Source organism: Podarcis liolepis, assembly GCF_965112155.1.
Source record: "Podarcis liolepis genome assembly, chromosome: 5".
Lineage (NCBI taxonomy): Eukaryota > Metazoa > Chordata > Lepidosauria > Squamata > Lacertidae > Podarcis > Podarcis liolepis.
The window spans coordinates 38,484,869-38,628,732 of NC_139556.1; the positions used below are offsets into that span (position 1 = coordinate 38,484,869).

Consider the following 143,864-nt stretch of genomic DNA (forward strand, 5'->3'; position numbering starts at 1 on the left):
TGCAATTCTGTTTTGAGAACAAGTCATCTGTGCTGCCTCCTGTGGGATCCTTTGGAGGAACACCAATTTACACATATTTTAAATAAATAAATGCAAAAGCCCATACTCAGATCTGAGTATATTACAGGGACACAAGCATAGTGACTATACCAGTAGGTCCTATTTGCATTTCCTCCAATGTGTCTTTCATTCGCAGGGCCTTTAAAAGGATTTCTGTACCCACTAGAATCATTCTTCTCAGTACTAACTAATACAGAGCACCACTATTCATGAATCTATGCTCTTATTGTTACCTAGGAGCAGGATGTGGCCATTTATCGTTTTTATATGCCTGTCCCAAGGACTTGCACATTCAAAAGAACAAGTTAGAAAAAAGAAAGCTGTGGATCCTGAAGCATTCATGAATACTGTAAGTTGCCTAGTGATAATTGTTCACAATTAATAGGATACATCATCATTGTCACTCGCATACTTCTTCAAGTAAAAAAACACAAAAACCATCCTTTTAAAGTCCCCTTCTACATTCATTCTATCTCCTAGAACAGGGATCAGCAAACTTTTTCAGCAGGGGGCCGGTGTTGAGATCTCCGCTCGGCCAAGCTGATAAAGCTCATTTTCCTCCGGAATCGTCCCTGACGGTAATTAACGACCTGAGCCTTTGATGAGGCCTCAGGCACATTCCCATCCAGCAGAGAATCAAAGCAGCATGCGGAAGTGATGAGATTTATGGCTACATGGCTAAAGAGTTTTATTTCTTGCTACGCAGACAGCAAAGAAAATTACATCCTTTCTCTATGAAAGCAGAGAGCAACTGAACAACAAAGGAACAAAGGAACAGGAAACCACTAACGTCACATCCGTCTCCCATCTCCTGTGAGACTTCCAGCAGCCTGGACTGTCTCTGGAATGTAAACAGAGCCTTGTGACTCTAAGCAGCTGCTCAGTGGCAAAACAGAAACTACATCCAGTCCACTGTCCCTCAGACCTTGTGGGGGGCCAGACTATATTTTGAAGGTGGGGGAATGAACAATTTTTGCCTGCCTGCAAAGAGGCCTGAAGATGCTTCACTTTACCTGTCCCAGTTGTCTTCCCAATAGCCACAGTTGGGCTTCTCCAGCCAGCCAGGCACTGTGGTGGGGTAGGAGGCTGCGTTGGCCAGTGAAGACAGAAGCAGCAGCCCCGGCAGAGGAGCCGTGGACAGAGATAGGGGAACTAGGGCATTGCTGGAGTTTTTACCCACCACCTGCTGCTGGTGCTGCTTCCCGAGAGGCACTGCGGAGAAGACAGAGCCGCCCGCCAACCCGCAAGCAGTGGCCGTGGCCACCGCAACAACCTGCCTGAATGCTATGGGAAGAATGAAGAAGGGACGGAGGCAGGCAGGCAGATGGCAGTGAAGAAAGCACACGAGAAAGCGGCTCGGAAAAGGGGTGCCGAGAAGGAAGGAAGGGCAGACTAAGGCAGAGGGGGGAGGAGCAGAAGAAAAATGCAGCAGCAGCCAGTGTCATACGCCCCCTTCACAGCACCACCTTGCTGAAGTGGGCAGGCAGGCGAGCCGACTCCCGCCATCGATCGGAGAGGGAAAGAACAAATGCGCTGGCGATCCATGCGGAGATTCCCGGACCATCTGCGGGCCGGATCTAGAAGGTAATTAGGCCTGATTCAGCTCACAGGCCTTAGTTTGATTACCCATGTCCTAGGACATCCAAACTAACTACCAACTATCCATCTCATGAGCAAGTTGAAAACCTGGCCAGAGTGTACAAGGATCTGCCTTTAAAAATCAAAGGATATTAAATAAATTCCTGACAGATGTACCCTGCTTTCCCCTGTCTTCTTTAACTCATGCTTCTCCCCATCCCTGGCTCTAGTTTAGTTTATTTATCTACCCAGTCCAACTTGAAAAGGAAGATATCACTTCAGAAATCCAGATAAGATGCGTTACAATATAAATCCTTCAAGGAGGGGCTAAAATCCCACTCCCTTGAAGAATGAACTTATCATCCACAAAGGCTACAGAAGGTGACAGAAGATGGCTATTTTCTGGGCATAAACAGAATACCATCTGGCATTGAGAGTCAGCGGAATTCAGGTATGATTAATTTGTATGCTGTGGAATATGGGAAGCGTCAGTTGTAATGTAAAAAGTGAATTCAATGCACCTTCTTCAGCCACATTGCAAGTCTGCAGCCACAACTGAATTGATAAACAAGCATGCCAGCAAATCTAATGCTGGTTGAAACCAAACACCTTTGGCACTTTCTAGGGCAATGCCAACACTTGACACTCTTGGGCAATTACTAGGCAAGGCCTTTCAATGCTTACACCTGACCTGATCAATATTGATTTGATCCACCCTTAAAATTTCCCACAGTAATCTAAATATATTTTTACCGCCAAGGATGCAAATCTCTTTAGCAAGCTTCCTACTAAATTCCTGACTCCCTCCTTAATCTTGATGAGAAGCAAGAGTTATACTAGCAACTTTGATATAAGTGGGTGCTTGATGCGAGCAAGGTTTGATCAGGTTGGAAACACCAGCCTATTTAAAATTGATTCTTCCTCTATTCTGCTGCAAGGCATTCCCAGGAAATGTAAATAGCCACCCACTGCTGCTCACCCCACCAATCTAGTAGGGTGTGTAACAAAGGACACTCCATTTTCTTTCCACCCACTCCATTTTCTTTCCACCCACTCCCTTCTCTCTCCTACTCTTATTTCCGCCTTCTCACCTCCTCTCTCAATCACTAAGAAAAGCTAGCGTGACATTTGCTTGAGACATCCAGCTGCGTGGTGCATTGTTAAGCTTTCCCAAGGAGAAAAGAGAGAAGGGAGTTTATGGGAAAGTGCAAGACTTGATGGCCTTCAACCAGGATTTTATTGGTTGGCATCCTTATCTGTCAGCTAAATTGTGAAGATGAGCTCCAGGTGTTGTGAACATGCCGTGAACTGCCAAATTGGGGCATATTTAAATACCCAGATGAAGTTCACATAGGCGCCGACTCCATGGGGCCTGAGGGGGCCTGAGGGGGCCCGAGCCCCCTCAAAAATTCGTTTGGGGGGCTCTGCCCCCCAATAATTTAAGAAAATTATTAGGCACCTTGCCAAAAACCGCACAGGGGACTCCGGCGCGCGCCTCCCAAAGTGACCGGGAGCTCCTGAGAAGGGGCGGGCAGGTTGGTCAGTCAGAGGAAGACCCCCAGCGGCGGGACTTTAGAAAGGAATGGAGCCGTGGGGTCGAGGAACGGCGTATTCGTCGACGGCGAGGGACCGGGGTGAGGGGAGAATGGAGGGGACGGGAGTTCCCGCCACCGGAGCGGGGCTTTTTTTCTGGGTTCGGCTAAGGTGACGTTGGTAGGAGGGGGTGGCCGCCTCCCGGCGCGAAGCCTGGGGAGGGCAGGCCGGTTCTTGCATGCAAAAGCACCACTGCCATCCTGCCGCCAGTATGGACCCCGGTATGGGCCCCCCCCAATATTTTTTATAAGTCGGCGCCCCTGGAAGTTCACCATGGTGGGTTGCATAACAGAGATGAAATGAAACCCTAAATGCAATTCTAACTTCACCATATTCTTGAGGGTGCTGGAATGATCACTTTTCTCTGAAGGGAGGTCAGCTGGCCAGTTCAATACATGATCCTGGGTGGGAGGACTTGTCACATAAATCCAAAATGCACTGCACTTTCAAACTGCAAAACATTTTATATCAATAAGTACTCTTTCCATATGCAAAATCAAAAGGCACACTCCTGTCAAATTGAAGTGTTTCAGGCTGCATCCTAATCCCACTTATCTGGGAGTAAATCACGCCGAGCTGAGTGGGACTTTCTTCTGAGGAGACATGGTTCGAATCGCACCATAAAGCTTCATTTCTTTAAGTGCAAGAGTCTAGATAGCCCAGAATTTTTAGTTTTACTTCAGTTCCGAATGAAATACTGATTTTCTGCCTGCTTCAAAATGAAGAATGTATTTCAATGCCTCATCAAGGAGGAAGACTCGAAATATGAGGCAGATTTCATAATGACATTTGATGCTTGTTTTAAGGATGTGTTAGTGATGAAACCCACATTTTATTACATTAATTTGAATAATGTTACACAACCATGTTGTGGTAGGAGGGAGTGGAGTTATTACATATATTTTGAAATAAAATTCTCAAAATCTGAAGGATTTTGGTTGAGATCCCCCTGTCTGTAGAGTACACCAGCAGTGGTGTAGAAACGGGGTAGATTAAAACCAACCTCCCAGGAATGGTGTTGCTGTAATTGCTGAGTTAAACCAGGACAAAGCAGTGGTGAAATCCACTTGGCTTGGTGATGGCAGTATCCCAGCAACTGCATGTGCACCTACAGGCTGCCACTAACCCACATTTCCCCAAGCTTGCTGCCTCCTTAGCTCGCTCCATTTCCACTGCAGTGCTACTGCTTCAAAGGGACGGGTGCTACTTCACCCCTTCATTATGCTTCTCCTAGACTACAAATAATTCTAGCTGTAGCATATTATTACAACATGTTATGCTTAATGCTTAATGCTTAATGACTAAGAAAAGCATTCTGTCCCTTCTCTAGTTTTGAAACCTGTGGTGTTTCGCCAGCATGTTTTGTTGGGAGATGGAAGCAACTGGGTCATTCATTTTGCCCACAACAGTCTGGGCTTCATCGTTGTGGATGCTAGCTATGATGCTTGGATTGGAAACAGCAGAGGAAGCACAGGGTCCACAAGGCACCAAAATCTGACTGTCTAAAAATTTTTAGGGGCTTTCAGGTGTGTGTGTGTGTGTGTGTGTGTGTGTGTTTAAAGCCTATTTACCCAACTTTTCAGATAGAAAGGTTCTCAGAGTAGCTTATAGGTCAATTAAAAAAATGATCCAGCCAGTCTATGACATCTGTCAAAATATCACCAGCACCACAATTTGTGGGGGGCAGAGGTATACCCTTTATCTGTATAGGCTGAAGGTGACTATTATTTATTAGTTTTATATACCACCCTTCATCATAATCTTACGGAGGTTCGCTATGTTTTCCCAGGAAGAAAGACCCGTTGAACTTCTTCCAAGTTGATAGTTAAAAGATTTCGCATCTGATGGAAAGCTACCAAATCTTGGTAATTACGTAATTCAGAATGTGAATTTGGTACTTCTGAATGTGAGACCTGATAGTTCTCACCTGGCTTGGATTGTAATCTGAGCCAGAGGAGAACTCCTTTCTGCCACTCACCTCCATATACGACAACTGCTGTTGCACCTGGTATATGCCTATGTATGTGGAGGAGGAAGGGGCAAACAGGAGGGATCTCTCTGTGAGGGGACCACCATATTCCCATCTGTGACAACACACCTGTCTCTCTAAAGATGGCTTTCTGGGAGAACATTGCACCCCATCTGGCCACTGACTCAAGCTCTCAGCTGCTTAATTTGTGGGTGATAGATAGATAGATGATAGATAGATCAAAAACAGATGCTGCCACTGTGCCTCAAAAATTTCACTTGCTTACATAACCCCCATAAATTTCTAAATCTACTTTTGCACCCACCATCAAGAAAGCCCTCTCTCGGGTCATTTATGAGGCAAATACAAGAATGATCTTTAACTACATCTCTAAAAGTATGTGTTTACCCAAGCTTTCCTGGACCCCGACTCTTAGTTTTTGCTAATTTTTTTTGTTTGTTTAAGACACTAAACAACTATAAATTCAATAATAAAAAAGACACTACTCAGTTTTATTTGGGATATAAAGCAGTGGCATGGCCCTGGGTGCAGACTCTTGGGGGGCATGAACCAGGAATGCCCCACCCCCAGTAGAGATCCCCACACCCTGCCTGGCTCTGGCAGCGTGGGCTTGGTGAGAGCGGACAGTGAAGAGCACCCTCCGCACCCTGCCCTGTGGCAGCAATGGTTGAGCAAGCATGCTCCATCTATGCCTGGCATGCGCACATGCACACACACATGCCCTGGGTGGCAATGAACAGCTCTATGCCCGATGTACAGTTTTGTATGTTGCCACTTTGTATGTTGTGATCATTCTGTGTGCTTGATTTTTTCCCCATTTTAGTTTTGATGAGATGGCCAAATATGATCCTCCAGCTGTGCTCAACTTCATTCTGAATAAAACTGGACAACAGCAGTTGTATTATGTTGGCTATTCGCAGGGTGCTGCAGCTGGTATGTTACTTGGGTTAAGGACTCATATATAACAAAGCCATTTTTGTGACCCATATCAATATGCACTTTGCAGGGCTTTGAATAAGTTTTACATGTAAAAAAATAATAAATGACCTGTGTGTTGAACTAATAAACACAGATTAGTGTGCTGGACAACCCTCCCCCCCCCCCCAAAAAAGAGAGTAAGTTTTGAGGATTATGTTGGACAGTCAACAAAAGCGCTTTAGATATTTGGGTGGGGGTAATAAACAAGGCTATTAATTTGAAAAACCTTAAGCTAATAGTGGGAGCAAAGAGGACTTTTATAAGATATGTTTTTTGGTGTGTTTTTTTTTAGAAATAAAAAGTTTCCAGAATGATAAGATTCTATGCAGTGCTCATTTATTCATGAAACTATTGGAGAGCCAAATCTGGTGTTGACAGGATGCAGAATGAGAAAAGAAAGCTGATAGTGAGTATCAAGGAGGAAGATGGCATTTCAGAGAAAGTGTGCTGTGTTGCAAATGTGCCTACCAGCAAGCTGAACTAGTTATAAGGAATGTGGCCAATATTTAGGCTGCAATCTTATACATTCTTACCTAAGAGCAGGTCATGCTGAACTCAAAAGACCAACAGCAGGAAAAAAAATCATTGGAAGCTGAATCTGCTGCCTTTGTGGGTTCTGCCACCTGAGGCAGCAGGTCTTCTTACCTCATCTTACCACCTGAGGCAGCACCTCATCTTACCTCATGGCTTTGCCAAACCTGGCCAGACTGCCTCACTTTTGCCAGTCTGGGTTCACTCGAGGTGAACCCATCTCAACTGTGAGCATCTGCAGCTGACTCCACCCAATCCAGCCAAATCCCAGGTCAATCTGAATCGGTTCAGGCATAGGCAAACTCGGCCCTCCAGATGTTTTGGGACTACAACTCCCATCATCCCTGACCACTGGTCCTGTTAGCTAAGGATGATGGGAGTTGTAGTCCCAAAACATCTGGAGGGCCGAGTTTGCCTATGCCTGGTTCAGGATTTAGGATTCACCCTAGTTTATAGGCAGATGAGACTTCTGTTCTATACCACTGACTTTCTTTAACCTCTATTTGTCATTGACTTTGTTTCTTTGATTTCTCTCAGCCTTTGTAGCATTTTTGACAATGCCAGAGTTGGCTCAAAAGATCAAAAGGTTTTTGCCTTAGCTCCTGTGACTAGAATTAAGTATTCCAAAAACCCTGCAATAAAATTGCTTCACCTTCCAGAAAGACTCCTCACAGTATGTCTTGTCTCTTCTTTCCAGTACCTGCTCATTCCCTGGATCATAAATAAAGCTTGCTAATTACTGTGAGCTGTACAGAGTACAGATGTAGACATCTGACTGGCTGTGACACAGGGCACTTAAAGGTTACTGAGGTAATGTAGGGGAAAGTACTCTATGTAAAGGACTGTGATCTGTTTCATCAGTATGGCTACAGAACTTGGAGAAGACATAATAAGCCAAAAGTCAAATATTTCAACAGACCATTCTTGGTGTATTTTACAGGGTATACTTGACAAAAGGCAATTTCTTGCCTGGAATGGGTAGTTAGTACCAGTGGCGTAGCGTGGGTTGTCAGCACCCGGGGCAAGGCAAGTAATTTGCGCCCCCTAACCCGTGGATTTTAGCACTCGAGTGCGAGCGAGCGCCCCCCAGATGTTGCGCCCGGGCCCCCTGCACCCCCACGCTACGCCACTGGGGCTGGGGGCGAGCGAAGGAGCCAAGGACCCCCCCAAAGGCTCAGCAGGAATTTATTAAATTTATTATTTGCGGAGCACCTGCGGGCCGAGGCAGCCGAAGCCCCCTCCCCTCAGGCGCCTCCCCGCCCCCTCCTCTCCTTGGGCTGTAGATGGAGCTCCAGATCCAAGCTTGGCGAGCGCCTCTCCTCCTCCCGGCCGGGTCTGGGGGCTTCCTGCCATGCTCTGTCCTTGCCCCCCCCCCCCCCGCGGCTGAGACTTGCGCTGACAGCCGGAGCCAGCGGCACCCCCTTCTGCCGGGAGACCCTCGCCCGCACGCCGGCTTCCTCTCGGAGGGTTTTGGGGAGCGCAGGGCGCGGCGAGGCCCCTCGGAGCTCTCCTCCCTCCCAGTCGGCAGAAGCAGCCGCCGCCTGTGGCTGGGCCGAGGGGATGGCGTCGCGTCGGCATCGGGGTGCGGAGGCTGCCCGTGCCCGGCCAGGCGTCGGTGGTGGCGTCGGCACTGCTGCAGCGGCTGCTCCTCCTGCGAGCAGTGAGTGGAGCGCAGCTGCAGCGGCGGCGGGGGGCGCACGCGCGCTAGGGCGCAAGGCTGGCGGTGGCGGCGGGGAGCCCGGCGGAGGAAGGAACTTGTCCCTTCCCTCTGGACTCGCCCCCCCCCAGATGTTGCGCCCGGTGCGGCCGGCACCCCTGGCACCCCCCACGCTACGCCACTGGTTAGTACCTTCTGTAGCTGGAGACTCTTTAATCGCGTTTGTGGAAATGTCTTCTTCTTTTTCAGTGGATATAGTACAGAAAATATAAATATGGCAAGTGCCATCCAAAAAGTTGATAATGAGATTTAAGACTGTAGTTCTGGCATGTCTTTTTATTAATTATTCTTTCTCATATGAAAAGGGGGGAAATAGCCATTTTTTCATATACATTTTTCATGCATATGAAGAAGTTTAAGAAATTAAGAAAGATCATGTGCATGGGCAAAACTCAGTCATTCCACTTGCTTCCTTGTTCACCTGCAAAACTGTTTTTTGTGAATTCTAATAGATTATAACCAAATCTGTGCCTTCAAGACTCATCTACAGCCCAGAACTTATGTTTTTCACTATTCCAGGATGTTTCAACACAGTTTGTGGCTGAAAGGTATATGCAATTAAATTGCATTCTGAGACAAAATGCAATTAGAAATATGTATTTTTGAGAGGAAAGTTCAGATTTAAATGCAAATTATGATGAGGGTTTTGGAAAAAGTGACAGATTAATGCAGAAACAGGAAGGAGGGGATCTACAGTATGCCTGAAAATGCAGGAAAGTCTCTGAAAGTCCAACTACTGTTTCATTCAGTTCTTCATCAGCCAATTTGTTCAACAAACACTCGTAAGTAGAAAGATGTGTAATTTCTTCATTAACCAATCTTTTTTTGAATTGATATAATATACATGAGAATGAAAAATGCTCTGGAATAGTGCTCATGAGATTATGCAGTCACTGCTAATTGACTGATGAAGAACTGAATAAAACAGTAGTTGCTATCCGGAAACACTGTTCAGCAGAGTTCAGAGTTGGACATCAGAATTGAACACTTGCCGATTATACAAATCTTTACAAGCTTGATCTCCGCTGGGTAAAGTCTGGCCCCCTGCCCCCAGCTCACCTGGCTGGCGCTCACGCCCCCCCCCCCCGGTGGCCACCCAACCAGGTGCCGCGGAGGGGGCGTGTTCAGCAGCCTTCTGCCTGATTCATTTGGGGGAGAATGACCTCGTCAACAGGAGGAGTGTGGACTTGTTGTGGAGCATAAAAGAGACTTGAACGCATTCGCAGCCTTGTGTCCCAGAACGACGGTGTTCTGGTCCTCCTTCCTGAAAAGAACTGTTTGGCGCGGTGCGCAAAGCTGTATGGCCATTGAAAGAACCAGGAAACTCGTAAATCGGGCGGTAGCCCGTTGGGTGCGCTTTATGTATGGCCGTGTCATTTATCATGACCGTATTCGGATCGGCGACCAAGCCTTATACCGGAATGACGGTGTCCACCTATCGGATCTGGGGAACGACATTTGGTTAGCTAGTGTCATCAAAAGCATCTGGGATTGGTTGCAACTTTGAGGGTATTGGCGGTGAGCCTTTGGCTCGGGTGGCGGTTAGGCATTGGAATAATGTGTTGTGGTGTGTCAAAGTGCCAGGTGTGGCCATCGCCTATGCCTTCAATTTTTAGGGGTATTCTGTTAAAGGAATCTGGGGGTCGTGTATTCCGTCCGATGCCTGCTTGGCGGGAGGCCTTGGCACGACCTTCGGTGACAGCAGGGGTGAGCCTATAGTTGGATTAGCATCAACAGGCTCCACCTACTGGTGAATAAACCCACTTGTTTCGATCCAATGCCTAAGCCAATACCTTTTCATTGCTGTAATCAATAAAGTTGTGGCCTTTTCTAGCCCATCAACCTTATATCACGTGTCCTTGTGTCTTCATTTCATTTCGCGGGGGTCGGGTCCTCGAACCACAACACTGGGGTTTGTTTGTTTGTCCATTAAAAGTATGCAGGAAATAACTACTAAATGTGTTTTCTGAACTACTTCACCAATTTTGGCAACAACAAAATTTTGACACACAACAGAACTATGAAAGGCATAGTTCTTTTAGGGTCTCTTGTTAGACAAGACACCACTTTCTGTCACTGAAATGGGATGACAGAGGGGAGCCAGTTCATTCACCTTCCTCCACCTTCTAGTTTACCCCTCCTTTATATAAAGTGGAAGATATGTCTGTGCCAATTGCAGTTTGGTCTGGAGGAAAAAAACTGCTCTCAGACCTGACAGCCAAACCAAGAACCTTGTTTCTCCCCAACTCATTCCCGGGTGGTCTCATCTGGATTTCGTCTGGGGCTTGGATCCACGTCAATGGATGTATAATGAAATCTTCAAACTGATGAAGCAACATGCTTAACCCAGTGCCCAAATGTGTCAGCACTGACTCAATTTATTTTTGAGTCATCGCAAACAAATCTGCTACCAGGTGCCCTCAATTCCTCCGCAGAATTAATTATTATTGAATAATGAGCATGAATCTAAAGCCACATCCTTTACAGAATAGCTCCCTCAGCATTCTGAAAAGGCCGCACTGATTTGCGTCACTTCTGTGAAGGTTCTTGTCGAGCCTGGCGGATTTCAAGCCTGCTAGTGGGGGGTGGGGATGGGAGAACGGGTCAATTCTAGGAAGTACAGAAAGGGATCTCCGAAGCCTCTCGACTGCTGTATGTGCTGTAGAGAGAAAAGAGGGGCAGATGGGGCCCCCATCCAGGAGAAGGAAAACTCTGGTCCTAAAGCTCTGCTGCCTTGCAAGATTTCTTTGGGAGAAGAAAAGGCTAAGAAGCAAACCCTACACAAGAGTGGAGTCCCTAAGACAATTGGATGGCACCTTCTATGCTTCCATCTGGCAACACCTGCAGGCTGCAGCCAAGTTGCTGTCTAATGGGTTGCTCTGCTTTCCTTTGGACCACATCCGTGAGAGACTGAGAGTTGGGTCTTGTGGTCTGGGCAGCCCAGGACCTCCACACACTCTCTCCAGGCTTGCGCCTTACTTCGGTGCTGCTAACGCAGTGGCTTGACTTCAGCCCCCGAGGCGCACTTCAGCCTCCGAGGCAGATGGATGCCAACACAAAGCGGAAGAGATAGTTTACGTCATTATTCAACAGTTTCATGTGATATTAGCATCGTGAGGTGCAAAGGGGAGAGGCAGCCTTTCCATTTGCTTCGCTTTGTCCTGCTTGCCGGCTGCGATCAAACGCATGTTGTATTTTTAGACGGACATCATGAAATCCACTTAAGGCTCTCTCAGCCATGTATCGACATTCGCATGCAGTCTCTGTGGGCTGTACCGAACTCTTTACAAACAGTAATGAAGGAGGTAATAATGAGTCGCTAGCTGGGATTTGAAGAACTGCTTTTGGTCTCTTCAAAAGGCTGCGATGATAGCGGGGGTGGCGTGGCCCCGGCAGCAATTTTGTGGTGGCGTCACGGCAGGCTCCTTCAACTGAGCCGGGCTCCGCGCCAGAAGGAGCGTGCCTACTTGCAGCTCCGCTCCCGAGTCACGCCCAATCTGGGAAACAGGAGAGTGGGCGGCGACGCTGCCCGGCGTGAGAGAGCAACCCTCCGATGTACCTTCTGGAGGACTGCTATTCATCCAGAACTTTTAGCACACTCCCGTTTTATAAACGCTTCTGCGAAGCTCAGTCGGGTCTCTGCACTTCTTTTGAGAGAGGACGACAAACTCGCCTAATAACTTAAGCTGTCCAAATAACGTTAGCAATTGCACTTTAGGACCTCTAGCCCAAAATAAAAAATTGCAACTGTAACAAAGAAGGGTGAGAATCCTGCTTTAGGTGAGTAGTCTGTTTGTATATATAGGCTTCCTTCCATTTTTTTTTGGGGGGGGGATGTTAACTCCGGGAAATATAGTTCTAGGCTTGGAGAAAGGAAGCTACTCTGATCAACAAAAATAATAGTTCAGGCTTTTGAAATATTTTAGATGATGAGGCAGTGCTCTGGGAAACAGAAGACTTCTCCCCCAATGGGGAGTGTATTTTACAGAACCACTGTATGCATACAATGCATGAAGTTTTGTTAGTGGAACCACACAGGTCTTGAAAACAGAGACTTGTAGTGCTACATCCCTGAAATTCCAGGGGACTTAGGAATCACTGGATCTCCCTCCCCAGGAGCAGAGAGAGATAGAGATAGTTGATCTAGAAGAGCGAGATCAGATGCTGTAGCTCCCCTACACACCACCACAGAAACTTCCATGGCCCTTGGACTACAAATTTTGGAGCTGTAGTATCAGAAGGACCTTAAAAGAAGAGGGAGCTGGTGCCTGGTGAGAGATTTGCAACATGCTGAGGGCAAACCAGAGGAAGACTTGGATCTGAAGGATCCAAAACTTTACCAGTCCCTCAACACATCCCCCTAACCACAGATAAAGCTACCAGGAACTGGTGTGGTTTTCCCCATTGTTCCCAAATTTGAGCAAGGAAAGAAAATGCTGGGAAACAACATAAGAGTCCAACTGATATTTATTTTTTAATTATTTCAGCATGAATCTCAGAGAAAGAAAAATGCTTTAAATGATGCTCTGATCACATGTTATCCAAGGTCATAGTTTTCCTATCTGTTTTACATCCCCACTCCCATTCCCAACACATTCTTACATCTCCTCCTTTATGTCAAAAAGGATCCACCAGGGAATTACATTGGTTTCAGAATTTTCTTTCATGTTAACCAAAAGTTTTGGGCACATCATTCCTGCTTTAAATCTGCAGGAACCACATATGATACTACTACTACTACTACAACTACTACTACTACTGTTGTTGTTATTGTTATGCAACAGCATTGTTCCATACAGGTTGAAGATGTGGGGCTTTATTATAGCAGCATGTTTGTGCCAAGGAATTTACAGTTCAGAAGAATTCAAAGCTTCAGAAAAACCTGTGACTGCAGATACAGTGGATCCTGAGTGTTTTATGAATGTTGTAAGTAAGACATACTTTTGACTGCTATTTCTTTGTCATTAAACTAAGAGAGATAAAAAGGAATCACCAGTGCTTGTGCCAAAGTACTAGGGGCTATTTCAGATGCTACTAGTAAGTATCTATGGGTAGTAATAAACAGGGAAGGGTGATGCCATCAGGCACATTTCCACAGGCTTGTTTACAGACTGACCTACAAAGGTAGTGCATAGAAATTAGGGGATTAACCTAGGTAGGTTCTGAGGAAAGGCTTAGTAACAGAGGAGACACCATCCAGGGCTTTGGGGACACAGGTCCAGGGGTATTGGGCATCAAATAAGGGATGGCTCAGTCAGTAGATCATGAGACTCTCCAAGAGTGGTGTGAGAAATACAACTGCATCTGTAAAGGAACTCTGACCAAAAAGCAGGAAGGCAATACCTGCTTTTACCCTGAAGCAACAGAAACCCCCTTTAGGTCTGTGCTCCAAATCCAGACTTGAATCATCAGGAGCATAGGTACCTGGTTGGAACACCATCTTTCTGTCTAAAACTCAGCTCTTAAATACACTTTGTTCTCACCAAATCCATGTCAAAGGAGAGGTTTTTGGATAGGAGATGATTCTGTGCTGGGAGAATACACATACTGAGATTTTGGGGGAAATGACTAGTTCTGTCTTAAGCAGTAGGATTTTCTGCCAAGCAACAAGGAAATTTGTCAAGGATTTAAGATAATGCCTCTGTTGGGTACATAATGTCCCTTAGGGAGCTGCCAAAATTATGCAATCAGTGCCTGGATTGCTGCAGTATAGACTTATGTCCAGGTTTTTAAAATGGGGGTGGGGAGAGTAGCCCAGGTTGCCTTTTTGGTTGCCAAATCCTCAGCTGGTCTGCCACACATGCACACAATCTACTACAGTAATCTCAAAATCCTTTTTCCTCCTGCTTCTGTACAGTAACTCCCCACAGTCCCATCACAGCTTCCAGAATCTCTAGCAGCACAGCAATGGATCATTAGAAGTTACAGTTGAACTTCTGGCACAAAACTGCTATTCTCATATTTTTCCAATGAAAAGGAAACCTTGGTTTTTTGTTTTTGTAAATTTGTCAACCACCCTTTGGTAAATTACTCAGCTCCCAGCCACTTAGTTATATTTGCTTGGTTGCTTATTTGCTTTTCAGTTAAACCCATAAAAAAAATGTTTAACATGCATACTCAGAAATCTTCAGCTCAGATGACCTGCTGTCAGAGAGTGAGTGGAACCTGAAATGTTCCTGGATGCTGTGGGATACTTTCCAGGGGAAAAGCTGGGGATCTAGCTTTGAAGCCCTGATCTTCCTATGGAACCAGGAGATAAAACAGGCAGTTGGCAGGTTAGGCTCCCGAGTGCCCTCTCCAGCAGTTTAGAATCTGAGCAGCTCCTTAGTACTCCGAGGAGCTCCAAGCTATGAAACTAGCCAGACAGAGACTAAAGTAGCACAGTTCTTGCTCTGCTGCCAAAAAGAACACATAATCCTGCCTAAAATGTGGCAATACAGGCAGCGAAAATGCTCATTTTGCACCCTCGTATTGGAGTTATTTTGTATGATCTGGGGCTTACTGAGACCCAGTGTGAGGGAGGGACCTCTGGAGCCCTCAAAGGCCCACTGTGATCAACTGGCTTATGCACTTTGAGCATCAGGTTTCTCAACTCCAGAGTAATGTTGACTTGGCATTTGTTGCAACTCCTGTTTTGTGGGATCAGTTTCACCTGATGCAGGTGAAATTTTTCTTAGATCTCAGGGCAGTTACATCCAACCACGTGCCCCTTGCCCCCTGTCCCTCCTAAATCTAGCAGAGGGGGACTGATTGGTTGGTTGGGTCGAGAGTGTGGTTAATGCTTCACAGCATGAGAGGGAGGTACTTGCTGCATTGAAAGAGGTAGTAGTGTGACTTCTCCTAAGGAGAAATGGTCTAGATACTTTGGATTAGAACAGCTACCAGTCAGTGGTCAATATCCCCTTTTGGGGAAAAGTGGTGGAGCAACTGAAGACATTCTTGGAGGACACAGGTGAGTTCAGGACTGGCTTTGGTCACCCTGATGGATGACCTTTGCAGAGAGTGGGATGGAGGAAAGTGACCTTGCTCCTTTTTGATCTCTTGTTGGCACTTGATACCATTGATTATGGTATCCTCGTGGACCAGCTCCAAGGAATAATAATAATAATAAATAATAATAATAATAATAATAATAATAATAATAATAATAATAATAATAATAATAATTTATTTATATCCCACCCTCCCCAGCCGAAGCCGGGCTCAGGGCGGCTAACAACAATCAAATAATCAAACAATCAAATAATCCAACATTCTAAAAACATTTCATTATAAAAATTAATTAAAATCAAATTGATGGCAACCGTTAAGCAAAATTCTGTGCAGGTTGCCAGAGGAGGGAGTCAGGCTGTGCCCTGACCAAAGGCCTGGTGGAACAACTCTGTCTTGCAGGCCCTGCGGAAAGATGTCAGGTCCTGCAGGGCCCTAGTCTCTTGTGACAGAGTGTTCCACCAGATTGGAGCCGCAGCCAAGAAAGCCCTGGCTCTAGTTGAGGCCAGCCTAACCTCTCTGTGGCCTGGAACCTTCAGGATGTTTTTATTTGCAGACCGTAGGTTCCTCTGTGGGGCATACCAGGAGAGGCGGTCCCATAGGTACGAGGGTCCTAGGCCGTATAGGGCTTTAATGGTTAAAACCAGCACCTTAAACCTGATCCTGTACTCCACCAGGAGCCAGTGCAGCTGGTATAGTACCGGATGAATGTGATCTCGCAGCGAAGACCCCATAAGGAGTCTCGCCGCGGCATTCTGCACCCGCTGGAGTTTCTGGGTCAGTCTCAAGGGCACTCAAATTTGGTGCACTGCATTACAGTGGTTCCAATCCTAGCTTCATGACCAAGTCCAGACAGTAGCATTGGGAGAGGGCCTTTCAGCCCGCTGGTGGCTATCTACATGAAGCCATTGGTAGAGGTGAAATGAATGAGAAAAAAACAAGCTGAACTTGAATCCTGGCAAGAAGAAGGCACCATGGGTAAGAAGCTCCCATGTCTGAAAATTTAACCAGTTGCCTACTGTGAATGAGGCTGCACTCACCCTGAAGGAGTGGGTTCACTGTTTGGGGATGCTTCTGGATCCAGCTCTGTCACTGGAGGCTCAGGTAGCCTCAGTGGCTAGAACTGCTTTTCACCAGCTGCAACTGGTTTGACAGCTGTGGACATTCCTGGGTTGGGAAAGCCTTGCCACAGTGGTTCATGCAATGGTTACTTCAATACTGGATTACTGCAATGCACGCTAAGTGGGGCTTGCCTTGTGCTTGACCTAGAAGCTGCAACACGATTGCTGGCAGGAGTGAGGCTATATCAGCATATAACACCTGTGCTCAGAAATCTGCACTGGTCACCTATTTGCTACTGGGCCAAGTTCAAGGTGTTACAATTAGTATATAAAGCCCAACAGAACTTGGGAACAGTTTACCTACTAGATGTGCCCACTCAATCACTTTGATTGGTGGAATCGGCAGTACTACAGTTGCCACATGATTTTCAGAGTGAATCACCCTATGCTAAAAGTAAGAAATCACCAGCTGTTTAGTGGTATTCAATTCCAGAAGCTTCAAAAATAATGTACTGCAGGCGCACTTTCAGAAAGGACTGGTAATTGAGGAACAAAGAATTATCAACTTGAATGAAATCCCGATAAGATTCTTTTTAAAAAAGGAGTGAACACAAATTCTTGACAGAAGCTCTTTTATTCCGGTGGGAACATCCAGAGGGAATTCTCTTTACAAGGGAAAGAAACAACAATGTGTGGAAGTAATGAAAGCCGCATCATTCGTGAGAAAATATAAAAAAGACTTTGGAGAACTAGTAGAATGTCAACTTTTAAACCTCCCCCCCAATCTTCTCTTTTCCTTTCCTTCCTTTCTTCCCTCCTCCTCCTTTCCTTCTTGCTCCTCTCCATCTCTAACTATCTACTTCTTCACCTTCCTCTCTTTCTTCTACTTCAAAGAGGGTCTGGGACACAAGTCAGGCAGTCCTAAGCCGCTACCTAATAAAGCAAAATGCATATTTGAAAAATTCAAATGAAATTAAAAAACTGGAAAAAGTAAATGAGTTAGTAAGGAAAGAAAAAGATTTATTACAAAAACCTAGAAATAAAGAAATATTGTGTTGTTGTTGTTGTCGTTTAGTCATTTAGTCGTGTCCAACTCTTTGTGACCCCATGGACCAGAGCATGCCAGGCACTCCTGTCTTCCACTGCCTCCCGCAGTTTGGTCAACTCATGCTGGTAGCTTCGAGAACACTGTCCAACCATCTCGTCCTCTGTCGTCCCCTTCTCCTTGTGCCCTCCATCTTTCCCAACATCAGGGTCTTTTCCAGGGAGTCTTCTCTTCTTATGAGGTGGCCAAAGTATTGGAGTCTCGGCTTCACGATCTGCCCTTCCAGTGAGCACTCAGGGCTGATTTCCTTCAGAATGGATAGGTTTGATCTTCTTGCAGTCCATGGGACTCTCAAGAGTCTCCTCTAGCACCATAATTCAAAAAAAGAAATATTACAAGAAATTAAATTACTACAAACACAATATTCTATATTCTATTGTGTTTGTCATAATTTAATCACTTGTAACATTATATTACAAGAAATTAAATAGAGAGGAAAATAAAAGGATTGAGGCAAAAGAATTTTGAATTTGAAAATTAATCACTTCCAGCTCTAAGATTCTATGAGGATGAGCAACAGGATCTTTAGTTCTTCATTGGCAAAGCACTTGGTTACCTCAGCTACTAACATTCAAATAAATACAAAAACACTCCCTGCTACACAGCTGTCATGACACCTACTACTGCATGCTTCCTTCCCGCCTTTCCTGCTATAGCTTGCTCAATAGCAGCTCTTGCTGTTTCCAGTCCTTCAGCACCTTCCTTGAGGATGGAGACAGCAGAGGAGAGAACCTACAGAAGGCTTCCTCAACCTCAGCCCTCCAGATGTTTTTGGCGTACAACTCCCATGATCCCTAGCTAGCAGGACCAGTGGTCAGGGATGCTGGGAACTGTAGTCTCAAAACATCTGGAGGGCCGAGGTTGAGGAAGCCTGACCTAGAGGTTTCCAAAGCCATGACTCTCAGTATCTACAGGATCTGAGGCCTCCTGCAGCGCTTTCTCCTCCTTCTCCTTGTCTCCCCTGTCTCTGGCTGCCAGGTCTCTTCCTTCTGACTCCCCTCTTCCTCCACCACAAGGGGCACAGCACCTCACAAGTCACTGGCCCCTTCTTTTGGATCCTCCTTCTCCTCCCCACTTGCTTCCTCTGCCCACATGTCCCCCAACACCTTGGCCTCCTGCCTGTTCCTGTTCCTGCTGGTGAGTTAAGTGGGGATGGCAGTGGATCCCTGGAGGATGAATTTGACTATTAATTTGATGAACTATTAATGTTTTATTACGTTTTTATATAGGTTGGAAGCTGTCCAGAGTGACTGGGGCAACCCAGTCAGATGGGTGTGATATAAATATAAATATAAATATAAATATAAATATAAATATAAATATAAATATAAATATAAATATAAATATAAATATAAATATAAATATAAATAGGATATCTATTTTAATTGGAGAAATGTGGGAGCGTATGTCATGGTTGAGGCTAAAACTTCCCTTGATGCTTTGCTGGCCAGGGCTCCCTCTAGCTCATGGCAGAGCTCCTTGTAGCTGCTTTCTATCTGCTTGGGTGAAGCTGGAAACTCAGCTGTGGTGAATTTCCCTACTGATGGTGCACCTACTTGCTAACAGAGACAGGTGGGCAGAAGGAAGGATGGACGGATGGATGGACAGCACTTAATTACAAAGGAGATGCCTTCAAGCAAACCCATTCTGTTTTCTCCCCAGAGTGAGATTATCCATTATCATGGATACCCAAGTGAGGAACACCATGTTGAGACAGAAGACGGATATATACTTACAATCAACAGAATACCTTGTGGAAGATACTGTGATGCAGACAAAGGTAATGCCATGGGAAAGGGTAACACCATAACACTGACAAACCCTACCCCATCCCACCCTCAGTTTTGCAAATTTTGGCCATAATCCTAATCCCAACTGTGGGTAATTAAGCACTGTTTAATTAAATAGGAATTAAGTGTTGAGTCCATTAATTAGTCCCTTCATTGATTATCTGGTAAGTGAAGGTTTGCAGCTCAATGCTAGAGTAATGTTGACATTTGCAAGGGCAACACAGGAAAAACGCATTGTCGTGCCATATGTGAAGCAAAGCCTCTTGAACATTGTGATCTACACATTTCAAATAAAGTGTCTTGGGCAGAACAAGTAAAGATGTGAATTGGACTAACTTCCATTGACAGTTAATTGGATGATCCAGATCCATTTCAATCTGGTTTCAGGCCTGGTTATGGGACAAAAACAGCTTTGGTCATCTTAGAGGATGACTTACACCAGGAACTGGACAAAAGTAGTGTGTCCCTGTTGGTTCTGCTGGACCTCTCAGTGCCTTTCAGTCCCATTGACCATGATATCCTTCTGGGTTGCTTTGCAAGGATGAGATTGGGAGGCAATGTTTTACAATGGCTCTGTTCCTTCCTGAAGGGGCAAACCCAAGAGATGGTGCTGGGGACTCCTGTTTGACACGATGGCCATTGGCCTTCAGTGTCCCTCAGGGTTTTCTTCTGTCCCCCATGCTATTGAAACATTTACATGAAACTGCCAGGAGAGGGTGTCCGGCATTTGGGTGCTCAGTGTTACCAGTATGCTGATGACACCCAGCTCTATTTTGACTTTCCACCTAAATCCAAGGAAGCAATCTTGGTTCTAAACCAGTGTCTGTCATCAGTAATAGATGAGGGTGAACAAATTGAAACTTAATCCAGACAAAACAGGGGTACTTTTAGTCAGTCAGAAGGCAGAACAGGGAATAGGGATTCAACCTGTGAAGACACAGATTCGCAATTCGGGAATGCTCCTGGAAGCATGGATGCTCAGGTCTCTGTGGTGGCCAGGAGTGCATTTGCACAGTTAAAGCTAGTGCGCCAAGTGTGCCCATTCCTTGAGACGTCTGATTTGGCCTCAGTGACACACGCTAGCAGAAGGACAGCAATGCAATGTACTGTATATGACCTATAAAGCCCTACACAGCTTAGATCCAAGCTATCTGAAAAAAAATGGTATTCCCTCATATTAACGTGCCCAAGTTTTGAAATTTTTTGGAGGGGACTTTCTCTCCATCCCACCACCCTGACAGGCATGTTTGGTGGTGACCTGGGAGAGGGCCTTCTTGGTGACTGCTCCCAGACTTGGAACTCCCTAGGGAAGCTAGACTGGCTCTATCCTTGCTGTCCTTCTGCCAGCCGGTGAAGTTAATCTTGTTCCAACAGGCAATTGGGAATTGGCTGCTTTTGATGAAAGGGCTGGTGCCGTGCCGTTTTTCTTGTAATGGCTGATATGTTTTAAACAGATTTTATATATTTATATAGTTTATAATTCTATCAATATTTAATTGTATAGTAATGGTTGATTTTTCTATGTTTTAAGCAGTTCTTGGTTTTATCTGTAAGTTGCCTTGAGACCCATCATGGGAAAAGGTGGGGTATAAATAAATAAGTTAATAAGAAGAATACATCAAATTGTTTCCTTCCCACACTGAAAATTGGAGTCCCTTATATAGAATATAACGGGCCGTTAACAAAGCATCTCTTACTATTTTACAGGTCCACGGCCCAGTGTGCTTTTGCAACATGCTTTGCTTGGAGATGCTACCCACTGGATTTCGAACTTGCCCAGCAACAGTTTGGGTTTCATATTGGCAGACACTGGGTATGATGTTTGGCTTGGAAACAGCAGAGGAAATCGGTGGTCTTCAAATCATAAAAAAATGAGAAGAAATGAAAAGAAATTCTGGGAGTTTAGGTAAGAAAACAAAGATGGTGGATTATGTCATCACATTATCCATGTAGATATTTTTCTTTGGTTTGTGCTAATCCTTGCCTCTTGTTTATCCATTACTAATGCTAATACATCACCAATTCTTGCTCATGCATTATTGTGTGCATTTCTCTCTCTAGTTTTCATGAGATGGGATACTATGACCTACCAGCTGTTATACACTTCATTCTGAATAAAACCAGGCAGGAACAACTATATTACATAGGCCATTCTCAAGGCTCCACAAGCGGTATGTTACAGAATGCAGGCTGTTTTCACATGAGCATCACAATGGGATGTGGAGATATTGTTCCAATGACACACTGAGAAAAACCAGGTCTAGAAAGAAACATGGCTCTCAGGGGGAAGCACAGCATACAGCCAGCTTCTGCTATGATTTGGGTGTTTGTTTGTTTTTTGAATTGGGTGCCTTTTTCTGAGACCAAAAAGGTGCCAGATTCCAAAAGCGCAGTCCTGGGATGGAAGAACCACTGCGCTTGGAAGGAACTCCCAGTTTGTTCTTTGAAGCCAGAGCCACAACTTGATTTCAAATTGTGGCTGCAAAGAGAGAATCTTCCCCTACAGCCATGGCTTGGTTTAAATGCAGGGCTGTAGAGGAAGAAAGGGAAAATCTGTGCTCCTGATTCTTCCTTTGCAGCTGCAGGTTTCAACTCGGTATCACTGGCATTCAAATGTGCCGTATCGGGGAGTGAGAATGTTGAGTCTCTAACTTTTCAGCAGAATCCACTTTCCCACCCCTGGTTCAGTAGGAAATTGCCTGATACAAACCGTAGATGCACATAGCTCAGTACTGTTCACACCAGGGATGGAGAACTTGTGGCCCTCATAATGTTTGTTGTTACACTGTCACTCCCATTATACTTGACCATTAGTCATCCAGGCTGGGGGTCCAACATGTTCTGGAAGGCAACAGGTTCCCTATCCCCAATCTACACTGGATAGGAGCTTCTCTCCACATTCTTGGACAGGTATCTCAGACAGCCCTCACATGGACCAATGTACATCATCCTAGTTAAAAAGGGCAGAGCAGCAAGTGGAACTGAGCTATCCACCCCCTTGCATTCAGCAAGGCTCCCCTTCTTTATTTAAAAGATTTATATTTTGCTTTTCAATCAAAATGCTTCCCAAAGTGACTTACAAAAATGAACACAAATAAATCATAATACATTATAAAAACCAGATTAAAAACAGGCATTGAATTCCATTTTAGACAGTACAAAATATTATGAAAACCAGCATAAACTAACATGACCATTCCAACCCCCCAAGACACCAACTAGCCATTAAAAGGCCCAACAGGAATGGAATATAAAGCTAAAGGCACTCAACACGAAGGAAGACAATTACCGTATTTTTTGCACCATAACACTCACTTTTTCCTCCTAGAAAGTAAGGGGAAATGTCTGTGCGTGTTATGGAGGAAATGCCTACGGGTGGCATGCCTATGGATTTTCCTCCTCTAAAAACTATGTGCGTGTTATAGATCAAAAAATACGGTACATTTTTATCAACTGCAAGGGCTGTGAGTATTCTAGAAAGGTGAAGAAATTGACAGCTTGCTGATTTAGGATAAATTTTATTTTCTCAGGTTTCATAGGATTCTCTACTCGGCCAAAACTGGCTGAAAGAATCAAAGTATTTTTTGCTTTGGCACCTATAGCCACAGTGACATTTTCCACAACCCCACTCATAAAACTAGCGCGTATTCCTGAGACGTTCATGCACGTAAGTCTTTCTAGGCACTATTTATATGAGCACAGATTAGGCACAGAGTTGAGTAAAGATCTATATTCATAGTCCGTGTGTGTGTGTGTGTGTGTGTGCGCGCACACACACACACACACACACGTATATGCTAGTGTCATCACCCTGCTCTCATTTGTTTGCCAAACTCAGCATGCCCTGCTATTCTTCCCTAAGGCCCTAAGAGTGCTGTAACAGTTTCTTATAATTTACTAAGGAGTGTCTCATTAGATCTATGGTGGGGGGAGGCAAAGCAGGAAGTGGCACTGTCAGGTACGGGGGCTCTCTTGGGCCCCTTCAGCACTCTGGCCACTATCCCCAGTCACAGCAGTTATTCTCCTGTCCAACCCAACCTGCCATATTTGCTGGTCCTACTGCAGTCTCATTGACATTTGCAATGAAGAAAAAGGCATGCAGCCCAGTTTGTGTTGCATGTCGGGAGCTCTCCCCTATCCAGTGTGGGCAGGAGAGTTTGCATAGCAAATGCTCTTCCTCCCAAGCACAGTACCACTGAGCGAATTGTGAAGCAGCTCCAGCTGAGGCGTCATCTGGAAGCAGCGGAAATGCCCTGAGAGGAACCTGAGCTGGAGAGCAGGAGGTGCTTGAAGCACATCTGGGCTCTCCTTCGAGGGCTTTGGAGCTGCCTCCCTGCCTCCCTCCCTCTGCTCATTGGCAGCAGGACTGGACTTGTGGCATCAGGACTTTAAGCAGCCTTCTGTCTATTTGAAAATGATGCTAATAGAAAATAGGAAATGAGCTATGCTACATAATGACATAGGAAGCAGGAAAGGCACTTAAGTGCTATGGAATGATGCAGCTTGGCTGGCTCCTCTTCCACATCCTGGCAGTGCTAGTTGCAAAATGGGCATCTACTGGCCACCCAGACTGCTGCTGCTAGCTTAGAGGCAAAGGTAGATCTGCTGAGATTTTGGGGGGCGCAGCAGCCTGAGAAACCACTATAGACTTCCTTCCCTCCTGCCTCCATACATATTCCACAACAGTGGGACTCTGTGGGAATAGGGTGTTGATCTTTATTTGGTTTAGTGGTAGCTAATTTCAAATATATTATTTTTCAGGCAATATTTGGCCAGAAAAATGTTTTTGATTACGCTATACATTGGAAAAAGCCAGTCTCTTGGTTTTGCACTTATCAGCCTAAATATTGTGCCAAAGTTATTTCCTTTGTGGCTGGATATAACACCCCCAATTTCAACCTGGTAAGTTATATTCTTGTCTTTGTAACACTTAATGAAAATTTTAGGGGAGCTTGTGTTTAAGTAGGTTAGGTATAAGGGAAAGAGACTGATGACCCTGGAAGTCAAGCTGGAACCATGACACATACCAAAAACAACAACAAAAGAGTTGCGGGCAGGGACAGCACCAGATTGCTCTTGGCTCAGTGTTATTGATGGTCCCCAGAACACACACAAAGCAATTTCATAGATTTATGGGAATTAAATTTTAGGTAAATCAAAATGGCAGGTGGCCACTGGGGGTGGGGCAAAGCTTGGCTCCCATTCAAACGTGGCGCTACCACCCACTAACCACTAAAATGGGTTCGCAGTGAGCTGGGTAGATACCAGACAGACAACATGGACCTGGTTCTGGAGCTTTATGCACAGTCACTATACTGTTGTCATTGCTGATATGTTACACACCCAATCCCCTGAAGTGAGTTGTAGTCCAAATGGCAAGGGCAGGGCAAGACCTTCTGCCCCTGAAGGGTGATTCTTTCTCTTGAAAACTAGCCCTGCAATCCTAGGTGAGTTTATGATGAGCAAACATGCATAGGCTTAAGCTTGGGCACATGTGACTTTGAGGTACTTCCTGTTGTTGGATTAGAAACAACAACAACAACGAATAAATAGATAAAAATTTCTACCTCATCCTTCCTCCCTAGAGGGAGCACATCAATGGTAGAACAATAGAATTTAAAATAAATTAAAAGCATATTGTAAATAATTAAAAACATCTATAACATATAGATTGTTCGGGGTTGCTGGAGTTGAGGATATATTATATCTAAGCTTAATGAGTGCTTAAGCTTTGTTATGTAAAAGCTTCCAGGTTGAAATTATTGAAATGTGGAAATGGATTACCAGTTCTCTCCTCTGTCTAGGGGTAGCAAAGAATTCCCATTCCACCTTTATGATGAACATTTGTTTCATCACACAAGTTCTCAGGAAAGAACACAGATCTGCATCACTTCCCCTCTAATTCTGTGCACGAAGTATTGTTACGTATTGCTGTGCATTCATGGAGAAGTCATGCAAATGCATCTAATCCAGGATGGCAATTTTGTTGACCCCTGTCAATCCAAGAGGCTTCCTGTAGGTACACATGAACTCTAGCGCTATGGATGAGAAGCTGAAATGGATAGGCAGGAAGTCCTAATGGACTGTGAGCTTCCTGCAGCATGTCTGAACCACTAGATTCCAACAAGTCCCCTTTGAATTCTAGTCCTACAGTCAGACTGGGCTGGCAAACCTGTGGTCCTCTAGTTGTTGTTGGACTCTATCTGTACCTCATCTTCAGACATCATGACTGTTGTATATTCATTTCTCTGGGAAAAAGAAAGGTCTTTGCATGCTGTTGAAAAGTGTAAATATCAGGTGAGGCTTCCAGAACAGAGCATCATAGCAGCATAAGCCATGTAGACTGTTCTATTTCAGAGCCGAATGGACGTGTATGCAAGCCATTCTCCTGCTGGAACATCTGTGCAAAATGTGTTTCATTGGAAACAGGTATATTGAATTTTCAAATATTATGTTTCTTTGATATTTATTAAAATGCCATTGAAGAAATTCATCATAGTGCTATGTCAATTGATCTGGCAAGACAAGCATTTTGGTTTACCTGGCAAAATGATCCCCACTCTCCTCCTCCCCCCAAGCGGTTCCATGGGTCCTCTTGACACACACACACACACACCCTGAGCCAACTTGAGAGGAAGGGGGAGGCATGCAGGGGGGAAATACCCCTGTTTGGAGGGTTTCCTCCCCATGTGTAATTGAAATTTCAGAAAGGTAGCTCCATGCAAGGACTTTCGTGCTAGCCAGCATTACAATTCCCTTCCCCCCCAAAAAAAGATTATATTTTTTTTAATGACTGAAGTGCGCACACACACACACACAAAACTATGGGGTTGCAGCACTCATCTTGCTTTCAGGCCAAGGGAGCCGGCATTTATCCACAGACAGTGTTCCGAGTCATGTGGTCAGCATGACTAAACTGCTTCTGGCACAACGGGACACCGTGATGGAAGCCAGAGGGCACGGAAAGGCCGTTTAGCTTCCCGCTGCAGCAGTACACATTTATCTACTTGCACTTTGATGTGCTTTCGAACTGCTAGGTTGGCAGGAGCTGGGACAGAGCAACAGGAGCTCACTCCATTGCAGAGATTTGAACCACCAACCTTCTGATTGGCAAGCCCAAGGAGGCACAGTGGTTTAGATCACAGGGCCACCTGCACCCCTGTTCTGTATATGTATTGGACTGTGTGCAGTTTGCTCACAAGACTTACTCACACATGCACAGTGGTGGAGGAAGGGGGTGCAGGGTGTGTGCGCACCACCCCGGGTGTCATTACTGAGGGTGTGTGTGACAAAATGAGGGCTTTTTTGTTTTTAAAAATGGCCTCATGAAACTTTTTAGGAGTGACATGGTGGCTTAGGTGCCTGCAGGTTCCACGCTGCCTGAAATGGCAGCGTGGGACTTGCTTCTGCCTACCGCCTCTCCCTCAGCTGCCCTACAGCTGAGGGGGAGGCGGTGGAGAGGCTCCATGCGGTGGAGAGGCTCGCCCCGCCCTTATGGGTGGATCGCCCCACCCCCGGCTGCAGGACACACACCCCTCACCAGGCACCCGAGCGGCTAGCTACACCACTGCACATGCATGCATACAAGATAGAAGTACTAATAATGAAGCAGAATGCAGCTATAAATAAACCTTACCTTAAAAAGTAGGACCAAAATGAGGGATAGTCGTAAGGGAAGTGTGACACCACCTATGTAACCATAAGGCTAAGACACACACATCAAACTTCACATACACACAGACACAGGAATCTGGGATTAATTGGGAATGGGGGAGGAGAGAGAGAAATCAAAGGTTGGACAAAACAGAGGCTGGACCAACTTTTTCTAAGAAACAGTGTGAGCCCTGCAACTGGAGAGTGTTGCTGAGATTCTAGCCCTGCAGCTCTGAATCAGCCAAGTTCAGATCCCTTCCTCCCACCATGGCATTTTCTTTATCTGATTGTCTTTTGCAACATTTTGGAGAAGGCTGTGTAGGGTCTTATGCACCAAACCAGCACCTTGAACTTAGCCTGGTAGCTAATTTGGCAGGTCAGTTCTTTGAAGTCTGGTTTTCTTATCTAACTTTTCTATTCTATGTTTCGAAACAGTTAACCCAACTCTTCCCCATTCACTTTCTGTATTTCTCCCATCTCACTTTCCCTTGGGCTCTGACTTTCCCACACACAACTAGAGTCTCTTATCTGTCATTTTTCAACCCGTGCTTTCTACTTGCTTTAAACTGTGCCGAACATCCTATTCCACTGCCCTGCTGCCAATCATTCTAGCTCTTCTGTCACAGCATGATGTTTATTATTTGTGTCTGCAGATTTTGTAGCTATCTACAGAAGCAGCTTCCTGCGATGTTTGGAATCAGGGAAAGGATCATGTGGCACATGAAATCTGACTCTATCTAGTACTTCCCAGAAAAGAATGCAATGGGATTCCATCCATGTACTCATGTGGAAATAAAGCAACATTTTAAAGAAGCAGTGTATTAATCCATACAGTGGTACCTCGGGTTAAGAACTTAATTCGTTCTGGAGGTTTGTTCTTAACCTGAAACTGTTCTTAACCTGATGCACCACTTTAGCTAATGGGGCCTCCTGCTGCCGCTGCACCGCTGCTGCACGATTTCTGTACTCATCCTGAAGCAAAGTTCTTAACCCAAGGTAATATTTCTGGGTTAGCGGAGTCTGTAATCTGAAGCGTACGTAACCCGAGGTACCACTGTAGTTGATTTAAAAAATGTTTTCTGGAACTATGAAATGATTATAGACGGATATTCATAATGAGACCATTATAGCAATCTATCCAAAGAACAGGGATAAATAACAGCAGCCTAGCTTACAGGGCTGTTGTCAAGATTGCTGAAATCCTACATATGACACTTTTTGCATCTTTGGAAATTATACATTTTACAAAAATGCACAATTTATTTCTAGTTGCGTCTGAGAAAACAATTTGAAGGATATGACCATGGTTCAGAGGAAAAGAATATGGAGAAGTACAATCAGGTAGGGCAGTGTTTGAAATCAGAATAACATCTCTGATAGGTATATTGCACATGGAAACTTTTTTGATACTATTTCCCACTTGATACAGGTTAGAGGGGGACCACATTAGATTTATGTTCAAAGGCATGCCTATGTCAGGGAGCTGAGCTCAGACCCCATCCTCACATATTTTTTGCTGTTATCTAAAGTCCATTTTATTATCTTGGATGTGTTCAAATTTACACACTATTTTAGCAAACATTCTGTTGTGTGCCATTTGGAGGTATTTTACAGGGTTTTTTGTAGTTTGCTTGCTAGTTGACTGAATGTTTTTAAATGTAGTTTAAAATAGGTTTCATTTTCCTAGTTTTTACATTACTATACATAATGTGGAATAACGTCTGGCTGGAATTGTAATTTACAAGTGTAATAATTGAGAGGTAGATTATGAAAAACTATATATGTTTTCAGAAATACAGTGTGCTGAGACACAGTTTATACGCCACCGACAAATGGATTTTGGTTGTAAAAATGGTTCAGTTATATATATAATACCCCAATAATCTTGCCTTTGGATATATTATACTATATTGCACCGGTAGGCAAACTAAGGCCTGGGGGCCAGATCCGGCCCAATCACCTTATCAATCTGGCCCGCGGACAGTCCGGGAATCAGCGTGTTTTTACATGAGTAGAATATGTCCTTTTATTTAAAATGCATCTCTTGGTTATTTGTGGGGCATAGGAATTCGCTCATTATTTTTTTCCCAAAATATAGTCCGCCCCCCCCCCAAAAGGTCTGAGAGACAGTAGACCGGCCCCCTGCTGCAAAAGTTTGCTGACCTCTGCTATATTGCTTCAAGATTCCTGGCCAGAGGGAAGTTACGAGCAACCTGTGTATAGTCCTATTTTGTTTTATAGGTTGCCTTGTTTTTTACATCATCTGCTTGGAAGGAAGTTTTTAGTGGTCATTACTGTTGTTGTTTTATCCCCAGACAACCCCTCCTGTATACAGGATAGAAGATATTCAAATACCGATCGCAATATGGACTGGAGGGCAAGACTTGTTTGCACACCCAAATGATGTAAAACTATTACGCCCACGGATTACTAACCTCATTTATGAAAAGTATATTCCCGAATGGAACCACCTAGATTTTATCTGGGGAATTGATGCAACTGAGCGCATGTATATGGAGATCATAGAGATAATGAAGAATTATCCATAGTGCTTGTCACTGATGTTCGGAAGTCTTAGGGAAGGAGGACATGTACACAGAAATCATGGATAAAGCAATTAGAACTGCTGTAATTGAGTTGACCACTGAGAATATTCATATTCTTGTTCAGGGGATATCCATAATCTTTGATGCAACTGTACATAGAAATAACTGAGATGATGATGATGATGAAGAAAAATCTATATACTACACTCAATGCTGCTTTGGAGATGAAGAAATTAATCCCTCTTTCACAACCTCTTTTCTTTGCAATACCTTTGTAATTTGGCAAGCGTTTAATAAAGGTGTGAGCTGAGAGATATTTAGTTAGTTTGCCCTTGATGCAACTATGTTGTTGTAACAAATTACATATATGGCAAAACAGCACAGTGCTTCCCAAACTTGGATTGCTTGCTGTTTTTTGGACTACAGTTCCCCTCATCCCTGACCACTGGGTTCTGCTAGCTAGGGATGATGGGAGTTGTAGTCCAAAACAGCTGGAGACCCACGTTTGGGAAACACTGACATAAATAATCTTGGGATTTCTTTATATTAGTGCTTTTCTTCTAGAAAAAAGGTTCTGGTACTACATACCCTTGAGTACCCCCAAGAGGGGAACCCACTGCTTTCTACTTTACTATTGTGTTGTTGGTCAGAGAAGAAAACAAACTTAATTAGCTGTTTCCTGGGTTTCTTCCCAAACTTGGGTTGCCTGCTGTTTTTTGGACTACAGTTCCCCTCATCCCTGACTACTGGTTCTGCTAGCTAGGGATAATGGGAGTTGTAGTACAGCTCTAGATGGGAAGATGTATCTGTTTGACATTTGAAATGCACAGGGAGAGAGAGAAAAATCCAAACAGCACAATCTAAATAATATCTGGGCATCTAAAATTGCTCGCTTCTTGGCTCCTTCAGTCTTCCGGAGAAAGGAATGGCCTGTCAACACAGCTAGCAGCAAATACTCCCCAGGTTATTTTTTAATAAATATTGAAAAGAAAATGATATCTCCTATTATCATTTTGTAGATCTCTGCTGTTCAGTCTTCTGTCTACTTTCAACCTGTCAACCACCCTGTCTGAATTCCCTCTTCCTTTATCACCCTACTTCCCAGGTCCTTAGTGTGGTTTTTTTTTTTCTACTGGGAGTGGGAACAGTACAATGTAGAAGAGACAGAGATATTCAGCTTCCCAAGCTTTCTGCTCCTGCCGAGGCATGCCCACACAGCCCTTTGCTCTGCCATTTATGATGCCCATGTCATAAATTGGCAGCTCTTTCTAATTCTATGTAGTTGAGAAATCACACCTAGTGTAAAAAAAAAAAATACAAAATAGATCTTTACTGATTAATCTGTTTCCAGTTGCAACTGCTACAGATAATATACATCAAATAAATAGTATTGTTCATACTCTTTATAAACATACTTTGGTACAGGGGGAATGAAAATAATGAATAGCTCTTAATGTTCATAATGTTAACCATGTGCTTCTGGTCAAGTCACATCAGCTATTCATACGGAGCGGCAGATTTTAACACAGTCCATCTATGCTGTATAAACTTGTTAGCTGCTGTAAACATGAGGTTACTATAACATGTCAGTGCTGTGGGACTTATTATTGCCCTCATAGATTCCTCCCCTGACTCGGGCTTGACAACATCACATTATGGCCTAAGTATCCTTCCTTAACATGTTTTCTATGTTGGTGAACTTTAATCTTCTTGCTATGTCAAGTGGAGTCTCTCCTTCCTGAAAAAAAAGAGATAAAATAAGCAACGATAAAAATAATTCAAGACCGTAGTACCTCTGTGTCTGTCTGTGTGTGTATTCCTACTTCAGATTGTGCCAGCTGTCGCCAGCTGTGGGTTCTAGAGTGAGGGAGAATTTCTCCACTGAAATTAGTGGGATTTCTCTTAATAATTCCCAATTGTTTATCCATTAATAGATATTGCTGAGCAACAGGGCTAATCTTTGAATATGGCTTCTTGTGTGAAATGCAATTCCTTCAGATTAGGGATGGAAAGATTTCCCCGTTTCAGTTCCCTCAAGTTTTTGAGTCTTGTATTCAGTTCTCCACATTGCTTGGCAATTTGTACATTTATTTGGAAAATCTTCATGAAAATCCACCAGCATTTCAGTACGAATCTCTCCTAATAAGCACTTGTTTGTATGCAGCTTTGACTTAATATGCATATTTTTGCCAGCAATTTCTCCTAATATAATTCATTTTTGTATGTTATTTTCACTTGTATTAACTTTTAGGTACACTTTTAGATACATTTCCCCCTAATATATGCATCTCTGTAAATAATGGAGAATGAAATACTGAAAGATGGATTAGTGAGAATTTTGAAGGGTGGCTGTATTTCAGCTCTCACATTTTTTCAGAAAGTGCAGATTGGATAGATTAACCTTTAATAATAAACAGAATCAATCTTCTCCCCTATTCCTACTTCAGATTGTGCCAGCTGTCGCCAGCTGTGGGTTCTAGAGTGAGGGAGAATTTCTCCACTGAAATTAGTGGGATTTCTCTTAATAATTCCCAATTGTTTATCCATTTTGAGATCAGTACAAAAGAATTGCCACTGGAGGAAGCAATTTTGACCAAAATATTCCCAGTCTTGCTAATATGAACACTTAATTCTTTGTGCAAAGGAATAAAATACTTCTGCTTTTACAAAAGCTAATGACAGAAACAACACACACAAAAAGGAAACAAGTCAAATGCTTTTCCTCAACAAAGGCACAGCTTAGTATTGTGGGTCTCTGAACATGGAAAAAGAATATTTGGTGTCTTCATTCTGCAATGCAATATTGCTCACCTTGCAGAGGATTTGAGATTATTCATGGCCAAGAGGGAATGGTCATTTTTATGTGAATTTACAAAAGGATTTCTGAGGGCTCCAATTCAGCTGGTGCAGGTGCTCTTGAGAGCAGATACAGTGTGTGGGGGGAAAATCCATTCAAAATGAATAGTATAATCCTGCATGGTCCAGCTGTTACATCTCTCCCATAATCAGCTGCACGTTTCAGTTTACAGTGGAATGTTTTTAGATAGTAAAAATTAAATTAGAATGCCCAAGGGTTGAGATTGTTTACAAGATGTAAATCAGGGATGAGAAACATAAAGCTCTCCAGATATTGTTGGACTTCAAGCTGCATAGCCAATAGATAGGACTCAGGGGTGTTGGGAGTCCAACAACTAGTGACAGGCCGTAGTTCCCCGTACCTGATATATGGGGAACTGTACAAACATCAAGGCTTTCCTCAATCAATTACATGAGAAACAAATGATGAACAGCCTGGGTCTTACAGAGGGACAAAGCAGTGCTGGCCATTCTAGAAATGGACAACTACTTGGGACAGCAGGTTCTCCCTCAACGATAGTTGGTACCATCCAGAAGAGAGGATGAACCAGAAGCCTAGTCAAAGTCAGTCAAAACTATAGCTGTCTTAAGCTCTGACTTTCTTACCTTGTCCTTTATAGAGAGATCAGAACCTGCTCCTACAAGTAGAGGAACGATGGATGGGTTCTTCATTTCACAGGCATAGTGGAGAGCTGTCCTTCCTGACTGAAAAAACCCAAACAATTACCCTTGGAAAGATATGCATTATTATAGAAGCAGACGTTTCAGTCATGTCCTAATGCTTCTCTGTTAATGCATCCTTTATTTCTAGAGGAAAGGAGAGCTGTGAGCCTTGTAACTTTGTAGCTGTGTTATGCTTCTAATGATTTGGTCTCTCCCCCCCCCCCCCAACAATAAACCCCTAATGGTTTACTCCAACCTCTGCAGTTTTCCCTGTGTCAAAGTTTAACCTTCAGCTTTCTTAGGACGTGGACCTGTCCTCTTACACTTTGTAAAACAACTTGCACCCTGATGGAATGGTGGTGATGATTAGGAATGCACGTTACTGTCCTACAACTAGTAAGTGAGGGCTGCTGAAACAGAGTAGGGTGCCACAAGTGCTATAGAAAACAAATGATTTAAATTAACGGCCTCTGTGAGTCCAAACTACACATTTGCAGAGGATGCCCCACATTGTTTTTTCCTGCTCTGGATATTTCCACACACACCCCTCTCTTCTTTGGGTATGGTTATACTTTTGGCCTCCACAGTTGCTTACAGACACACCGTTAAGACCATATCCATGGAAGACAATCTTACTCAGCTACAAGTGATTGCCAAAAAAGAAGATGACTTTTTGATCATTCCCAATGCAAAGAGCTGGGGATCCCACTATATCATTGTCCTAGAACCCTCCAAGGATATATATGTCCACTTACATCATCTGTAACATTAACATCGACACCAGCTCTAAGTAGCATCTTGATAAGATTTTCATTCTGCTTACTTCTGGATACCTGTTCCACAGATGGGCAATGGGGCATTGTTAGAATGGCAGTTTATATTCACAATGAGAAAACTCTCATACTCAGTTGTGCAACAAAGAAAACTTACCGGTACTTCTATTCATGACGTGGAACTTTTTATACATTTTATCAGCAAGATTGTATCAAAATGTTTGTTTCCCCCTAGCCTTCACCACTGAAATAAGCAGTTACTTAGTGAATGCAGTCTGTAGCGATCAAAGTTTAATATGCAATGTAAATTAGTCTAAATTCACTAAATTCACATGTCACCATCAGGTGACTACAACTCAGCATCAATGCAGGTATACTGTGAAGTGGGCTCCATTCATTTCTGTGCATTGTACTTGCAGTTACAAGAATTCACTACATCATGTTACATAAATTCTGTGTGAGAAGCATGTACATTTCTTTTTTTAAAAAAAAAAGTCATGTGCATGCCTATTTGCTAGGAAGCTGTAATTGGCTTTGTGGCTTTCTAGAATGCATAGCCAACCATAGAAAACAAGTTCTATTGTCACATGTAACAATCACTCAAGGCCTATGGGTGCACACTGGCTTTTGGAAATAATTGAAGGGGCCCTGGTATGCCAAGGATGAGGGTCACTTAGGTCAAGGTTGATATATTTGGCACACAAGCCAAGGTTGATATCTAATGGCTACAAACCAATATATGTATACTTTCTTTCTGTTCTGAGAGTGAGACAATGGGATTACCCAGTTGAGTTGATTTACCTTTTAGAGCAAGGGAGCACAAGTAATAGTTGGGCCCATAAAGTATGTTGTGAGAGAAAATATGTCCAGAAAATGGGGTGTGGGGCCAGTGAGGAACCTTGGCACCTCAAATTTCAGTGGCACCATGTGCAATGCCAAAATCCAGCATCCTGCTTCTCTCCTTCTATTGGATGTCATAACTGTGGCAGCCCAGACGTTCTGTGCCTGGTGCTACCAAACCAGATATGCTCCCCTAGATCTGCTGATATCTTACAGCTTTCACCAACCTGGTGTCCTCTAGATATTTTGGACTACAACTCTCATCAATCCCAGACAAGGTGGCCATGCTGTTTGAATGCCACCAGGCTGGTGAAGCTTTGTGCAGGCTGGTATATATAGATGCTATTTTCATTCTTTTGCTGAACTTACCATGAGCAGATACCCAAGAAGCATAACAGGCATTAAGATGATAATGAGCAGGTAGTCAAGGAAGGTGAACCGTTTTTTGACAGCGTAATGTAAACATGTTCTTTCTTTCTAGAGAGAAGCAGAAGAACTCGCATTATATTAGGCAAATAGCTCCAATTCCCTTCCATTTTATACACAGAGTATGTTAGACATATTTGGGGCACATTTCGCTTCTTTTTCTCTATTAGAAATTGCCTATGAGAAATATGCCTTGGTAATGGACTGAATGAGAGCCAACAAACTGAAACTCAATCCAGATAAGTGGTCCCCTAGACAAGCTGAGTGGGAGGTAACATACTCTTGAAGGGATTACACTTCCTCTGAAGGCGCAGGTTCATAGCTTGGGGGTACTCCTGGATCTTTTGCTGTCGCTCGAGGCTCAGGTGGCCTCAGTGGCCTGGAGTGCCTTCCATCAGCTTCAGCTGGTGGCTCAGCTATGCCCCTATCTGGCCTGGGATAGCCTAACTACTGTTGTCTATGCTCTGGTAACCTCAAGGTTAGATTACTGCAATGCATTATACGTGGGACTGCCTCTGAAGACAGTTCAGAAGCTTCAGCTAGTGCAGAATTCAGAGGCCAGGTTGCTCACCAGAGCAAGATGGTTTGAACATATTGCACGGATCCTGGTCTGACTGCACTGGCTACCAATTACTTTCCAGGCCCAATTCAATGTGCTGGTTTCGACCTATAAAGCCTTAAAGGGTTCAGGACTGCAATACTTCAAGGACTGCCTCTTTCCATATGAACCTAACTGGACTCTGAGACCGTCTTCTGAGACCCTTCTTCATGTGCCTCCTACTTGAGAGGTCCAGAGGGTGGCAACACAAGAATGGGCCTTCTCTGCAGCGGCTCCCCATCTGTGGAATGCTTTCCCTAGGGAAGTTCACCTGGTGCCTTCATTATACACCTTTAGGTGCCAGGCCTTTGGTTGATTTGATTGACATCCTATGCCCTTTTAAAATGTGGCTCTTTGAGGGGGGGGTTGTTATTGGGTGGTTGTTGTTATTTTGATTATATATTTTGTGGTTTTAATGTTTGATTTTATTCTGTGAATAAGAACTGTGCATGTGGGAAAGATTTTGCTGAGACATACCTTCTTTAAACCAAATGTCTAAGCTGTGTCTGAGCATAAAATTTTTATTTATGGGAAAAGTGAATAACAGCATCTATCTTTTTCTGGATATTTGAGGATGTTAAGCTAATCAAATAATGAGCGAGAAACTTACCCCCTCCACTTCAAGGTATAGATCATATTATGACTTTAGTAACATAAAGGAATACCTCATCGGGTATACATTTGCTGAGACTTGCCTTATTTTTTATGTTTACATCAGCATTCATTTTCAGAAGATAACTGACAATTCTGTTGTGCCCCTTTTTGCAGGCACAAATCAATGGTGTGTCTCCTCCAAAGCTGTCCTGGACGTTCAAATAACTGCTGTCTTCTTCCAGAAGGAGCTGCAGTTCATTGAAGTCATTATTATAAGCTGCCTGACAAATGGGCTGCAGAAGAAGAAGAAGAAGAAGAGGTGGGAAATGAAGACAGTTCAACAAAGTGTCTTAGGTTAACAAACGTAGACTTAGACTTGTGGTGTTTTGCTGACCAGACATGAGCATGCAGAGAGCTTTCCATCTACCCTAACCAGATTACTACAAAACCACACATCTAGATCCTTCATAGAATTGTAGTGTTGGAAGGAACCCTGAGGGTCAACTAGTCCAACCCCTGCAATGCAGGAATCTCAACTAGATCACACATGACAAATGATCATCTAGCCTCTTCTTAAAAACATCCAAGGAAGGAAAGTCCATCACCATGAATGTAGCTGTGTAAGATTTCCAACATGGCCAAGCTTGAGGAGTCTCGGTGTGCAGCAGAGTAGACAAATGAACACTTTACTGGCAGCTGAAACTCACCTTCACTACAGTGTGATAAAAAAGGTAAAGGTAAAGGACCCCTGGGTCAAAGGCGACTGTGGGGTGCAGCGCTCATCTCGCTTTCAGGCCGAGGGATCCAGCGTTTGTCCAGAGACAGTTTTCTGGGTCATGTGGCCAGCATGGCTTAACCACTTCTGGTGCAATGGAACACCTTGACGGAAGCCAGAGTGCACGGAAATGCCATTTACGTTCCCACTGCAGCGATACCTATTTATCTACTTGCACTGGCATACTTTAGAACTGCTAGGTTGGCAGGAGCTGGGACCGAGCTACGGGAGGGCACCTTGTCACGGGGATTCCAACTGCCAACCTTCTGATTGGCAAGCCCTAGGCTCAGTGGTTTAGACCACAGCGCCACAGTGTGAACTGCCCCACATGAAAGAAAATTGTTACAGAACATACACCCATACTACTAAACACCCTTACCACCACACAAGTTTTTGGAATGCATGCAGACTTAAATATAGCAGAATAGAGAGCAAAACCAGATGAGAAGCTGCTACTTTGGATTGCATAATCAACACAAGTAAAGCAAAAACACAAATGCAACTCCACTACCACCACTTCTTGATAGAAATGTTTGGAGTAGATCTGCCCACACAGTTTAACTTGCAGTTGCAATTTAAATCCACAGAGTGGGGCTAGCAGATTACTCTTTATAGCCGCCATTCAAAGAGAAACTGCCATAGTCGTGGCTCATTTGGGGATTTGGGGGATATGTGTCAGACTTGCTTCCTTCTGAATTCCTGTTTCAACACCAATGCCTAACCCAAAAACAAATCGAGTTTTGTTTTTTGTGTCTGCCAAGGCTGTACATTGTACATTTAAAGCACATTTGCTAGTGAATGTGCATATATCAGCAGATTTTGTACATTCTCTGGTCTTTAGACATAATCCTCAACAGTTAATAGTAATAAACAAAACAACAACAACAACAACTATTTTGTTATTTATATCCCATCTATCTGGCTGGGTTTTCCCCAGCCACTCTGGGCAGCTTCCCTCATATATAAAAACATAATAAAACGCCAAGTGTCAAAAACTTCCCAATACAGGAGTGCCTTCAGATGTCTTCTAAAAGTCATGTAGTTCTTTATCTCCTTGACATCTGGTGGGAGGGCGTTCCACATGAGGTAAAAAGGTAAAGGTAAAGGTACCCCTGCCCATACGGGCCAGTCTTGACAGACTCTAGGGTTGTGCGTCCATCTCACTCTATAGGCCGGGGGCCAGCGCTGTCCGCAGACACTTCCGGGTCACGTGGCCAGCGTGACGAAGCTACTCTGGTGAGCCAGAGCCGCACATGGAAACGCCGTTTACCTTCCCGCTAGTAAGCGGTCCCTATTTATCTACTTGCACTTTGATGTGCTTTCGAACTGCTAGGTTGGCAGGCACTGGGACCGAGCAACGGGAGCGCACCCCGCCGCGGGGATTCGAACCGCCGACCATGCGATCGGCAAGTCCTAGGCGCTGAGGTGTAACCCACAGCGCCACCCGCATCCCATCACCCATGATGGGGTGTCCCATGAGGTACACAGTAATATTTATCTGGAGCCCCAACTCTTTGTTCTTGTTGCTTAGCATGGAGGAGTCTGTGGTGTCTTTGTGAAATATGGCTTACTTCATAAAGACTCCGTAAAGACACATTTACATGTATTTACACCTGAGTTTTGATGGAGGGAGTGCAGAATAATCTGAGTGCCATAAAATCAGATGATACTGTATACTCAACTCATATAAAGCAAAAGCCTCCCACCCCGCCTAATGTTTCTAAGTGAGGAGAAGCTAAAGAGAGAGTCACGTGGCATTCAAAACTGCAGTCACAGTTTAAATCCACAGAATGGTGCTAGCAGATTAGTCACTATTGGCTCAATCAAAAGGAAACCTGCAAGAGTCACAGCTTAAACACCTGACACATCCCGCATGCTTCCTTGTTCATCTCGCATACAAGAATTCTGGCACCCATGTGGCACCTGAAACAGACCTTTGTATGTAGCAGCAGGAAGAGGAGGAGTGCTGTGGCATCTTACAGACAAACTAGTTTATCATTAACTTTCACAAGCAGTAAGAAGACTGAGAAAGTAGTGAGAGAATGCATACTACGTATTCAGATGGACTGGATTCAAAAGCCATGTGAGCTCACCGTGCAAGCACAAAAACCATACATATGGAAGTCTGGAGAAAGAAGAATTGAGAGTAGCTCAGGGAGCGGGGGCTGAAGTAGCATCAGTCTATTTTTTGTCTCTCTCGCCTTCACATCTATCCTCTGCCCTGCCCTGTATTAAGCTGTGACATATTTTTAAAAATACATTAAAGTGTTTATTTAAATCATTGTCCATTTGCAAATGTATTTTATAATAATAATAATAATAATAATTTATACCCCGCCCATCTGGCTGAGTTTCCCCAGCCACTCTGGGCGGCTCCCAATCAAATGTTAAAAACAGTACAGCATTAAATATTAAAAACGTCCCTAAACAAGGCTGCCGGCCGATGCCTTTCAAAGATAGGTTAGCTTTAGGATAGTTTTGAAACATGCATTTCAAAAGAAATTTTGAGATGAAAACTCTTTGGGAGACATTTGGGAATTGCAGAACCTCATGGGGGCGGGGAGCCATTCCTGGCACATTAGTCTGGGACAAGGGAAGCCAATGTAGTGCCCCTCCAAATGTAGTGAACTACAACTCCCATCATGCCTTATCATTGGGGCTTGCGGCTGGGGTTGATGGGAGCCGAAGTCCCAAGACAAAAGCAGAGCACTACACTGGAATCAACTGGAAGTCATTTATTCACTCAGGCTTCCTTTCAGAATTTGCAAAGATCAGATTCCCAGATCATCCTTAATCTCCCAAGGTAATGTTCAGTAACAGCAGCAGCAGCAGCAGCAGCAGCAGCAGGACACCCTCTTTCCTCACATGTGTAATACATATTACACTCAGGTCCAAATCTGGAAGGGCAGCAGGGTTGCATCAGAGAAGCAGTAAGGCCCGTGAACCAAAAGGAAGTACAAGACCTTCAGCAACTCAACAGGCTTCACTGCTGGTCACTGACAAACTATGGAGTCATCTGTCTGCAATCTTAGTTGAAGAGAATTTACTAAAAGAGCATTTTTAAAGGATATTTATTACACTAGTCAGAGCTCAGACCCTATTTTCCAGGGACAGTCCCAGATTTACAGAAACCGTCCCTGTTTCTTACTGATCCTGGAATGTCCCACTTTTTCTTGGGACATCCCTATTTTCATAGGGAAAATTGCTGGAGAGAATTGCTGGAGGGTATATGGCTATGCGAACCCTCAGCCAAGGAGATAGGTAACTGTACAACCTTTAGAAGATATCTGAAGGCAGTCCTGTTTGGGAGAAGTGTATATATATATAATTTTTTTATGCTTTTATATATGTTGGAAGCCACCCAGAATGGCTGGGACTACCTAGTCAGATAGGTGGGGTATATATAATAAAATTATTATTATTACAATTATTATTACTATGGAATGGGATGTACCTATTTTCATTGAAAAAATGTTGGATGATATGAGAGCTGATTTGTAGCTCACTTGGAATCATTTAGCTGCCAGCAAGCTTCAATATTCAGCTCTTGCATAGGTTTAAGATTAAAATACAAAAAAGGGCATTCTTATGAACTTTTGTCATGGTCACTACTTTATATGCTATAGTAATAGCATGTGATTTAAACACTTTATGTGGGAATGCCCCTACAGAGGCTTCCCTAAATGGCAGTGAGGCACTGGCAGTCCATTTGAATGTGACTTTGTGGGGCACTGGGAATGCACCACTACTCAGCCTGATAAAGGATAAAGGTGGGGTGGATTATGCAGGGATGGCAAGAATGACTGGGAAACTCAGAAACTAGGAGGACCAAAACTTCAGCAAAGAATGGGAGAAATTTATATTATATTTGACAGACCACTGTAAACACTTGAACTCTTTGGCAGGTCTTAAATAACTCTTGTAATGTTACATAGACTTTGGACATAATGGAGGACTGGAAAATTAGGAGGGCTTATAGTATGCAGTTGAAAAAGTTAACTAAAGAACCCACAAAGGGGCAGAGGGAAGTCTAGAGATTTAAAAGAATCTTGTGTAATTTTTATTATTTTTGATTTTGAGTGTGAATGAATTTGTAACATCAAATAAAAATTATTTATTTAAAAAAAGTGGGGTGAAAAACACAACGGGTGTAGGTCCCAACTACCAAGGAAGAAAAGGGGAAACTGGTGAACAAAAATACAGGCAAGGATGAGTCAGCAAAAGAGTCGGCAGCAGAAAGAATGAGGATGAATGGAAGCTCATGAGAGAGAAGAAAAGCAAAAGGCAGCATGTGAATGAAGTAGGGAAGTCAGACCATTCTGGTGAAAATGGAAAAGGGAGCTGAAATTGCTGCAGTTCGCATGTTCATCTGTGGTCATGAATGGAAATCACACCGTTTTGACATTTCCTTTACATTGAAATCAAGGTAAGTTACGTAAGAGGTTATGTAACTTACATTGAATAGTGGATGGCGAGATGTTGTTGCTGGCATCCGTCTGTCTTGAGAGACAATGGAGTGTACCTCCAGGGGTGAAGTCAAACCGCTGTGTTATATAGCAGCACCAAAGTGGCCTCCCTGTGACACAAGCCTGGGCAGTATGTGTAGAGATCCTGGGCTTCCCAAACAACAAGACCCTCCCCCCTCTCTGAGGCTTGCTGATGTGGTCCAAAGTAAAGCAGAGCAATACATTAGGCACCAGTTTGGCTGCAGGAGGTGCCAGATGGAACTGTAGAAGGTGCCATCCAACTCTGTTAGGACTCCACTCCAGATTTGTTAAAATATACTCGGAGTCGAGTGTAGATTTCATGCTCTTTATTCAGCTCATAGTAGTGAGGAATGGGATTTCCTCCAAACTGTCTGCTTTATATACATTATTTACACAATGAGCCCCACATGATTGGCTAATTCCGGGATTCTCCTGTAGGCCAATCAGGTTGCGGATTCACTTCCACCTGGAGTTGGATTGGGTGGCTCCTGCAGACCAATCAGACTCCTGCATTCTGGATCCTATTGTTCTAGGACCAATCAGACTGCTGCAATTTGGATCCTATTCAACTCAGCACATAACATTTGTATAGGCTTTACTCCTCAGCTTTTTCTTCTCCTGAAGATATCCGGCAAGGCAGCAGAAATTTAGAATCAGAACTTTCCTTCTCCTAGATAGGCCACCTTCCCAGGTTCAGGAGCCCCATCTGCCCCTCACTTCCCTCTCCAGCACATGCAGAAACTGCCTTCTTGGTTGTTAGTCTTGTCCACTCAATCTGCCAGAGCCTGTCTTCGCATGCAAGGAAAGTCCCTAACTCATTGAGTGTTTGAGACCCATTGGCTACCCTCACCTGGTTTAGCTGGCCAGTCAAAGCAGTTTCCTAGGGAGCAGATGCTGTCGCATGCTGACAGCTTCTATAACAACAATAATAATAATTTTATTATTTATACCCTGCCCATCTGACTGGGTTTCCCCAGCCACTCTGGGCAGCGTACAGAATATATAAAACATACTAATGCACCAACCATTAAAAACTTCCTGATACCAGGGTTGCCTTCAGATGTCTAGGAGTCACAGGTGAGAGCTGAGTTCAGAGTGGGAACCAAAGGTGGACAAACTACCTAAGAAGGAGCAGGACATGCCCCCCACCAGAGGTACTACCCCTCCCCTAACACTCCATGCACACTGTGAGATGAATAATGTGGTATTTTGTGGAAGCTGAACTGCAGTAGAAAAGAGACGGTGCTGATTGTGACAAATACAGGTCAGAATGGAAACTGCGGCCTTCTCACATCCCTAGTGTGAAGGTAGGGTCAGAGGCATACATAGGGTCCCTTGCACCCTTGGCAAGCAACTGTATTGGCACAGTCCCCCAGGGGCAAAAAATCACTTCACCACAATAGTCACATTAGAAATTCCTACGTTTTACATGGCCCAAGTACTCAAGGCATCCAGAGTGAGAGACAGGCAAGGAGGAAGAGTGAAAACATTCACATGCCTTTGGGCCATGGTGCAAGAAGGATGGGAAACATCTTTCATGTTTGATCTCACCGCAACAGTGGCAGCACATCACCAAACTCCTATATGCCAAACACTCCATAGTCTCCAGTGGTCTACCTTGCCATTTCACTTACTACTTAGCTCCCAGCTCTTGTCAAAACTCACAACCTTGCACAGACAACTGGAAACAGATTTCTGGGGTGATTTTTGCACCCTTGCTGGGCCTGTGCCCCCAGCAGGGACCAATTTCACCAATCCTCTACTCTCTGGGTAGAGTGGGAGTCTGACATACGAGAGTGCAACAGTGGGGGAATGGAGGACAGAAAGGGAATGTGTATGTGTGAATGAGTGTGAAATGGAGAAGGTGGGGTGACAAGCAGAGTCAAATAACAAACAACAACAACAACAACAACAACAACCCTAGAAAATTAACAAGAGACAGGCCCAAGGCATTGACTAAAAGCATGAATAAGGAGAAATACTATCAGCTGCAATGTTAAGAGGGGCAAGATTGTAGCTGAATAAAAGTGAAGGGCAAGCATTATCAAAGCAGGAGGAAACAGATATGGGAAGAAGGAGGGTTGTAAAGTTGGGAGCAGGAGTCTAAACAAACAATAAGAGTGGATCTACTGATCAGAAGAGCTCTAACCTCACCAGTTGGTCCTGAACATAAGAGACACATGCTGGGGTTCTGAAGGCAGTTGTGACCCACAAGGAAGTAAGGCAGTAATGCCTTATACAGGAATGCATGTATTATGCACCTCCAGTAAAAACAAACAAACCTGGCCGTCTGCCTTTTGTATTGCAATAAAATGTGTGAGTAAAACAAAGAACACAGAGGCTAGATTTAAAAAACCCAGATCATTCCCTGAAATGGAATGCTATCCAACCAGACATGACAACTGGCTCATCTGTGTGTACATCAGAAATGTCTTCTTCCCATTCCCATTTAACAAGCATTCACATTTTCTTCACATGCTGTACATTTAGATAATGATCCTTTAAAATGTAGAAACAGGTTTTTCTTGAGGAGTGCAGTAGTGCTACACCCCAAAATCGCAAACACCAGTAAGTTTTTCTCTAAATCTGGGATTAAATGTATACGGTATTCTCACGGCCTCTAACAGGAATGCTTTGGTTCAGGGTCCCAGGCAGACAGGCGTGCTCTCCCCCAGGATATTACAAGCTGAAAGAGGTTCAGGCAAGCCCATTCATTGCTGCTGGTCCACAGTTTTCTGGTTTTCTTTTCCAAATGATACTCAACATACCAGGGCTCCTGGACGTCACTGAGGTTACGGTTTCCCTCCTTTGAGTTTTGTTTTAAACATTTAATGTCTCTGCATATTTTGGGCTTCTCCAAAGAAAGCTGATACACCACCTGCTGTTTCTTAATGACTCCCTGTCTATCAGCACTCAACTGTCTAAGTTCATTAATAGGGGGCAATATTTTTACAAATGTATACAGATAGCTGACGCAAAATTACACAATTGTTTAAATATATAGTTTGTTTTTTTAAAAAAAAACCACACTGGATTCCCCCCCCATCAAGCATTATATACATTTTATAAAATAAAATAACTATAATTTATTACAGTTTTTTCTTCTTTTTTAAATGAGGGCAATTTGTGTGTGTGTGGCTTGTTTCATTAAGGTTCACAGGCCAGGACTTGAACTAAGCTACAGGATGGGTCTAATGTGAGGTGCGCATGAGGAAAAAGCATTGCTTTTCACCATTCCCCCCCTCCTCTCATTAACAAACATCTACAGAAATATCCATGTTGAGGACTCTAGGAAAGAATGCCCAGTTCATGCTGTTTAGCTGCCATAAACCACAACATTCCTTCAAATACCTGCCCTTGATATCTGTAATCTAATTCACTGTATGAAAAACTGGTTATTACACCTACGTACTATGATTATGCCCTAGACCCTCAGATCACTTTTAAAGTTACACTTTTCAAAATCCTTTGAAACAGACCTGCTAGACTTCTGTTGTATTCTAGCAGACTAGGAAACGCCTTACATACCTGTGAGTATAATATCCCCATGGCTTTTTTGTATATTGGGATTCTGGCTGGAATCCTCTGCTCCTTCGTGGATTAGCAGGCTCTTGACTTTGTATTGTCCTTCAATTTGATGAAAATGTAACCTGCAAAGTCCTTCAACCGAGCACTCTGGGCAGCAAACAGGCTCAAGTATTGTACAGTACTCAGCTCCCAAGTGCTTCCTACTGTTGGCTGCAAGTTGGCTTTCTTAATCAGCCACGCCAAGAGCCAATGGTGTGCTTAGAGGCCCTGCCCAGTGAGGCAGAGGTGAGTGTTGCTCTGCAGAAAGACTCCCACATCTCAGTAGTACAAGTTACAACAGAAAGAGAGTTGGCTCACTCTTGTCAGTTTGGCAACATAAATTAGAGGTTTCCTTAAAGGAAGCTGTTGAAATAAAAGCAACAGAAACATTAAAAGCTCTTTCAGTTCATACAATGTGTCTTTAAAGAGGACCAAACTAGCAAAAGAGAATGAAACTGTAAAACCAGAAATGGCAGAATGATTACATTGTTATTTGAGGAGATACAAGCAGCTGCAGACAAAACGTAATGCACATGAATGCCAAACACAAATACACACACACACACACACACACACACACACACCTGCCCAGGCACTCATTCAAAAATTGTGACTTCTGCACGAGAATTACCATATTTCCCCATGTATAAGACTAGGGTTTTTTCCTAAAAAATGATGTCAAAAATTAGGGGGCATCTTATACACGGATACATCTCTCCCCATTTTCTTAAATCTGAGTACCTCAACATAGGGGGCATCTTATCCATGGGGGCATCTTTGTACTGTGCTAACAGGCATTTTACTTTTAGCCACCTGCATCCTCTAAATACTGTAGGAATAGCAATATAGTTCCCTCCAGGTGTTGCTGGAATACAAATCCATCAGCCCCATCCAACATTGATGATGGTTGGGAATTATGGGAGTTGTAGTCTACATCTAGAGGGTACTATCCTGACTATACTTTCTGAAAGTAACTTCAGCTTGACATTTCTGCATTGCAGGGAGTTGGGCTAGATGACAGTTGGGGTCGCTTCCAACTCTACAATTCAATGATGTGATGATTTCTTGTTGAGTTTGGCAAAGGTTCTGGTTGCTCATTTTCACTGTGGAGTGAGCACGGATTTATTAATGCTACAACAAAACACTCTTAGGTCTTGCAAAACAAGTTCAGCAGTCCCACCCTGGTACTCTTGCATATTTATATTTACAAGATCATCTCTTGAGTGTGAGCCCAGTGAGGAGGAGCTGATCTGCTCGAAGGCTGCACTGATCAAAGGCCTTTCCACCTTCTCCTAGGGAACTACTATATGGAACTAAAAAGGTTTCAGTCATCACTCAGATGGGGTGGGGGAAACTTGGTGGGTTTTTTCGGCTTAGCAAAAAGGAATTGGTTGCTACTGCTTATATGGAAGGTGAGAACTGACACATCCAGTCTAACCAAGCCAGTCTATAATTATGTCCTTTGTTTAGTGCACAAGATTGGCAGATAGCTAGTAGTTCTGGCTTCAATTCCATTTACTGCTTTGGAACTTTGAAAGCACGTTTCAAACTTAAGCTGTATAGCCTTATGTAAGTTTTCTTAGTAGTTCATCCTATTGATTTCAGACACATTAACATGCATTAAATATTCTTAGGCTTGCAGCATATTCCTAACCAGGTTTATTCTGTAATAAATTTCACTGATGCTAAGGTGACTTGCTATCCCAAAAATGATGGACTTTCTTTCCATCGGCCATCTGCCATGAATGTGTGAGTCGATATTCCTGCATTGCAGGGGGTTGGACTAGATGACCCCTGGGGTACCTTCCAACTGTACAGTTCTGTGATTCTAAATAACACCCCGATCTAATACAGACTTATATGCATGTAAGCTCAATTCTTTCAGCTCCACCTACCAGCAAAATGTAGATCTATTCATGCAGCTTTAATGTTTAAAAGGTAACTAGGATCAGCTCTTCAGCTGGTCTCAGTCCAGATGTGTGCAAATATAAAAATAACAACTGCTCACACACTGTCCTTTAATGGAAGCTGCCTGCAGTCTAGGAAAACCAGAGCCAGCCTCCCTCTCTAATATTACTGACTCCAAGAATTCCAGCTTTATTTTTTGGCTATTCATTTTGGTTGGCGATTTACATGTGCCGCACTCTTTTAATGCCATCCAGAAAGCTACATACCTAAGCAAAGATCCTTCTTTATATGCTTGGAACTTAGTGACTGGCAAAGTAACTATAAGTGGTGCATTTTACTTCTAACTCAATTTATTCCACATCTAAAGCAGTCTGTTGACATCTGTTTCTCTTTAGATTTAAAGAGTGTTGCTAAGGATCTTTAATGTTCACAACTGACAAACACCTGCCTCACCATTTATTTAGAAGCCTGCCCACAATACAGTACTTGATGCCACAGGAAGTTTGAGGAAAGCTAGTTAAATCAGTTTTATTCGCCTTTTTCTCCAGTGTGGAGAACAAAAGGCTCTACAGACAAGTGACAGTGGCATGTGGAGTTTTGAAAGTCAGCAATCATATTTTCCTCGAAAGACGGGCAACACCCAAGGTATGTGTAGGTATGTGTAGACTCATAGCAATTTCTGCTTATCAGTAGAAGGGGCATAAACATGCATTAAATAATTTTATATTCACTGATTTGGATAATTGAATTCTATAAAAGTAGGGTATGCTAGCATGTAGGGCCGTAAAATGTCAGCTATCTAATTTTCCTATGCATATGTTCTAGGCATTTGATCTAGGTTCTGCTAACTCATAAGCATTCATTGCATTGTATTTTTTCCTAATGTGGAAAAATACAATGCAATAGTTAATCGTTTCATTGAATCATAGAATTGTAGAGTTGGAAGGGACCACAAGGGTCATGTGAGGTTTCAAGTGACTGAGCTCATAGTATATCATTTTATTTTCACCAACACTGCAAATAAGATGATGTATGGCTCAAAAATGCTGCCCTGCAAGGCTTTCAGAAAGCTAGAAATTGTATTTTTGTTCACCAGACCTAGAGAGTCTGGTTGTGCTGCAAATGGGCAATCTGTCTTACATACTTGTTGTTCCCATAATTGTGTCACAAGGTCAATTATGCATTATTTCATTTTGTCTGACATGGAGAACAAGATGGAACATGATGGGCCTGCTGTTGGCAGAAAGGGCTTTTGGAAATCAGTTGTTATCGTCCTGCAGGATTCCAGAATGGAATTTCCTCTTGGGTTCCAGGAAGGTGAGACTCAAGGCATGTGAGTAAAATACAGCAATTGCTGGCTCCCTGTAACATTACCAAAAGCATACAGCAAATCATCTCTAGAGTTGTCACTGAATCAGAAGCAAAATCAAAGCTTCCTTTGATGCTCTTTCAGGAGTGGGTAAGCATCCTCCCTCCTCACCTGGCTGGATGTCATGTCATCTTATGGGTGGGAAAACATTAAGGAGCTAGGTTTTGTTTTGTTTTACGTTAGTCTGGTTTGAAGCTGGGAGCTGAAAAGAGACAGAGGTTTGACTTGCTCTCTGGGCTGAATCAAAAGCTATGAGTTTGGGACCCTCCTAGAAACCTAATGGGGAAGCAAGATCTGTTGGAGTGTTAATACTGTGAGCCTTTCTATCTTTTGCTCAGGTTGTATAGATGTCTAAGTAAAACCATATATCCTAAAGACATTGGAGTCCCCAATGACCTTCATTCCAAAGAAAGTGAACCCTGGGCAAGTGCTGGCACTCCTGGAGTCTCTCACTGCTCAGAGATTAGTGTGCACACAATGATATTAGAGGCAGGTCCCAAAACATATAGTAAAGCTACTGAAATTCGCATCATATAATACTGTTGGGGAAACCTTTGAAAAGAGGTCTGTAGGCTTAGGCTGCAGCCCTGGGCATACTTTCATGGGAGAAGATCCCAGGAAGCTTAATGGGGCTTACTTCTGAATAGACATGTATAGGATTACACTGATAAAGCTTTCTTTGTATGAATCTGTTTATTTAAAAGTGTACAAGTCGATCAGGCATTATGGGGGTGCAGCAGCAGAAGAAGAACATGCCTCCCTGAGCACCTCAGTTCCCAAAGCAAGGTCAGCTTGCTTCTCTCCTGCCAATCCACTCTCAATCTCAGGAAAACCTAGAGTGGCTAAGCTCATAAATCCATGAGCAAGTTTTGTTTTCAGCACCACCCATATCTTCTGATACATTTGGGCAATTTCAAGTACGGTAGCTTTGGGAAGGGGTTTAGCTATACTTTAATGGTCTGGGCTGCTGACATAATCAGAGTATGAACTACAACCAAAGTGTGAAGGCCCAGCAGGGCCAGGTCCCAAGTGGTCCATTTTCAAGGTGCATCTAGGGGTGCTGGGTGTGAGTCCAAGCTGAAGAGAAGACTTAGGGCATAAAAGGGGCCCCAGGACAAGCATGAAGTGAAGCTCCAAAGGAAGCAAGCAAAGGCCCAGAGGCAGGTGACATAAAATTTTACAGGTAGGCAGTGAGGTTTGGAAAGGCAGCAATGCTAGGAAATAAAAGCTGCTGCTGCTATTTAGTAATTGTCCTTTAGTTATCTGTTCTGTGTTTTAACGCATGGTGGGGTTTTTCTTTTTTAATCTGTTGTAAAACACCCTGTGGGTTGTGCAAAGAATGGTATATACTGTATTTTTCGCTCTACAAGATGCACTTTTCCCCTCCTAAAAAGTAAGGGGAAATGTGTGTGCGTCTCATGGAGCGAATGCAGGCTTCACGGGCTATCCCAGAAGCCAGAACAGTGAGAGGGAGCACTGCGCGGAACTGAGACCTATCACAGTGTTTTCTCAGGGAGAAGTCACCCTCCCCTCCTTTGCAAATGTAGCACAACTGCACAAAATGCATCTTTTTTTCCAAAAACCAAGCCCAACCCCCAAAAAACCTTATTTGCCTTTTCTTGTCTGTGGTGTCACAAGCAGGAAGGGAGACAGCAGGCAAAGCATTCTCCAGCCCTTCTCTTGGTTTCAAGTGGCGAAAGGTTGAACACCACCACCTGGTGTGAAGCTGAGAAATAACAATTTGCCATTTGGGGATGTTTAGGTTTGAAATAGGAATGGAAAGCATACCACCACATCTTTTCCTCCCAAGGGGTGGATATGGGCATATGTGGTGTTTTCCTTTTACTATGCAACAAACTCATGAATGATCTGGAGTTGAGAATGAGCAGTGAGTTGGCCAGGTTTGTTGATGGCTCCCAATTATTCAGGGTGGTAAAGATGAAAGAGGATTGCAAAGAGCTCCATATTGGGAGAATGGGCATTAAAATGGCAGGTGCAGTTAAATGTAAGAGTAATGCACATGAGGGCAAAATGTAACTTCACACATACACTGATGGGGTCTGAATTGGTGGTGACAGACAACAAAAGGGATCATGAGGCTGCGGTGGATATAGCACATTGAAAATGCTGACCAAGCTATAAAAAAATAAATGTTGAGTTCTATGTTACAGATCTTAAAGAGAATAAAACTGCCATGATTGCCCTGCCTTCCCTTGAATTTACTGTGTGACTACACCTACAATGCTATGTACCACTCTGGTTATTGCATCTGTAAAGAGATGGTGCAGAAAACAGCAACCAAAATGATCGGTAGGCTGGAGCAACCCCTTGCAAACAAAAATTGTAATGTTTGAGGCTGTGGAGAAACATGTAAGTTATGTAAGAGTAGAGGTTTGACTCGGTTATTTGGAAGAGAAGTGGTTTCTACTTCGGGGTGGGTGTCCTTATGATAGTTCAGCACCAACTTCTGCAGAGTGGAATCATTGAATTGGACGGGACCCTGAGGATCATCTAGGAACATCAACTGTAGAAATATGCATTTGTCCCATTAAAGGGATCAAACCTGCAACCTTGGCATTATCAGCACCACACCCTAACCATCTGAGCTATCCAACAGAGTATACTATTAGATTGATCTATTATAGTCATTAGTTGCTTTCCTTACAAAAGTGACCCAAAGCAATCTATATTAAAACATAATATGTGTCGGTTGACATAAAAACCCAGCTTTTTCTCCACAGAAATAGAGATTTCTTAAAAGAGGGAGAAAATGTCACATAGGTGTGGTCAGCAGTGTCATTATTTGTTGAGACAAAGTTTTATGAAGATGGTGTGATAGAAGGTCAGCTTGTTCTTTTCCATTGAAAAATACATCATGGGGTTTAATGGCTAAATAAACATGACTACAGGGAACTAAGTAAAAAACCAACATTTCAATAAACCCAGTACTTCAACAGTGAAAGGAAAAAAGAAGGCAGTTAAATTTTAACTCATGGGAAAGAAAAAGAAATTGTAGGAAATGAACATGGGAAAGCAGAAGTTAAAAACCATCAAGGTGAACTGGAACTCGAACAGGGTTTTGATTTGGGTTGGGGGTTTTTAAGTACCAACAAAAGTTTTTAAAAGTTTTCCTGTTATCCCAGACAAGATACTGCTGTTTCAGAGACATCAAGCTCTTTTTTTAAAAGCTATTTTTATTAAAGCTTGAAAAACAAAGAGAGAGAAAACAATATAGAAATATCAAGTTCTGAATCATAGAATCATAGAGTTGGAAGAGACCACAAGGGCCATCGAGTCCAACCCCCTGCCAAGCAGGAAACACCATCAGAGCACTCCTGACATATGGTTGTCAAGCCTCTGCTTAAAGACCTCCAGAGAAGGAGACTCCACCACACTCCTTGGCAGCAAATTCCACTGTCGAACAGCTCTTACTGTCAGGAAGTTCTTCCTATTGTTTAGGTGGAATCTTCTTTCTTGTAGTTTGGATCCATTGCTCCATGTCCGCTTCTCTGGAGCAGCAGAAAACAACCTTTCTCCCTCCTCTATGTGACATCCTTTTATATATTTGAACATGGCTATCATATCACCCCTTAACCTCCTCTTCTCCAGGCTAAACATGCCCAGCTCCCTTAGCCGTTCCTCATAAGGCATTGTTTCCAGGCCTTTGACCATTTTGGTTGCCCTCCTCTGGACACGTTCCAATTTGTCAGTGTCCTTCTTGAACTGTGGTGCCCAGAACTGGACACAGTACTCCAGGTGAGGTCTGACCAGAGCAGAATACAGTGGCACTATTACTTCCCTTGATCTAGATGCTATACTCCTATTGATGCAGCCCAGAATTGCATTGGCCTTTTTAGCTGCCGCGTCACACTGTTGACTCATGTCAAGTTTGTGGTCAACCAAGACTCCTAGATCCTTTTCACATGTACTGTTCTCAAGCCAGGTGTCCCCCATCTTGTATTTGTGCCTCTCATTTTTTTTGCCCAAGTGCAATACTTTACATTTCTCCCTGTTAAAATTCATCTTGTTTGTTTTGGCCCAGTTCTCTAATCTGTCAAGGTCATTTTGAAGTGTGATCCTGTCCTCTGGGGTGTTAGCCACCCCTCCCAGTTTGGTGTCATCTGCAAATTTGATCAGGATGCCCTTGAGTCCATCATCCAAGTCGTTGATAAAGATGTTGAATAAGACCGGGCCCAAGACAGAACCCAATGGCACCCCACTAGTCACTCTTCTCCAGGCTTGTAATTCTGTCAAAAAACGAGATCAGGTTAGTCTGACATGACTTATTTTTCAGAAATCCATGCTGAAGGAACCAAACAGTCATTTCTGGGAGGAAAGATTACTTATTATCAAACCAAAATAACTCACTCAGAAGTGTCATATACTTTAGAGGAAGGATCATCTGTTAAAGGGAATAATAACAAAACAATGAATGCTCCTCTAAACTCGTTGACATTTATAGGACACCAATCTATTGAATAGAGGCATATATCTAGATATATTTGTACAGATGTTCTTCTCCAAACTCACTAGGAAGCAGAAAGAGTTTATACTGGTCATTGTGAGGTATGCAACTAGATATCCAGAAGCAGTTGCTTTAGTTTTCACAGATATAGGCAAAAGTCTTGTTAAACAACATTTTTCATATTAGAAGCAATTGTATGGGTACGGAACCAATTAAGACTGTGCATATGGGGCCATAAGCTTCTTTCTCTCACTGTTCATAGTGCATTAAAGTGGTTTTATACGCAGTATGAAAAACCAACTGAGAACTGTCTTCAATGCATGCCAGTGCTTTTCTTCTAGGAAAGAAAAGGTGCCGGTACTGTGCACCCAGGAAAAAAGCACGGAACATTCTATCAAGTACCTTCTGTCTACCTGAAACATCTGCATGGGATACATTTCAAGGAGCCATGTCTGATTGATCAGAATCTAAATGTGACCAAAAGACTGAGCCAGTCAATTATAAAATGAAGCCTGGAAACAGGCTAGTGAGTCACATAGTCTCCTCCACCTGATCCCATTGTAATTTGACTGCAAACAGATACAGTATATTGTTGTGAGTGATGCTCTGCTTCAGCATAGGATTTGTAGGTTACCTGGAGCTGTCCAGCCACGTTCCTTTGCACATTCTGCTATGTAATCCAGCTGCCCAACTAACACAGGATCAGGAAAATCTATACTTGCCTTTGGTGGTTCCATTCTATGCTAGATCTGAAATGTACAGGGTTTAGGCCATTTCAATGTTAACTGTTTAGTCACACAAAGAAATGTGTACTTGTTTGTATGTATCTAGGTTGCCTCTGGCTGTATTTTCCGAACCAGATTGTGCCCACATTGGCTTTGCATGGTTCAGCTGCTGGTTGTTCCGCTGACCTTCTTCAGAGGAGATGGAAGAACAGAGAAAGCTGAAAAGCAAAAGTAAATGCCCTCGGCTTAGGCCCTGTTCCGCAAAGCCTGGAATGCTCACTTATATGAGTGGTTAGTTTTGACTTTTATTGGTCTAAAGTGTTTTTAAAAAAATAAAAATTCAGTAGATTGCAATAGTATGAGTGTACACAAATTCCCTTCTAGTCTGGTCTCCTTTGTTCAGCAAAGTATCCAGAAAGGGACTTTAAAAACTGAAACATCACACCCCCATGATAAGCACTCTAAAAGCTGATACACTTCAGGGTTGTTGAGGTTTATGATAGAAACATCTGCACAGCCCTGGACATTGTTTCAATTTGTTCAGCATAGCAAGCTGATGTATTCCCATTTACCTTGTATAGATCACTGTGGGAGCATCGGTGCATACAACAGCATGAACAATTGCAGGCCTGAGTCCATAGTATTCCTACTTAATGTAAGTTAAACATGGAACAAGTGATTCTGGAGTTGCAGATTTGGAGTGGTTTTCAAAGCATTGCATATAAGTGTGTATCTGAAGAAGTGTGCATGCACACGAAAGCTTATACCCAGAACAAACTTAGTTGGTCTCTAAGGTGCTACTGGAAAAACATTTTTTTATTTACATTGTATATAAGTACACCTAATAATTTTATAGATGACAACCATTTTGAATTTTTTTTAAGTTATTAAAGTGATTTACACATAGTGATTTCTAAATAGAAAATAAACTTGTTATCTGCTGGCTTCTTCCATCAGCATTGCAACAATGGTGGCACTTGTGGAATGACATGATGCTGCCAGGGAGCTATTGAAAGCTTGCAAGGACATTATCATGGAGGCTACTTTTAAAAAAAAATAATGAATAGATGAATGGATACTGTAGTCTGCTTTTCGCCAAACATACCTGACCTATACATAATCATGCATGTCATTTATTACTGAATTCACAAAGGGGCATTAATTTGTTCCTGCGAACTGTACATACTACAGCTGTAAAGAGATACCGTAATTTCCCCTTTTCCCCACGCTCTTTGACTTCCTGTCAGAGCAGCACCACTGGGGGGACACAATATTCTACCCACCATTATATTACAGTCGGTGAGGACAGGGTGAATGGGTTTTCCTCACAGCAATGGGAAATAGGACTTGGGTGAGGTATGTGCCTTAACTGTGCAAGGAAACTTAACCAGCAATAATATTCTACTGTTCAGAACACAGACCTGGTAAAGGGTTTCGCAGGAGCGAGCAGAAGAAGTGTGCTAGAGGCAAACAGCATGTGATCAAAAAAAGGTCGTTCAGTGCACCCATACATGAGTCAGACTCTTCACTGCTTCAGCTTTGGTTTACTGTGACTGTAGCCAACAATAATTTCCACGGTAGTTCTTGCACCTGCCATGACACATGAATTACGAGGTTCTGCCCTCCCCTACTTCCTCCTCTGACTTCTGAGCCACACTAGAAACAGAACCATAGGATTGTAGAGTTGGAAGGTACCATGAGGGTCATGTAGCCCAACCCGCCTGCACTTCAGGAATCTTTCATGGGTTGGAACGCATGACCCTGAGATTAAGACTCTCCTGCTCTTAACCCTAAACTTTCTTTTTCATTACTGCTGCTATTGTGAATCGACACGGTTGCAAACTGATCGCTCTGTTCCTTGAAAATAACAATAAAAAACACATGCATCGGTTGGATAGCTCAGTTGGTTAGAGCATGGTGCTGATAAAGCCAAGGTTGCGGGTTCAATTCCATATAGGGCAGCTGCATATTCCTGCATTGCAGGTGGCTGGACTATCAGCCTTTCTCAACCTGTGGGTCCCCAGATGTTGTTGAACTACAACTCCCATCATGCCTAGCGAGCAAGGCCAGAGCTTAGGGATGATGGGAGTTGTAGTCCAACATCTGGGAACCCACAGGTTGAGAACCACTGGATGACGCTCAGGGTCCCTTCCAACTCTACAAGTCTATGATTCTACATCTGCTTTTAAAAAAACAAAACAACAACAACTGTGCAGGTGTCAGTCCTGCCTCACGAGGGCTCAGCCTCACCAAGGTCCTAACTGCTGCTCATACTACCAACCCGCCTCTCTACTCCCATTCCTGCCCGAGGCAGACTCCAAAGAGCTAAGCGAAGTCGGGGACGGCGAGCCGGGGGCCTCGCTCTTTCGCGGGCGGCCGCTCAGCTTTACCGCGCCTTTCCCTTTGCGCCCCGCCCAACCGCTGTCCATGTGAGCGCGCGCGCGGCGCCAGCCGGCTGTCTCCGCTGAGGGGAGCAACGGGCCCTTGGCTCAGCCACGGCGGCCGGAGCCCGCGCGGCGCTGCTGCTGCTGCTGCTGGCGGCATTGCGCTCGAGAGCGGCGCTCGCGGCGAGAGATTGGGGCGTGCGCCGCCCCCGGCGCGTGTCACGGATTAGGCGAGGCGAGCAGCAGCGGGCGGCGGCAGCAGCAGCAGCGCCTGGGCTCGGCTACGCTCATTGTTGGGCCATTGTGGCGGCGGCGGCGGCGGCGACCGGCGGCTGCCGCCACTTCTCTCTAGCCGAAGCCCTCAGGCGAGGCGGACTTGACGCGACTCTCCCGGCAGCCATGGCTTTATGGTAAGCTGGCGCGCTTTCTCCTCTTCGAAGGAGAGGTATCGAAACGGGGATGGCTTTGCTGCAGAGAGATGGAGGGCGGGGAAGGGGGCTGCGGGAAGGCAGCCGGAGGGGGGGGGGCTGCCGCCCTCGTCGTGCCCCACGGCGTTCGCCAGGCGCATCTGGCCGACCCCTCCCGGAGGCGCAGGGCTGGGCTGCAGGCACCTTGCGCTCCCATTCCGAAAGGGCCCGCTCTGACGCGCCGACCCTCCGCCAGCAGACAAACATGTGTGCCTCGAGGGGCGGGGGAAGAAGCCTCGAAGCCCTTGTCTTCCTAGTTCCGCCTCTTGCTGCCACTGCCGGCGAGGAATCTCGAGCTTAGGGAATCGGGAAGCCGTGCTCTCTGGCTGAGGCTGATCTGACATACCTCTTTCCCTTGCCATTATTATATATATACCGCGTTTCCCTAGAGCATCGCCGCTCGGGAACATGCTGTGCTGGAAAGGTGCTCTTTGGTTGTATGATCAGGGCTAGAGTTGATCTGGACAACGGGGCGGGCGGCAGTTCCCGCCCCCTTTGAAATGTGGCCGAAATGAAGCAGCTTCAGTCGTTTCCAGATGCCATTTGTTTTTAAAGGGAAACTTGGAAGAGGGTGCACATTTCAGAAACAACATTATAGATCTCTCTCTCTCCCTCCCCCACTCTTCTCTTTTTATAAGCAGACTCCACAAATCCCTTAACAGGCCCACTGGGATTTGCAAATCCACATAAGGATTTGCTACCCCATCCCCACCTCCAAGCACCCACCTTTCCTGTTAAGTGGCTTTTGCCCTAGGGATTTTATTGCATCTGTACCTCAGACTCATTCTTCACTTCAGAGCTGCAGTTTTCTCTTTGCCTGCCCTCAGCACTTTCGCAGCTATGTTATTGATTCCCCAAGGACTTTCAGGTTGCATCAAGATGGCCTTGAATGCAATACAAATACTGAGAAGCAATCAAGACAATAAGGTGGAACTGAGAAGATGCTCAGGGAGAATTTTCTCCCTCTCTCTATCATAAACAGCTTTCCTTCTTTCCTTTCCCCTTTTTATTGTGAGTACAGTATATGACCTTTATAATTTACCACGCCATTATATATATGAGTTACTAATGTTAGGATTAACCCAAGATTCTGTTCCTAATTGGATTCAACTGTAAATTGAACAGCAATTAGCACTCTACTAGGTTTTCGGCCTGGTAATTGCTCTTGTTCTAACAGGCACTTTCTCCAGGGACATGTTGAAATATTGCCCGTAAATAGCATTGCCAGAATATGAAAAATAAATGTCCTAAGAAAGTGAGGAAGGAGCAACAACTGTGTGAAATTGTGCTGTCTAGAATCTTGTGTTGCCTTTCAGTAGATAAAAGCTTGGCATAACCGTAACCTAGCTTGCTGTAATATATTTTATTAGGCCAACTAAATATAAAATGGAGTATATTTTAAAAATATTGCATAATGATGTCACATTTCTGGACTGGATCTCCAGACAAAGGATAATTCATAAGATTAGCAATTAATAGGACTGATACGACTGTAAGAATAGATTAGGTCTTGAGAAATTCAGAAATCCAAGTTGAAAAGTGCTGTTAAATTCTAAATTGCTAAGAATGTGGCTAGACAGCCACAGTTAAAGATGTCATAAACTGGTATTCTAGTGATAGAAGCTTTTTTTTCTTTTATTTTTTTAAGAAAACATATACTGTATCTGAATTTGGAGTTTTGTTGTTGGGGCTGTTGGTGTTTGGACTATATAAAGCAGAAAGGTTTGCCAATATTTGCTTATTTTTAGCAGCTATGCTAATGTTCAGTGTCAGGAAACATTTTAAGATCATAACAAATTATATTCCATTGCTAAATGTGCTCGCTCAAAAATGACCTATCTCAGTAGAGCCTAGGAACAGTTAACACAGTGAATCAGTACACTGAAATCATGAGTTTAGTGAATTCTGATGGGGTTTTGAATGTGACTGAAAGTTGAGTCACACAACCCTCTCAGCATGTTACCATCCTCAGAGAATACTCAGCCTACAATGAGTTGATTTGGGAGAGCAGTGTGATTGCTGCTGGCAAGCGCTGAGTTTGGCACAGTCATTTTAGAGAGTTGGTAGCAGTCATGTTTCTCCCCCTGGCCTAGTAACTTGTCCTCTTGTTTCTAAGTGGAACTTAATGCAGCTAGCTCTGTCTGTTTTCTAATTGGAAGTAGAAAGTTTTTATTCTATTAAGCAGTTGTTGTTGTTTAGTCATTTAGTCGTGTCCGACTCTTTGTGACCCCATGGACCAGAGCGTGCCAGGCACTCCTGTCTTCCACTGCCTCCCACAGTTTGGTCAAACTCATGCTCGTAGCTTCGAGAACACTGTCCAACCATCTTGTCCTCTGGCGTCCCCTTCTCCTTGTGCCCTCCATGTTTCCCAACATCAGTGTCTTTTCCAGGGAGTCTTCTCTTCTCATGAGGTGGCCAAAGTACTGGAGCCTCAGATTCACGATCTGTCCTTCCAGTGAGCACTAAGGGCTGATTTCCTTAAGAATGGATAGGTTTGATCTTCTTGCAGTCCATCCGACTCTCAAGAGTCTCCTCTAGCACCATAATTCAAAAGCATCAATTCTTTGGCGATCAGCCTTTATGGTCCAGCTCTCACTTCCATGCATCACTACTGGGAAAACCATAGCTTTAACTATATGGACCTTTGTTGGCAAGGTGATGTCTCTGCTTTTTAAGATTCTGTCTAGGTTTGTCATTGCTTTTCTCCCAAGAAGCAGGCGCCTTTTAATTTCATGAGTGCTGTCACCATCATGGAGCCCAAGAAAGTAATTGCATATATTTTCAATTTAACAAGGGTGGTGCATGTACAGAAGGAAACCTCATGTACACATCCCTTGCATGGGTTGAAATTATGTGCTCAAAAGTATACAGTGGGCATGTTTTCTGGCTTTGGATCCTTCTGTTTAGATTCTGTGTAATTCCAGATATGGGACTAGTTACTGTACAAAGCACTTAACATTCATTTGGAGGAAGTGAACATAATTCATTTGCTACTTCCTTTGTTACCGATTGTGAAGAAGAGGATCTGTGATTTAGCTCTCCCCTCCAAACCCGAGCAGGCGATCTGAGCTGTCAGGCTTTGCAAAGTGGCCATCTGTTGGGTGGTTTTGTTGTTGTTTAGTCGTTTAGTGGTGTCCGACTCTTCGTGACCCCATGGACCAGAGCATGCCAGGCACTCCTGTCTTCCACTGCCTCCTGCAGTTTGGTCAAACTCATGCTGGTAGCTTCGAGAATACTGTCCAAATATCTCGTCCTCTGTCATCTGTGTTTCCATGGCACACTAAACCAGGGTGCTGAAGCTCAGGTCTGCAGACCAAATGTGGCTCATCAGCCTCTTCTTTCTGGCCAGGCCACACCCCTCATTGTTTCTACTTCATACCTTAGCTTCATGCTGATAACACCAAGGTTGCAGGTTCGATCCCCATATGGGACAGCTTTATATTCCTGCATTGCAGGGGGTTGAAGTAGCTGATCCTCAGGGTCCCTTCCAACTCTACAATTCTATTATTCTGTAAGTGCTTTTGTCATGTAGTTCAGACCAGCAAAATGGTTAACACTATTGTTAGTTTCTTTTTAAAAAATGTTTTTTTAATAATTTTTTTTTCTCATAACAAATATCCAATATAAGAACATTCATTTTCCAATTTCCCCCCTTCCTATTGACTTCCCTCAGCTTCCATTTCTGGTTTATTCCATCAAATGTTACATCCTGCTGTTTGTATATAGTACTATGTTGTCACATTGTTAAATTTCTTGTTCTCTGTAAATAAAATTGTAAATGTTTATTTAAAACCTGCCAGGGAGTCCATGTCTGTTTGCTTTTTCATTTCTGCAAATACTGTATGTTGTAAAAGGTTCGCATTCTTTTTCGAAATCACTATTGTCCTTTTCACGCAATTTGGCTGTTAACTTTGCCAACTCTGCATAGTTCATCAACTTTTATTGCCATTGTTCTTTTGATGGTATTTCTCCAGTCTTCCAGTTTTGTGCTATTAAGATTCTTGCTGCTGTTGTGGCATACAGGAATAATGTCCGTTTTTCTTTCAGCAGCTCTTAAATACCTCACAAACACTATTGTTAGTTTCAAACAGGCTGATTTCACACAATCATTGCTGAATGTTAGACTGAGTTTTTAGCTAAGAGCAAAAAACCCAGTCTCAGTTCCAAACTGCAAATGCAGCCTCTGGTTAAGCAAAAGCAAGCACTTTGGAACTTCTTCTCTTGGGTGCAGGAGATGGGAGCAGGAGAGTATGTGAGCCCAGAGTTCGAGGCAGCTCATTATGGAGTGCATGCATAATTCTAACCTGTAATCTAACACCAAGGCTGCCAACCTTTTAGGGGCTGTGAGCACATTTGCAAGCTAGAGAAACACACACACACACAGTGCATCCACACATACACCACAGCCTATTCTATTGGCTACAAGAGAGAAATCTGTGTGGAGAGGGGATAGGACCTGGTGGGCACCAGGGAAGGCCTTTATGGCTGCATGGGCACCCATGGGCACAACATTGGTGGTCCCTGGTTTCACATGATGTCCTGATGTGTCCAAAATGTCAGTAACTGTTGACAGCCGGTGTATCAGAATGTTAGATTTTGATAAGGGAAATTTCTGGGTTCAATTTTCTGCTGACCTATGCAGTTCACCTTGAGCTCTCTCCATCTAACCTACATCACAATGTTGTTGTGAGGGCGATATCAGTTAAGTCTTGGGCATGTTGCCTTGGGCTCCTTAGAAGAAGGATGGAATACAATCTAATAAATAAATTAGATTTTTTTAATGGACTAGTATCTACTGCATATCTATATTTGTTTCACAAACCAGAACTGCGTATAAGCTGTTGCTTTTTAAAATGGGGGGAACTTCCCCCACCTCCCAAACGACATGTTACTTTTGTGTTGTAATAAGGGTATTGCCTACCAACAGGTCATTGGTTAAAATCCCATTGCTCACATGAGTGTTATCAGAGGATACACCAGTCTGCTAGCTATGAGCGGATTAGGAGTGTATTGAAGTAATGGGATGCTTAGAATAATCATGCCAGTTGACCTTAAAGAAGTTTGTAGCAAACAAGCATATGGAATGAACTCTTCTCCATGAGCTGAAGGTCACCTTCCTTTGATACCTTTGCTCTGAGTCAAGTTTAAAAATCAATGGAACGGTTTACCTTGATACAGAGGCAGCATTCGTCAGTATCTTTTCTACACACAATAAACAACCAGGGTAACCTGAGATCTAACTACTTCCCTCTTGAAACTTCTATATGATCTGTTTTATTATGATTTTGCTACACACACACACACACAGCCCATAGTCACTTCTGAATAAGTATGCAGAGCATTGCATTGTAAAATCAACTAAATTGTTGTTAGGAAGCAGACATATTAAATGATTGCATTAAGATTCTACAGTACTCTCAACCGACAGAAGTGCTTATATATCTTAATCATGTTGTCATCTATAATGTAACTGCTTAAGCTTTCATGGAGCTAATCTTAGAGCTCACCTTGTACATTCAAATGCAGTTTGCTGCCATTTTAATGTTTGACATTTGTGCATAATTTGATGTGAATATGTATCAGTTGAATGTTTGTATGCCTCTGTTTGCTTTGTATTATTGATTTGGCTTGACATGTAGTCTACTTTCTTCAGTTACTAAGTTGCTGTTATTGTTATTATTATTAGCCAACCTTCCTATGCATGCACTGTATCAGAAATTTGCTGTGCCCTGGCAGCATAAAAGGAAATAATTATCTCTGTTAGTCATTTGCCTAGTCATCAATGGGACTATTTACAAACTCAGAAGCTGCAACAGTGAAAAAATAAAAAAGTATCCCCAGTTCTGAACAACTTATATGGATACTTATATAGTTACTTATATAGATAACCAGTAGCCACCTAAATAAAAAAATTCCTTCCAGTAGCACGTTAAAGACCAACTAAGTTAGTTCTTGGTATGAGCTTTCGTGTGCATGCACACTTCTTCAGATACATGCACACGAAATACATGCACACGAAAGCTCATACCAAGAACTAACTTAGTTGGTCTTTAAGGTGCTACTGGAAGGAATTTTTTTATTTTGACTATGGCAGATCAACACGGCTACCTATCTGTAACAGTAGCCACCTAGTTGACTTTGCTCAGGAATTCTAAGAAACCAACAAATTGGTGCAGTTCTCAAAGGTTCAGTCTGCCAAAATGGTGTCCATTTGTATCCAAACACAGATAAAAGCCTGCTACTTGATCATAGGAACCATCATGCAAAATTTGCTTATAACATTCATAGCAACCAGACAAAGAAATTTCCACAATATAGGTTGGAAGATGAGGGATAGGCACTTGATCAAATATAAGAACTATGTTAAGAGATATTAACTGTTAAAACAATAAAGTCATGAGCAGATAGGAAACTTATACTAATTACAAAAACAAATTAGTCAACATTATGATACAATTAAATTCACTTTTAAAAATATATTTATTTATTCCGTATGTTTATATCCCTCTTTTTCTCTGTGATGGAACTCAAGGCAGCATACATGGGCTTCCCGGGTAGACACTGACCAGGCACAGACCTGCGTAGCACAACCAAGGCAGCTGTCTCATGTGGCCTCAAATCACGCCTGGAGTCATTAGACAACTTGCTATAAATTTAAACAGTGCTAGGTAGGGTTTCTATAAACCAGAGTTTTCCAAACATTTCATGTCAATGACACACTTTTTAGATGTGCATCATTTCGTGACACAGTAGTTCAGTTTTACTAGCAAACCAGAGGTTAAACCAGGCATAGGCAAACTAGGCCCTCAAGGTGTTTTGGGACTACAACTCCCACCATCCCTAGCTAACAGGACCAGTGGTCAGGGATGATGGGAGTTGTAGTCCTAAAACATCTGGAGAGCCGAATTTGCCTATGCCTAGGTTAAACTATTAACCCCTTTCCAGCTCCGGGAGGAGCATAGGGAGCGTTCACACGGCACATTAATGTGTTGTGACACACGGTTTGGAAGGCTCTGCTATAAATGCTAACTATTCTGCAAATAGTCCTTTTTTTACTTTTATCCTGGAGCATCAGGGCCAGCCTTTATTTATTTAAAATAAAATAAATTAACAACAGATATCACAGAGGTAATGCTCATTCCTGCAGCAAGCAAGATAGAATAATAGGTATTCTTTGGCAGTGGTCTTTGCCACTGATAACTGACTGCTTTCCTGTTCAGATACACCAGTGGTTTTCAACCTGTCTTCCATGGTACCCTGGGGTGCCTTGAGTGATGGTCAGGGATGCCAGGGGCAACACTGGTCTTTGTTCCTCTTTCCTTCCCTCCCTCCTTTCCTCTAATGCCCTCTCACATCTCTACCTCTCAAAGGCTTGCACAGCTGTTTGTTGCAGCATCCCTGCCTACAAGCTCCCCAGGCGAATGGTGCTTCTGGGGCTGGAGGAAGTGTGAGGAGGCACCTCTCCTTGGGGCAGCAGCAGCTGCTGCCTGGAGGACTCCCAAGGAGAGGGGAGAGGGAGAGGATGCTGAGGGAACACTCCACAAGGTAGTGTATTTGAAAAAGGGTGAGAGGCTGCCAGCTCTGCAGGCAAGGGGAGACATAACTGAGCTCTTGAGCTCCACAGGGGTGCCACAGAAAGAATGTAGTTGGTCAAGGGAACTATGGACTCAAAAAGGCTGAAAACCACCCACAATTACTCTAGGTGGCCAGCTGGAAAAAACTTTCCTTTCCTTCAAGTTTGCCCCTAATTGCTGCAGGGCCAGGAGGAAGCATCTCCATTCCTGCAATTTCTAAAACCTCTTTAATTTCATTATGGCATTAAGCTGACACCTGTGTGGTGGCATCCCCAACTTCATGGAATATTTGATCATACTTGACTGCATATTTGTCTTCTTCTTTGGTGATCACTTGCAGCCGAGTAAGATTGTCTTCTATAAACACGGTTTTAAAAGTGAGTCTGTAAGTGACTGTGGAGGCCATTTTTGGATCCACATGTCTTTCCACAGTGGGGACATGCAGCAGGTTTCTAGGCAGGAGTTGATCATGGTGAGGGTTTGCCAAGCGTGCCTTCCTCTTAGCACTTTTCTCCCTTTTGTCCTGAGTTCAAGCATTTTCAAAACCCATGACACCTTTGGTAAAGGCTGTTCTCCAATTGGAGCGCTCACAGGCCAGTGTTTCCCAGTTGACTGCATCTAATAATGGACAGTTAGTTGACAATATTTGATCAGTCAATTGACCCAAGTGACAATTCTATAAGTAAGCAAGGCTCGTCAGATTTGTGGTTCTTGGGATGTCTGGGCTTCCTCTATGCATAAATCAGACGGATTAGGAAGATAAAATGGCCACTCTGAGTAATGACAGCTGTTGCAGGCAAAATTTGCAATGGTGCAAAGCAGAATAAAACTGGAGAAGGTAATAGAAACAGGGCCAAGAGTGCAGGGGACAATCAGCTTCGATAAAGACAGTTGAGAAAAATAATATGCTGGGACAGTAAATTTGTCCACTGCCAAGGGAACTCTCCCAAACCAGAATGCCAAAGCTAATTTGTGTATTCTGCTTAGGACAGACATGGGGGACAATTGACTGATCAAACAGTGCCTGTTGAGCAGTCAATTAACTTCAATCAGTTACTTCATGCATGAAAATAATGCCTACCTTTTTATTGTATACTATGAGATTGTTTTTAACAATGACAGAGAATAAAGGCTCTATTTCTGAGCCCCGCAAATGCTAAGTTACAACTTGCCCTGTAATTCCTTCTAAATGCATTCCATGCTCTTACCTTCCTATTAACCACATGACCTAGCTCAAGGGTGGCTCACCATTTTTATTTTTTTCAGTCAAGGGCCACATCCACTCTTGACCAATCCTCTGGAACAGGTGTTGCTGCTCCACACACTTGTATGCACATCCAAAGGCACACTGCCTCCCTCCACAGCTGATCAATGCAGTCTGATGATGAGGTGGCCTCCATCTACCCCCATTTTTTTGCCACAGTCGCCAAAATTAGTAGAGTCTTGGGGGGGGGGTCAGAAACGTTTTCTTAGAGGACATGGATTAGACTGCCAAAGGGACAGTTAGCCATCCCATCCTAGCTTCTCCTCCTACCTGGGTGCTGCACTACCAGTTCTGAACAGTACAGGTTTACAGTTCAGTAGGGAGCAACACACACAAGCAATTTCACATAAGTCACAAGTTCCCGTTTATCAGTGGACTATCACTAAATCCATTGCATTTGATGTGGTGAGGTTTTATCAAGTGCTCTGAAACAGTCATGATTATGGGAGCAAACCGATTGTGGAGTGTTCTTATAATCTGTGTTCTTATAATAAGCATAATTACCATTATTCCTTTTTACTGTTCTTAAAATGAAATGCTCTAAATTTGCCCAATATTTTGACCAGTCAAATGCCAAACCAAATTCTTGTTTCCCTCTAAATGGTGGCAATATAGTCAACCTCCTGCAGGCTCTGTAGGCTCTGAGAGAACTTCGCTTTTCAGAATAGGTGATGAAATAATTATGAGAGATCTTTGAGGGGCACTCTTTACCAACTCAGCTTTTTCTCTGCTATCAGATTATTTGGACACTGAGTGTTCAGTATTTTTATTATTTTGGAGGAAGATGGCACACGGTGAGATAATTGGATAATGTCAGCGTTGTGATAGCAGAATGACTTGAATTGTTATTTGGTTTTGAAAATAATGTGTCAATTTATAGACACAGATGTCTTCTGTTTAGGAGAAAGAGATGATGTAGATACATTCTACTGAAATTATTGTTGAACAACCTATGAATAGCCTATCCTTCAACTCAGTTTGCCAAAGCCAGTTAGGCAGTCAGAGCAAGTTTTGTTGAACTGAAGGGGGCTGAGTGCTGGAGTTAGATACTCCAGTTCTATTAAAAGATGATAGAAGATGAATGCTTATTAAAAAGATTTTTCAGAAACTTTGCAGAGCTATTTTTACACAGTCTACAGTTCCACCTTAGCCTGATCCTGTCAGATGCTATTTTGGAAAATAAGAATATAGGTTCATGTGCCAGGATTTCTGTGGCTCCTCAGAGTGAAGAGCATGGCACTGAGATTGCATCACAAGAATCCCAAAACACGATAGTACAGCAGTATGGCTTGATAGTACTGTGCTGATAACAACCAGTAAGCCCCACTGCATACAGCAAAGCAAAATAATTTTCAAGCCCACCCTCCAAAATTTTGGGAAGATTATTGAAGTACATATGAATTGCTCAGTTGGAATAAACCCTTTCTTTCATCTTGGGATAATCAAGTGATAATGCTGTTTATGGCTGCAAGGTGAAATTACTGCTTAATGGTCCAGAACGGTTGATAGATTTTTCATTAATGGGAGCTAATTATTAGGAAGTAGTTAGACAATGCTGAGTGTTTTGACTAAGAGTTAGCAGAGCTGGGAGCCTTACGCCTGCCCTGCTAAGGGGGAAGACAAGAGGGATATGTGCTGCTGTGTGTGCATGTGAAGAGAGAAAAAGAAACCACTTTTGGAACCTGGCAGGATACAAAGAGAGAAGCTGTGAATGAAAGGCTGGAAGCATCTTGAAGTGCCAGTGCCTTTCCAGGGATCTGGTGTGGCATAGCAGATATTGCCTCTTAGGACACCCACTGCTTTCATGTATACTCTGCTTGCATATTTGTACATAAGCAAAGTATTATAAAAAGGCCAGTCTCCAGCACTTTCTTCCCCAAAGGAAAGCAAAACCTGGGAGGTGATTTTCCTGGAACTTTTTACCTCTTAAAGAATATGGAACGATATCAGTATAGCAGCATGTAGCTCACAGTCCTAGTAAATTTGAATTAGTATTTTGCATATTCTTATTTTTACTGGCTAAGATATCTATAGATAGCATTTCACCCCCTTCAGCTTACCACTCTCATCTTCTGTTGCTTTGATTTCCGATGTCTGGTTTTGTGACTTCTCTAAATCTACCAGGGTGCAGGTGGCAGAACCAATGAGGCTTGCAAACTTGCCTGTTGATGTTACTAATCACGTTGTTCCTTTTTCAAACCCTGCATTTTGTTTCTTTGCCTTCAAAGGGTTTATGCAGCTGGGGGTGGGGGGGTGGGGTGTTGCTGAGCTCACAGGGTTTTTTTTTGCAGAATCAAGCTCCAACATGCTTGACATTTCCATGCTTGACATTCTGAGATAATGACCTTGGTTTATATGAAGAGGATCTCAAGGGCTTTTCTGCTGAGTTAAGGTTATGTGAATCAGGTGCAGGTATATTTCAGTAGAGCTGTGAATTGCACCCCCAAAAGTAGTTAGTCCTGCTGTTATTTATATGGTGAAAGGGATATATCAACAGACCTAAGGTATGGTGTATTAAAGACTGTCTACCAATGCATGATAACAGTGTATGTCTTGACTGGAAAAAAGTAGTGAAGGAACAAATGCTTTCTTACACTTTACATATTTACTTTGTGCAGTAAAACAGAGAACTTGGCTCTTGCTGTAGTGCATTGTCACATATGATATATTGCTAGGAAGGAGCCTACCATGAAAGTATAGTCGTTTCCTTTGTTTAGGGTGCAATCCTATGGCCCCTGGGAGGGCTTGGGGCTGTGCTAGGGGAGGACCAGGAAATGGCTTGGATTTAAAACTATCCTAGTCCCCTGATGTGCCCCCAAAGCAGGGAAAGCTTGAGATCACAACCCGCCCAAAGCTCTTTTTAGGGGGCAAGAGCACAGTGTGAGAGTGCGGCACCCAAAATGGCCACCATGATCTCACATGAAACAAGGCGATGTCTCAATTTTTCCAGGGCAGTTGCTAGGTATATATCCGGAAGATATGGCTACCTTTGAAATACAAGTTAGCAAATCCATGATGCTTTAAGTACCAATCTATGGATTCATGATACATGATTCATATTTCAAGAGACAAATACTGGTTAGTTACAGTTGTTGACAAGATAGGAGCATCATCAGTATATTTCCTTGGAACTTTGTCATTGGTGTGAGATGTTGGATGAGACTGCTACTGAGCACTGTATCTTTTCCCATTCTATTTTTGTGCCTAGATGGAAGGACTGGAGAGGAACAATAAGCTTGGGTTGCAAGCACAAAGTAACATGGAACAACCATTCACTGTAAGTTCATTGGTAAGTGCTAAGGGCTGGTGCTTCATGATGCATGGAAAGCTGCTTATCAGCCATGTCTGCTTGAATGGTGTGGATATTGGCTTGAGCCCTGTTTTTTTGTGAAGCAAGCATCCCACTCAAGCTCAAAATACACCCTGGAACATGTTGGCCATCTTTCCAAAATGTATTGAGTTGGCATAAAATAAAAAAAGTTTATGAATGCTACTTCTTACTCTCCATCTGGTCCATAACTTTTTACTTTTACTGAACTCCTCTGATAATCATATCATTGTTGATAAGTTATCCTAAACCACTCCTTTAAAGCCTTGGTAGGCCCAGACATAATTAAAAATCACAACTTTTAAGGCTTGAGGTAGACATGACAGAAGATGTGGGGCTGCTGCTAAAAATAGGACCATCCTCTCCTCTTTTCTCTCCCTCCATAATGTCTACTAATACATAACGTATGGTGAGACATCATCACAGTGAGAGAATATCTTTGCTACATTTAAGTGGCTGCCAGTTGGGGACACAGGGAAACTCTCAGCATGGTGGCATGATGCCATGTGCTTAAATTGCAAGGAGGAGGCAGAGATGCAGGACTGGTGTTTTCTTCAGCAGTCTTCCTTTCTCACTATGTCTTTGCTGAAGCCTGAATCATATCTCAAACCTCCCATATTACATTCCTGTTTATGAATGAGGCTGAACAGAGTGGCTAAAGGTAAAGGGACCCCTGACAATTAAGTCCAGTCACGAATGACAGTGGGGTTGCGGTGCTCATCTCGCTTTATTGGCCAAGAGAGCCGGCATACAGCTTCCGAGTCATGTGGCCAGCATGACTAAGCTGCTTCTGGCGAACCAGGGCAGCGCCCGGAAATGCTGTTTACCTTCCTGCCAGAGCGGTACCTGTTTATCTACTTGCACTATGTGCTTTCAAACTGCTAGGTTGGCAGGAGCGGGGACCGCCGACCAAGGCTCAGTGGTTTACACCACAGCGCCACTTGCATCCTGTTTATGAAAGAGGCCGAACAGAGTGGCTCCGGATGGTTTAAAAAGTGGCGACTGAAAGCTTTATGATTCTGACTTGCATATATGTAAATGTGAAAGACAACATTTCAGAACAACAGCAGCTGTTAAAAATATATCATAATGGGCATAAAGTGCACATCTCTTGCATCATTAAGCAAAATGATTTTTGGAAAGTTGTGTGGTTTTGAAAGTGTGGTTGTGTGCATGTGCATGGAGTAGCTGGGGGTTGGTTTAATGGGATTTCCCCTCCACTATTTTGCAACAGCTCTGATGGAGCAAAATCGAACCTTGCTGAAACTGTAGGTTGCAACTGCTAATTGTGACTCAAGATTTCAGCTCGAGTTCCTTGGATAAGTTCAGTAACCAAAGTGAAATGCAATTTGTGCTGTCTGTTTTAACAGAAAAGGCTAGCAGCTATACCTGACCACACAGATGTTTCACTGACCCCAGAAGAGCGTGTACGTGCCTTAAGCAAACTTGGTTGTAACATCACAATAAATGAAGACATTACTCCACGGCGCTACTTCAGATCTGGAGTGGAGATGGAGCGCATGGCATCTGTATATCTGGAAGAAGGAAATCTTGAAAATGCCTTTGTTCTCTATAATAAGTTTATAACGTAAGGATTGGTCTGGAGTTATGGATATCAACCTCATCTTAATTTTTAGAAATGGCAATTTTAAGCCAGTGGAGTGCTAGCAAATGATTCCAAACGTGTCTGAAAAAAGGGGTCTTGTTAGGCAATGACTTTAGAGCTCAACAAATATGCCCTCATTTGTTACAGGGCACACAGAAGGCTTTCCTAACTTCTGCTTCCAAAATTCTGTATTTTCCAAGCATGTGAACAGTAATTACTTTTATACCTGGAAAATACATCTTTCTCCCAGCTAGCGTGTCAGTTGTGATGTGAACACTGCATGCAATGCAACTGCACTAGTGCCACAGAGCCTGGTAGAAAATGTATGTTAACTTTAGTAGTGATAAACAACACAACCCTCACCTGGTGCTAGGGATTTTCACAGTTTTTGTTCACTCCATGTTTTAAGTGATCCAACCTGATTCACACTTCTTGGATTAATATGCAGATCAGAACACAGTTATTTTTCCGTTTTCAAACTTCTCTGAATTTTGTGATATAGCTGTTAGCGCAAATGTGTATTCAACTGCCTCTTTTAGGCTAAAATGTTTATTTTAGGTAAAAAAAACTATTAAAATTGTATTTTACGGTAAAATGTGTACAGAAAATGCACATTTTCCTATGATTTTTTTAAAAAAGAAATTGCAGAATCACACAGAAATTGGACCGAATAGACTCGATGCAAAAGTTACATGAACTGGAAATAGACATCCTTTCATCCTTACCTTATGCCTCTACCATTGTGTTAATTTATGGGAAAGACAGTTTTCCTTTTTTTAATGTTTAAAGATGGAGCACTCAAAAATCAGGAGTTAGATGTTACAGCAAACTTGAGGCCACCATCTTAAACATCAGCTTTGTGTCCCTTCTCCTGTCCATAATGATAAAGGATATTCAACATACAGAAGAATTTCATTACTCTGTAACCTTCCTTGACAATGATCTACATGGATATAGAGAGTGATGATATAATATTATGCATGGAATATCACATGCAGGGACTTGTAGTCTGAGAACATCTAGAGGGCACAGTGTTGGCTATCTGGCATTTGAGAAAGGGGATAGGGAAGAAACAAGACACAGGGTGCTGTTTTCATGGGTTGCCTCATGTTTGCCATCCATCCCAGTTTCACAGTCTGCAACCTTCCAGACCTTTTCAAATGCAGAAGAGCCTCATAGACTTTCCTTTAATTGAGAAGAGACAGGCTCATCAGGCAGGCCACCACTCATCAGAATGTGTGAGCTTTGGCTGCACCATGCATTGCTGGAGTTGACTCCTGCCTTCAGCTAGTATTTTGCTAAAACTGATGGTTGTAAAAACTCAGGGAAAGTGCAGAAATGAGGTACATATGAACTATGTGGCTGCTGTTGCATCATCACAAAGCTAGGGCTCAAACTGAGATAAGGGATTTCTGCTGGGTGATTTAATCTTGCATGTTGCATTTTGAATACAGCTGTGTTCCCCCCTACACACACACACACACACACACACACACACACACAGCAGCTTTTTATTTAACTCTTGTCATGCATCTTCAGTACAAATAACCAATGCATACCTTAATAAGCAGCCGGCAATTACAACGACCACTATCGCCATGCCAACGACTAATTTCATTCTAGCAAGCAACCTCCATGAACTAGAAACTGCAGTATTTTGCCAGTAAATGGGGATAGGGAGCCCTGCCAGTGTTTCCTATAGTGTCAATAAACTAGGCTGCCAGACCTGCTTCTGTTGCTGAGTCACTAATCCATCTCCTAACCTGCGAGTGAATGAGTGGAAGCTCGCTATACCATTTTTGAATTCCTTTTGTGCACCTGTGCCTGCTTCTGGCACTCTCTTGCAGAGTCTTTTTCCCTTCCTCAAGCCCAGTTTTGTTCCCAGACGTACCTTAACACAATAGGCTGCATTATGGATGCAGACAAGCTGCTTTCCATGCTGCCTTCCCATTCACCCACACTCACATCTGAGAAAAGGAAACAGAAATCTTGCAGCAACTATGTGTTCTGGGGAAAGCCATGTGAGAAGTTAAATGGGAAAGTCTTGAAGCTCAGTGGTGAGTCATAAGCTTTTCACTCAGAAGGTCCCAGCCTCAGTCCTTCAGTCTAAATGTTCACAACTTTTCAGACTGGGACACCTGCCTAAGTTTTGAGAAGTTGTTTTCAGTTGAAGTATTGAAATAGTCAGTGCTGGGCTAGTACCCCCGAGGAAAGAGGCAAGAAGAATTGAAATGGAGGGGAGTGAAGGATTGAAAAATTACATTGTCAATTACAACAAACAAAGAAAGTAGGTACACCAAAGGATAGTTCTAGTGCTTTGTTTTATTCATTACCTATAGCGCCTAGGACTTGCCGATCACATGGTCGGTGGTTCGAATCCCCGCAGAGGGGTGCGCTCCCGTCGTTCGGTCCCAGCGCCTGCCAACCTAGCAGTTCGAAAGCACCCCTGGGTGCAAGTAGATAAATAGGGACCGCTTACCAGCGGGAAGGTAAACGGCGTTCCGTGTGCTGCGCTGGCTCGCCAGATGCAGCTTGTCACGCTGGCCACGTGACCCGGAAGTGTCTGCGGACAGCGCTGGCTCCCGGCCTTTAGAGTGAGATGAGCGCACAACCCTAGAGTCTGTCAAGACTGGCCCGTACGGGCAGGGTTACCTTTACCTTTTTATAGTTTACAAATATATTCTAAACATAGCATTGACTGCAATTGAGAAGCATTATTTTTCTGGAAGAGCTGCATGAGAATGAGTGGCACTACAGCATAGTAAATAGTAAACCAATTGTGCACTGAGAACCGACTGTGGAACTGCAGTGTTGTAATTTAAAATCCAAAGGTACAGAAAGCTGCTGTGAATCAAAAAAGGAACACTAGGTCCAGCGTCATACGATTTATGCAGCCAGCTTTTGTCTCTGCAGGAAAACAATGGTGTTGTGGATATTTCTCAGACATGCAAGGTGGAAAATGTGTGTGTCTCGTTTTCTAGTTTGTTTGTAGAAAAGCTGCCCTGTCATCGAGACTACCAGCAATGTGCAGTTCCAGAAAAACAGGATATCATGAAGGTAGAGTTGCTTTTTTAAAAAACAACAACAGGCATTTCAAAGGACTCCTTTTTCTTTTCATGAACCAATAACAACAGCACCATCAGCTCTGCTAAGGCATTTGGGCTCTAGAAGCTGATGTTTCCATCGGTGCTGAGGGCTACAGTATGAACTCTGGGTTTGGAAGCCATATTCTCTTATGGAGACCAGACTTTATACATTTTCTCATGATTAAATTATGTTAGCCATTTTACCAAGGCAGCAGTGCCATCATGACCTTTGAAATCTATCAGTAGCAAACACAAGGGCAGTTAAAGCCATTGAATAGCCATGTCAATAGAGGCATTAATCATAGATAAAGCTGATTCATAGATCTGAACCTTAATTTTTTTGTATTTAATTTTATACTAATAGATGAATTGATTATGAGATCAAGATGGTGATCTGGAATGGGAGGAAAGCAAGTATTTATATGCATTTATTTATTTATTTAAATTCTTTCTAACAAAGAAACTGAAGGACATAGCCTTTCCAAGAACTGATGAATTGAAGAAGGAGTTGTTAAAGAAATATAATGCAGAATATCGGGAATATATGCAAGACAAGGTAAATTCCACCAGAACATTTATATTGTATGTGTTTTTAATTATATGTGTACCCCATCATCAATATTCTGTATAACAAAGCTGGCAAATATATAAACCTTTAGTAAGGAACCCTTTCTGTGAATGACATAATTTATTTAGCTTTTAAACATTTTGTGGTAGTGGTGGTAAGTAACACTGTTACTATTGATGATAATAATAATAATGTTAAAAATGAACAAAAAGTGAAACTGAACACTAACATATCTATTTAGAAACCAAAGTCCTTTGTTACCTCTTGATCCATGGAAATGTTCCACTGGATTGATGCAAACCCTTCCTCCATCCCCTGGCAACACAGACACACACAAGTAGGCAGCCATGCCCAAACAACATGGGTGCCAAGAACTGTACTGCCCAAAAGCAATGCAGCCATATTCTGCACTGCACTGTTCCTTGCCAAAAAGTTTGGCCAAGAATCATAGCCAGCAATAAACATATGTCAGTTCCTTGACATTATTCACTTCCTATGCTTGTGCTCACAGAGGAAAGGATCCTTTCCAAAGCCCAAAATATGCATGATGGTAGCAGACCTACTAAATGAAAAGTTCTCATTTTCACTTGCAAAACGAGTGTGAGTGGTGCAACTGAAAGGGTCAGAGAGCTATGCAGTCAGGAGCAGGGTATTGGACAGTTTACCCAGAAGTCTGTTTCTTAAGGTCCAGTACCAGAAGTAAGCCCTGCAGGGGGAAAGCTACAGGATGAAGGTTTGTTCAGCATTCTCCCCATCCCCATACACTCCTAGCTTTTAAATAGTACAGTGGTACCTTGGGTTAAGTACTTAATTCGTTCTGGAGGTCCATTCTTAACCTGAAACTGTTCTTAACTGAAAGCATCACTTTAGCTAATGGGGTCTCCTGCTGCCGTCGCGCCGCCAGAGCACAGTTTCTGTTCTCATCCTGAAGCAAAGTTCTTAACCCAAGGTACTATTTCTGGGTTTGCGGAGTCTGTAACCTGAAGCGTATGTAACCCGAGGTACCACTGTACTCCACTTTATATGTGAATGGGATAAGTATTTAAACAATTGGATCTGCCATGTCTAATGTGGTTTGAACCACTGTGGGCTGTACATTGGGTTTTTTCATGTAATATATTTTTCAGGGCAAATGCAAAGCTGAATTACTCAAGAAGCTAGAGCAACAGAAACTGATAGAAGCAGAGAAGAAGCGGATTGCACAGATTCGTCAACAGCAGCTGGAAACAGAACAGTTTCAATTCTTTGAAGATCAACTGAAGAAGCAAGAAAGAGCCCGTGATGAGAAAACTAAGGATAATTCAATTACATCTGAGCAGACTGATGGGAGCACGTTATCGTCGTGCACTGCAACACATCTGAATAATTCTCTCCCCACAACAATTGCAAACAAGAGCGATGGACAGTCTCCTCCTATAAGTCGGGCCTTAAAGCCAGCTGCTACTCTAAGTGCTGTTCAGAGTAAGAGAGCAATTTTGTTGTTGTTGTCTTCTTCCCACGTTATTGCACTGTTAGACTCTATAGCCAACTGTGTAGCTAAAGTTCGCAACAGGTGGCATCCAATATAAATCGGAATACAGTGGTACCTCGGGTTAAGTACCTAATTCGTTCCGGAGGTCCGTTCTTAACCTGAAGCACCACTTTAGCTAATGGGGTCTCCTGCTGCTGCCACACCGCTGGAGCACAAATTCTGTTCTCATCCTGAAGTTCTTAACCCGAGGTACTATTTCTGGGTTAGCGGAGTCTATAACCTGAAGCGTCTGTAACCTGAAGTGTATGTAACCCAAGGTACCACTGTACATGAAAAATTTCACCTAAAAATCTACACAATGCTAATGATTAAAATCCCAAACCATTGAAATGTTACAGCATAGAACATGTTCTGAAACTTTGATACACACATAGGTATCTTTTATCTGGTTAGAAATGTGTTTCCACGTTCTGGATGGAGAGCTCTGTAAAGGTTGCCCAGTTACTTGTTCAGACCTCCATTTGAATTGAGTGGTTTTTCCCTAAAAAGGAAAAGCCAGAAATAAATAAATGGCAGTTCAACCTAACGAAGGTATCCAAGACAATACCTCACTTACGATATGGAAGTCAAGGTGCGCATTATGTTGTGTGTTTGTGACTGACTTCTAGTATACGCTATTCGTTGGTTTGCTGAAGGGAAATATTTGGGTCTCAGATCTCCCTTCTTTCAGGCTTCCATTCACGTAGTTTGCATTCTTCCATGCCCCTAGTTTACCTTCATAAAGCTGTTTCTCTGTATTCCTCATCACTCCTTCCCGTTTGACTTTAGCTTTTTAAGTCACTCGAACCTCTTTGATACCCTGATTCTGGAACTATGCTTCCAAAATTCAATAAATTCTGTTTAATAAATGCTCATTCATCCTGGAATGTTGCCGAACGGCCCAAGGTCAGCTAATGACCTTCATGGTTGAGCAGGGATCCCAAACCAGCTTTTCCACTACATCACACTGGCACTCAAATCCTAAAATGCACATACCAGATAAGTGAGGCTGGAGCAACTCTAGTAGCTGTCCAACCTATATAGCTTGTGATATTTTATAGAAATTTCAGCCTCTGTTTGTTGCACAAGCTATTTGCCATAAGTAGGGCAACTGAAACAGGCACAGAAGAAAATCACCGCTAGGAGTGGGACAGTCACTTGCTATGTCTGTATATCTACCCTGAATTCTGACTGTAGCTAGGTAGTGTATAAATTTCCAAAATAAATGAATAAATGCAAAATAAATTATTTTTAAAAATAGCCTCCCAATTTGTACATGTACTCAAGTCAGTCAAGCACTTTTTAAATTGTATCTTATAAGAGCATTTTAATACTGTAGACTACTGCATAAATGTAAAAAGGTAAAGGTAAAGGACCCCTGGGCGGTTAAGTTCAGTCAAAGACGACTATGGGGTTGCGGCACTCATCTCGCTTTCAGGCTGAGGGAGCTGGTGTTTGTCCATAGACAGCTTTCTGGGTCATGTGGCCAGCATGACTAAACCACTTCTGGTGCAACGGGACACTGTGACAGAAACTGCTAGGTTGGCAGGAGCTGGGACCGAGCAAGGGGAGCTCACCCCATCATGGGGATTCGAACTGCCAACCTTCCGATCAGCAAGCCCAAGAGGCTCAGTGGTTTAGACCACAGCGCCATCCGCATCCCTTACCTTACCTTACCTTTACCTCTGCATAAATGACACTCTTACTCTGTCTCTCTTTTTAGACAATGTGGCTGAAGGGCTGCGAAGTGTGGTTCTGCCCAAGGATCTTTGCCACAAATTTCTGCTGCTAGCAGAGGCAAATACAGTAAGAGGAATAGAGACATGTGGAATTCTCTGTGGAAAACTGGTACAGTTGAACCTTCACATTTGTATGGGGAAGGCACTTTTGATAGTACTGTATTTTCCTGTAATGAACTGATATCAGAGCAAAAGCAGATGTGGAGTGTAAGTGTGCTACATAATTGACTTTACTTCTCAGAAATTCTTACTGAACTGTGGTCTGCTGTTTGCCTTTTGGGGGAGGAGCAGAAATCATTGATCTTAGGCAATGGGAAGCATGTAATGCTATTAAATCATTCTGCTGTGAAGTTAGACTCCACTAAAGGATTTTTTAAAATGGTTTTCATGAAACACAAATGATAATTTGTTGCAGGAAAACCAATATTAAATATAGTGGGAGCTAATGCTGTGGCATATCAGATTCTGAATATCAGATTTTGTGTGTATGTATGAGTGGAGAGAAATTATAGCAAATACCGCTTAGCTATTATTGCTTGGAGTTTGCTTCCTAGGTAAATAATGCACACTGTTGCCTAATGTTCACTTTACACCAATAGTTAACTGTGAAATTGTATGTGAAACATGGCTGATATATAAAGTACTCAACCTGGCACACAGGGGAAAATATACACAGATATTAAAATAATATATATTCTGGCTAATAAGAAGATTAAAAAATACACTGCATTGTTAAACCCAACCCTATCTATGTTTACTGAGAAGTAAATTCCATTCGCAAGTGAGTGTGAATAAGATTCCATACTAAGAAAAGGTAGCATTTCCTGCCGTATCTTTACATAAGCGTGGCGCACACTGGCTGTAGCTCAGTGGTAAACCATGGGCTTTTAATGCAGAAGGTTCCATGTTCAGTACCAAGCATTTGCAGGTAAGGGTTGAGGAAAAGTGCTCCAAAGCCTGTATCCTTGGAGTCACTTCCAGTCATAGCTGTCAACTTTTCCCTTTTCTTGCAAGGAATCCTATTTGGAATAAGGGAATTTCCCTTTTAAAAAGGGAAACGTTGACAGCTATGCTTCCAGTCAGTGTAGAAAATACCAAGCTAGATGGACTAAAGCTTTGCCTCAGTTAATATGGCAATTTTCAATCTTCCCTTTAAATGTTTGTCCACGTATATAATATTTTAATATCAATGTTGACCTCTGCTTTGTCTGTTACTGTGATGAACCTGAGTATCACTTGGTGTAAATCAGCACAGTGACTATGATAAGAGTACTAAAAACTGATTCAGTTGGCAATGGTGATGGTTCTGGGGGTCGACGTTCGGTGCTTGTTCCCAAAGCTATTTTGCCACACTTTTATTTTACAGACCCATAACGAATTCACTATTACTCATGTGATAGTGCCAAAACAGTCTGCGGGGCCAGATTATTGCGACATGGAGAATGTGGAAGAGCTGTTCAGTGTTCAAGACCAACACGATCTCCTCACTCTGGGCTGGATCCATGTACGTATATACATAAATATGCTGTGGATCTCAGTGAAGAAATAGGCAGAAGACATTCCTTACAGAAACAATATTTTTGGTAAACTATTCTAAGGGTGTGCAATGGGGGGGGGGGATTGGTTTTGGTTTTTAAGTCAACGTCCTTTTTGCTTTATCTTCATTTTAGTTGCATTGGTTTATTTCCATTTTACTTTGGTTTAATTTTTCCATGGATTTCAGTGGACACCCATCTTGTCTGCTACTGCCTGTAACATGACACATGCCTGACATTTGTTTTTCACATTCGTTATTGTTATATGCTTGTCTTAATGGAAAGTGAAAGGTAGTGCATTCAGTTTGTTTTCAAAGTGAAAGCACTATCCCTAGACTATTCTTCCTTAACCTTCCTGCTACCCACATGTACCAAGTGTTCTGTAGCCCCTTAGGGCACTGCAAATCTTTCAACAAGTACAGGTCTGTCTACTTTTGTTGACTAGCTCTTCAGATTTGTTATGCCTACACAGAAGTACTTATGATAGCAGGGCATATTGTCATCCCATTTTTTTTAACAAAAAAATTATCATGTGACAGAAAGAGGCAGATGCATCCTTTAGGAGACATTATAAGTACTACTACTACTGCTACTACTAATGATGATGATGATGATGCATTAAAAATATATATTTCACCACATTTTGAGCTTTAATTCATTTAATGAAAACATTTGCTTAAAATATTTTTGCTTAGGCAACTCTAGCCAGACACGGAGATGGTTATGTGCTTTAATCTTTCTTACTGTTAATTGTCATTATTTTAAACTGTTTTACTGATGTACCTTGAAACCATTTAGATGTTTTATTATAAATAAGTGGTATGCAACTGTTGTAAAATAGGCAAATTAACAAATAAGTCATTAAATGCTGCAGCCATACAACAACAACAAAAAGGCATTACAAGAATATATATAGTAACTCTAGGTAGGTATAGACACTGATCTTTTCAAAATTTAAATAGCAGTCACAGGGGAACAGTGACCAGGACTGTAGGGAGAGAAGATATTAACTTTTTCCCCAACACAGCATTCCTGATTAAAATGCTGGTGTTATTTTACAAATGTACCCCCTCCCCCAATTGGCCCTGGTAAATACGACTAACTGGCATATACTTCCAATGAGCATTCCATATGTCTCACTTTCCTTTGAGTAGAGGTGGGCACACATGCTCCCAGACCTGTTGCTCAGCATTTTTTTTTTTTTTTGGGGGGGGGTTATCATGCTATCAGTGACTGCTGCAGTATGTTCAGCTCATGCCACGTTCAACCTCAAAGCCAAAGAAATGTCCTGAACAGTGGCTCAGGTGAGCTTGCCAGTTGGACATGTGCCAAAGCAATTAAATAATCACTTCAGTACGTGCCAGGCATTGCCTCCCACATCCCCCAAGTGCCTTGAAAAGTTTTGCAAGAAAACATTTGCTTGGGGACTTCCCATCCCATTTTGGGGGTGAAGTTTAAACTTCAGTCAGTCAAGGGGGAAATTCCTCTGGGGAGGCTGTTTTGTGATTGTCACAGGAGTCAGGCAATTAGCACTGTTTTTTCAGCTACAAACAAGAAAGACAGATTACATCCCAGCCTCCTGTACATCAATCGTTTGTATGTCTGACCAAAACGATGCAAATTATATATCTATACCTGCCAATTTAATTAAATTTTCCATGTAGTAGTTTGTCATTTTCTGCCCTTATTTCTTTGATATAGTTTCATGGTCAAAGGCTTTAGTTTTCTGTTCCTTTCAGTAATTTCCCTTTCCTTACCAGCCCACCTATGGTGCAGTGAGTAACTTACAACAGGTACCTTTTCTATGACTTTGAAGCACCCTCTTTGCTGATGAGAATTGTCATGCTGTCTGTTTGGGTGAAGGAAATAACATAAACAGTTGCTAGAAAATCATAAATCATACAACAAGCCTTCAGACTAAGTATGATTTCTCCTTGATTGTATTTGACCTTGATCTGTTAAAAAAATAATAATCCATCCACTAAGCAGACATTTTCCTTTCTTTCTTTGTAGACACATCCAACACAGACGGCATTCTTATCCAGTGTTGATCTTCATACACATTGTTCTTATCAGCTAATGCTACCGGAGGCTATTGCAATTGTTTGTTCACCAAAACATAATGAGTAAGGTTTTTTTCCCTCTCTCTCTCTCTCTCTCTGACTCCATCCATCAGCAATGTTCAGAAAGATGTCTCTGTACTCTGCTATAGGCATTTGTTATTTTACTCAGTTTATTTGGTGGGAATGTTAATTTGTAGGCATATTTATTTTGTGGTGCAATTTTGCTTTACTGTCGTGGGGAATGCAAAAAGGGAAATAAGGAGATGAACTTTATTTCAAGTGTTGAGCATAAGACTTGAACATACAAAATACGGCATTGGACCATGTAGCCCAGTGTGATCTCGTGTGATTGGCAGTGGCTTCTCCAGGGATAGGTTCCAAAGCAAGCATCTCTCCCAGCCTTGCTACTTGATATCCTTCTAGTTGGAGATTAAATCTGAGTCTTTTTTCCATGTAATGTGCAGGTGCAGTCAACCTTGATTGATTAGCTTAAAAATTAAATGCTTAATCAACTGCAATTATTTTTGTCTGGTTTAGGCAAGTTCAGAATTTTCCACAGCAGGATCTACTTTTTGGATATTACTCTGCTCATTATGTCACACTGGCTGCAGTGTGACATCATTTGCATCATGTGTGTCTGATACGTGAGGCAGCAGTTACAGTCCTACATATGTGATGCAAATGTGCTACAGAAACGACCCATTTCATCACTAGGAGAGAAAGAGAAAGTATCCTCTTCTCTGGTGAAGCAACCCGCTCTCCTGCTGGTGCCTCATTTATAAATACAGTTGGGCAGAGCTGGATGAATCTTAAGCAACTTTTCTTTCATAGGAAGCTGTTACAGTTGCTGTATATACGTACCTCTTCTGCTACTGCTGTTGCGTAGAATTGAGCTGTCCATTTCTTAGTCCTCAGGTGTGAGCTTAAATTGAAATGCTCCTCTGGCAAACTCCCTAAAGTTGCTCATGCATCTGATTTTTCACACATTATTGAGATGTACATTTTTATTTTATTTTTTGCTCTGTTCTGTTTGCTTCCTTGGACATAATACTTTCTTTGCTTTCTAGCACGGGAGTCTTCAGACTTACTAATGCTGGCATGTTGGAAGTTTCTGCTTGTAAAAAGAAGGGCTTTCATCCCCATACCAAGGATCCTAGACTATTTAATGTAAGCATTACTTCTCAACAGTTTGGCTGAGTATGTCTGTCTGTCTGTGTGTTTGTTTGTCCAGTACAATGTCTTGCAGGAGTGAATTCCATAATTGTGTGAGGAAGCACTTCCTTTTTGTCTTCCTTGAATCTCCAACAGGGAGAGAAGCTTCTCCCCATCCACTCTCTCCTATCATGCCCCTGTAACTCTTTTTCCAATGTAACAAGCCCCCAATACTGTAACCTTTCCTCAAAATAGAGTTGTGCTCTATCATTCTGGGTGTTCTCTTAGTTTGCTTCTGGAGTACGCAGAACTCATCTAGAAAGTGGGGGAGAGGAAATGTGAATTCTCCTTCTCCTTCCCCTTCACTGGAAATGTTTATTTTTGCCTAGTGAGGAAGAAGCGTAAACTGCATAGGTTTATATATGCAGCCCAGCTGGTCTTTACTAAAAGACACTAATTTTAAATTTAACTAATAAGTTAAAAGTGTACTCTCTTCCATTTCCCCCCATTGTTCCTGCTTTTTGGTCACAATTAAAGCACTAATTTTCCGACATCACAAACACCAAACATCCGCTTTCATAAGGTGCAGGAAAAAGTGTGGCTGGTCTTACATTGACCAAGATGTGATTTAGGCTGTATGCACAGCATTCAAAGCATATAAAATGCCCCCCTCCCCCCCCCAAAAGGCATCCTGGAAACTAGTTATTTAAGGGTGCTAGGCATTGTGCGCTGTGAAGGTTAAACTACAGTTCCCAGAATGTTTTGGGGGGAAGTCATGTGCTTTAAATGTATGGAAGGTAGGCAGCCTGAGACTGGGGAACTACTGCCTCCAATTTGATATGTGAGTTACAAGAGATGGCAAAGCAAGGATGAGGAGGGAGAATGCTGCTTTATGGGCACCATGGTTCTTTTCCTCTGAGCCAGCACTAACCTCCAGGAGAAGTACCATATTTTCAAAGAGAAACGCTTTCATGACCTGCTGTCTCTTAAACAGCATGTTCTCGATTGACTTTAGAGGCAGTTTGCCTCTTGCAGCAGATTCCTCACCGACGTATATCCGTGATTGATTTTGGCGACTTCTTTTGCAGATATGTAAACACGTCGTTGGGAAAGATGTAAAAATAACTGTATTGGACCTGAGGTGATGTGGATGAGAAAACAAACCACCTCAAAAACAGCTGCCCAAAGGAGAACATGGCTGCCAGATTTTCCTACAGTGTTTTCCAAAAGTTACTGACATTTTATATTTGTACATTTTAGATTTAATAATTTGATATTTATTGCCCTTTCCCATTTTGAGGTTATTTTGTTGTTCTGTCATGATAGAGTTCATGGTGGCATTCAATCAGGATATGTTATTATGCTGAAATACTATGAAAATAAAGTGGACTTGAAACAGTGACAGTGATGGAACATTTGCAGCGCATCTGAATTTTCTGTCTTAGATTCCATGACTTTTTGTGAACTGCAGTTTTTCAGCTGAGTAAGAACAACTGGAAGTGTTTTTATTAAGAAAAATTGCAAGCACCCAACTGGTAGCATGTTTACAATTTATTCTATCCCCAGCCCCACCCCCCAAAATACACATAATCTAATTGGAAACATAGCCAGAGCCATTGTTATTAAGATAAGTGGAATGGAGTTATAAAAACATTGCTATTCCTGAATATATTCACAGTAATGTGCTCGGGGAGAGAGGAAAGGAGAGAGAGAAAAAAAAATAGGAAAGAGAGAAGCAGTTTAAAAGCATTTGCGGTGAACAATAGATGGACCAGCTTCATCATATTCTTGTTTGCTGATCCACATTTGCTGGAAGGTGGAAAGAGAGGCAAGGATAGAACCACCAATCCAAACCGAGTACTTGCGTTCAGGGGGAGCAATAATCTGTACAAAAGAGAAATGGAAGGGTGTAGCTAAAATGCTGTATGCAATGATAAAATGAACTTCATGAAGAAATTGAATTCAGTGGAGTGATGCAAGCCATTCCTATGGCAAAAATGGGTAAACAAAAGAGTTTTATCTGTCCATACTTGTGTATCTGACACAAGCAGGTAAGAGCTGCTTCTAAAGTCTTCCTATCTAAAGGAGTGTTTATGCAATCATTTTTGACAGGAGAAAAGTAAACACTGGGTTTCTTTCACCTGGGGCAATTCAGTATTCTTGCAAAAGCACTCTTACGTGATCAGATTTATATTTTGCCCTGTTTTTAAAGGCAGTTTAAATTGGGTGGGTGATTTCCTGCAAAACCTTGGGGAAGATCACCAGAGTACTTACAGGAGCTTAACCATGGTATCATCAGGAAATAATCTAATTTTATTTTCTTGCAAGAATTTTTTTTTAATGGTGTCAACTCGCCCTAGAATCACTGTGCTGCTGGGAATCCCCTCTGCTTGGTCTTCTACTTTCTTCAGTTCCTGTCTTTCTCTATATTGGCTTGGGAGTGGGATAAGTTGTTTAGTTAGCTTTAACCTTTTCTGCATCAAGATTTTATTAAGGGCTTTACATATCCCTTTTTGGCTTATCTTAGTTACATTAAAATATATAAGCTAGCTAGTCACCTTAAAATATGCTGGCCTACTTTGCCGTTATAAATTAGATAATAATCAAATAATGCAGTACCTTGATTTTCATAGTGCTGGGTGCCAGGGCAGTGATCTCCTTTTGCATTCGGTCTGCAATGCCAGGGTACATAGTAGTTCCACCAGATAGTACATTGTTTGCATAGAGGTCTTTTCTGATATCAATGTCACACTTCATGATGCTGTTATAGGTGGTTTCATGAATGCCAGCAGATTCCATGCCTATGATGGTTGAGAAATTATTTATTTAAAATATATTTGCCTTGGCTTTCCAACTTTTGAGCTGCCTCTCCAAGTGTGGATTATCGTCAAGTGTTAAAATACATCCATTATAATAATTAGGAAAATGGCAATCAGAAAGAAAACAGGACCAGAAACAATTGATAAACTTAAATACATGCAACAACAAAATCATAAATTCAAAATGCACCCTCTGTCAAGGCCTCGGAGAATGAAATATGTTTAAATTGGTGCCATATATGTTAAGTGGCAGATGGATCTGCCTGGGGAGGGCATCCTAAAATTCTAACCATGCCTTAGGATAGTAGAATTGTGGGTGCCACAACTGAGAAGACTGAACCCAGTAGCCACCAACCCGTGAAGCTGTGGACAAGATGTTAGAATGAACCTTAATGAAATACAGTAGAACCTTGGTTCTTGAATGTCTCCGTTGATGAACGTTTCGGAACCTGAACGCTGAAAACCTGGAAGTAACTGCTTCGGTTTTCAAATAATTTTCGGAAGCTGAACATACTACACAGCTTCCATTTTGAGTTGCCCTATTGAATTGAGGCTTCCACTTTCAGTTTTCAAACGTTTCAGAAGTCGAACGGTCTTCCGGAACAGATTACATTTGAAAACCAAGGTACCACTGTAGCCTTAAACTAATTCAAGGCTGAGAGAAATTGTTATTCAAAGCCTAGCGTATAGAAGTCAGGTAATTGTGTGCACACTTAAAAAACCAATATCTTATAGCAGGTTGAAGTCAGGCAAAGTTTGAAGTGCAACAATTGGTTTCTTAAAATGTTTCGTATAAAGGGAATGACAGAGCTGAAAGAAGAATAGAAGCACCTTTACAATTTTCAATGCAGGCTAAGAATTCCTAATACAGTTATTCAACATTTACAAATCCATCTAGAGTTGGGCTTTTCAAAACATGTCAATTCATAGGTGTATGAATTGACATTCAGAGACCTGGTCTGAATAGCGATATTGGATTCTTGTCTCATTACACACGCTAAAGCTATTTTTGGTCATCTGCATACTATCCCTTGTTTTTTCCCCTTTAGGACTAATTGCAGTTATTAACAGTCGTCAACAGCTTTACCATTGAGTCAGTCACCCATCCCCTACTACCCTTCTGGAAAAAAACCCATCCCACCCTCCCACTATATATAAGGCTCCGGTGACTTCTGTTTCAGTGTATCTCAAGAAGTATGCATGCACACGAAAGCTTATACAGTACCCAGAACAAACTTAGTTGGTCTCTTAAGCTGCTACTGGGCAATTTTTTAATTTATTTCTACTGTGACAGACCAACACGGCTACCTACCTGAATCTAGAATTCACAGGTATGTAACTGCTTGGGCCATCTCCCTGGCAAAGAATGCTGCTACTATATCCAACTTTGATTCTCAAACAACTCTTCCCAAATGTTACAGCTGCCAACAATAACATTCATTTACCCTAAGGCAGCAAGTTCACTTTGGTGTCTTAAGCCTTAGTTTATGCTATTTTTGTACACTTGTCAGGGAGCCAGCTCCTAGCTGGAAATACATGTCCAAGTTTTTACCACACCATGAGTGAAATGCCCCACATCACCTCTAGCATATAAAGCAAATCAGAAAGTGAAGTGAACTAAGTATGGATGTTCAAGGATCGTTGGTTGTGTTGGCGTAGAAGCAGTTATGGAAACCTATAGCCCTCGAGAGGAAGTTGGACTCCAACTTTCATCAGCTCAACATACATTATCATTACCAGGGATGATGGGAGTTGTAGTCTAATGACATCCTGAGGACCACTTGTTCTCCATTTTTAATAACCAGGTAGGTATAGCCATTTAGAGAGAGGTGACTGAATTTCTTGCAGGAGTATAATAATATAATTGGCCAATAAACAGTGTAAGTTATCTTACCAATGAAAGAGGGCTGGAAGAGTGTCTCTGGGCAGCGGAAACGTTCGTTCCCTATTGTGATCACCTGACCATCAGGCAGCTCATAGCTTTTTTCCAAGGATGATGAAGAAGCAGCCGTGGCCATCTCATTTTCAAAGTCCAGGGCAACATAGCAAAGCTTCTCCTTGATGTCACGGACAATTTCACGTTCAGCTGCAGATGGGATTCAAAGCAAAGATTTGTGTTTAAATTACAAACAGTACTGTGTAAATCACACTATTTCGGCAATCAAAGAATGATTGATTGATCTTACTCAGCTACGAGGGATCGCCAAAGAATTTTGGCAATCAAAGAAAGGAACTGCATTGCTTATCTTTAGTTCAGTATTATTCATGATAATGAAACAGGACTCTTGCTTTGCTTTTAAAATTGCAGTGTTCTGCATTCAAAATAAACAAATACACGTCTCAACAGCAAGTCCCCAAATGCTACAAATTTGCAAAACATTTGGGGCCAGATTGAACTAGCAGGAGCAAGCACTAGCAGATTAGGGCTTTCACCCGCCTCCTATCTGTCCCCACATCACATCCAGGGGGTCAGGAGACATAGTGTTAGGCAAGACATGTTAATAGAAAAACTTGTTCACCATTACTGAAAGCAACCACGTGCCTGTAAAGCTCCTAAAAGTATGTTCGGCAAATCTCAATCCTAAGTATTTCTCTTACCAGTAGTAACGAATGAGTAGCCACGTTCTGTCAGGATTTTCATGAGGTAGTCGGTAAGGTCACGGCCGGCTAAGTCCAGGCGCATGATGGCATGAGGCAGTGCATAGCCTTCATAGATTGGCACATTGTGGGTGACACCATCCCCAGAGTCAAGCACAATCCCTAGATACAACACAAAATGGCCAGAATTTATCCTGATATCTATGTACTCTTCTTCCTTTTCACAAATCCAAAAGCTCCCATCACTTTCTTACCTGTTGTACGTCCAGAAGCATAGAGGGACAAAACTGCCTGAATAGCAACATACATAGCTGGGACGTTGAAAGTCTCAAACATAATCTGAAAAGTAATAAAAAACAAACAAACAAAATGAAAGTATCGGGTTTGTGCTATCATCTTTGTTACTCCATGCAATAGGGTCGTAACCATTAATTACCAACAGCGCATAATTTAAATGATTTCCACAATCCTTATCAATGCATCCAGAACCTGCAAATTAAGCAGGTTCCACTAACTGGATCAATAGAACTCATGACTAACAACAGAGGTTTTCATTAATTTAGAGAGGGTTAATGTATAACATGACATCTTTTCTAAGGAAATAAAAATCAGTACTATGCAGCTAGGGTATGTTTACAAACTTAAACTGGATTAATAGTCACTTCCATTCCTCAGAAAATTACAGTTCTCAGGAAATCAGGGTAGCTGAAATGTGTTTCACACCAATATATATGTGGTGCCTTGAAATATTAACGACATGAACTGAAATCCCAGCCATTCAATGAAAAGTATGAGTTAATCCTTTTATTGTCCTGAAGTACAGAGTCTAATACAGATAAAGGTCACCTACAAACTCAGAAGAAAGAACCACCAAAACCAGTGTATAACCCACATCAACAATCAGAAATACAGCTGGCATCTACACCGTATAGAACTTTAACGAAGAAATACATAAACATATAGTAATTCAAAGACCTTAATGCTAAGAAGAGGCTGTTTACCTGTGTCATTTTCTCTCGGTTAGCTTTGGGGTTCAAAGGTGCCTCTGTAAGCAGAGTTGGATGTTCCTCAGGGGCAACGCGCAGCTCATTGTAGAAAGAGTGGTGCCAAATCTGTATTAATAAAAAGCAAAGTGAATTTTTATTATAAAATTATAATAAACAGCCACAGGCCACCACCCCACCTTGACAATATTTCTGAAGCTCCAGTAGGTACAGAACTCTTATGAGACATTAGAACTGAATGTTTAAGACTGCAAGTGTTATATCTCCATAGTTTCACCCATGTCAGTCCAGGTAACCTCTTCTACATCAAGGGTAGGCAGATTTTAGGCTTGGATAATTCACTGGTGCCTCGTGGCTCAAGAAGGCAGACATAGCATTGTGGACCACGGTGTTCCTGGGCACTGTGGCCTTTGCCCATTCCTTGTGATTATGTTTGTACAGGGGGATGGGAATGGTTAATGTAGATTGACCAATGAGAAAGCCTACCTGCTTTTGAGGTTCAGCCCAGGGATTTTACCATTGGAAGATAGGAGAGTCAGAGAAAGCTAGCAGTTGTGACAGAGTGAGAGACAGGGATAGAACTGAGAGAGAAGAGTGTGACAGTGTGAGATAGTGCCACATCTAGTTAAGGGCGCGCATTTGAGAAACCGTTCTGAACATATTTAAAACTTGTTTGTTCTTCAATAAACTTTAATCTTCATTGTTGACTTTACAACCTGACTGAGACTCAGTATTTCACCAGAAGAAACCTGGTTGGTGGCAGCAGAAGAATAAAACAGTGGTGCACAGGTCAATAGTCCGTGAAACAACTGGGGGCTCTGTACGAACGCCACAGGCACATGTTTTCAATAACAGAACTGGAGCTTGCACACAAATCTGTTCTCATGCAAATAATCCCATTCCCCCCCCCCCAGCTTTCAGCCACCTAATTTAGGAGGTGAGGAAAACACTTTAATAGTCACAATTTTCAAACCATTGCAAATCCCAATCTACTCCTCTGCCCACTCTTCTGCCCATGTGGCTAAGTGGACCGCATAATTCCGTCCCAAACTAGCAATGTCTGATTCAGAACTATGAGAGGGGGTGGTGTCATCTATGTGAATGCAATATTCATCGCAGCTGCACACATGAGAGCAATGAGGAGAAACAGCTCCCAATCAGCACACTGTGAGTAAAGATAACCTCCATGGGCAGAAGATGTATACATTACCAGCAGTGGTGGAGAAGCACCCACGCCCACTCCAGATAAAGGAAGCCCTAGCCACCACTTTCCAGAACTTGTTAATTGCATTTTCTTTCTGTGACTTCTTAATTAGTCTCTATGTACGGTAATTCCAAATCATAGCAGCAAATATGCATTCTTGCAACGTCCTTACTGGAACACCAAACACCATGAACTTATTGGGGAAAAAAATAAAAATCCCAATAGCAGAAGATATGCAGATTGTTCTCACCAAAAATACACAGGCAAATCACAACTTTCCCCCCTCCCCAAAAAAGAGCAAAAATCCCTGCTTCTGCTTATCATTCATTTTGCATTATATTCTGTTTTAATTTGTGGTTTCAATACCTTCTCCATATCATCCCAGTTTGTGATGATTCCATGCTCTATTGGATATTTCAAGGTCAGGATCCCTCTCTTGCTTTGGGCTTCGTCTCCTACATAGCTGTCTTTCTGGCCCATCCCTACCATCACGCCCTAAGTAAGAGAGGGAGAAAAGGTGACGATGACAACAGGCTCCTAAGAAAGCAATGTAACAAAGGAAACAAGATGACCCATACCCTCTATCTTATTTTTAAATAAAAGGTTGAGGAACCAACCAGCCTTCATTGTTTCCCCACTGAGCATAACTATAAGAAACGTAATAGGAAAAAGTGGCCAATGGGATAGAAACATAGGAAAACCGTTTTATATTGGCTCAGATCATTGGTCCCTTTGGCTCAGTATCACCTACACAGATGGAGTGCAGCTTGCCAGAGTCTTGGACAGGGATCTGAGCCAATAATAGTGCTTCCTCAAACCCTTGCATCCAGAGACTGGACCTTCTGCATGCAAAGAATATGCCCCTCTAGTTCTGCATCTTGTTCTCGCCGTGGCCAGCCAGATATCTATGGGAAGCCTATAAGCAGGACCCAGGCTTAACAGCGCTCTTCCCTCTTGTGATTTTCAGCAACCAGTATTCAGGGACATACCACCTCTGACAATAGAGGCAGAACATAGGCATTGTGGCTAGCAGCTACTGGCAGCCTTATCCTCCATGAGTTGGTCTAATCTTCTTTTGAAGTCCTCCAAGTTGATGGCCATCTTTACTTCTGGTACATGCTATAAATATGAGTGAACAGCCATCTAGTGGCAAATATTGGACAGCACACTCTTCTCAAGTGCTCCACTTCCATGGCTCACATTTACAGCCTGATCCTCAGCCATGTTTACTTGGAAGTAAGCCTCAGGTATTTCAGTTGGACTTGCTTCCAGATAAATAGTATTGCAGCTTTAACAGGGGAAGAAAAAGAGTCATTTTTAAAAAAAGCGTGCTATCTTGATGGATTTGAATACGTGCATTTTCCATTCTTGTTGGGTCACAATAATTATTTGATACAAGCCACAGTTCCATTGACCTGACATGCAGAGACTGGACACACAAGCCCCCCCCCCACTCAGGTCTATAGCTTATGGATATCTCAACAGTTTCAAGATCATCTTAGGCTGTGAATTTGAAGTTTGATGACATGGCTATTTAAAGTGCATTACTGATGGATGTATTCCGTTTAGCTTGTTCTGTGATGCTTCCCCAGTGCTATCACATTATTGCTGTCTGGAGAGGCTATAGCAGAACAGAAGTAAAACAAAAGAAACCAGAACATTTGTGGTATAAAAAGTTACTAGATTTCAGCAGGAAGTTGTGGGATATGCACTGACTAAAAAGGAAGAAGTGTGGCTACCCCAAAGCATGTAAAGCTACAAACAGTATTAAAAACAGGACTGTATATTATTGCCCTGATAAAATCATGAGCACAAATCATCATGAATGTGCAATAAAAATGACATCCTGAGGGGCCTTTAGTAAGAGGTATCTGACTAGTGATATTTGATTTGCTATGATTACTTGATATTTGTCCCCCCCCCCGACTTTCTTAAAACTCATCTCTATAGCAATCTATGGTTAGTCTACCAATCTACAAGATGTTCTAAATTAGTCAACTGATTAGTCAATTTTATTAGTCAATTCTACTTGCTGATCATTCTCCCATTCTACCTCAGCAAACACAAAACCAAAAAGCACTGGTGAATGCACATTTTTCCAAATTAGAGAAACTGGCTGAGGAAATAGGGTTGCCAGCCTCTGGTGAAAGTTTACTCTCTTCCAATATGGCTGCTCTGCTCAAGAGTTTAAACTGCATTTTAAATTGGACCACAACATGCTACATGGCAAAACTCTATTGACATCAACAGGAATGATCTAAAAGAAATTGGATAAGGACTGTGGCTTGTAAAGGGAGTGTGTGTGGGAAACAAAACTCTTCCTTTTGAGGTCCGTGTTATTATTGCTAATGAATCCTTTGGCTTCTGTACCAATCAGTGTTTCAGTCGCTGAGCCAGTTATTCACCTGGTGCCTGGGACGTCCCACAATGGATGGAAAAACTGCTCTCGGAGCATCATCCCCAGCAAAGCCAGCCTTACACAGTCCTGAGCCATTGTCACAAACCAGTGCGGTGCTGTCCTCTTCCTCACACATCTTCTATAGCAACTTTCTCAGACCTTCCACACAAGTACAGACCTATAAAGAGAACATAGAAGTCTCAATGTAATAAAAGAAAACATTCCCAAGAGCAGTGCTGGTGGTTGGGGGCAGGGGAATGCTAGCTTCGAGAGTTAACGGAGTCTGGCTCCAATTAGAAGAAACTTTGTAAAAGTAGCAAAAGGGTCACCTCTCTCAATTGTCCTGACATGTAGCAGAGCAGCAATTCATGACTTAAAAAGTGGTGGCCTTTGGGACTTGTGGGCTTCCGAAGGGCCACTGCCATTGTAATTGCCTTAAAAGTAGCCCCAATGGCCAACACTCTTCTGCCCTGCAATGCTTCTGGATGACAAAGGGGTGCGAAGGAGGGAGATACTCTAATCCTCTCTGCTACCATCTCCATTCTTGATGGACGATGTCAGAGAAGATGCTGTGTGAGTGGCACCCATACTGACTGTGTGCACCCTCAGCCACTCTACAGCTGGGGGGAGGCAGGGGCCATCTTGTCACACCCCCCAGAGTGGTACCCAGGGTCACCCACCCCTTCCGTCCCCACTTCGTACGCCTCTGCCCACTGAGCCAGAAGCAGTTTAGTCTTGCTGGCCACATGACCAGGAAAGCTGTCTGTGGACAAACGCCGGGTCCCTCGGCTTGAAGCGAGATGAGCACCACAACCCCAGAGTCACCTTTGACTGGACTTAACCATCCAGGGGTCCTTTACCTTTACTATTTTACCCCCACTCCCCCATGATGCAGTGGGAGTGAAGATAAAGCCACAGAATGTGGCTATTAGGTACAGAATTCACTCTCCTAAGAATCTGAGCTTACTTTTCTTAAAAAGCAAATGTTTCTTATCGTAATAGTGACAATATAATTCTTACTTAAATTTTTATCCCATCATTTCTCCAAGGGTTTCAGAAGTTGTGTGTGTGTGTGTGTGTGTGTGTTTGTGTGTGTGTGTGTGTGTGTGTGTGTGTGTGTGTGTAGGGTTTGGATGTGAGATTTCAGTTTGATTTAGTACAGGGTACAAACAGTTCTGCTAGTCATGAGGAAACTCAAGTGTAACTTAACCCAACAATACTGTTATCCGGTTTCTTAATTAAGGCCTGCGGTGCTGGATTTTAACAAGGCAGATAAGATCAAGCACTGCAGGCCTTAATTAAGAAACTAGAAGCACTTGGTGTTCTCATCATGAGAGCAGCAGCATGAAAGCTCAAACTGGTGAAGGTAAAAATGAGATGTCTAGCATGAATACAAAGAACATAGGCTCTAAATGCCTCTTAGAAACAAAGAATGGCATTTCCTGTGCCTTTCCATTGGTATCTGCTGTCACTAATATTTAGTTCATTTTCTTCCAATGTGGAACTCAAGGTGAAGCATTTGGGATTCTCAGGTGGCCTCCCATCCAGTCCCAAACATACAAGATGGTGCCCTCAGAATACACCCTGGGACTCAGGAATGGGAACTGTGAGGCAGTGTTCAAAGGAAATGCTTTGTGAGCCAGTGAGCCTTTGCTTTGGGTGTGAGAGGGAACCGAATTCAAATGCCTTCTCAACCTGGGATAAGAGATCTTTAAGGAAATGTTTATACCAAAATATAAATATAGAGAGAGGCCACTTCTATACACATCACACAGGGGAAACCTGGGGTTGTCCCAAAATGAGTGAGCTCAGCAAAGAGCTCCTGCTAACCTTAGCTCTTCCCTGGGTGGTAATAAACCCACATTTGCAAATCTATATCTGTCACATTTACATTTTGCATTTGACACATCTTCGACACATCACCTCAAGGAACGTGATGTGTCAATTCACTCTTTGTCTCATCAGTCCAGGTTACTTCACATAAAAAGTGGATGAGGGTATAATATAGTTCTTCTGAAATGCTCAGGGAGGTGGTGGAAATTAAACCTTAAATTTAAAACAACAAGTAGAAGAAGACTTTTTATATTTAGTTTTACTGAAAAGAAATGTTTAATAGCACATATTTTGGGGAGCTAGTGGCTATATATACTTGAGCATTTTACTCCAAAGCACAGAGGAAACCTTACCTAACTTGAGTGCCTCTAGCTAGCCTGTTTGGAACAAACGATTTCCTAATTAGGAAACAAAGTCTTTCAAATGTCTGTTTTTGGAACAGAGCTGGAGAGGTCAAGGGTGGTTTGCTCAAACTCAAGCCAACTGAGCCAAAAATCCTAAGAGGGAGGGGGGGAGGCGGAATGCTGCATTTCTGCCTGAGCAGGGTGAACTCTAAATGAAAACCATATTTAGTAACTAGGATAAATTCAAGCAGATTTTAACATGTGTCTTCTGGTGACAGAGAAGCAAGCAGTGCTCTAAGGCCCCTGGGATGCTCCAGAGTGCTAAGGTGATAACTGCAGCTGCTAATGTAACCCAGAAACCTGCAACAAAGCCATTGTGTGCATCTCTCATGAGCAACCCTATGCATGTTTACTAAGAAAATAAGCCCCAGTACATCTAATGGAGTTTATACATAGGATTGTCTTTTAATAGTTTAATCCTATGGATGTCTATTGAGAAGTAAGCCCTGCTGAGTGCAAAGGACTGCCTGCCAGCAAAAGCATGACCAGGATTGCAGCCTGAGGCTGCCTTCCCCAACCTGGTACTCTCCAGCTGCTGGTGGACTACAACTCCCATCATCCCTGACCATTGGTGATGCTAAGTGGGGCTGATGGGATTTGTATTCCAACATCATCTGGAGGGCAGTAGCACTTTGGGGAAAGCTGTCCTAAGATGTGCAATTTTTCTGCTAATTCTTGCTTCTGGACAGAGCTAAAAGGCATCCCAGCATACCAGGTATGCTACAGGAAAGGCAAATCTCATTGAAATATACTGTCTGCAGATTATGGCTTATTTAGATATTAGGAGGAGGATCCTTCTATTTTTCCCCACTTTCCAAACAAACAGGCTCACAATATGTCAAAGCTGTGCAAGTAAATATCTATAGTAATTATAAGCTGAAATGACAGAAATCAACACAAGGAGAATTTAAACAACACAACTCCAAGTGAAGATTTACTATCGCTGTCCCTTGCAGGTGCTAGACTGGGCTATAAAGAGAAGAGTTGCCCTCTAGAAAACCATGGAAGGAGTGGGCCATATGAAGCTCTTTCGGAAGGGAATTCTGCAGGGATGGTGTCACGATGGAGAAGGCCCTGGGCTTTGCGCTCTTTTCTCCACTGGCCCCTCCTCACATACAAGCACTGTACTGCAGGTGGAAAGGGCACAAGCAGCTGGCCTGTCCTGATGACCTGCAGCCTCAATGCAGGCAAAGCTCAGGTGTGGGGGTGTTAGACACTGACAAAAAAACCCATGCAGGAAAAGCAAAAAATGGGCTTTCCCCAGTGAGTGAGTGGTGTGTGTGTGTGTGTTCTAATAATTAAATGTCCAAATATATTATCATAGGCAGAGTTCAGCAAGTACATTATATACATGAGAAGAATGGCAACTGTATACTGAGGAAATGCTACAGTAAATATTGTGGTATGTCAACAAATGTTGGCCACTCCAGTTTGGATAGCTATGTGTTTGAGGCATGGAGAGGACCATGCTCAGAGCCAGTGTGACTGGAGGGATTCTAGTGCATGTACCCTCCACTGGCACAGGTCTACATACGAGGATTGGACTACCCACAAGCCCCAACTGGGTACAGGGCATCCATGAGAACCTAGGCTGCAGCTATTATTAGGAGAATAAGATGCAAAATGGGACAAAGAACAGAAAGAAGATAGGATTTCAACAGTTGTTTATTGCATGACAAGCCACACCTGTTGAATATCCCACTTCTATGCAACTTGCAGAACCATGTCCTCTTTTGCATCTAGCCATCCTAGATTATGCTTTTTTGCAGCATTTGCACTCTATAATTTAATTTACCCTTGTTAGTTAACATCAACACTTACACCAAACAGGGGACAGAGTGAAGTTATGACTCACTAGAGTTTTAATTTTGTGCTGTTATGCTTGCTTCTAAGGAATTTCCTCTAGGCACTACTTAGGAGTAATAGCAGCACGTGAAGTAGTAATAGTAATTTTATTTATGCAGCACTATCAATGTATATACATGGCACTTTACACCATGACATAAGCAAAACACAAGTTTCTGCTACATATCTCCTCTTGCTCTGAACTTAAGGCCATGACTAGAAGTGAATGCATCTTATCTCCATTTGGCAAAACAACCAAAGGGGTTCCATGTGAAAATGTGCGCACACACACATTCAATTAGGTCTCAATCCACCAGTTCATTCCAAGCTTGAGAATCCCAGTGAGGGTGTGAAAAGAACCTGTCAAAAGCCTGAAGTGGGAAAGCCTTTTCAGGTTCACAATGTACAGATTCATGCAAGCCTAATATCCACACAGCTTCTAAAGAGCAAGAACACACTAGGAACAAATCTGAATCATAACTGAGAGAGAGAGAGAGAGAGAGAGACCCTTTCCCAGCAAGGATGGTGCTTAAAGAGCAATGCAGAAGAAGAAATAAATACTCTGGCAGAAAGGCTTACAGAGGCTTAGCTATAAATGACATTGCTTATAAACATCATACCAGCTTCATCTTAGAAATGGAAATGCAAAAGTGAGGGTCAGAGAATAAGACAATGGCACAATCGAGGCAAAATTATAGTATCCTTCTTTAAGCCCCACCAAGTTCACTGGAAGAGTAAGGCATTTGCTTAAATCCTCTCATAAAAATAAATACTTAATTGGATCAGGACAAACAGCACAATCCAGTGCTTGTTTACTCAGAAATAAGTCCCACATCCAAGAATGTTTCCTTAGAATTGCAGCACAGTTACTTAGGATTAAACTCCACTGAGTTCAGACTGACTTACTTCCAAGTAAATGTGCAGTGCATCAGACAGCAGGAGCACGACCTAAGAGTACATGGAACATCCCACTGAAGTAAAATAGCAAACACCAATTAAGCTCAATGGGCGTGGATTATTGCACATGTACTCCTTTATTGTGTGATGAGCTCTCCTAGGCGCCACCAATATGCTGGACTGAAACAGCAAAGAAAGTCTCTCTCTCCCCCCCCCCCCTTCTTTCTTTATCTAAACTGATCAGGCAAATCCTGAAATCACTTCTTTGGTTCCCTGCCTCTTACCTGTCAGCGCTTGGCTGGGGAGAGCTGTTCTGGGGTGGTGCACTGGCAAAGTGAACCTTTTCAGCTTATATAGCTCCTTGGCCTGTTCCCCTCCCACCAGCTTCCCAAACAAGGAGCAGAGCAGAGCTCCATCTCCATCTCTCTGTCAAACAGAGCCATATAGGGGCTTCTGCACAAAACTCTCTGATCTGGGTGGCCTCGCAGGGCCCTTGGTCTCCTCCAGTCTGCATTCCTTTCTGCTGTTCGCAAAGCAGGAGGGAGGTTTCAGCAGCACGGTAATATAAACACAGCTAAATTTCAGGATAGCCGCTGAAAGACTACTGGGGTAGCACACAAGTGACAGGCAGCTTCTGGCAAGGAGTGCATGTTTCAGTCATGCACCCCACAGCGTCCTTGTTAGAAAGCAGGCAGCTGACAAACAGGGCGTGAGGAGAGCTGCTACTGCCTGGACAGGAAAACGCCCTGCCGAGTTCCCTTTTGTCGTGGGATTTGGATCAAGAAATTCTCAGCTTGAAGAAACTGTGTGTATAGGACTGCACCCCAAAAAGAATATATTTCAGCATTTCAGGGACTGCATGCCTAACGTTACACGAACTGCAGCTACCAAATGCTGCTTAGCTGCCCATATATTAATTAACTCAGTCTCACCTACCTCACAGGGTTGTTGCAAAGATAAAAGGTAAGGTGAGGATGGGAAAGTACACAGCGTCCACAAACCATGTAGAGAGAAATAAACATGCACAAAGACAAGGAAATACCCCCACTCCAATTTCTTTAAATGCTTCATCAAATGCAAATGCGTGCCCTCTTCCTCCACAATGTCATAAAATGATTTCCAGACTGAATGTGAACTGGTGAAGCTTTCCCCAGAGTTGTATTTCCATACTAGATGTCACCTGCTGACATCTTCTTTGAGCCTCAGGTGAAAACTGAGTGAAGGGTGGGGAACCAAAGGTGAGCAATAGTTGATACCCATCCCCCAACACCCCACACAGCCCAGTGTACAGTGTTATTATATCATTCATCATCATCATCATCATACTGCAGTACTTTACATGGCTAAAATAATAGGCTTCTGTAGTAAATAAAACTTTTTTTAAAAAAAATGGCACGCATCTTTATGAAGCAAAAACAGCTGCACTCCTCCAAAGGAAAATACGCACATGCTTTTGCTTTATAAGGCAAGGAAGCCAGCTGTGTGCATGCAAGGATCATTTTTGTGCTGAAATTGGGTGGTCCTGTTAAAAATGTATTTGTCTCCCTTCTGATTTAGAAAGTGTCGTGTCATTTTGCGAGCTGACAGGATTTCCAAATGCAGCTGCCTCACCATAAGTCACCAAGGTTCTTATTAAAACACGGCTAGAAGAGACACAGAACAGTTTGAGAGGGAGAGGGAGGGAGGGAGGAAGAGACTCTCCTAACAGTTTGATTTATTGCAACTGCCGTATAGTTTAGCGTGTCTGCAAAGCACAAATGCAAGGTGTATAAGCGGAAACATAGACTCTCTGACAAAAAGGAAGGAAGCCCAAGCTGCACTGCAGACTAGATACACATCCAGAGGAAGGTGCGGGGTGGGAGGGAAAGAGACAAGCAGAAGTTTGTCTCAGACTTCCTCACTCCTGTACCCTCCAACATTTCTCTGATGAAAATAGGGACGTCCCATTCCATAACGATAATTTCACTATTTCTACCCCACACACCTTATTGGGTTGCCCCAGCACTCTGGGAAGCTTCCAACATATATAAAAAACATTAAACATTAAAAAATCTTCCCTATACAGGATTTCCTTCAGACAGCTTAAGAGCTGGATAACTCCATACCCTCCAACATTTCTCCAATAAAAATAAGGACGTCCTAGGGAAACATTCCAGGATCAAATCAGAAACTGGGACTGCTTCTCTAAATCCGGGACACCCCTGGACAATAGGGAGACTTGGAGGGTCTGCATTTTGCATACAGTAAATGCTCTTCCTTTATAGCAACTGGGAGGGGAAACTTTTCAGTTGTTTTTCCCTACTAGGGGCTACAAAGAGAGCACAATCCACGCCAACAGTAGCATTTTCCCAGTGGTAGCAACGCTGTGCTCCTCTTGATGGGGCAGAACAAGGCAGTAGTGGGGTTGGGGTAAGCTCTCGGGCAACAGCGGTGGCAACTCTGCCAGTGCCAACTTGGGGCTCCACAGACCTCACTGTGGGCTTGGTATAGTTATTTATTAATGTCTCAAAATTATAAAATTGTCAAGTAGCACCTTAGAGACCAACTAAGTTAGTTCTGGGTATAAGCTTTCGTGTGTGTAGGAATGAAAAATCACAGGAGACGAGAGAGGCAGGTGTAACATGAGGCGTCTGTCTGGGCGGACCCTGAGAGCCTCTTTTATTGAATATTACAAGCATTGCCACAGGTGGGCCTGTGGCTGATTGGTTGATACATACACAAAGAAACTTGTGATTGGTTAACGTAAGTACTAAGGCGGGAATTACATGTGAGAGGTGGGGATTACATGTGATCATTTATCATTGATGGAGTAAAGGCTGGGAATTGAAGCTATAACTAGACAGGCATGAAGCCTCCTAATTAAATTGTAACTAGAGATTAATATGGCACGAAACAATATAACAATCAAGTTCTGTAGAGGTGGTCAACTAGGCATGGAGAGCAGGTACAGTTTGTTTTCCATGAGCTTAGGATGTCTGTTACTAATGATTGATCATAGCATGAAACAATGTAACAATCAAGTTCTGTAGATGTGGTCAGCTAGGCATGAAAGCAGGTTCGTACAGTGTGTGCAAAAGCAGGGGAAAGCTTATAAGCAAGACTTTCTAGAATGCAAGAGAAAAGGTGCAAGGCTTCCCCAAAATGCAGCAAGTATGGGCAGAAGGAAAACTTCCCTTTACGTGTGCATGCACACTTCTTCAGATACCTGAAGAAGAAGTGAAGAAATGGTATCTGAAGAAGTGTGCATGGACACGAAAGCTTATACCCAGAACTAAGTTCGTTGGACTCTAAGGTGCTACTGGATAATTTTTAATTTATTTATTTTGTCTGCAACAGACCAACATGACTACCTTCCTGAATCTATTAATATCTCATAAGAGATAATACAGAAGGCCTGGCTCATTTTTGGAGATTTAGGCTGCAATCCTATGCACACTTACTTGGGAGCAACTCCAATTGAATTCGGTGAGTCTTATTGCTGAGTAGACATACATAGGACTGTGCTGTTAGGCTTTTTTGTTTTGTTTTGGTGTTTTTGATGTTGTGCTTTTACAAATGATGCAAACTACCCCAAGGATTCATGGAGGGTTGAAAAAGCAGGAAAAGGAAATGCTCTTTTGCTGTAATATTGTACACGAGAAGCAATACTAGCTTCTCAGTCACCACAACTTGCTAGCAGTATCTGCCTTTTTTTTTTTTAGAACTTTGTGCATTTCTTCCCCCCTCCCAACTGCACATCCTGTGATGAATTAGAAAAACAAGAGCATGATTTCAAAACTCAGCACCTACGTAGTTCAGTCATGTGGAGAACTGCAGTTGGATTTTGAAATACTGCTCTCAGACAATAACTGCACATGTCTGCCAACTATAGATAGTGACACTGGCCGCCATTTAATTACTCCCAGCTGCCATCTTCTAAAAACTGTGGTTTGCCAAGTTCATGAAAGTGGTAAAGGACACATATTTTATGATGCCTTCTAAATGATGGGATATGAGCCATTTGGAAATCTAGATCAGTCAGATGTCTAGGATGAATACCCCCCTCATGTCACGTAGAATGCAAAGCAAGAACCAGCAAGGGAAGATCACATTGGCCTGAGCTAGCTCAGAAGTCGGTCATCTGCTTTACGTGCAGGAAGCCCCATGTTAAATCTCCAAGTAGGGAGGGGAGAGACCCTCTGCCTGACACCCTAAAGGGTCACTGCCCATCACTGTAGACAATAATGAGCTAGATAGGCCAGTGGTCTGACTCAGTACAAGGCAGGGTCCTATGTTCCTAAATGTCCTCTTATTATATCCCTCTACTTTATCTTATCTATTTATTTCATAAACTTTATACCTCCTGATTGATAGAAAGAAAGAAAGAAAGAAAGAAAGAAAGAAAGAAAGAAAGAACACCTCAAAGTGGTTTACAAAAAAAGATAAAACAATAAAATTATCACTAGGAAAAATTAACAAGACTAATTAAAAATTTTCAGAATGCTAAAATAACAATAGACTAAGAACAGATGAAAACTGTTCATGTTTTCTAATTATGTATGTCTTTCAGATCTCACATAAATCCTGTTTCAAAGCAGCTGCACTGGTTGCCAGTTTGTCCCAGGGTCCAATTCAAAGCTAACATGAGTATTTAATGACTGAGACTCCTGATAATACCTGGTAAATCTCACTCCTTCCTTACAGACCCCCCTCAGATGCCAGGATCAGCATAGGGAGCCCTTTTGGTTGTTCCACAGCCCTCAGAAACTCAGCATGGTGGTGGGGAAGGACACAGCATTCTCTGGGCAGCCCCTAACTGGCATCTTCTTAAATAGCTCTCATTTAAAAAAATACCTCTTTACCCTGCTTTTGACACTTGAGCTGTATATCTTCAAGATCCACCTTATTTCTGTGATTGTAATTTTTTTAAAAAAACTGTTTTGAACTATTGTGCTTTGATTCTTGTAATCTGCACTGGAGTTTAAGGATGAAGGGTGGGGAAATTGATGATGATGATGATGATGTTTCAAATAAGTAAATAAACAACATATAAAACATTACATTTCTGATAGAAAATTACCTCGGAACTGACAACAGTGTAGTACAAAGCTCACACTAGGGAAAACCAGGAGGGGATTCTTTCTGTAAAGCTGAACATTCATGGGAGCCTTGTGGCTAAAATAAAGACTCTGAGATGGAAAGGCATTTACATTTAAGGCTAACGTTGCAGTGATTGGCTGTGAGCACACTAAGGCATCAAGCCAAATTGTTGTTGTTTTTCCAGTCTAAGGGAATGCTTGGGCTATTTGAGGGGAAATGCTGGTTCTACTGTGAACAATGCAATGACAATTTTCAACATATGGTTTTATGGCTAAAACAAGATGCATAATAATATGTGAAACACATATTCCATTTAGTTTCTCTCCAGCTGCTGCAGTGTCATCGTGAGCAGGAGTCTTTCGACCTAATCACCTACTACTTACCCCCCAAAGGAACCATTTAAGGGCAAAATGGTTTTTGTGGTTTCTCAGCTGTGCTGGCTGCTTGGGTACTCAAACTGAGTGGCTTCAGATTACAGGAAGAGATTGGAGCTGTGTAGCTGAAGCCCAATTTACCTTAGAGACTTTGGGTGGTGTCTAGGGCTGAGCAATGTCTGGTTTTCAGTGTTGTGATATATCACCAGCTAAACATTGCAATACAGTGGTACCTCGGGTTAAGTACTTAATTCGTTCCAGAGGTCTGTTCTTAACCTGAAACTGTTCTTAACCTGAAGCACCACTTTAGCTAATGGGGCCTCCTGTTGCTGCCGTGCCGCCAGAGCACAATTTCTGTTCTCATCCTGAAGCAAAGTTCTTAACCCGAGGTAATATTTCTGGGCTAGCAGAGTCTGTAACCTGAAGCGTATGTAACTTGAAGCGTATGTAACCTGAGGTACCACTGTATACCGATATATCACAATATCTGAAATAAGGATGGAACTATGTAGAGGTGAACTGGGTAATGTTCTGGCAACTGCTACTACCTCGGGCAGGCACTCCCAAACTCGGCCCTCCAGATGTTTTTGGACTACAATTCCCATCATCCCTGACCACTGGTCCTGTTAGCTAGGGATGATGGGAGTTGTAGTCCCAAAACATCTGGAGGGCCAGGTTTGGGGATGCCTGACTTAGGGGGCTAAAACCGATACATTTTTACTTAGCTTTAACATATTGTTACAACTGCTATTTTATAGCACAGAGCAACTGGGGTGGCAGAAATCACGAGAGAAGCGATGACGGACTTCACAGTTTCTCCCACATCACAATTTTTTCCACATAGCACATGCAAACGTTGTTAGCAAGAAACAATAAACCCGAAGAGAGATATAACACTAACCAAACAAAAAGGCTGCTTTGTCAGATGATCTAGTCGTATAGATCACAACACTCAACAAGAGTTTTATTAAGGCTAAGGGGTTAACACTGAAGCACTTTGGTACATGTCTAGTCTCCCAAATGAACTCAGTCAGCCCTCACTCTGACTGATGGACAGAATCATACTGTCACACGCCATCCTTATCTCCAAGTGGTGAGAGATTCCAAGGGTTTCAGCCAGTTAACCAGGGTTCAAATCCCTTGTAATGAAGGTCAAGCGGAGACTGTGGTGTCTTTAGGACATATGGTTTTATTGACATATTGTTGCACTCGAAAAATCCACAGCAAGAGTAAACGACAGCAAAATCTGTGCAGCTTGATAATATATTGTTGCATGCCACTCCAGTCTCTGAGAGATTCTATGGTTTCTGTGCTCTTTCCCAGGGTTCGTGTTTCCTTTTAGGAATTATGTACAGTGAAGACTGCAGTGTTTTTATATAATATGGTTTATTTACACATGTATACAACCTGAGCCTGTGATGGAGGGGTGCACAGCATTAACACCCCAAAAAGTTCTCAGTTCTTCTTTCTCCCATAGCCACAACCTTTGATTCAAACAGTCACTAAACTTCCTCTCAAATGTTGCTTTCTAGCTTGTTACTTCTAAGTCACATCACTACAAACTCAACTTTCTGGATTTATCTGTTGAGGGAGGGCCCCCCACCCATTTGACCTCTTTCACCAAGCCTCTTAAGCCCCCTTAATGGCTCATCACCTTGGTTCTCACCTCATCAGAAGGCTGGCCTGGCTATTACAATAATTGGAAGCCACCCCAAACACGCATAGGATCACAGGTTTGGAAGGGTATAAGGAATCATCCAGACTGACCACTCCCCCAAACTCATAACAATATTTTGCATTCTGAACCAGAGAGAACCTTTGTGGGGGAAAGATGCTCAGTGTGCGCTGCATCTCAAGCTGTACAAATTCTTATTCCTAAACAGGAAACCTTTGAGGGCCTTTGTACGCATTTGCAAGCTGGAGACACTATTTTGTGCACCTTGCGCACAGTGCAACCGCACACCCAGAATAAAGGAGCTTTCAAAAAGCCTTGTTCTTTCTACCATAATGGTCACTTGTTTGGCAGTTGAGGTGTCAGGACACCTAGTGGCAAAGACACAAGTAACAGCAAATGCTTTAAAGATTCCTTTGGCTCACTGCAAGAATGACATGACAAAGTTCGTTTGACTTGAGCTGTTCACAGAAGGGTGTTTCCTTATCTTGAAATAGCATGAGCTCTCCAAAGCAGAGTGTGTCACCGGCCTGTCAAGCCGTGTTTACATTGCTGACTATAAGGGGGAGGGAGTTTCTCAGAAGTGCTCTCCTTTCATTTTCTTTTTACATGCGCTGGCGAAACAACATGGCCAAGAAACTTGTTCTCTGCCTCTTAACCCTGTGTCTGGTAAGTATTATTTTTTCCCCACATATCACCTCCCTGTAATCATTGAAATACCTGTTACTAGCCACAACATTCTTATTCAGAAGCATTCTGTCAGTCTGTTGTTTTGAGAGTTTTTGCCAACAGTTCTGAAGGAAGGCTGCATGAGAAACGGTAGTCAGAGAGTGGCAGGGTTTGAAACAGTATCCCAAATGATTGGTTTTGTTTAGTGTTTTGAACAGTATGGTTAGCTGACCCAGAAACAGTTTGTTTTTCTCTTGTGTAGCGGAAAAGAAGGTACTTTGAGAAGCTTGCACCTCAATAAAGATTATTAAAGCCTTTTTTTTTAAAAAAACACAAATTAAAAGCATTAATTCATAAACTATTGGATGCAGCCTGTACAGTAAATTCCTTTTCTTATCTGGCTATGCAACTATCACCAGCACATGATGGTGGTTTTTTCCTTCCCTCAAACGACTAGGTTAGGTAAGTTAAAATCTTTGGATACTTAGTTTATTATAATGCAATGCTGAGTTGTGTCAATAGGAAGTTGGTCATTGTTGTCAACTGGTTGGGACTTCAGCTTTCTTCCTGAATGTATTATTCACAAATATATTTCAGAGAAGCAACAAATCTCTCGCTCTTAGCACGGTGCACTTTAATATCTATGGTTGACTGAGTTATTTTACTTTACAAATTAATCAAAGGGAAGTCCCAAGAAAAACTTGAAGGAAAGAGGGAGATGATACGTGGTAACTGTCAAGTCTAGGCATATGCCGTTGAGCTCAAGTCAGTAAGAAAGTACCTATGAGTCATTAAGTGTTATTGTATTCATGTAATAGAATAATATAACAGAATTTTCCATCCTGTGGACCACCACCTCATGCTAGATATGGTATTTTTATGTGCTCTGTTCTGTAGAAAAAGTCCCTGTCTTTTTCCCCATTTTTCTTTTAAACTAGCGCATTAGGGGCAAGATTCTAGATCTTCCTGTCATGCTAACTTTCTAGACACATGGACACATTTCACTTGAGGAACCGTTTAAAGATGCAAATTTCTCATCTTTAGCAATTTGAAGGAGGGTAGTCTCAGCTGGACTCTATCGTGTGAATTTGCCCTGAACATGATGAAGATTAGAAATTCTGTTGTTTCACTCACCTTAGTAAAATGCAGCATATTATTATCAGTTTCTTATTATTGTAGTAAGCATTATGTAGTAGTTTTGCTACAGATAAGCTCAAGAGATAACAGAAACAGGAAATCTTGTTTTGGGGGAGGTATGGAAGCATGCCAGGTGCACTAGATTTCTAACACTGTATCTGGCAGAATTTAAACTGCAGTGGCACAGAAGCTGCACTGATTGTGACAAGGACAGGCCGGGACGGAAATTCCTGCCTTCTTAACTGCGTAATCAGGGATGATTGTAAAAGGTGCAGGATTCCTTTGCTTCCTTCACTACTCTGCTCAGGAGGGGAGAACTCCCTTGGTCCCTGGTCATGTTGCCTGGGGCTGATGGTAGATAGATTTTTAATGAAATGGCAACATTAACTTGCAAAGAAAGAACACTCAATATAATACCAGACAGGTTACTATGCTATAAAATAACATTTAAGACACAGCATGCCCTTAAAAACACCAAAGGAGCCACAGCTGAGAGTACTCTGGTTTCCAGATGGGGAAGGGCCTACAACACCCCAACAGCTTCTTCTTCTATTTTTCCTCACAGAAAGGAAAACGTAAGCTATGTCCTTGGGGTGCTTACATCTTCCTTGGGGTCACACCAGTAGCCAAGAGTGATTCTCAAAATTACCCACAAGGAAGCCTCCCCCCACAAACTCAGAACTTCCAGTCCCTTCTGTGCACCCTTCTGTCATCAGAGTATATCTGCTTTGTTCTTTATTTTCATATGAATAAAACTTGACAAGGAGCAATTTGGTTGTCTTTATTGCCTATCAGAATCCAAAGAGAACTATTGTCTTTTCGGAAAATGCCATAATGCATTGAAATGTAATATTTATATATTCTCTCTCTCTCTCTCTCTCTCTCTCTCTCTCTCTCTCTCTCTCTCTCTCTCTCATATAGGCATTTGATTTTATTACTCCTGGACCATTGCATGAGAAAGTGTCTATGTCTATGACGCCCAGAGCACATAAGAAACCTGGGCCAGTGAAAAGTATTTTTAAGCGGAATGTTATCGGGTGTCGGAATGATACACAATATCTGTTTCAAGATCTTTGCTGTGATAGTTGTAAGCCCGGTAGGTATGATTGTAAGATAACTGAGAAGCATTTCCATTTTCAATAGTGGAGAGCTGAAACACGGGTGCATTTTAGGAACATGCTCACCACTCAGCCTCTCCAGGCAGCTTTATACTTTGTTTTTGCATGAACCTGATTGCAAGGCAGTAAATGTTAGAGGGAAATTAATTAGGTTCTCATTGCCAAGGCAACCAGACTGATGCTCCCTCTCTCTCTCATCCAGTTAGAGCAGAATACAGATGGGGAAACACATTGAAGCCCTGTGCAGGCATTCTAGTCCCCATGAGGGAGTGGCTAGGGAAACCCAGCCAGATGGGTGGGGTATAAATAATAAAATTATTATTATTATTATTATTATTATTATTATTATTATTATTACAGCCGAGATAAGTGTGCTAACTCTGGCCTCTGTTGCCATCACCATCACATTTCATGTGTCATTCTCATAAGGTTACTTAAAAGGAAAGCGTTTGAATATTACTCTGTCAAGCTCCACTTAAGTCACATTATTAAATAGTTTGGAAATGGATACCTGTTTAACCTAATCACTATCTGGTTAGCATTGTTCCTGCAATGATTTGGCACTTAGGTGGTGCTGAACAAGACAAAGTGATTCAGGAAATCTGAGACATTCAAGTGAATCACACCATCTTAATGTTTAAACTGCTTTTTTGTTTTTTTTAAAATAGGTTCCTTTGCTAAACGGGAAGGTTGCACAAAGGACAATCCTACAACTTCTTGTGAAAAATGCATAGATGGGGAAGAGTATATGGATAACTACAATTATCGCCCCAAATGTCTGCGATGTGGTCACTGTGACACGCAGCATGGTATGTTTGCAATCTAGAACTATTGGTTGTGATGCGTATTGCATTAGAGAGAAATGTTTTAAGTGCATGTCTTTGCAGAAAGCCTAGCATGTGCAACACAGAGAAAAGGCTTCTTGTCTCCCTACAAATGTTCCTCCGTATATGCATCAGATTGCATGCTGGGTAGGGTGGTGGTGGCAGCCATTGCACACACTGGCCTCTAGGGCAGTGTTTCCCAACCGGTGTGCCGCGGCACACTACTGTGCCGTGAGACACCGGCTGGTGTGCCGTGGGAGGGAGGCGGGCGAGTCGGGCGGCGAGAGGCGGCGGCGGCGGCGAGGATCCGCGTCGAGCCGGGGGCGGCTCCGCGGTGGTGGTGCCGAGCGGCGGGGCAGCTCGCGCAAAAGGGAGGAGCGCGAGACAGCGGAGGAGGAGGAGGCCGGCATGTCCGGGCAGCAGCAGCAACAGCAGCAGCAGCAACTCCCGGCGACGGCTCCTCCTCCGCCCGCTATCGCCGCCGCCGCCTCAGCTGCCCTCGCTCTGCTGCCTCCTCCCACCCCGGCAAGGGGAAGGGAAAAAACGTTCACTTTTGTGCGTCCCCCCCCGCGTGACGCTGCGCGCTGACGTCACGGGGCGGGGCTTTAATGGTGGTGTGCCGCGAGATTTTTTTCCGGTAAGCAGGTGTGCCGTTGCCCAAAAACGTTTGGGAAACACTGCTCTAGGGGATGGGAACCAAATAACAGAAGAGGACTCTTATTTATTAAAACAGCAAACATTATGTGCTGCTGTGGTGAAGACATGTAGACACATGGAACAAAATAGAACACAATGGGTGCAATATAGAAGTTATATCCTGATTTTCATCAACTGAAGACTCTTAAATATATGATCAAGCCTTTGGCTTTTCATTGAACTTCAAGAACACTTAGAATCACAGAGCTGAAGGGGCCTTGCCAATCATCTGTTTCTTTGCAGGGAATACAAGGCTATAGCAGCCCCTAACAGATGGCTGTCCAGCCTCTGCTTGAAGACCACCAGTACTTGGTTGCTTTGTTGACTTGTCCTTACCATTAAGAAGTGTCTCCTAATGTTCTCCAGAAAATCATTGGGCTGTAGGCCAGCATGCAGTTGTTCCCTGCTATTTCCATGGAGGAACAGAAGCGCACATACACATGAAAGATGGGAGGGTAGCAGCAAGTCTGATAAAGTCCACTAGTGTGAAAGAAATTTAGCACACCTTGGTGGCATAACACAATAGGTAATGCAGTGTAAACAGAACATTAGAAACTGGGGAAGAAGTACTAGCATTATAACCAGGAAACCTAACACAACAATCCCAATGGACCTCTTTTTTGTGACAGTCCTTCAGGAATCAGCTTTGTTTCTCTTCAGATTCAGTCCAATTCATCTGAGTCTTCAAAACCTGCCCACTATAAAAAGAACCAGTTCATTCATATATATATATATATATATATATATATATATATATATATATATACACACACGCACACACACACACACACACACACACACACACACACATTTTAATAAAATGTTTCTATTTATTTTAGGTTTTGAAGTTGAAAAGAACTGTACCATCCACCAGAACATAAAATGTAGATGTAGGTCTGGCTACTTCTGCAATTCTTCTGAACCATGCCGCCACTGTGATCCATGCGATGAGTAAGTCTCCTGCACAGTTACTGACTAAAGGGCAATTTGAATGAAAAACAGGGACCGGAGACAGGATCTAAAGCATTTTTGAATTGTAGATCTTGCATTTGAACCTCTGAACCTGCTCCCAATATATGTGGTCTCGGAAATATACAGTATCCACCCCATAGTTCTAAACATCTATTGCTTTGATGAGATAGGGTTGACTAGGGCAGTGTTTTTCAACCTTTTTTGGGCAAAGGCACACTTGTTTCATGAAAAAAAATCACGAGGCACACCACCATTAGAAAATGTTAAAAAAAATTAACTCTGTGCCTATATTGACTATATATAAAGTAATTCTCTTGAATAGGAATCAAATAAACACAAAGAAAGTATTTTATAATTACTTTATTATGAAATAGTAAGTAAACAGAAATGTGAAAAATTATAAAATACTTTTTTTTTAAATCTTTCGAATTTTTCAATTTTTCCCACGGCACACCAGGCAACATCTCGCGGCACACTAGTGTGCCGCGGAACAGTGGTTGAAAAACACTGGACTAGGGATGCACGAATCCTTTAAATTGAACACAGTTTTGTATGCGATATTCCCTGCAGTGCACATTTTGTACAGTTTACAACACTGCTCCTTAAATATGCATTTTTGTATAATTTTCTAGGCACTGCTCTTGAAACACACCCTTTGCACATCACATTTTCCCCTTCAAAATAGTTGTTTTTATGTATTTCCCCCATAAAATCTGCATTTTTCGTATGCACTTTCCCATAAAAGATACAGATCCCCGAATTTGAGCAATGCAAACCATCAACCTCTAGGGAGCCACAGATTTTGCACCCCTGCTCTGTATTCATAGGAATGCAACCCTCGATGGTCTGATTTGAAACTTTGTCCAAATCACAGGCTACTCATTATGGACTACCATAAAATAAGTAAATCCAGAAGGAAGAGAATGCACAATAATTTCCAAACACTAGGTGGCATCATTGCTCTTCTTCCATGTGTTTCCAACCATTCTCTGGGTGTGTTTTGGAGTGGAGCATAATCTGAAGCTTGGCCAATGGTGAGGGACGATGTACAACCATAACCACACTTTCCAGCTTCTCCGTAATGGACTCTAAGTTTCACCTAAACAGGGACCTGAACCTAGCCTAGAAAGCTACTGAGGAGTGCATGTGCTTATGCTTCAAAGTTGTTTTCTGGAGCAGAATGGAATAAGGGTGTGCATCATTAGCAATAAGTATTGGGTACTCCAGGCATGGTATATAAATACCAAGAGCCCACTCTTTTGCTTTTGCATAGTTCAAGGATGGGAAATCAGTGGCTTTCCAGATGTTGGATTTCAACTCCCATCGTTCCTGGCTATTGTCTATGCTGGCAGGGGCTGATGGCAGTTGGAGTCCCGACAGCACCTGGAGAGCTACTGATTCCATATCCTTGGCCTAGCCTGTGGAACAGTGCCTTCTATTTGTTTCACATAAAGTTCTAGCTTCCAGCTCTGGCTATTGATATCAGAGACTCTGAGCTGAAAAGTCAAAAGATCTAGACTGCAGCTTCTGGGAGGTCCAGCTTGACAATGTCATTGGAGGATACATTCCTCCAAAAGGAACTTCAAAATTCCTATATCATAATAAGAAACTCAAAAAGCAATAACTTGAGGAAATTGACTATTTTGCTCTGTTCCCTTGACAGATGACCTAATCTTTCCATTGTTTTCAAATAATTTATTCACAGGTGTAAAGGTGGTAAAATTCTAGAAAAATGCACCCAAACCAATAACACCAGATGTGACAGAACAGGTAACTGTTGGGATCTTTGACTTAGCTCTGAAATATACCTTAAACAAGGGAATGATTACAAAAGAAGAGTTGGCTTTCGGTCTGCTGTTTCAGATGCATGACAACTTCAGTTTTCAGTCAGCCAAACTTTGGCCATCCTATCACTGGTCACTGGTTGGAGTGGGGTTGAGACCTCTCCTACATACAGCGCTCACTACTCTGCCTTGGGGTGGGTGGGAAGTGAAAGTCGGCATCGATTGCTCAAAAACTCAACAGCCACAGAGTGAAACAAACAGTTGTGTGAATGGGCTGTCAGTTGTTTTCAACCTGACTATATTTAAGGGGATGTTTGCATTTTGTACTGAGTGTGGTGGGGCTGGATTTCATTTGTTCATTCTACCCATAAAATGGCTTTGTGTCAAAGCTGAGCCTCATGAAGCAGAGACCTGCCATGTGAGCCATATAAGTCTAAAATGCTTATTGGTGAAAAGTATCTGCATATTCTGTATGAAACTTTGCAATGTTCTACTTAACAGAGATTGTACAAGATAAAACAGCTTCAATTGTTGCACCCATTGTAGTCATCATAGTCGTTGTGGCGGCGATTCTCATAATGTGGTATGGTACGTTGATGCACCTTTAAACTACCTTATTTATGTTCTAAAATATTCCACAACCTGCAATGCATGCTTGAGGGTTGTACTTAAGGCTTATGTAGCATAGACATGGGTCTTTTCATGCCCAGCCACATTTAAGAAAAGTTTGAGAGATTGTCTCAAGGTTCATGTGAACGTACTTCTAGAGAACTATGGTAGCAAGCCTAACCCCTCTTACCTGGGAGTAAGCACCATTAAATTCTACATGATTTAGTTCTGAGCTGGTATTCCATCAATCTGTTTTTTTGTCCCCAGCTTGAATCCAAGGGTGGATGGGGCTAGCAGGAAGTGTAGTCTTTGTACAGTGGTGCCTCGCAAGACGAAAAGAATCCGTTCTGTGATTCTCTTCGTCTAGCGGTTTTTTCGTCTTGTGAAGCAAGCCCATTGACAGATTAGCGGATTAGCGCTATTAGCGCTATTAGCGGCTTTTAGCGGCTTATCTGCTGATGCGAAGCAAGCGCATAGGAAATTCGTTTTGCGAAGCACCTCCAAAACGGAAAACTCTTTCGTCTAGCGAGTTTTCCGTCCTGCGAGGCATTTGTCTTGCGGGGCACCACTGTACTTCAGGAAATGGGCTTTTAAACTCCACCCAACAACTTGTTTAATCGAGGTTTTAAAACCCTGATTAAGCATACAGTCAGGAGGGGGTGCGAGAAGGAGGTGCTGTGTCACCTCACCTCCCACCCTGTCCCCACATGACTACAGATCTCTGCAGCAATCAGGATCCAACTAGCCACTCATCTGGTGAGCAGAGGGTTCAGTACTGCTCAATTTGGCTGCACGGACCTGTTCACCTGATGGAAGCAGGCTACTGGGAACAGCCCAGTGCAGGGCTGTTTGAAAGCCCTTTTGCAGACAGCCTCATGCTATTGTTTTCAGGGGTTGCCTATCTCACCTTCTTTCCCCCTGTAATCCATCACTCCCCCTACCTTTTGACCATCTCAGATCACTGCAGGTGGGCCAACCCAACTCGAGACAATCTGGCACTGTCTCATCGCAATCCAGCCCAAACCTTGATCCACCCAAATAAGCCCGATGCAATTTGGGATATGGACTTTGGTCAAATCTGGTTCACAGCCCTAATGGGTGCTTCTAGCCAGTGATGTAGAATTCTATGTTCCTTCCTATTGCTACTCCTGTTGTTTTATGAATGTAGTAAAACAAACAAACCATAGTTCTTTTCTGTGTGGCTGCAGTGCGTAAAAAGAAGAAAACCGCAGAGTACAATGTCAAAGAGGAGCCAAACGGAATGGTGAGTATCCTTTCTTACTTTGAATACAGTGCATGGCATTTACAATAAAATGGTATATAAATTTTATGAAATAAATATATAAACATAACCCAAGGAATATTGTAAGAAAGAAAACAGGGGGCAATGTTTTTCCTTAGATGAAAAATAGTTTTGCGTATCTTTGGGACACCTATTATGTGCAGGCAATGATGAAATAGCCAAACTGGCCTAGACCAAAATCAGATCCCTGGTTATACAGTAAATTCAAAGCATATTACAGCTGGCCACATAACAAAGTCCTTTGATCTAGATATGTGTGTGTCTTTTTCACATTCTTATTTTAATTGAGTTTTATAGTTAGTTGCAAAAAATAAAATAAAATGTACATTGAGTTGCGTATTGAAAACAAAAAAATAATGAACTGAACTGTGTCTTACTATGTTTTAATTTATTGGAAGACTGGGTTATTGGTAACCCAGTCAGATGGGTGGCATTTAAATAAATTATTATTATTATTATTATTATTATTATTATTATTATTATTATTATCCCTCCCCCCCCCCACACTTTTACCCAACCTGAAGGCATACTTCAGATCTAAATAATGATAGTAAAGTTCATACAAGCACTGAAATGAAGAGAGTCTGACATCAGTATAAAGGAAGATATTAACATAACCATATATTACATAATGCGCCAGGTACAGTTTGTCCTGTAATAATCCTTGTTCATGGGCTCGATAAGCATGCATGCGTTTTTGCAAACCTCATCACAAACTGACTATTAATCTAATTAGAAGATGGAACAATCAGATAGACCTTTGTGCATCATTTGGCCATAGATGTATTTAATTGCTTCTTTAGATCACATTGAAGTCAATGGTATTTAAATGCCATGAGTAACCTTGTGTTAGTTAGATGAGGGCCTTGCCAATGTGGTGTTCCCCAGGTGTTCCTGGACTACAATTCCCATCATCCCTGACCATTTTGTCGTGTTTGTTGGGACTGAAAGGAGGGTACTACATTGGCTATTCCTGTGTTAGATGATGTATCAATAAGACACAAGGTGCCTGGTCTTGTGTCCCTGCTACAAGGGGCCTTGCACCTGGCCTAGGGGGTGGGACCCAGTCTCATGCTGAACAGCTAAAAGAGGCTCCTGGGAGGCCACTGGAACATTGCTGGAACAATTCTTGGGTTGGGACAAATGGCTAAAATGTTCTAAAATGTTTTAAACAGTTTTAATTTTGGTTCCTCTGTTTCGTTTTTGTCAGGTTGGTGTTGGTTAAATGTTTAGTTCCCCCCGACCCAAATTAATTACATTAATTTGGGTCGGGGGGGGGGCGATTCTTTCCAGTAGCACTGTTTATTGTTGTTGTAGTTAGTGGTTTCTATTGATTTATTGGTTTGTTGCTTGTATAGGATATTTTGTTTTTGACAGTGTTTGAAAAAAGAAAAAATTCTGACCTCCTTTTTACTCTTTTACCTAGTGTTCAGACCTTAGTTGGCACAAAGAGTCCTTAAGAAAGAGTACTTTGCAGAATGCTGTTTTTATTCTTAAAAAGTCTCCTCCAACCACGATTGACAGCTTTACACACATCAAACACAACCAGCTTTCTACCATCCAACCAACCCAACACCACACTAACATTGACCACTCTATATATACAAGTACAATTTGGTGAAAGGTTGCATAAGTCATTGTAGGCCGCTGACACATGCTGACTTAGTTCTTTTAGCATTAAAGAAACAGCGGCCAATTTTTAGCCGTAACAGTTTTTAATGTTCAATGTTTTGTTTTTTTATATATGTTGTAAGCTGCCCTTAGAGGAAATGGAGCCTCTCCGTTATCCAGGTATGAAATATATATATGATGATTTCATTATTAATTATTATTATTGTTGTTGTTGTTGTTGTTTATTGAATTTATATACTGCCCTATACCCGGAGGTCTCAGAGTGGTTCACAGAATAAAATCAAAATATAAAAGCACAAAATACATAATCAAAATAAAAACAACCCAATAACCCCCCCCAAATAACCCCCCCCCACATTTTAAAAGGGCATAGGCATGTTGGCCTGTATACAGGGGTGGAGGAAGGGAGTGCTGTGGGGGCAGGATGCCCCGGGTGTCACCACTGATGGGGGGGTGTGACAAAACGCCGGGTGGCACTCACAGCGGGGCCTGCAGCATGCCTGAGCCAAGCGTCTCTCCAGGGAGTGACACAGCAGCTTGGGCATCCGCTGGCTCCGTCTGCCCCAAACGGTCCGCCCGCTGCCTTCCTCCCAGCTGTAGGGCGACTATGTGGGAGGAGGCAGGCAGATTCCGGAGGCCTCACGGAGTGTTCTGTCCTGGCTCGTCCTGTCTTGTGGGTGGCTGGCCCCGCCCCTGGGTGCAGGGCACACGCAGCCCCAGGCGCCCGATCGGCTTGCTCCGCCACTGCCTGTATAGCACAGATTTCGCCATGGTATCATCTTAGTTACAGCACAGACTTTTGCAGTATGCTCTACTTTTAGCAGAGTCTGGAAACGTCAGCTGGTTCCGAATGTGGCAGCTAAATTATAAACTGGAGCTGCCTTCTTAGGAGCATGTTAGGAACTGCACTGGTTTCCAATTGTTTCTGGACCTAATTCAAAGTGCTGTGGTGATCTTTAAAGCTCTTTATCATTTGGGACAAGTTTATCTGAAGGACCCCTTACAGGCAAACCTGCAATAAGGCCTCCTATGTGTTTCATCTACATTGTCAGGAATAGGTAGAGGACCTTATTGGTAGTCATCATTTATGGAACTCCAGAGAGAAGAGGAAAGCAGGGGCTCTCTAATGGTCTTCCACTATATGGATAAGACCATTCTTTTTAGAACTGGACAGTTCAGTGGTTGTCAGGGACTGGACTGAGGAGGAATGCTGGAGACCGCCTCCCCCTCCTTCTGAACCTTCCAGAGAAGAGGAAGACAGTATTGATTTACAACAGTGGTTTGCAGAAGGTCACGGCTCAGAGATAGAAGAGGGACAAAGATGAGAAATAATGAGGGGGGGGGAGGAGCAGAGCCAGAGCAGCTGGCTGGCACGTTATCATTAGAAAGCATTCCAGACCCACCTTCTCCCAGAACCCAGCGAGCAGTGAAAGTGGGAGAGCAGAAAGCTAAGAGGCAAATGGTCGTAAGCAGCCACCATAAAGGGGGTGGTGCTGTTGACGATTAAGAAGGGAAGGGAGGAGGAGATTATTTCGAGCAATGCCATTACCCCAAGAGGCAACATTTCTAAGCTTCTCTCTGTGAACAATGAATAAAAGACATTGGTAAGAACTTATTATCTATCTATTACTGGCAGTCTGGCGTGAGGGGGAGAGATCGGATTCGCTGAAGCCTGATGGGTGGAGTGCAATAGGGCCAGCAATGGACCCTGTCTGGACTCTGTTGCCATCACATGATAGGAAGTGGCCCAATCTGGGAACTGGGGTAGCCAATGACATTTTTCCAACCGATCAGCACAAGTGCCAGGACTGTTGATGCGGCACTGGCTTCCCTTCTCTATGAAGCCCACTCACTGTCGGCCAGGATTTAGTATTACATATTTAGATATGGATTCTAGTGAGACAGGTTTACATGTCTTGCTATTTTTTGGTCACTTGATTGCTTTCTTTTTCATTTGTAAAGCTGTCTAGGGAGCTTCTATGAAATTTTCTATAGCACCCTTGTCAGCTTTTCTCTCATCTCACTTTGATTAAATTAATAATAAAAGTCATGTAAAATTTTAATAAGTGAGCTAGATGTCGCATGGTAGACATATGTAACCATCTCCCCCCCTTCTTTCTTTCTTTCTTTCTTGGGGGGGGGGGATGAATAGCATTGCTGAATCAACCCAGGTTTTAGAAAGGTAGTTGTTTGCTTTGAAAGCACACACTTCCGCAAGAGGGAAAAAAATGTATCGCCTTGGAGAAAGCATTCTTGTTATAGGGACACTTTTAAGCAAGTGTAACTCACTATACGACATGGGTGGCACTGTGGTCTTAACCACAGAGCCTAGGGCTTGCCGCTGAGAAAGTTCGAATCCCCGCGGTGGGATGAGCTCCCGTTGCTCGGTCCCTGCTCCTGCTAACCTAGCAGTTCGAAAGTGCAAGTAGATAAATAGGTACCGCTCTGGCAGGAAGGTAAACAGCATTTCCGTGCGCTGCTCTGGTTCGCCAGAAGCGGCTTAGTCATGCTGGCCACATGACCCGGAAGCTGTACGCCAGCTCCCTCGGCCAGTAAAGCGAGATGAGCACCGCAACTCCAGAGTCGTCCATGACTGGACCTAACAGTCAGGGGTCCCTTTACCTTTAACTCACTACCAAGCTGTGTAAAAATGGAGGTGGAGCAGTCACATGAGAAGACAGTACCTCCTTGGAATGACATATTTATGGCTTTACATAGGCGTCATATATATAAATGACAGTAAAATTGAGGAAAATATTAAACAGGCAACTCTCAATTTATGCGGGGGTTACATTCTGGGGATAGCATGTAAAGCCAAAATCAAGTATAGTCAAAACACATTAGGTTCAATGGCAGGTGGGATTGACAAAGTCTTTCCCCCCAGAACCTGCCCCCTTTCTCCCTACTTTTTTTTTTTTAAAAAAAGCAAACAAACAAACACAATTTTTTTGGTAAACACTTAAAGATGAATGAGTGCAAGTTAAATGTGCATAAGCTGCGAGTTACCTGTTTATGCAGATAATATGTTGTTGTGGGTTTAGGGGGTCAGTCTGGGTGTTACCTGAGTACCTTCTAATTCTTGGGTCCCCACACACAGTGAAGGCCAAAATCTGTTGCTGAACTCATTGGACAAGGTTCTTTGCAAGACAATGAGCTTCTCTGGCCAATTAAATGTCCTCAACAGCAACCCAAAAGAATGAACTAGGTTGCAAGAACAAAAAATGTTGTGGTGCCCTCCTGACTAATTCACGAGCCTTTTTTCCACCCCCCTCACCTAGCTGCTATGTAGGAGAGAGATAGGGGGACAGTTGGGTGTGAGCTAAGCTAGAAGCAGGCTGGGAGCTGGAACATGCTTGCTCTGTGCTGGATCCAAATCTGTGATGAATGAAGAAGGAAGACCTTTGGGGTCAATAATGCTGTGAGCCCCTCCATATTATGACAAGGTTGTATATATGCATAAATAAAACCATATATCCTAAAGACACCTGACCTTCATTCCAAGGAAGCCAACCCTGGGAAGCACCTGGAACCCCTCGATTCTCTCTCTGCTTGGAGATTTGGATGGTGTGTAACATTTCCCCCATTTTTTCTTTCTAGATATTGATCTGCTCCCTCACATTCCTGTTATTGCAGAGGAGATGCGGCAGTCAGAAGTCAAGGCTTTTGTTCGGAGACTGAATGTGAAGCCCAGTCGCATAGATGTGATCATAAATGATAATCCAAATGATGGTGCTGAGCAGAAAATAAAGCTGTTGGAATGTTGGTACCAAGAACATGGGATGAAAGATGCTTATAAGACTTTGATCACCACACTGAGAGATCTTCGCTTTCGTGCCACTGCTGATAAGATTGAACAAAAAATAAATGGTGCAAGAAAATAGCAATCAGGTTCCTTCCTGATCACTGGTTTATATACATTCAGTTGATCTTCTGCTCACCTCACGCTTTTGTTGGTGTCATCAAATAGTGGATTGGCTACAAAGTGTATGACTTCTGTTCTTGTAATCCAGTGTCTCGCAATGAGGAGTGTATGAGGATCTAAAGGGAAGGAGGATATGAGTGCTTCCATGATATTTAAATTCTTTAGAAGTTCAAATGAAATAAAGGAGCCTCGTTTGAAGAGGAGCATGAGATTTGTATAGCAGAGAAAAGGAGGCATGGATTAAAAAAAGATTGAGTTAATTCTTCATTGAATGGGATCACACTAATTCAGGAAAACAAAACAAATAATCATGAAATCTTTCTTCTTTCGCTGGCGGAAAAAGAAAATTGATTTGTCAATCCAAAACTCAAAATTCGGGAATATTCAGCACAGCTCTCTTTCTAAAGTGCTGAAACAATACTGCTTGCAGACCAGCACTATTTATGTGTTTGTTTATCACTGCAAGAGAGTGGGTTTTTTCAGTGGTGGAACCATGGCTGTGTAATGCCCTGCCCAGAGTGGCTTGGCTGGTTGGTGCCTGCCTTGGAGTGAATTTAGTGCTAGTCAAAAACCTTAATATTATTTTCTAGGCCTTTTAATCTGTTTTAACTTTAAGCTACTTTTGCTTTCTGTTACTTCTTTGTTTTTATTGTTATTGAATTTCACATGGTTTTATTTCTCCTTGTAAGTCACTTGAGAACGCTGTTGCAGCCTATAAAATCGGTTCAGCCTGTAAATATGTAAATAAACAGTTTATTTAAAAAAGGTATCACTATTCTCCAGTATTCTCTCCTCATGAAAAGATGGATCCTATATAAATTACCTGTGAAATTTCTTACCATTCAAAGAATATTATGATTTGTCCCAGCACCTTTATCTGAAACCCGCCTACAAATTTCTATATACCCATTCTGAACATCTTCCAAAGGCCAATTAGGCCTGGCAACAGAGATGTTTGAATGCAACTCACCCATTTTTACATATTTGCAAATAACAGCTGGGTGTGTGTGGTCCGTATTAGGACATGATGCAAGAACACTGTCGCTTTACTGCTGCGCCATTTTCCAAAATGGAAATTGCAACCCCCAAGTATATTTTGCCCCATTAAGAGGAGAGCAAGCGAGAGATCTACATATAAACATTTTCCCCCCTAACAGTGCAAATAGTATGTTTTACCCTAGTGTATGTGGGACGTGGGTGGCGCTGTGGGTTAAACCACAGAGCCTAGGACTTGCTGATCAGAAGGTCGGCGGTTCGAATCCCCATGACGGGGTGAGCTCCCATTGCTCGGTCCCAGCTCCTGCCAACCTAGCAGTTCGAAAGCATGCCAAAGTGCAAGTAGATAAATAGGTACTGCTCCGGCGGGAAGGTAAACGGCGTTTCTGTGAGCTGCTCTGGTTTGCCAGAAGTGGCTTAGTCATGCTGGCCAGATGACCCGGAAGCTGTACGCTGGCTCCCTTGGCCAAAAAAGCGAGATGAGCGCCGCAACCCCAGATTTGGCCATGACTGGACCTAATGGTCAGGGGTCCCTTTACCTTTACCTTTATTCATTTTTGTACCCATTCCATGGCTGGAGAACTGCAATGCAAAATTTGGAGAAGCATGAGTTTTGAATGAGGACTGCATGTTTCAGTTCGCCTATTGCTTCAGAAAGCACAAATGCTAACTGAATTGAATTTCTCCCCCATCCCTACTATGGGCCCAAACAGAAGTTCCCTGCCATTATTTTCTAGAAATGGCCCTGCAGATGGGGGTCTCTAACTCCCAAACTACAGGCTCTAAGACTGGATGTGTTGGGTCAAGCAGGAAAAAAAGAAATGGGGGGAGAAGGAGAAAATGACTCAAATATTTCAGGAGCCAGACCAAGCTCTCCTGCTCACAAAGGAGACATGAAGCTGATGTAGATTATACCCTTTCCTTCCTAAAAGGTGCACAGACCTTGCATTTCCGTCTGGTGGCGAACTTTAGATAGAATGGAATTTCCCCAGCAGCTGTGACTATTCAAACCTTTCTTCTTCTCTTCCTCTTTTTATTTTTATTTTAAGAAAAGCACCTCAGGAATGAGTCATTCCCTCCCAAGAGAAATGTGTAGGCCTGGCCTATATATTAAATGAGGGCTGTAACAGTGGTTTCAACCTTTTCTCCATAATTCAAGAGGCAAAAGTCATTCTAATCCCCCCCCCAAAAAAAGAAAGAAACACCAAAAGGGGGAAGGAAGAGAAATTAAAACATTTGGTGCTCGCTTCGGCAGCACTTATACTAAAATTGGAGAAAGAGAAATTAAAACATTTGCACAAATAATAGCAATGCATGTGTTTATTAGGAGAAAGTTACACCCAAACACTGATGAATTGTCATGAGGATTTTAAAAAGAAATTAATCACAAATTGCTACAAAAATGTGTAGAGCCAAATTTGACATTGGCAAGAGGAGAAACAGAGAACAAACATTGGCAGGTCCTTCCATGGCTTTTGAGAGTATTCTCATTGAAACCAGCCGGGCTTACGTCTAAGCAGACCCCATGAGCTCAGGGAGTCTGTGATAGGCATGGCGAAAGTTGAAGAAGGGCAGTCTGTTATTCCATATGCCTTAAATCTGAACTCTTTTTCCATACTGGCTTCACTGACTGCCAGTCTGTGGTCTCTGAGAGTACAGTGGTACCTTGGGTTACAGTCGCTTCAGGTTACAGAGTCCGCTAACCCAGAAATAGTACTTCGGGTTAAGAATTTTGCTTCAGGATGAGAACAGAAATCGTGTGGCGGCAGCGAGAGGCCCCATTAGCTAAAGTGGTACCTCAGGTTCAGAACAGTTTCAGGTTAAGAACGGACCCAAGGTACCACTGTACTCCTGTCCTCCACGTTAATGCAGTCCTCAGCAGGAAAAGAGGTTTCCTAGTTGTTATGTGATATTTGTATGATGGGGAGAAAGTTACACATCCTTAACATTATCGCTCAACTGAATGGTTTTCCCTTTGTGGAAGAATCCACCAGATGGCAGCATTCTAATAATAAATAAATTCAGGAAGTTGGTGTCTTTTTTTTTCAGTAAAGAAAAAAAGAGTTCATTTTTTTTAACTTTTTTTACTTTTTTGAAAAATGAGATTGAGCCCCAAAATCCTTCCAGCACCCAATTCTTGTCTGCCAGTTACAGAACTATTGGTGTTGAAAGTCCTCTATGCTGACTGCCCTAAGATCTTCCAGAGCGTGGAGCCAAACAACCACTATTTCGAAGAATGAGTCAGTCTGCAAGGCCTGCCATGGTGCTGGCAGCCCCCCCCCCCCCAGGAGGGAAATGAATGAATTGGATTGCTAAAAACAAACAAACTGCCCAACTCATTTCTGGAAATTACTGCCTTTCACACAGCCTGCCACAATTATTTTAGCATTATTAAAAGATATATAGCTATAAAATGATCTGTGCACGTTATGTTGCTCAAGTTTCAGTTACACATGAAACCTTAAACTCAGGGCTGCAGCTTTAACTAACTTATCGGTTAGGCTAATCTCTCTGAAATCTACTGGTGGACCATAAAAGTGCCCCAATTAATTGTCAAGCAGTTTTAAAAGAACTGCTTTTAATACAAATATTTATAAAAGCTGCAGGTGGCAAGCATTATTATTTTTAAAGGCTCCCCCAATCTCTCCCACACAGGTGAGAATGCCTCTTTTAAGATTGCTACTTATATATAAATAAAAAACAAAGGGTCTACTCAGAAGTAAGTCTTTGAGTTCAATGGCACTTGCTTTTGGGTTAATGTGTGTTAGACTATAAGCTATGCCCATGTGATTACTTGACTTTTTCAATCCCAACCATGCCTACTCAGAATTAAAACGAACTTACTCCTAAGTAAGTGGCCATAGCATTGCAGCCGGCAGATTTTTAAATGCAAGAACAGCTCTACTTAAACTCTGCTGCTGCACACCTGTAGATTATAGTAAACTCCAAGATCATATTATCAAGAATGGAGGGAGCATATATTTTAAAATATGACAGGTTGATCCAAAATTGAAATTAGAACTTTTGTAGAAGCAGCAATGCACACCTTTCTCTTCTTTGTTATTATTGGAAGTCATTAAAAAAATATAGCATTATGGCTATCGAGTCAGCATCAGGTTAACACAAACCAATTCATCCATGCTATTTAGAAGTTTGGGACACGGGTGGCTCTGTGGTCTAAACCACTGAGCCTCTTGGGCTTGCGGATCAGAAGGTTGGTGGTTCAAATCCCCACGACGGGGTGAGCTCCCGTTGCTCAGTCCCAGCTCCTGCCAACCTAGCAGTTCGAAAGTACGCCAAAAAGTGCAAGTAGATAAATAGGTACTGCTCTGGCAGGAGGGTAAACGGCGTTTCCGTGTGCTGCTCTGGTATCCCCAGAAACGGCTTAGTCATGCTGGCCACATGACCCGGAAAAACTGTCTGCAGACAAAGGCCAGCTCCCTCAGCCTGAAAGCGAGATGAGCGCCGCAACCCCAGAGTTGTCTGCAACTGGACTTAACTGTCACAGTCCTTTACCTTTACCTTTTTATTTAGAAGTTTGTTTGTCATTTCATTGTCCCAAAGAATCTGTTTTCCAAAGCAGGAGGGTGAAAGCTTCGCCGGCAGCCATGGGACTGAGTGGTGGTTACGAGTAGCCACAAACGGAAATCATTTGGTGCCAGAGGTTCTCCATAAACTGGAATAAACTGTTCCTCATCAACCACAGATTGCATGAAGCGGATAAGCATGGTTTGCTAGCCTCAATTTTAATTGCTGGTAGGAGAGCAGTGAGCAAGCACAACATCTCAGATGCACTTGGGGAAGTGGCTTTGGGGTTCATAAATAATACTTTTAATTGCCACCAATGTATTTATGTTTTAGCCCAAAGGTCTGGCTTTCTTCCACACTTGCATGCTACTCCTATGAGCTACGTGACTCAAAACATGCGGCAGAAATGGCCTCTTCATTGTACTTGTTCGGATTGTATAGTCAGCCCTCTACTCCACTTGAGTCTGTTTACCTTGAGACATTTCAAATTTCACCTGCCTGTTGAAGCACAGGGCTGCTTTTCTCCTCCTCCTCCTCCTCCTCCTCCTCCTCCTCCTCCTCCCAAGCTTGAAAAAAGAGGAACTACACAAATTTAGTTAGTTATTTTGTATAAAAGTACAGTGGCACCTCTGGTTACAAACAAACTTAATTCGTTCCAGAGGTCTGTTCTTAACCTGAAAATGTTCTTAACCTGAAGCACCACTTTAGCTAATGGGGCCTCCAGCTGCCACCATGCCGCCGCCACCCGATTTCTGTCCTCATCCTGGGGCAAAGTTCTTAACCCGAGGTACTACTTCTGGGTTAGCAGAGTCTGTAACCCGAAGTGTTTATATTCCGAGCTACCACTGGATTGGGACAGTGTACAACAGTAAAACATAAAACACAAACTATACAGTAATCATTAAAGTGCCTGCAATTTAAACAGCTGCAGACATCAGTCCACATGAAAAGGGCTTCAACAGATGCTTGTAAGTCAAGGCCAGCCCAAGTAGTTCAGTCGGTAGAGCATGAGACTCGTCATCTCAGAGTTGTGGGTTTGAGCCCCATGTTGGGCAGAATATTCCCACTGCCTTGCAGAGAGCTAGACTAGATGAAACTGGTGGTCCCTTCCAACTCTACAATTCTATGATTCTAAGACATGCGACAAACAACATAATACACCATTCCCGGTCAGGGAAAAAGCGATGAGTGAAGGTCTTGCTGCCTGAGGCATTTGCCTCAACCTTGCCTCATGGGTGGGCTGGCCTGACTGAAAGTCAAATGTGAGCATACCTGCTGAATCTCTACTGGAACAATATTTCACAGAATGGAACCGTTGGCATAAAATGCCCAACTTCTAGTGGAGGCCAGTGGGGCCCCCTCTTGTAACATGGGGGACAACTAACAACTGCTCAGGCAGTTCTTAAGGTATCATGGAAACCAAGTTATTCAGGGCTTTGTATATCAGTATGAGAATCTTGATCCTGGCCTGGTGGCATATGGGCAGCCAATGTAGATATTTTAGCAGAGAGGTCCACCATCTCTCCCTACCCCCCCCCCCCATGGTCTAGGCCAGTGTTTCCCAACCTTGGGCCTCCAGCTGTTTTTGGACTACAACTCCCATTATCCCTAGCTAGCAAGGCCAGTGGTCAGGGATGATGGGAATTGTAGTTCAAAAACAGCTGGAGGCCCAAGGTTGGGAAACACTGGTCTAGGCACTGCATTCTGCACCAGCTGGGGCTTCTGGCCCAGGTCCAAGTGTAGTCCCACATAAAGAACATTACAGTCCATTCTCAATGTTACCAGTGCATGGAGTACAGTGGTCAAGTGATCCCAGTCCCAATAGGGACATGGTCGGCATAAAAAACAAAGCTGGTGATAGGCATCCCTAACCACCAAGGTCATGTGGACCTCTAATAACAAAGACTACCCCACAGTTTCCCCAAGCTATATAACTGTTCTTTTAGAGGGAGTGAAACCCCTTGAATAGCAGGCTACCGGCCTATATTCTGGACACCGGATCCACATACTCACAGTCGCCTTCTCCCTAGGTACTTAGTGTAATCCAGGAACACCTGAAGTTGCTCCATCACCACCCTCCTCAAAACCTTTCCTACTTGAAGAAATCCTGAAGAAAAGATGAATACATCTCTGAAGCCAGCAGAGTGCAATTAATTGGGGAACATTTGATTCCCCTTAGGAATAAGGAAGAAATGGATTCATTTCACTTTCCAAGGTGAACCTCCCTAATTTGCAGTCACACCAGCCTAAGACTGATGTTCTCGAAGGAAGGGACTCACAAGTATGTTCCTTCCCCCCACGCCAGATGTTTGATAGGTTTTAGGACTGCAGCCTTAGGAAACCCTTTCTACATGTGTCCATTTGCTAGAGAATGTCTTTGCATATGTATTGCGAAGGATACTGGCTATACCCACCAGCCTAGTTTAAGTATGATGCTGAACAGGTAAACAGTTTGTAACTGTGCAGGGATCCACACCACCTGGATCATGTCTAGTTGTCACATCTGAGGTATCTGTTGAAATATCAATGGTACACTGTAGCACATTTTTATTTGTTAATGGCCATTGCGCTTAAATTGTCTGTTCTCTGGACTGCTTTGAGCACAACGTGGTTGTAGAAAATGCAGTATGTGAATTGTGAAAATGCAGTATATGATTATGCAGTCTACCTCCAGGCCACAGAACAACAACAACAACTCTTGGTTGCCCCATCCCAGATTGGCGACATAAACAATCTGGCTCTTCAGATAGGAACTCCTGATTAGCAATGGCTGAGGCATTCAGTTTTTGTGACTTCATATGTGAATTTCCACTTCTCAGATTAACATCCTGATAAGAACTTAGCTATCCAACAGATCTTGCACTTTTTTGAATGTCGCAGTGTAGTTCTCAGCAGTTTAAACATGTAAAATATGGATGGAGATACATATTTTGAGAGAAAACACACATATAAATATATATTCAGTGGTACCTCGGGTTAAGAACTTAATTTGTTCTGGAGGTCTGTTCTTAACGTGAAACTGTTCTTAACCTGAGGTACCACTTTAGCTAATGGGGCCTCCCGCTGCCACTGTGCCATCGCTATTTCTGTTCTCATCCTGAAGCAAAGTTCTTAACCCGAGGTACTATTTCTGGGTAAGTGGAGTCTGTAACCTGAAGGGTATGTAACCTGAAGCGTCTGTAACCCGAGGTACCACTGTATGTAGTTTGAGAGGGTCCCCCTCCCCCCCCAAAGAAACCCTGCATATTAGTGCAGAAATGGGACAGGCTGGACTTATGACGAAAAGCTTGTTTAAGTGACTCAAACCAAAACCAGACTCCTCCATCCCTTCTTTTCATACAATTCCAAGAAGCAGAGTGTTACTTGGAACACACACACTTTAAAAACCGCTGTTCTAGACTCTCTCTTACATATTTATTTATTTTTAAGCATTAGCTTTATCTTCAGCTGACCACACCCACAGAACAGCTTACACAAGATGAATGACAAATAAAACAGTCCCTCCAGCCGATTTACTGTCCTAATTGCAAGATGGGCCCGGGTGTGTGTAGAAACAAAGCAAGCAAACTCTGGCGCCAGTTCTTAAAACTACAATTGCACTGGAAACAATTCAGGGAGAGGACGGTGCAAGGGGAGCTGGTGTCCAAGTAGTTGACTGATACATGTTTGCATGTGGTGCTCAGAGAAAAATCCTATTGATTAATCCTTCACATTTCTATAGCGCATCCAAATGTGTACAATCCTCTGCATGTCTTCTTAGAAGTAAGTCTCACTGAATTCAATGGGGCTTACTCCCAGGTAAGCAGCTATAGAATTGCAGCCAGAATAGGTGATGGTCCCTTAAGGAAGATTAAAGGCAGGCCCAGCTCCAAATTTTGGTGCTTTTCCCCCACTCCCCATCACTTACAGGTTCGCAAGCTGTGTCAAGGTAAAAGGTAAAGGACCCCTGGAAGGTTAAGTCCAGTCAAAGACGACTATGGAGTTGCAGCGCTCATCTCGCTTTCAGGCTGAGGGAGCCGGTGTTTGTCCACAGACAGCTTTCCGAGTCATGTGGCCAACATGACTAAACTGCTTCTGGTGCAACAGAACACCGTGATGGAAACCAGAGTGCATGGAAATGTCGTGCCTGTCAGTCTGTAGCAGAGCTGCTGAGCAGAACTCAATATCTGTCTCCACCAGTGGCACCATTACAGCAAGACTCTCTGGTGCCCATTTGTCAGGGTGGGCCGGCTTGATTCCAGGCAGTGCTTGGGAGGACAGAGCATGGGGGCAGTGGCGTAGCGTGGGGGGGTGCAGGGGGGGCCGGCCGCACCGGGCGCAACATCTGGGGGTTAGGGTTAGGGGGCGCAAATCCACGGGTTAGGGGGCGCAAATCCACGGGTTAGGGGGGCGCAAATTACTTGCCTTGCCCCGGGTGCTGACAACCCACGCTACGCCACTGCATGGGGGCAAGAGCTCCCTTCTGCACCACTATCAGGCCTCTTGTCCAGTGCCCCCCTTGGGTCTAGTGCCACTGAGTGGTGTGCGGCCAACAGAATTAAAATGGTCCCACCATCAAGTTAAGGCATGCCATGTAGACCTGGAACTGCAACTCATCCGTCCCCTCAGTCTGTGACACGACTCTGCTGAGACACATCAGTTGTAGTGGTGCTGGCAGTGGCTGTATTCCAGTATTTGCCTGAATGGGCCTTGAGCTGGTGCCTGGCCTCTTTAAGGGTGAGCAAGGCTTTTTTCTTCTTCTTCATTTCTTAATGAGCATCCTGGATGGTGTTCTAGTTTGACATCATAAACACAACACCGTTTCCCTCACTTTAATTGGCAGAGATCCAACAGATTGCCTCCACAGAACAAGGTAAAAAAAAGGTAAATGACCCCTCCCCTGACAGTTAAGTCCAGTCACGAACAACTCTGGGGTTGCAGCGCTCATCTCGCTTTCAGGCCAAGGGAGCCGACATTTGTCCGCAGACAGTTTTTCTGGGTTATGTGGCCAGCATGACTAAGCCACTTCTGCTGAACCAGGGCAGCACACGAAAACACCATTTATCTTCCCGTCTGAGTGGTACCTATTTATCTACTTGCACTTTGACGTGCTTTAGAACTGCTAGGTTGGCCAAAGGTTAGGTCGCTAGTTAAAATTATAAGAATGCAGTAATAATAATGATAACAATGTATCCCATCTCTGTCTTGAATATGTTAACAGTGCCTATGCAATAAGTTGTTCCAATCAATTTTCTGATGCAAACTTAGAATCATAGAATAGAATCATAGAATCATAGAATCATAGAATCATAGAATCATAGAGTTGGAAGAGACCACAAGGGCCATCGAGTCCAACCCCCTGCCAAGCAGGAAACACCATCAGAGCTTCTATTAAAAAGGGTTGCAGCTTCATACTACTGTTTTACTGGACCCAGCACCCATTGTCCTTTGCTGGTAAATTTGCTGCCTTTTTCTACATCAGTCTCAAGACAGAACTGTTGGGGGTGGAATAATAACTGTTTTGCACTGCATGTATTCTTTTAATTGAAACAGAGGTGGAACATTTGGTCAGAGGTCAAGAAACAGCCTGGTTGTGGACACAGCTTTGGAATGCCATGGACCTATTGTAAATTCACAAAAGGAAATGGCATGACCGTGTACAGTAAGCACAGGACAAAGAGACATTCTAGGAAAACACATCCTCAAAGTTAAAAATATTCTATCTCATTTGGGATATGTATGATCGTTTTATAAAGCATCAAGGGATTAGTGATTTTTTAAAAAAACACACACACACACACACACACACACACGGTGCACCAAGAAATTTGGGGCCCAATGTTTTCTGGTCTTGAAAATACTATTGCAAAGGGGAGGGACAGCAGTGGAGGTGGAGTGGACTTAATGATGCTATTGTAAATACGTATGTGACGGTTGTAATAACTATGATAGCCTACTGTGTTTGATGGGATGTTAAAGGTGTTGCAGCTTGGCATGAACCCATGTGTACAGTGGAAAAGCTACAGTGGTGCCCCGCAAGACGAATGCCTCGCAAGACGAAAAACTCGCTAGACGAAAGGGTTTTTCGGTTTTGCGTTGCTTCGCTAGACGAATTTCCCTATGGGCTTGCTTCACATGACGAAAACGTCCTGCGCTTTTTTTTAAAAGCCGCTAGAAGAGGCGCAGTTGCGATGGACCATGCTTCGCAAGACGAAAAACATCGCAAGACGAAAAGACTCGCAGAATGAATTATTTTCGTCTTGAGAGGCACCACTGTATATGGAAACCTTGAGCACTTATTAAAGAAGAAAATGAATAATAGTTTCCCGCTTTAATGTCATTTTGGGGAAATGAAAGGAAGCCAGGAAGAGGGATTCAACAACTATTGTATACTTTACTGGTTTTCTCTAATCTAAGATAATAAAAAACCTCATGAAGTAGCTTCTCTTTTTATTCAAAGAGTAAACAGTTGAAGAGATTTCTGGCATACACGAGGGATGCACTTTGCCTTCTTAAATAGTCAGCGTGTTTCTGAAACGGAGAAACAGGAAACTTTTCCAGTTAGGCTGTGTCTTCACCAGCTGACTTCTCCGAAGGCAGTGATGCACAGGAAACAGGGCCACAATGTTAAATGTGCTTGGTATGCCCATTTGGTAAATGTGCACAAGACTAGCCAGCTCAATACGCTGTAGAGTTGTTGTTCGACTCCCTTAAGCTACCAAAGCCCATGAGCAGGGCGGGTGGGAACTGAAGCCCATAACAGCATCAGGAAGGCACCAGATTTGGTCCAAAACAATATTTTGCCTTTACATTTCAGCAGCTGTTCTGAGGGGCAAGTCTATTGGATAGGTTTGATTTTGGTCCAAAATCACAGCATACCACACTAAAAACTCTGGCTTTCGTCTATCAGATGTGCAGCTCTGCACTGCAATATCAGACAGTGAACCCTTCCAAGGCAAGTAGACTAGACATCACCATATGGCAACCAGATTGACAAAGTTGTTGAATGGTGGATCACAGAGACAGGGAAAACTCAACCCTTTCCACACAATCATGGTTTTCATCCCTATGCATGGGAACATTTTCTACAACATTAGTCCAGGGCCATGCCAAGACACGTTGCTCCCTGGAGCCCCCACCCATTTTGAGTATAGAATCCAGTTGGTCTGACAGTATAATTCTTCTTCTTCAGCACTAGTGCTGTCAGCAGCACCCTCCCCTGCATCTGGGAGCAGCAGCCCAGCTTTGGGAGCACAAGGCAGGCTAGCTTAAAATTCTCTAGAGGAATGGGAGGGATGTTGACCTCCCCTGCATATCTACTTCCCTCTGCTATGGTAGGGTTGGTCCTGTTTTATGCCAGCAGATGTGGTTGCTTCATAAAGAAAAGAAAAAATCAATAAACGGAAGTACTTACAAACCAGTGGATTCAAATTGCAAGAAAGGAGATTCTGACTAAACATTAGGTAGAACTTTCTGATGGAGAGAGCTGTTCAACGGTGGAATGGACTACCTTGGAAGGTGGTGGACTCTCCTTCCTTGGAGGATTTTAAGCAGAGGTTGGATGGCCAGCTGCCAAGGATTCAGTGGGTGGCAGCTAGGGAAGGGACCTCTTTAGTGGTGGCACCCTGGTTGTGGAATCTCTCTTAAAGAAGCTCATTTTGCACCTACCATACTTTGGAATCATTTTGACCATATATTCTTTTATTTGTAACAGAGACAGACCAAAACTGATACAGGATCTTATTACATTTACAAGATACAAAATATGTAGTGCACATCACTAAGAATTCTTCCCCTCTCCCCAATAACTCTTTTGTAAGATGTTGCTGCTGCTGCTGTTTAAAAGAGAAAGCTCTTGCTTCCAGCTTCAAATGATTAATGTATTTTATGAAAGCCCTGAGTGCCAAACTTTAGCTGGAACCCAAAGGGCCCTTTCCACGTATGTCAAGAACTTCCACATGCGCCCTGGCTTATTTCACCACCACTCATCAATGGTCCTCCTGATGTTACTTTAAAAATTGGAAATGATTTGTGTGTGGAGTGACATGGGAAGTTGCTTTCAGAAGTGTGGGAAGACAGAGCTCTTAAGACCTGCCAGTTAGGAAACTTTTTTGGAAGCAAGTCATTGTGTCAGAATATTAGGCCTGGTGTAATTGGTCTTTTGGACACAGCAAGAGTAGGAAATCTCAGGCCTAGGGGCCAAACTTGGCCCCCCCATATCTCTCAGTTGGGCCCTCAGGACTCTGCCAGGAGACAAATGTCACTGGCCCAGCTCTGTACTCTAAATGATCTTGTCTGGCTGGAATGTATTCTTGTGGCAATGCCTTTTGTGATTGTGCCTTTTGCTGCCCGAGATGGAGAGATGTATAGTGGTATGGCTGGCTAGAATGTAGCCTTATGTGCAAAATCACACCCACAAAACTTCACTTTTGCCTCTGCCCAGTCAATGGACCCTCAGAAGGTCTGCACGCCCCTGAGCTGAAAAAGGTTTCCGTCCCTGGTGTACCATAATGGAAGAGTGAGGACAGGAATGTGATGAAATGCTGGGTAGAGGTAGAGTGAGTGACAGATAAGAGAGTGTCTCTGTTGGGATTGACAGCTGGAGGTAGTTAAAAAGAGAGATGCTAAAGAGAAAATGAGGGCTTGCGATTGGATGGAGAGTAAAAGGACAGCCAGTTTTTTGGGCATCAGAATAGCCACTTATTCTGGATGTTATGTTCGCTAATTATTTACATGTTGATGCTTTAACTGTCTGTGCTCTGGTCTTTGGTTACTCTACATGTCTCCACATGGATGTACTCAAGTAGGAATGTAAAGTGGGGGGAAGGGACCCACTGCTCTTTGTAAGTCAGTAGATGGTTGAATTTAAGGGAAGCCTAGACTCAGTGGAGTAGCTGACGGAAATGACTTACTGATCTCCTGGGGATGTCAGAAACACTTGTTGCCTTTTTGTTCTTCCGGCTTCCCAAATGACACTGAATGTCAGCCAATAGCTTCCTGGTAAGCTAAACACAGTTTTCTAAACATTTTCAGACATCAACACATCCTTTTTACAGTGGAGGGGAAGTCAGACACCCATTGTGTGGCCTATCTAGAGATCGGCTGGAAGATAATATTTTGGGGTTTTTTCTGCCTGGCACACCTTCAGTTACTTCTTTACAAGGAGCACAACTTCAGGATAATAGAGAAGTGCAAGGAATAACGAGGACCTGGATGGCGTGGATTGCTTGCTACAACACATTCCTGGCTACTTTCCGAGAATAGAACAAACAAGCAAGCAATAAGAAGAGAGGCATGTGTTTGTACAAATGACGATTTAAGCTACAGACATAACATGAAGCCGGAGAAGGAAGGTTGTGTTTACACAAAAGAGTGCGGAAGAAAAAGAAAGCCAAGACTAAACTCAAAGGCTCGTGTGATTTTAGGTTGTATCAATAGTAGCATCATTTCCTAGAAATAATAGCTCTACTTCATTCTGACATAGTTTGACCTCAGCTGGGGTTGTGTGTTCATTCCATGTTCCTGGCTTTAAAGAAGATGAAGGCAGACTGGAGTGGGTTCAGAAGATAGCAGCATGGAAAAAAATGAAAGGCTGAAAGAACTGAGTATCTTTAGCCTGGAGAAAAAGCAACTGGTGGGGGCAAGATAGCACTGTGCAGATACTTGAGGAACGGTCACGTAAAAGAGAACAAGTCACAGGAAGACCATGTCCCAGAGAGTAGGATCAGAGGTTTAAGGATGGTAAAATGTGGTTGAAGATTAGGAGACATTTCTTCATGGTTTGACCATGGAACCAATTACTTAGATGGGTGGTGGACTCCTCACTGGAGTTCTTCAAGGAGAGACCGTTATGTCATCCGTTGAAGATGCTCTAGCTCTGGATTTCCTGCATTGAGAAGGAAGTTGTACTACAGAGCCTACAAGATCCCAACTCTATGATTCCAAGACACTGGAATGGGCCAGTATATATTTAGGCAACTCTTGGGCCTATTTTGCACATGCATTACTTGGCTTCTTTGCATTTGATGACTAGCACCTGATAACATTGTTTTTTGGGTAGCTTACAGCATCACTAAAATGTTAACATATAAATAATGTTAAAACAAAACAAAACAAGCAGATTTAAACAGAATTTTAAATATTATCAGCTCCAAGACCTTCAAAAGGCCTGGAAAGAGCAAAGGCTCTTTGCCTCACATCAAAATGACTCCAGAGTAGGTGCAAAATAAGCTTCTTTGGGAGAGATTCCACAACCAGGGTACCACCACTAAAAAGGTCCCTTCCCTAGTCGCCACCCACTGAACTTCACCTCAGGGTCCAATTAGATACAAATGGGAGGAGATAACCAGAACAAAGCACAAACATAAAATGGTCAATCCACTCAGTGCCAGCTGTCAATCTAGCATGTGAGAATGTGGATATAACTAGGGGTATAAAAAGGCATTGTTTTCTGATCAACCTTGTATTTGTTGCATGCAGCATTGTTTCCATTCTGTTGCAGTTCATCTTCAGCCAAAAATATATATTAATCATCTTGCTGCCTGCTATGGTGAAATTGTGACATTTATGCAATGCTATTTTTCTAGAAAAAGAGGTGCCAGAACTGAGTTCTGGCTGAAAAAAGCCCTGCATTTATGTAATTTGCATTGTTACTCCACCCCATTCATTTAATTACAAAGGAAACACAATGCAACTGTGGGGTAGGGGGAGTAACCAATTACATATCCTTTACAGATGGAGAGCAACAGCAGCAGCAAATACCGATTGTATTTGCTGGATTGATTTCTCTTCTGGAATGGGACAAATAAGGGAACATTTCTGCTCCTGTTACTGTTTTTGACAGATTTCTCACATGGTTTACTAAGCATTCATGTTCCTGCTGGGAGAAACAGTCAAGAGAGCCATTGTTGCTTATGCAACGTATGGGCACACTAATTCTTGTTCTACAATCAAACACATAATGCAGTTCTTCGGAGCAACTCAAATTATTTTCCCTGCCCTAGAAAAGTATATGAGCAAAAATGACAGTGAAGCAAAAGAAAAGTAAGTGAACATTATTGGTACTCTCCATTATGCCACCATCAAATCTCTTTAAACAATGATGACTATTGTTTTTCTCCAGCTAACGAACAATGCTTCATTTAAGAACTGTTTACAAACAGAGACTTGGTTGAGACCAACAAACAAGCTGTACTTGCACAATATAGTTGTTCTTGGACAAAAAGAAATTACATGATTGTCTCTTGCTGCATTTTCTCAAATTGTTAGCAGATGGAGGGTAAAGATCTAGCAATAAAGTCATGTACTAGTAGTCAGGAGGAGAAATCTGGGAAGCAGGGGATACGTACACAATGAACCTCTGATTGCTTGGAAGCAGTGGGTGCATATTAAGTAACAAATCTATAAAGACCAGTCACTAGAGTAGGTGGTGGTTAGAGGAAAACAATAAGGTCATTGGAAGGAATGGTTTCAGGCTGAAAATCTTGAATTAATTAGATTAGATTATATTTTTTTTGAAAAGCACAGACTGTCACTTGCATTAGAAGAAAGGCATGTTTGGCTACAGCAGGACACTCACAGATTATGGGTGAATCAATTGCTATTCTATCCAGAGCAGATGGAAGTAAAGGCAGTTTGCAGGCTCTTTATACTTAGGGGAAGTTGGAGTAAAAAGAGCATCAGAACAGACTGTTTTTACTCCAACTTCCCCTAAGCAAAAAGAGCCTGCAAACTGCCTTTGCCTCCATCTGCTCTGGATAGAATAGCAGTTGATCTCCTAGTCTCTTTAGACAACTCTTTGCTCTATACCTGGACCTATCATTTCTGAAAGCCCAAGTTGCAGCAGTGACCAAGGACTGCCCTTCGTAGCTCCAAGGGTAGAGAGCACAAGAGCTGCAGCCCACATGTGCATGGTAGATGGGAACAGAGGCAAAAGTGAGTGAAGGAACTAATATGAACTTTGCCTTTATACAGTGGGCCAGTTTCTACACACGCTTGCACACACCCGTCTATCCTCCATCCAGGAATGCTTTATCTGAAAGATGTACAAGTCTTGCATTCAGTCATCACAATCAATAAGTGAAAATTTTAAAAAGAAGAAATATAAGCTAGAGTGGTGCTCACATTCCCATATGAGGATGCCTTCTATATGATTAAGTCCTGGGGGCATTCATTAATGCTTTTGCAATATTGAGGCTGGACTACAATAATACACTCTCTTAAAGACTCTTTTGGTTGTATTGAAGCTGTAATTGGTGTGGGATATAGTATAGTAAAAACAAACAAAAAACCTTCCTTGAATGGCTTGGCGCCTATGTAACTCGCAAGGTTGGGAAATTGAGGGATTGCTTCACTTACAAGCCACTTTCCCCATCATGACCTCTGCCCAAAGCATCCTCTAGCAATCATTCAAAACATCAAAATGCCAAAGCACTTGAAATCCAAAATATACCAAAACAGAGAACATGTTACGTGACAAAAAGAATTTGGCAAACATCAAATAAATTCAATATTACAAAACAACCTAATATTTAACTCCATAGCAAAATAAGAGTTGACCGATGATAAGGTTTCTGTTGCTGCTCTGGCCTCAATCCATGGAACCTGGCTTAAAGACAGTTCAGAAGGGAGAGATAGATGACAGACAGCGGGCATACAGGCTAGATGACATACAGCTGGCTCCTATATCCGACACTGACACATGGCCATCCACATGTTGTTGTACTACAGCTCTAACCATCCTTGACCACTGGCCAGACTGGCTGAGGCTGATGGGAGTTGCAGTTCAACAACATCTGGAGGGCCACATGCCCCCCACCTGGCTTGGAGACCACCTTCTCCCCTATATTCCATCATTACATTTAAGCTGAACCAAGTTAATCGTCTTGGCTGCACTGCCCATCATTTCAAACAACTGGAAAAGTTATCCTTCCAGCTTTAAAACACTCTTCCCCTTGAGATTTTCCAGATTCCAAACCTGAGATGCAGAACTTTCAGAAAGCTCAGCAAAACAGCATTATTTGGGCTGCCGTTTGGCGATGGGTGTTAACTGGGGGGGTGTGAAGTAACTGTAATGCTGTTTGTGTGTTTGTCATGTTTAATCACGTTGTGTTCCATTCTGCATGTATTCTCTTGTGCTTTTAAACATTTTCCCTTCCCTACCCCCATACAATCTAGAGATGAGGCTGAGTAGAGAGTGAAATAATAAAAAACATCTGAACAGAGCAACAACAGGGAGAGGCAAATGGGAAATGGAAACCAATCACAAAGCAAAAGTAACATGAGATCAACATTTTTTGAAATGCTCGTAGGACCTACGCATGCAACTACATAAAAAAATAAAGTTCTTTGCTTATAAGTCACCATGGTAGATTTTAGCATTTTGCTGAACACTTTGTCTTCTTAAGGAGGCATGTTTAAATCACATTGCAACAGATAGGATTTAAGCACCCAGTTGCCTGCTTGATTTGAGTCCTTTTTATTTTAACAGAAAACCCATCTGGAGCATGCCCATGTATTTAAAATAGTTACTGGAAGGATGGAGGGGCCAGCTTACTCCTTTGACACTGTTCTCATCTTGCCCAACCACATATTTAGGCTAACAAAGGACAGAAGGTGAAAGAATGACATGTGCATGTGGTTAGTTTAAAAAGAACACCCCCAACAGTATCTGAAGCAACAGCATTTGACACATGTCTTCTCATGATTAATCATACTGAGTTCAGTGAGACTTTCTACCAGCTAAGCATCTTTGGGGTTGCAACATAAATGCATTTGCCAGTAGAGATTGACAATGTGATCCTGCAGATCCTCTCTAAATAATAGTAGTTTAGACTGAGTGATTAATTTTTTTTACTTATAAACACAACCTGAACATAAAGAGAGAGACTGCACGTTCTTTTGTGGTTCATGAAAATCTTTAATATTTTTTTAAAAACAAACAAACAAACATCTGTGTAGCCTGACAGAATGCACTGGAAATCATTGTATAATTACAAATGCTTGAGTGTGTATTCTCAGCTCACTTCCCAAAGATTAGACCCTGTTTCTTGCATTTACTATCCAAATGCACACTATACAAGTTGTTTTAAAAAGTTCTTAAATGGGCCACCTTTATTTTGAAAGCAGCTACCAATCCACAACGTGCTATTGATATAGCTCAAGGCACCCCACCAGCTTCCAGCTAACCCCCCCCCCCCAGCTCTTATTTATTCCCCAGAGCTGCTGATTAGCACAAACAGCATCTTGTTGGCCAAAGAGTAATAAGAGAGAGAGAGAGAGAGCGCACTGACAGAAAGCTCATATGTGGCCCTGATCTATATAGGTTGAACATTCCAAATCATTGTCCCATGGCTTCTTGGTCTTCATAGTTAAAGTCCCTTGTTTAACCATGCTTTCAAAAAAAGCAAGAACTGTTTTGTGCAGATTTTGCCCTTAGTACTTAATGGTTAAATGGCAGTGAAGAGCAAAGCTTACCGTAATTATTTCATTGGAACAGAGTTTATGATCTATACTAGCCAAAGTACAGTCATCTCACTTTTCCAAGGGATCTGGGTAAAAATTGGATCCAATAGAATTAATCTGAGTCTTGAAAAATATGTCAAGCAGAAAGAGGAAGTGGAAAAGAGCATCACTCTTCCAACTTCTTCCTTCGACCCTTTCGTATTTTTCAAAGGAGAAAATCGATAACCACCCTCACTACTTCATAACTAAATGAGGTGCTCAGAAGCTCTATTTGTGCCAGGGGAAGACCTCATGGGCACCATTTTGCCTGCAAGCACAATGTTAGCCACTCCTGTCTTAGACAAAAGGAGAATGAAGAGGAAGGAAAGGGTCACATTCTGCTACTATCCGGGCTACTGCTACAGAGGAAAGGGCCATATGGTAAATTGCACCTGGTTGGGGCACCAGTTCTAAAGCAAGAAACAGTATAGAGCAGTGTTTCCCAAACTTGGGCCTCCAGGTATTTTTGGACTACAGTTGCCATCATCCCTGACCACTGGTCCTGCTAGCTAGGGATGATGGGAGCTGTAGTCCAACAGCAGCTGAAGACCCAAGTTTGGGAAACCCTGGTATAGAGTAAAAGAGCTGCAAACTGTACACAGTACAAGGGCTGTAATTTATTATTATTATTATTATTGACAACCATCCAACACATTCTCCCATAAAATATGCTGCCCACAGTAGGAATTACAGATATGGTGTCCATGTTAGTTCTATTCTTAAGCAACCTTCGATTCCAGCATATTTGTGCATGAACTTGCAAAGGACAGACTGGTGTAATTCTTTTACGGGTGCAAAAATTCTAGAATCTTTGGTCTAGAGAAAGGTAGGTGTTTGTTGCTCAAACATGGCCTTCTTTCTTCACTAGCTGTGAAAGGCCTAGTGATTTTCTTCTGTCCCCAGATATTAGAGAGAAGGAGCACATCACATGCACGTATGCACACACTTTCCTGTTATACAGTTTGTTTTCTATTTCATGATCAAACATGCCACAAGTTTCAGGTCAGATAATGCTTTTGTACTTTGTTCTGTTCCCACCCACTTTGGGCTTCCACACCACACCCCATTCTAGCTTCCATTCACCATCAAGACACAATGTCAGAGGACTTCCCCTCGGATTGCAGCACAAGAACAGGAATTAGCACATGAGCAATCATGTTTAAACCACCCACTCAAAAGAGTCCTGTCTGCTGGCCTGGATTTCAAATCAGGAAATAGGAAGCATGGAATTCTGATTTCCCAGCAGGAGAAAGAGAAGAGGAGAGACTGTTGTTAAATGCCAAGTTCTAATGCAGTAGATATTAACCTTTTCCTACTGAGGATCCAAGATTAACTACAACTTAGGACAAACCCTTGACTTATTTCTTTTAAAAAGACTTATCTAGAGTGCCCTACCCAGATAGAAGGGAAAAGAGGGTTGCTGCATACCTACAAAATAACTATGAAACATGTACACTTTTAGTTGTAGCTAGCTATGCATAGCCACCTTCAGTGAAATTCTTTTTTCTGCTACAACCATTAAAGGTACAGGAACCCGATCTTCCTTCTGCTTTGGACTCTGTGTCTCTCTCTGTGTTTCTTTTCCATAAGAACACAATATGTTACCAGATGCTTATGAGAAGCCCACATGGAGGATGTGAGTGCAATAGCACTCTCTCCTGTTCATGTTCCCCAACAACTGGTATTCCATGGGCTACTGGGAGCTCCTTGAGATGGCCTACTTGTTGAGCAATCTTCCTGAGTTGCTAGCACAAAGCCTACACAGATGTTATATCTTGTATTTCTTTGGGTATTTTTCTTAAGTTGTTAAGTTTTCATCCCACATTCATCTTGCTCTGTTTATTTGTGCTCATATGTCTTCCCATTAGTCATTTGTTCATCCCACACTCTTTGATGCATTTCCCTGGCACTTCCCTAACGGCAAAAAGTCCATCTCTTCTTTTGAAGTGAATTAGCTGCCCTTTGGCCGACAGAGCAATTTAATCCACTTCAATCACACAGAGCTTAATTGGCCTCCCACAGAACAGCGACAGTTTGAGAAGAACCCTGTCTCTGATCTTGGAGGTGGAAAATAGCCCTTCTGGATACCGATAGCCTTATTCCCCATGAATTTGTCAAATCCTCTATTAAAACTTTCCAAGCTGGCGGACAACATTACCTTTTGTGGTAGCAAATTCCATCGTTTGTGTGCCATGTGAAGTGCTTTCCTTTTTTCAAAATAATGTTGCAGTGTTCCTACTGGGGCTTACTTAGCTCAGAATGTAGCCCAAGTCTGCAACTCAACCCACCGGCTGAAGGACAATGCACCCGTGTATGTTCAGGGTCTCTCTCTTCTCTCTGGCAATCACTCATAGCCGAGTAAGATTGTCTTCCATAAACACAGCTTTAAAGATACTCATCATCCTGCCTTGATGTGTGAATACATTGGCTTGTGTCCAACTAAATTAAGAGTGGAGCTAAATTAGCCACAACCATTATTTTCTAATCTGAGCAGAATTAAATGTGGGATGCCACCCACAGTGTTTATCTACACCACAAACGTATGTTGCTTCTCACCATCATGACTGTCTGGCCCCACCAATAATCCTAGGAACCATAATTTGGAACTATCGTTCCCAGGGTCATTGAGGAGGCTGGGTGGCAGGAGACTGATTGTTAAATCAATGTAGATTTGTAGAGTAAGAATGGCCAAGAAATGCATTCCTTTAGGAGCACATGGATCGAGTTATATCCTGGCTCTTTCTCTGGGATATTATCAATGCCTGTCTTATTTTCAGACCTGTCTTATTTTCCTAGGCCTTTTAAGACTTCCAAAGATCTCATATATCTATTTTTTAATTCTTTCAATCTACTGATTAATCATTGCATTATTTCATTATAACAGTAAGCTGCCTGGAGAATGTTCGTGTATGGCAAATAAATATAATATAGACGATCACACACACGTTGGAAGATTCAAGGCAGACCAAAAAAAGTACTTATTTACACAGCGCACAGTTAAGCCACAGAATTCACTCCCACTCGATGTTGTGACAGCCACCAACTTGGATGGCTTTAAAAGAGTGTTAGACAAACTGATGGGGCGTATTCTACCAATTCTACCAATCTCTGCCTTGCTTGAATTTCTTATTGGGTGCCAGAAGTGTCCTAGTGTTCTTCTCAATACATAGAAGACAGGATGCTCATGCCTTACATGGTTATATGCCCATAAAGCAACACTTCCTAAACTGAACAGTAGAAGACAGACTCTTTTTTGTAGAGGTTTCAGGACCAAGACTGAATGGCTGCCTATCAGGAATGATGTAGCAGTGGATTAGCAAATGGTTTGATTTCCATACCGTGTGGTCAGAATGGTACTCTCTTTGTCAGCACACATAATGGAAATGCAAAGAGCTTTCCGTGGATGTTGTCAGTCCTTGCTTTCTCCATGGGCTACTGCAGCTGTAGCAGGACTGAACCCCCCCCCCTTTCCCCACTACTGAACTGTTACCTGCATCAGCTGAGTCAGTGAGGAGAACTTGCACATCGTGGTAGAAGAATGGGAACAAAAGTGACACCTGAGGGCAGCATCTTGCCTAAGACTATCTAGTAACTTTGTGCCTTAAGCCTTAAGTAAACCCGTCGCTTGGAAGAGACTTTCCAGCTGATCCTGTTAGTCACTGTAGAACAGGGATGTCCAACAGGTCGATCGTGATCTACTGGTCAATCCCTGGGAGGTTTTGGTAGATTGAGGACAATTGCTGGCTTCTCCTTCTGGCCCCCCTGCTGTTCAATATTGATGTGTTTCTGCCAACAATTAAAATGATTCTTGTCTACCAGAGCACTTGCAGGCCCTTGATCATCATCATCTCACTTATTCTTTGTGGTTTATTCTTGGCCTACTGTGTGATGTGTATATTGCTACAGTGGTACCTCAGGTTACAGATGCTTCAGGTTACAGACGCTTCAGGTTACAGACTCTGCTAGCCCAGAAATAGTACCTTGGGTAAGAACTTTGCTTCAGGATGAGAACAGAAATCGTGCTCCGGCGGCGCGGCAGCAGCAGGAGGCCCTATTAGCTAAAGTGGTGCTTCAGGTTAAGAACGGTTTCAGGTTAAGAACGGACCTCCAGAACGAATTAAGTACTTAACCCGAGGTACCACTGTATTGTATATTGTGTGGTTATATTTTTTTTAATTGTTGTACACCACTTCAGTAAGTTTTGTGAAAATATTTTAATAAATAAAAATAAAATAGTAGATAATGAACAAGAGAGAGAGAGAGAGCGAGAGAGAGCGAGAGAGAGCCATAATCAGACCCTGCCTGAACTTCAATAATCAACGTGCTTACTCTGTTCTGGTTGAGCAAACAATGTACTCCCTTTCACCTCCAAGCTGAACTATTATGCAAGAGTATCTCCACAGACAGATCTGGATCCAAATCTAGGAGAGTCCAAAAATAGACTAGAGACAGACATGAAACTCTTTCAGATGACAATCAAGGGAGAATCAGTGCTCTTGCTCCAAGTCTGGAGCAGCTGCAGAACCTCTGCCATGCCAGGGGGCCCATGCACTGCCATTTTGGATTCCAAATACAATGGACACACAAATGGGGTGAAGGCTAAAGATTTTATTAAACAACAGGTGGGGGGAGGTTGTATCAGACCATGGTCCATCTAGCCCGCTGATTGACAGTGGCTTCCATGGGCTCATATGGAGACTTTTGCCCTTGATTATCACCTAAAAGTGATAATCAAGTTCAAAGGTAAATAAGTGGCTGAATCAAAAGGGTAAAATGTTCATTCATTAGATGATGATGATGATTACTACTAGATGTATCCTATCACATAAGTATTATGACTTAATGCTTAATCATATGTCATATCATCTAGAGCAGTGTTTCCCAACCTTTTTTGGGCAAAGGCACACTTGTTTGATGAAAAAAATCTCGCGGCACACCACCATTACAGCCCCGTGACGTCAGCGCGCAGCGTCACGCTGGGAGGGATGCACAAAAGTGAAAGTTTTCAATTTTTTCCCCTCCCCCTTGCCGGGGAACCTCCAAGCTTTGGGGGTGGGGGGGGGAGGAGGCAGCAAAGCGAGGGACTGAGGGACGGCGGCAGCTGAGGCGGCGGCGGCTGTTGTGGTGGTGGCGGCGATAGCGGGCGGAGGAGGGGGCGGCGGGGCCGAGGTGGCCGGCGGTGGCGGGGGAGGCGGCGGTGGGTGGAGCAGGAGGGCGGCCGAGGCCGGTGAGGGAGTAGGGTTGCCCGGGGCTTGAGGAGCCGTCGCCGGGAGTTGCTGCTGCTGTTGTTGCTGCTGCTGCCCGGACATGCCGGCCTCCTCCTCGTCCGCTGTCTCGCGCTCCTCCCTTTTGCACGCGCTGCCCCGCCGCCGCCCCATTGGCTGGGTCCTGTCAGCTGATCCTGTGTTATTTCCTGTGTGTGTGTGTGAGGGGAGAATGGAGAGAGAAACCTCGGCACCACCACCGCGGAGCCGCCCCCCGGCTCGACGCGGATCCTCGCCGCCGCCGCCTCTCACCGCCCAACTCGCCCGCCTCTCTCCCACGGCACACCAGCCAACGTCTCACGGCACACTAGTGTGCCGCGGAACACCGGTTGGGAAACACTGATCTAGAGCATGAATGGAGAAACTGCGGTCTTCCAGGTGTTGCTGGACTGCTGCTCCCATCCTCCCTCACTTCTGGCTGTGCTGACAGGGGCTTGTGGGAGTTGGAGTCCTCCATCTGCAAGCCTCAGGTCCCCACCCCTGCCATACAGACCTGATAACAGAGATTAGTAACCCATGATTGCAAGGAAGGGGGAAAAGAGCCACAAACACAACAGTTGTTAAGTGACTGAAGCAAGCTTTTCAGGACATAAATAGCAGAACAAACTGAGGGAGATCTGAGGGTGAACGAACTAACTATTCTGCTAATTTGTAGAAATGTTGCACTGAGAAGTACAAAAGGGGAAGCAGAGGGAGCATCTATCATTATATGCCTTCTTTCAATGCATTCGGTAGAAGTGGGACTTCTAAGTATAAGGTCGCCTTATCCAAGACAGCCTGTTCTACTGTGGCTAGTGGCAGCTCTCCAGGGTTTTTCCCACAGACATGAAGGAGGAATCTGGCTGATGCCAGGGACTGAAGTGGGGATTTCTACATGCAGGTCATGTG

General features: G+C 42.9%; 5 protein-coding genes across 10 annotated transcripts; 3 read left to right on the forward strand and 2 right to left on the reverse strand.

Moving 5' to 3' along the window:
* Nucleotides 1-11,959: 11,959 nt before the first annotated feature.
* Nucleotides 11,960-29,908, forward strand: LOC310706819 (lysosomal acid lipase/cholesteryl ester hydrolase-like). Of its 3 annotated transcripts, none has more exons than XM_083503128.1 (10): nucleotides 11,960-12,227; nucleotides 13,161-13,373; nucleotides 19,266-19,383; nucleotides 21,101-21,299; nucleotides 21,455-21,564; nucleotides 22,924-23,060; nucleotides 24,155-24,295; nucleotides 25,751-25,822; nucleotides 28,316-28,387; nucleotides 29,362-29,908. In XM_083503128.1, the coding sequence occupies exons 2-10, from the start codon at nucleotides 13,170-13,172 to the stop codon at nucleotides 29,593-29,595; spliced, it is 1,287 nt and encodes a 428-aa protein (XP_083359254.1). In that variant the 5' UTR covers nucleotides 11,960-12,227; nucleotides 13,161-13,169; the 3' UTR covers nucleotides 29,596-29,908. The 3 variants fall into 3 exon arrangements, with proteins under 3 accessions (XP_083359254.1, XP_083359255.1, XP_083359256.1); XM_083503129.1 differs by having other exon boundaries at nucleotides 11,962-12,227; nucleotides 13,232-13,373; XM_083503130.1 differs by having other exon boundaries at nucleotides 11,962-12,227; nucleotides 13,247-13,373.
* A 989-nt stretch (nucleotides 29,909-30,897) lies between these two features.
* ANKRD22 (ankyrin repeat domain 22) lies at nucleotides 30,898-45,335 on the reverse strand. 2 transcript variants are annotated; one of them, XM_083503259.1, is made up of 6 exons: nucleotides 45,133-45,335; nucleotides 36,440-36,635; nucleotides 35,094-35,197; nucleotides 33,867-33,944; nucleotides 33,055-33,153; nucleotides 30,898-31,330 (listed from the first exon to the last, which is right to left on the reverse strand). In XM_083503259.1, exons 1-6 carry the CDS (start codon nucleotides 45,151-45,153, stop codon nucleotides 31,253-31,255), a joined length of 576 nt encoding a protein of 191 aa, XP_083359385.1. In that variant the 5' UTR covers nucleotides 45,154-45,335; the 3' UTR covers nucleotides 30,898-31,252. The 2 variants fall into 2 exon arrangements, with proteins under 2 accessions (XP_083359385.1, XP_083359384.1); XM_083503258.1 differs by having other exon boundaries at nucleotides 35,094-35,201; nucleotides 36,444-36,635; nucleotides 45,133-45,334.
* Nucleotides 45,336-56,061: 10,726 nt separating this feature from the next.
* STAMBPL1 (STAM binding protein like 1) lies at nucleotides 56,062-83,327 on the forward strand. Of its 2 annotated transcripts, none has more exons than XM_083505347.1 (11): nucleotides 56,062-56,432; nucleotides 68,536-68,616; nucleotides 70,026-70,243; nucleotides 73,243-73,318; nucleotides 73,808-73,903; nucleotides 75,043-75,376; nucleotides 77,149-77,273; nucleotides 78,531-78,668; nucleotides 80,713-80,825; nucleotides 81,830-81,929; nucleotides 83,003-83,327. In XM_083505347.1, exons 1-11 carry the CDS (start codon nucleotides 56,430-56,432, stop codon nucleotides 83,057-83,059), a joined length of 1,341 nt encoding a protein of 446 aa, XP_083361473.1. In that variant the 5' UTR covers nucleotides 56,062-56,429; the 3' UTR covers nucleotides 83,060-83,327. The 2 variants fall into 2 exon arrangements, with proteins under 2 accessions (XP_083361473.1, XP_083361472.1); XM_083505346.1 differs by having other exon boundaries at nucleotides 56,066-56,432; nucleotides 68,536-68,604.
* A 123-nt stretch (nucleotides 83,328-83,450) lies between these two features.
* On the reverse strand, nucleotides 83,451-97,344 carry ACTA2 (actin alpha 2, smooth muscle). Its single transcript, XM_083505348.1, has 9 exons — nucleotides 97,201-97,344; nucleotides 91,945-92,115; nucleotides 89,906-90,034; nucleotides 88,333-88,443; nucleotides 87,586-87,670; nucleotides 87,332-87,493; nucleotides 86,628-86,819; nucleotides 84,534-84,715; nucleotides 83,451-83,798 (listed from the first exon to the last, which is right to left on the reverse strand). Exons 2-9 carry the CDS (start codon nucleotides 92,071-92,073, stop codon nucleotides 83,655-83,657), a joined length of 1,134 nt encoding a protein of 377 aa, XP_083361474.1. The 5' UTR covers nucleotides 92,074-92,115; nucleotides 97,201-97,344; the 3' UTR covers nucleotides 83,451-83,654.
* A 7,209-nt stretch (nucleotides 97,345-104,553) lies between these two features.
* Nucleotides 104,554-118,669, forward strand: FAS (Fas cell surface death receptor). 2 transcript variants are annotated; one of them, XM_083503184.1, is made up of 9 exons: nucleotides 104,554-104,710; nucleotides 106,769-106,943; nucleotides 107,634-107,774; nucleotides 109,325-109,436; nucleotides 111,163-111,227; nucleotides 111,743-111,829; nucleotides 113,059-113,114; nucleotides 114,908-114,944; nucleotides 118,383-118,669. In XM_083503184.1, the coding sequence occupies exons 1-9, from the start codon at nucleotides 104,651-104,653 to the stop codon at nucleotides 118,664-118,666; spliced, it is 1,017 nt and encodes a 338-aa protein (XP_083359310.1). In that variant the 5' UTR covers nucleotides 104,554-104,650; the 3' UTR covers nucleotides 118,667-118,669. The 2 variants fall into 2 exon arrangements, with proteins under 2 accessions (XP_083359310.1, XP_083359311.1); XM_083503185.1 differs by lacking the exon at nucleotides 111,743-111,829.
* Nucleotides 118,670-143,864: the final 25,195 nt, after the last annotated feature.

Coding starts and splice junctions, on each gene's coding strand:
- LOC310706819 (XM_083503128.1), top strand. CDS start 13,170: ATGATACTACTACTACTACTACAACTACTACTACTACTGTTGTTGTTA. Junction 19,384..21,100: donor ATACTGTGATGCAGACAAAG/GTAATGCCATGG, acceptor ACTATTTTACAG/GTCCACGGCCCAGTGTGCTT. Junction 28,388..29,361: donor ATATGGAGAAGTACAATCAG/GTAGGGCAGTGT, acceptor TTTTATCCCCAG/ACAACCCCTCCTGTATACAG.
- ANKRD22 (XM_083503259.1), bottom strand. CDS start 45,153: ATGGGGATATTATACTCACAG. Junction 35,198..36,439: donor AAACATAAAAAATAAGGCAA/GTCTCAGCAAAT, acceptor CTCTCTAGAAAG/AAAGAACATGTTTACATTAC. Junction 31,331..33,054: donor ATCTCTCTATAAAGGACAAG/GTAAGAAAGTCA, acceptor CTTTTTTTTCAG/GAAGGAGAGACTCCACTTGA.
- STAMBPL1 (XM_083505347.1), top strand. Junction 68,617..70,025: donor CATTCACTGTAAGTTCATTG/GTAAGTGCTAAG, acceptor CTGTTTTAACAG/AAAAGGCTAGCAGCTATACC. Junction 70,244..73,242: donor CTCTATAATAAGTTTATAAC/GTAAGGATTGGT, acceptor CTCGTTTTCTAG/TTTGTTTGTAGAAAAGCTGC.
- ACTA2 (XM_083505348.1), bottom strand. CDS start 92,073: ATGTGTGAGGAAGAGGACAGCACCGCACTGGTTTGTGACAATGGCTCA. Junction 88,444..89,905: donor ACTGGGATGATATGGAGAAG/GTATTGAAACCA, acceptor TTATTAATACAG/ATTTGGCACCACTCTTTCTA. Junction 87,671..88,332: donor ACCGAGAGAAAATGACACAG/GTAAACAGCCTC, acceptor ATTACTTTTCAG/ATTATGTTTGAGACTTTCAA.
- FAS (XM_083503184.1), top strand. CDS start 104,651: ATGCGCTGGCGAAACAACATGGCCAAGAAACTTGTTCTCTGCCTCTTA. Junction 113,115..114,907: donor AAGAGGAGCCAAACGGAATG/GTGAGTATCCTT, acceptor ATATGTTGTAAG/CTGCCCTTAGAGGAAATGGA. Junction 114,945..118,382: donor GGAGCCTCTCCGTTATCCAG/GTATGAAATATA, acceptor TTTTCTTTCTAG/ATATTGATCTGCTCCCTCAC.